Below are 125205 nucleotides of genomic sequence, written 5' to 3' on the forward strand. Positions count from 1 at the left end.
CTTGCAAGCTCTCTGGCGACTAAGGCTGTTCTTCTCTCTGGTCTGTCTGCTGTAGGGTTGTCCGAAAGCGTGCGTATGTTCCAAGTGTCAATGGTGAGCGGTGTCACCTCGTCTTTTATTTTGTTCGACCGCAAGATGGGATCCCCGCCAGCCGTGGTAAACTGGCCAGGGTGTAGTGAATCAGGCAATGTTTAGGGCACTTTTTCTAGCCCCTTCCTCATTCTACAGGAGTGAGCAGTGCGTTCCTGAAGAGGACTGCTCAGTCGCCCAGGTAGACGCCGAGTTCCACTGCTGCTTCGGTCAGTGGAGAACGACCATTAGACCTGAGCTGCCTGCGTGCAGGTCTGTGACTACAACTCCCAGTGTATCCACACCTGCTGCTTCATCGCTCGCCCATCGCCACAGGACTTAAAGGGTTGAACAGGACACTGATGATGATGGTGTCGAGACTAGTGCTTGATTTGGATTAAAGTGAGGGAGAGTTGCGCTGCATCAGCCTCACTCTCTCTTCCCAATTCCCACCTCGATCCAGTGGCAAGAAAAGAGTCAAGATGGCTGGAGGTGGAACTAGGCGTAGTGGATGACCAGGACGTCTTCTGTGTCTTGTCCTGCTCTTCCCGTTCCACGACGCTTACAGAGACCACCTTCTTGATTGTTAGACCTTCCATTGATCTCGTCCGCTCAATCCGCCGGAGTCTGTCTTCACATGCTGGGATACCGAGGGTTGAGACCCGTTGGCTACCCTCACCTGGTTTAGCTGGCTTGTTGAAGCCGTTGCCTGGGGTATGGCCGCTGTCGCATGCAAACAGCTACGGGGAGCCACAGGTGAGAGCTGAATGCCAGGTGGGGACAAAGGATGGACAAACCACCCTGAAAGGACATGACATGTTCCCCCACCAAAGGTACTATCCCTCCCTGATACCCAATACATGCCCAACCTTGTGGGGCATCAGTGTTGAGGATGATCGTGGAGGAGGTGTTGTTGTCTATCCTTACTGATGGTGGTCTGTAAGTTAGGAAGTTCAGGATCCAGTCACAGAGGGAGGAGCCGAGTTTGGAGATGAGTTTTGTGGGAATAATAGTGTTGAAGGTTGAGCTGTAGTCAATTGAACCCACTTTGTTGGCGTCTTTTAGCACCAATAACCATTTGCCTAGCCAACTGAGCTCAACCAAGTCCCATGAGGATGTGTCTAGGGCGGTGGATAGAGGAGAGCCAGTGGATGTGATCTTTCTTGATTTTCAGAAGGCGTTTGACAAGGTACCTCACAAGAGGTTATTGCAGAAGGTCAGGGGACATGGAGTTGGGGGTAGGGTGTTAGCCTGGATAGAGGATTGGTTGTCAAATAGGAGGCAGAGAGTGGGGGTTAATGGGTGCTATTCGGATTGGCGGTTGGTGACTTGTGGAGTGCCCCAGGGGTCGGTGCTGGGGCCTCAGCTATTTACCATTTATATAGATGATCTGGAGGAGGGAACCGAGTGTATGGTGTCGAAATTTGCTGATGACACCAAGATTGGTGGAACGGCAAATTGTGCGGAGGGTGTGGAGAGTCTGCAGAAGGATCTAGATAGGCTGGGCGAATGGGCCAGGAACTGGCAAATGGAATTTAATGTTGGCAAGTGCGAGGTGGTCCACTTTGGTAGGAATAATGGTAGGAAGGATTATTACTTACGTGGAGAAAAACTGCAGCAGGCGACGGTGCAGAGGGACCTCGGGGTCCTTGTGCATGAGTCACAAAAACCCAGCTTGCAGGTGCAGCAGGTGGTCAGGAAGGCGAATGGGATGCTGGCCTTCATAGCGAGGGGGATTGAATATAAAAGTAGGGAGGTCTTGCTGCGGCTGTATAGGGCATTGGTGAGGCCGCAGCTGGAGTACTGTGTGCAGTTTTGGGCGCCGTACTTATGCAAGGATATTTTGGCCTTGGAGGGAGTGCAGAGGAGGTTTACTAGGCTGATGCCGGAGTTGAAGGGGTTGAGCTATGAGGAGAGGCTGAATAAACTAGGCTTGTACTCGTTAGAGTTTAGAAGAATGAGGGGAGATCTCATTGAGACGTATAAGATGATGAATGGGATGGATAGGATAGAGGTGGAGAGACTCTTCCCGCTCAGAAAGGACAGTAGGACTAGGGGGCACAGCCTCAAGATAAAGGGGGGGGCGGTTTAGAACGGAGTTGAGGAAGAACTTCTTCACTCAAAGGGTGGTGAATCTCTGGAATTCTCTGCCCGTTGAAGTGGTGGAGGCTGCCTCGCTAAATATTTTTAAGACGCGGGTTGATGGGTTTTTGATAAGAGAGGGGATTAAGGGTTATGGGGAGAGGTCGGGAATGTGGAACTGAGCCACGACAGATCAGCCATGATCTTATTGACTGGCGGGGCAGGCTCGAAGGGCTAGTTGGCCTACTCCTGCTCCTATTTCTTATGTTCTTACATTCTTATGTTCTTATGAATCAGAGTGTGGGTGCTACAGTTGGAAGAAGGAGGATGGAAATTCGTCATCACTATATGAGGCCCACAGTCGACATTAGTGAGTGAATGTAAGTTCCAGTCAAACCATATATGCATTTGAACTTGGGTAATTTTTTTGAGTTGCGGTCAATATGTGAGGGGATTGATCTGTGGAAATTCATGTAAATTACTGTGAAAGATGTTTTTTGTGTGAATTCTGGACAGGTCACAGGAAGGAATTGGGGAGGGGTTTTTGATTTATTATTGCTACATGTATCAGTGTACAGTGAAAAGTATTGTTTCTTGCGCGCTATACAGACAAAGCATACTGTTCATCGAGAAGGAAAGGAGAGAGTGCAGAATGTTGTGTTACAGTCATAGATAGGGTATAGAGAAAGATCAACTTAGAGGGAGGTATGTCCATTTGAAAGTCTGATGGCAGCCAGGAAGAAGCTGTGCTTTAGTCAGTTGGTACATGTCCTCAGGTTTTTATATCTTTTTTGCGACGGCAGGTATGTCCGGCAGGTATGTATGGGCTCCTTAATTATGCTGGCTGCTTTTCCGAGGCAACGGGAAGTGTAGGCAGAGTCAATGGATGGGAGGCTGGTTTGTGTGATGGATTGTGCTACATTCACGCCCTTTTGTAGTTCCTGGCTGTCTTGGGCAGAGCAGGAGCCCACACCAAGCTGTGATACAACCAGAAAGAACGCTTTCCATGGTGCAACTGTAAAAGTTGTTGAGAGTCGGAACTGACGTGCAAATTTCCTTCGTCTTCTGAGAGTCCTGTGAGTCAAATAGATGTACAAATCTGAAGTCTTAGCCAAACTCTATGTCGCGTGCATTTTGTTTTTGTAATTCCCAAGGCAGAAAATTATCATATGGGGGTGGGGGGGACGGGGCGGCAGGGAATGGGAACCGAAACCAGTCTCAGCAGTAGGACATGCACAAGTCTGGGGAGTGACCACACTGAGGATTTGAGGACCCGGATTGGACAGAAATCTGGAGCGTGGGCAGTGAATATTCTCTGGAAATAGTTTGTTCCCTGGCGTTACACTTTCCCTTGTGGGATGAGCCCATTTGAAGCCAGTGGAATTAAACAAACCTTGTCTTGTGCAGTCCAATGTGCTTAAATCGAATGTTACATTCAAAATCAACGAAATACTTTTGAAGTGTATTCACTGGTGTAATGTAGGGAACACAGCATCCAAGATCCTGCGTCCAGTACTGTGATAATATCATCAGAAGAGTCATTGACCAGAATTTTAACTCCTCGCTCGCCACAGAATCGGTATTCTTGCTTAGCTTTGGGTGGAATCTTACGAGCCTTGGGCAGACGAGACGGTAAAATTCCAGCAGCAGAGTTTGAAAGGGTGGAAAGTGGTCCTTTGGCCCATCGTGTCTGCACAGTAAGAAGTCTCACAACGCCAGGTTAAAGTGCCTGGTGTGAGATTCTTACTGCGTTTACCCCAACCCAACACCAGCATCTCCACACCATTGTGTCTGCGCCAGTCATCAAATACCTATCTATTATAACCCTATTTTCCAGCACTTGGTCTGTAGCCTTGTACGTTACGGCCTTTTAAGTGCTCATCTAAACGCTTCTTAAATGCTGTGAGGGTTCCTGCCGCAGCCACTCTTTCAGGCAGTGAGTTCCACCACCCTCTGGGTGAGAAAGCTTTGCCTCAACTCCCCTTTAATTGCGCGTTCCTTACCTTAAATCCATATTCCTTGGTTATTGACCCCTCTGCTAAGGGAAAACATTTCTGCCTATCTGTACCCCTCATAATTTTGCACACCTCGATCAGGTCCCCCCCCACCCCCGCCTCAGCCTTCTCTGCTGCAAGGAAAATAACCGCAACCTAACCAGCCTCTCTTTATTGCTGAAACTCTGCAGACCAGGCAGCACCCTGGTGAATCTCCTCTGCACCCTTTTTTTGCGCAATCATATGCAATAATGATCAGTTCATCTACAATAAAAACAGGAAATACCAGAAATACTTGTTCCGACCAGTTCCAGGCGAGGTTCCCCAAATTTGTTAACCCGAATGGGATCCCTCCAATTGTTATTCCCCGGGGGGGGGGGGGGGGGGGCGGAGACGGCGGAGGTGGGATGAAGTGGCTGCCTCGCTTTATTCCATTCCTACAGTTGGTCACCGATAAATCTAATTCCTTCCTTCACAGGTTCCTTTCCCCAGTGCCAATATTTATGTTTTGAAAGGAGTAACTTTAATTGGGGTTTCTTGAGTTAGAGAAAGAGTGAGTTTATTAATTACTAAAAGGCAAGAAAATGATAAAACACAAACAGGTACATAAAATATAAAACACACGCATAAACATTCATACAGATTAGAAATGAGTATCGACTCAAAGTACAAAACAGTCCTTGACTCGTTACAAGTAGAGGACTGAGTGTTGTGGCCTTTGCAGTTCATGATTTCAATAATGCTGACTTCTGCAGGTGGGAGAGTCTGCAGAAGGATCTAGATAGGCTGGGCGAATGGGCCAGGAAATGGCAAATGGAATTTAATGTTGGCAAGTGCGAGGTGGTCCACTTTGGTAGGAATAATGGTAGGAAGGACTATTACTTACGTGGCGAAAAACTGCAGCAGGCGACGGTGCAGAGGGACCTCGGGGTCCTTGTGCATGAGTCGCAAAAACCCAGCCTGCAGGTGCAGCAGGTGGTCAGGAAGGCGAATGGGATGCTGGCCTTCATAGCGAGGGGGATTGAATATAAAAGTAGGGAGGTCTTGCTGCAGCTGTATAGGGCATTGGTGAGGCCGCAGCTGGAGTACTGTGTGCAGTTTTGGGCGCCGCACTTACGCAAGGATATTTTGGCCTTGGAGGGAGTGCAGAGGAGGTTTACTAGGCTGATACCGGAGTTGAGGGGGTTGAGCTATGAGGAGAGGCTGAATAAACTAGGCTTGTACTCGTTAGAGTTTAGAAGAATGAGGGGAGATCTCATTGAGACATGTAAGATGATGAATGGGATGGATAGGATAGAGGTGGAGAGACTCTTCCCGCTCAGAAAGGACAGTAGGACTAGGGGGCACAGCCTCAAGATAAAGGGGGGTGGTTTAGAACGGAGTTGAGGAAGAACTTCTTCACTCAAAGGGTGGTGAATCTCTGGAATTCTCTGCCCGTTGAGGTGGTGGAGGCTGCCTCGCTAAATATTTTTAAGACGCGGGTTGATGGGTTTTTGGTAAGCGAGGGGATTAAGGGTTATGGGGAGAGGGCGGGAATGTGGAGCTGAGCCAAGACAGATCAGCCATGATCTTATTGAATGGCGGGGCAGGCTCGAAGGGCTGGATGGCCTACTCCTGCTCCAATTTCTTATGTTCTTATGTTCTTATGAATAGTCAGTTTTGAGATTCCAGTGTCCTGTAGTTTGGTGGAGAAGTTTCCTTTACAGCTGTGATCTTTGCTGACTTGGTTTACTTCCACAATTCAAGTGAGATACACCTACAAAAGTTTTTGCAGGGTTCCTGCTACTGGGTGGCTTTTGCTTCTGTGTCACACACACACACACACACCAACCAACCTACCCCTGCCGCACTCCCCACCCTCCAGGGCAGCTTTTCAGTTGGCTTCTGTCCCAGTCTTTGCATATTGGGTGACACAGTGGAACAGTGGTCAGCACTGCAGCCTCACAGCGCCAGGGACCCGGCTTGGGACACAATCCTGGCTCGGGTCACCAGCTGTGCGGAGTCTGCATGTTCTCCCCGTGTCTGCATTGTTTCCTCTGTGTGCTCCAGTTTCCTCCCACAGTCTGAAAGATGTGCTGGTTAGCTGCATTGGCCATGCTAAATTCTCCCTCAGTGTATCCGAACAGGTGTCGGAGAGTAGCAACTGGGGGCTTTTCACAGTAACTTCGTTGCAGTGTAAATATAAGCCTGCCTGTCTAAGCCTAATAAATAAACTTAACTTAAACTGTACTTCCCAGGGTTTGGCCATTCGTTGTATATTCCCTTGCCTTGTTAGCCCTCCCAAAATGCATCACCCTCACTTTTCAGGGTTAAATTCCATTTGTCACTGTTCTGTCTATCTAACCAGCCTGCCTATATCATCCTGGAATCTAATCTATTTACCACATCATGAATTTTTGTGGCACCTGCAAACTTACCTATCACATCTCTTACATTCTTGTCCAGATCATTAATGTACAATATTTTGGTGTCCACCTGAGCAGACAGTGCTCAGGTGGACACCAAATGACCTATATTATTATCCATTATCCAAATGACAGCAGAACAATCACTGTGTTGGGCCGTGATGTTGAAGAAAGAGCTTGGATTTCTATGCCACATCTCACAACTTCAGAATAACCTAAACACCACCCTCAGACAGGCTTTGGTGTGCATGTCCGCACAACACTGAATTCAGCAGGGCAGGTAGATTAGGTGGCTAAGAAGGCACGTGGGATACTTACTTGTATTAACTGAGACACTGAATATAAGAGGAAGATTATGATGGAGCTGTATAAAACTTTGGTTAGGCCACAGCTAGAGTACAGTATGCAGTTGTGGTCACACTATTAGGAAGGATGTGATTGCACTACAGAAGCTACAAAGGAGATTCACCAGGATGTTGCCTGGGCTGGAGCATTTCAGTTATCAGGAGAGACTGGATAGTTTGGAGCAATATAATGGTACTTTTGAGGGGCATAGATGGGGTGGAGAGGAAGGAAGATTTCCCCTTAGCAGAGGGTCAATAACAAGGAGGCATAGATTTAAGTTAAGGGGCAGGAGGTTTATAGGAGATGTGAGGAAAAACCTTTTCACCCAGATGGTGAGAATCTGGAACTCACTGCCTGAAAGAGTTGTAGAGGCAGGAACCCTCACAGCATTTACAAAGTATTTGGATGAGCATTTGAAATGCCACACCATATAAGGCTAAAGTCCAAGGGCTGGAAGATGGGATTAGAATAAATAGGTGCATGATAGCTGGTGCAGACACAATGGACTGAAGGACCTCTTCCCAGACTCCAAAATCCTATGAGGACTGCTACAAAGAAGAGCAGGGGGAATTCTCACCAGTGGCCAGACCAATAGTCATCGCTCACTCAACCTCATGAAAACAGATTGACTGGTCATTATCACATTGCTGTTCGTGGGGTCTTGCTGTGTGCAAATTGGCTGTTGTGTTTCTGACACAGCAGTAGCAGAAAGTACTTCACGGGCTGGAAAGGGCTTTGGGAGGGAATGAGAGCTGCACAGAAATGCAATGATGTGGAGAATCTGGCATTGGTCTAGGGTAAGCACAGTAAGAAGTCTCACAACACCAGGTTAAAGTCCAACAGGTTTATTTGGTAGCATGCACTTTTGGAGCGTTGCTCCTTCAGCAGGTGAGGGTGTGCAATGTTCCAAAAGCACGTGCTACCAAATACACCTGTTGGACTTTAACCTGGTATTGTAAGGCTTCTTACAGAAATGAAAGCCAGGTATTCTTTCCTGCGATCAAGCGCTCTAGCCTAGCCATTAAATGGGCTGAATGGCCTCAGGTTGTCAATGGGACTTTCAGTCGGGGCGGGGCAGGCTATTGACGTTGTGACATCAGCCAGGATGACATCACCGCCAGACGGACGCCATTGCGTCATCGCGTCGATAAAGACGTCACCGCAACGTATGCCTACGCGCCTTGATAGCAGTCATGTGACAAGCAGATGTCACCGGAACGTGAGCACGCATAGTGCTGATGTCATGACGCTAGTCATGTGACGAGCCGATGCCGCTGACGGGTCGGCAGGAAGATGGCGTCGCTACTGCAGCTCGAGCGGGTGGTCTATCTGGTTAACAGCGACAGGAAGGCGATCCGGCTGCCACTGTCACAGCTTTACTTCTGCCGCTACTGCCATGAGCTGCGCTCGCTTGAGTGTGTCTCCCATGAAGTAGGTGTCGCCGCCCGGGGGACAATGACCCATTTACACAAGCACCATTACTCAGCTAGGACCCGCCCAGTACCCGGATCGGCCCACTCCCATTGGCTGAGTTCCGTGGCGGCGGAAGGCCCGTGCCAATGGGAGCGCGTTCCTGGCTGTCAGTCAGCGCTCTCCATGGCGACAGGGCGAGGCCGGGGAGAGGGGGGGGAGGTGTCTGCACCCAGCCTTGGAGAGCCAGGTCCAGGCCTCAGTCCCCGGGCTGTCGGGCCACAAACCTTTAGGCTCATTCTCAGCCCAGAGGCCCACTGGTGAGACCAACCCGCCGCTCCCAAATGGGTCAGTTCTAAAACATTTTGGGGTAGTATCCCAATTAATGTAAATTATAGCCTTGCGTCCCCAAAGCCTGCTCAATTATTTTGGAAAAACCCAAAGTATTTTATAAAACCTTGTTATAAACTACCGTAAGATATAGAATTTAATTCCTACAGTGCAGAAGGAGGCCCTTCAGCCCTTTGAGCCAGCATCCACAACAATCCAACCCAACCCATGACCAAAGGATCCCAGGAATGAAAAGCTTGACATATGTTGAGTGTTTGAGGAATCTGAGTGTGCACTGAATGGAGTTTAGAGGGATGAAGGTAGATCTTATTGAAACTTACAGAATATTGAAAGGCCTGGATAGAGTGGACATGAGGTAGATGCTTCCATTAGTAGGAGAGACTATGATCTGAGGATGTAGCCTCAATAAAGAATGGCCCTTTATAACCGAGATGAGGAATTTCTTCAGAGGGTGGTGAGTCTATGGAATCCGTTGCCACAGACGGCTGTGGAGGCCAGGTCTTTGAGTGTGTTTAATACAGTCATAGGTTCTTGATTGGTAAAGGAATCAAAGGTTACAGAGAAAAGGTGGGCTGAGGAACTTATCAGCTGTGATTGAATGGCTGAGTAGACTCGATAGCTGGCCTGATTCTGCTCTGAAATCTAATGGTATTTATCCTGCTAATCACCCTGACACCAAGAGGCAATTAGCATGGCCAATCTACCTAACCTACACGTCTTTGGAGTGTGGGAGGAAACCCCACACAGATATGGGGAGAATCAGCAAACTCCACACAGACAGTTACCTCAGGCTTGAATTGAACCTGGGTTCCTGGTGCTCTGAGGCTGCAGTGCTGCATTGTGCCATTATGCTGCCCACTTTATTATAACCATAATTGAAGCACCTCTCTGTGCTCTCAATTGCCTGAACTATTTCTACGACTTTCTCTAAGGAAATCTTACCCTCTGCTAGTAGCTTTTTTTGTATGTTTTCACAGTTTATGCTGCAAACCAATCTGTCTCACAACATGTCACCTAATGGTCCAAATTTCATGTGGCTCTGCCAGTTTTTTCACTCATGGTATAGTTGGCAATTGACTCCCCTGGATCCGTTACAGCAGCGTTAAACTTAAAAAGCTGCAAGATGCTGGATGGTCTAAGGTTAAAATTCCCCTTTTCCAAAAGGATGAGAAGACTGGTCAAAAGTTTGTGTCTGGAGACTCTGGCGAGGTTAAATTTCTTAAAAAAAACACAAGTCTGAGGTCCACATACCGTAAGCAGAATAACATTCTGCTTAGCTCCTGTAATTTCATTGGTGGTGAAGAACGAGCAGAGTCTTTCAATTTACTGAACCCAGTGTTCAGTCTCTGCGTCAAAACAATCGATTTTCCTAAAAATATGCTTTTTTTAAACTTTCTGTTGCTGCAGAGTATTTTTTTGTAAGTAATAGGCAGACCTTTTCCCTCTCAATCCCAAGAGCTGATGACTGTAGTCTCGATTTACCTCCATGTAATAGTTGAGAGGCTCATCAACTGCTTGGGAGATGAAAGTAACTGAATTGTTCATTCAAAGCAAACTGTCGACAAGAGAGGACAACAACAACAACCTAACTGTTCAACTCCCGAGGATCAATCATTGTTCAGCTGCAGCTCTCCAGTCACGAAAGCTTGGACTTGGGTCGACCGCCATTCTGTGCTCTTGAACTTGAGTTCAACTACTACGTATCGCACCCTGTTGTGCTACTGTAGGACACCCCCCAATACTAAAGGCTATTAACTGAGTATGAATTAGAAAATCTAAACGTTTTAGAAACTTCGTGAGCATAGCACTTGACTGATTCATAACTTACCTTGGCCTGGAATTTCTACATGACCCAGATATTAGCAGGAAATCAAAAATGATGGCATAATGGTTCACGCCGCTGCCTCATCATCAGGAACCCGGGTTCGATTCCTGGCTTGGGTCAGTGTTTGTGTGGAGTTTGCACGTTATCCCCGTGTCTGTGTAGGTTTCCTCCAGGTACTCCGGATTCTCCCCACAGTCCAAAAGACATACTGGTTAGGTGCATTGGCCATGCTAAATTCTCCCTCAGTGTACTTGAACAGGTACTGGAGTGTAGCAATTAGGAGATTTTCACAGTAACTTCATTGCAGTATTGATGTAAGTCTACTCATGACACTAATAAATAAACTAAAGGTAGAACAGCAAGAAACAGTGACTACAGGATAACCCTATGTAAAAATCAATTTTACCAAATCCAGGGGCCAGGTTTATATTTGTTGAAGGTAAAGTTTGGAGAGATGAAGGAAGACATGCAATGAATTGGTTAGTATTTCAGTAGAGGGTGAATGGAATTTGTTTGAAAGAATAATACTGAGCGCACAGGATGAGTTCATTCCCAAAATCAGCAAGGTGTGATTAAGTAAATGTGACCTCCAAATTGGCTAGCAAATTAAAATGAAAAATGATCCCTATTGATGTTTCAGGCAGGAAAGAGGAGGTGGTGGTATGGATGAAGACAGGATTGTGCAGAAACAATTTAAAAAGACTGAATCAAACGCTGAGGCACCTGGAAGGAAAGTGTAGGTCCAGAACAAACAGTAAAACATTCAACTCACTGTGAATGTAAGCAATCTGAAATGAAAACAGGAAATGTTAGAAAGACTCAGCAGGTAACGGAATGTCTGTGAGGAGAGAAACACTTACCTCGTATTTTGGATCAGTGAACCTTTCGAAAACAATTCAGGTGCCTCCCCCGCACCTGCCCATCCCCTCAGAATTAATGTGGGGATCCCTGCTGCTCTTTCCCTCTGCCCCCACCCCAGTAAATATTGACACATCTTAGTTGGTCTGAGTGACCTATATGCATAAAGAGAGATGGAATATTGAAAGTTCTTCTCGAACACTGTGGGTGAGAGGAAATTTTAAGAGATTCATAAAATGAGTAAAGTGGTTTGCAAGATTCTCCTCTGCCTGATGAGACGTTGACAGACTTTACCAGAACTGATTAGTGAGTCAGTGATGGGCAAATATAGATCTGGTTAATGAGACAGTGCTGGGCATTACTTGAACTAGTTAGTGATACAGTGAGGGACATTACTAGTCCTGGTCAGTGATACAGTGGTAGGCATTACTAGTCCTGGTTAGTGAGAGTGATGAATGTTACTAGAACTGGTTAACGGAGATAGTATTGCATATTACACATACTGTTTAATGAGAAGTGATGGGTATTACTAAAACTGGTTGGTGAGAAGGATGGGTGTTACTTGTACTGGTTAGTGATACGGTGGTAGGCTTTACTAATATTGGCTAAAACTCTCACTTGTCTTCAGAAGTTGTAATGTTATTGGTTCAGTCACCCAGTCTTTGCGATCAGCCTTGGTAATGATGCAGTATTCTGTGCGATGTGTGAATATCTCAGAAGAGTAACTAATGATTCTCGGCAGTTGAACAAATCCCTGGTGAACTTCAGTTGTGCTGGTTTATTTGATAGGTGCTGGTACATCTGGGAAAGTAAAACAACAAGCCAGTATGCCTTCTTGTTCGGCATGCTTCCTGTAGAGACCATTCAACTTATCATACTTGTCTGGGCCCTTTGTGATGGAGAGGATGTAAGCTCTGAAGCTTAGTCCAAAGTGGGATAGGGCAGCAAGATTATCAACAGCTTAAGTCAGTGCCCTGGGAAGGGAATGGAGTCAGCATGCAGGGCCAAGTTTCAGTTAAAGCCAAGGAGTCAACATATTCATTTGCAAAGGAACTCACTGACGGAAGGGCTTTGTGTGTGAGGAAATGGACATTCACTGACTGGAGAGAAACATGTAAATTGGTCTGTGGTTATTCACCCATCTAGGAGGTTGAAAAGATTAGCCTCTAGTGAGCAATCAAAATGGCAGCTGGAGGGCGAGAGAGCACACATTATTGAGTTAGTTGGGTGACAGCAATAGATTCCTTCAAAAACTCTTCCAAAGGTGTGATGTGGAGATGCCGGCGTTGGACTGAGGTAGGCACAGTAAGAAGGCTCAACATCAGGTTAAGTTCCAACAGGTTTATTTGGTAGCATGAACTTTCAGAGCATTGCTCCTTCATCAGGTGAGGGTGTGCAATGCTCCGCAAGCTCGTGCTACCAAATAAACCTCTTGGACTTCAACCTGGTATCGTGAGACTATTTGCTGTGTCTTCCAAAGGTGCTGTGAGAAGGCAGCCCACAGATTTTATCTTCAATCAAGAAACGTTTTCAAAATGAAACACAAGATTAGTCAATCTGTAAAAATAACCATGACGTTTCAAAGGAATCAGGGTCCACATCATGATGTTGAGATTGTTTATTGTTTAAGATGGTAATTCATGTGATTTTCTGTATGTCATCATCAGACTGACTGCAACCCACATTAGTTTTGTTCTTGATCAATGGTTGAAGAATAAACAGAATCCCATTGCGATTTGGAAGAGTATCTAAATCAAGTTACTTGCTCCTTTCCAGTAGCAGCACAGTGATTAGCATTGCTGCCTCATAGCGCCAGTGACTCGGGTTCAATTCTGGCATTGGATGACTGTCTGTGTGCGTTTACACGTTCTCCCCATGTCTGTGAGGGTTTCCTCTGGTTTCCTCCTGCGCTCCAAAGCTGTGCAGGTTAGGTTGATTGGCCCTACTAATTTTAACCTCTTGGTGTCGGGAATTAGCAGGTAAATATGAAGGGTTCTAGGTGGGATTGTTGTCAGTATAGACTTGATGGGCCGAATGGTTTCTTTCTGCACTGTAGGGATTATATGATTTCGAGGAATACTCCCTTGTCTGCTGAGATTCCCAATTCGTGCCTTTGTAACCGCATGGCTTGGTTTTGGCAACTGCTACCCAGACTGCTCTCCCTGCTTCAGCTCTCTACATGCTGCAATCCACCTTGCTATTCCTTGTCTTCGATGCTGACACACTTTCCTCAGAGTCAGGAGGGCACAGGTCAAGTTGTGATCCAGAGTTTGGGTGTATAAAGTTAGTTGAGACTTCAGTGCAGTCCTGAGGGAGTGCTGCAATGTCAGTTGACAAGTTGCAGATGAGATCTTAAATCAAGACCCCTCCACCACCTTGTGGTAGTACTCCAATCATCTTGCCAATATTAATTCCCTACCCAACTTCAGTTAAGAACATTAACCAGTCATTTATCTATTTCTTTAAAGCTCACTACTTTTGCTAGGCCTTGGTCATTGCATTCAGTAGCTTCACCTTTGGCTCAGTGACTATATTTTTACTTTCCCTCTGACTTGTCTCTGGGCGTTTTCCTCTGGAAATGGTACTGTTTTAGTGCAAGTTATTGTTGCCCCACCCGTAAGTGCATGTCCATGATTGAAAGGAAAGAGAACTTCCACAATCTTAAGATATCCCAAAGCACTTTACTGCCAACGAAATACATTTGTCCCTCTTGTGAAGCAAGCAGTCCAGCAGGAGTGAAATAATGAGCAGATTGTTTTTTTCTGATATTGCTTAAGGAATAAATCCCTCTGACTCCCAATGTTATTCATGTCTGTGACATTCTCTGACAATGCGTTGCTCCCTCAAGTACTGTGCTGAGTGTGTCAACCTGGATTTTGGGCTCAGGTCTGTGAAGTAAGGCTTGAATTTAGAAATCTCTGACTCAGGATGGTGCTACCCATTGAGCTACAGTTGACACCATGTATACCCAAGGCCTCAGCATTTGTTTTAGAGTCATAGAGGTTTACAGCAAGGCCCTTCAGCCCAACTTGTCCGTACCACCCCTTTTTTTAAAATGCCCAAGCTAATCCCAATTGTCCGCATGTGCCCCATATCCCTCTATGTCCGTCATACCCATGTAACTAGCTAAATGCGTTTTAAAAGATGAAACTGTACCCACCTTTACTACTACCTCTGGCAGCTTGTTCCAGGCACTCACCACCCCCTGTGGGGGAAAAAAAAATTGCCCCTGTGGACACTTTTGTATTTCTCCTCTCTCACCTTAAACCTATGCTGTCTAGTTTTAGACTCCCCTACTTTTTGGAAAAGATGTTGACCATTTAGCTGATCTGTGCCCCTCATTAATTTATAGACCTCTATCAGATCACCCCTTAGCCTCCTATGTTCTAGAGAAAAAAGTCCCAGCCTATCCAGCCTCTCCTTATAACTAAATCCGGTCGTATCCTAAAAAATCTTTTCTGCACTCTTTCTAATTTAATGATATCCTTTCTATAATAGGACGACCAGAATTGCACACTGCATTCCAAGTGTGGCCTTACCAATGTCTTGTACAACTTCAACAAAATGTTCTAACTCCTGTATTCAGTGTTCTGACTGATGAAACGAAGCATGCTGAATGCCTTCTTCACCGCTCTGTCCAGCTGTGACTCCACTTTCAAGGAGCTGTGAACATGTACTGCAAGATCTCTCTCTTCTGTAACTCTCCCTAACACCCTACCATTAACTGAGTAAGTCCTGCCATAGTTCAGTCTTCCAAAATGCATCACCTCGCATTTGTCTAAATTGAACTCCATTCATCAGCCCACTGGCCCAATTGATCAAGATCCTGTTGCAATTGGAGGTAACTTTCTTCACTATCCACTATGCTACCAATCTTGGTGTCGTTTGCAAACTTACTAACCATGCCTCCTATATTCTCATCCAAATCATTAATATAAATGACAATTAACAGTGGACCCAGCATTGATCCCTGAGGCACACCGCTGGTCATAGGCCTCCAGTTTGAAAATTAACCCTCTACAACCACCCTCTGGCTTTTGTCAAGGAGTCAATTTTGTATCCATTTAGATACCTCACCCTGAATCCTGAGAGATTTAACCTTATGCAACAACCTACCATGAGGTGCCTTGCTGACGTCCATGTTGACAACATCAACTGCACTACCCTCATCTATCTTCTTGGTTACCCCTTCAAAAAACTGAGTGATTAGACCTGGTGCAGTTTTAGCTGGTGTGGGTATTGTGAAGTTGCTGATGATCTACTTTGCTGTCCCCAGGTGGACTCTCATTACTGTCCAAGCTGTCTGGAGAACATGCCCTCAGCTGAAGCAAAACTCAAGAAGAACAGGTAAGCTGCTTTGTCTGTTGCCCCGCATTCCAACTCAGTGGGGGTCACATCTCGTCTCAGTTCAGTTCGTGACTCCTTGTAATCTTGGCTGCTGTTACTATTGACCAGTTCCCCATTTAAAGGCAGATTTCCTGTATCGGGTCACAGGTGTGCAGATCAACTCAATCTTTTCATTGTGTGGAACTAATGCAGTACTGAAATCCCCATGTGAGTCTCCTGGGTTCAGCTTGCTGTCCCCAGCTACTTGCCTACATGGGGTGAGGTGGATGGTGGGTGTTTGCATTTATCAACCATCTACTGTGTTGGATTCTTTAATATTTCAAGGTTTATTTTGTAGGCAGCCACTTAAATTGGGCGTGCCTGCTGCTTCACCCATTGCTGAGTTGGCAGGCTAATTATCTAATGATGCAGCATGTTGTGGCCTAGCTTGCTCTCTCCAACCCCCTTGCTCTTGTGCACCATCAAACCAGAAATCAGGAGCAAGAGCTTCAGCTGCATTTTGTTTCACTCCTTAGTTCAGGGACACTGCAGCATCCTGACCACTTCAGTCATTGAGATCATGTGTTTTACCACAGACTGTCTGGTGTGTTTGACCCAGCAATATCCAGGCTGTGTACTTATTAGCTGAGTCTTCAGAGGTGCCAGATGCACATCTGCCTTAATGCCAGAGTGTTAATCATAGATTGATGCAGCACTAGGAGGCCAGTAGGCCCGTCGTGTCTGTGCAGGCTATTTGAAAGAGCTATCCAATTGTTCAATGTCCTGAGTGTTCTTTTGTTGCCTTGCAAATATTTTTCCCATTCCAAATATTTGTCCAATTCCCTGTGGAATTTCTATTGACTTTATTTCCATCATTCTATCAGGCTCTAGATCACTGAATTTAAAAAAATCTCAGCATTCTCTCTTGTTCTTTGGCTGCTGACATTAAATCCATATCCTCTTGTTGCTGATCCTACTGCCAACAAAAACAGTTCCTCTCTCTTGATCAAAACCACACATGATTTTGAGCACGTCCATGAACTCTTAACATAACCCTGCCTATGTCAAGGAGAATGATCCCAGATTTTTTAAAACTCTTCCAAATAATTGTTTTAAAAAAAAAGATATTCTCCAGACACACACTTCCCCCACCACTGCGTATTTTAACAAACAGAAAATGCTGGAAAATCTCAGCAGATTTGACAGCATTTGTGGAGAGAGAATAGAGCCAACGTTTCGAGTCTAGATGTCAGAGCTCTGATGAAGGGTCATCCAGACTCGAAACTTTGGCTGCATTCTCTCCCTACAAACACTGGCAAACCTGCTGAGATTTTCTAGCATTTTCTGCTTTTGTTTCAGATTCCAGCAGCTGCAGTATTTTGCTTTTATCACCATGCATTTTAAACTGTGACAATTGTGACTGAATTCCGGAATGACTCTGGTTTGCGCATTTACAGGAATTAATTATTTTATTGATGCTATGCCTAGTGTCTGTCATTGACTTAATGGTTTGTGCTCTGCAGATGTGCTAATTGTTTTGACTGCCCATGCTGCATGCACACTCTCTCCACAAGAGCCACCAATATCCCAGCACCTCTCCCCGATGACCCAGCGAAGACCACCATGAAGAAGGCTTACTACCTCGCCTGTGGCTTCTGCCGCTGGACTTCTCGAGATGTCGGTATGGCTGACAAATCTGTGGGTAAGTAGCCTGACTCAACTGACTGAGTGCAAAGTCACGATGGGACTAAATTGGGCAGCTTTTTCAAAGAGCTGGCAGACATAATGGGCCGAATGGCTGCCTCCTGTATTGTCTGATTCTATTGTATTTCCAAACACGGGAACAGGTGGAATACAATCTGTCCCTTGCTAACTGCATTCATTTACTCCTGTCTTTATTCTGGTGTGAAAGCACAAATCTGAACCTGAAATATAATCTAACATTCTCTGCCTATCATCCCTTTACAAACTAGCTCTGCCAAACTAGTCTCATCTCAATTGTGCAATTTCCCACATTGCCCCATCGCTGACGTTTTCTTTGAGGTGCTTTTGTGTTCTAGGTATTATGTAAATATACATTGTTTCATATCATTTATTACTTGGCACATTTTTAGCCAATTATTTTCGTTTTGTTTTATTGACTGTTTTTGCATATCCCTGTTTTGTCATTCACTGTTCCTGAAGTGAAGTATTATTTGCTGCAGTCACGACTGAGTTTTGGATTTCCTGCAGCTCTGACCTGGCACTGATGCCGTCTCCTTGAAGGTTGAGGCAGCCATCTGCCAACTGAATAATCAGTGACCCTAGATTTGCTGGACATGAACTCACTGTTGCGCAGCATCAGTGTTCTCATCAGTGTCAGGTTTCAACATTCAGTCCCTGACCAGGATCACATCCTTCCATCTCACCTGTACAGCAACCCATTCTGCACCTAAGATCTGTGCACAAGATGACTGCATTCTCGTGATGAATGGTGGAGCAGGCTCGAAGCGGCCACATGGCCCCCTCCTACTCCTGTCTTTTATGTTCAATTTTAGTTTATTTGTTAGTATCACAAGTAGGCTTACATTAACACTGTATGAAGTTACTGTGGAAAGTATCCTAGTCGCCACACTCCGGCGCCTGTTCGGGTACACTGAGGGAGAATTTAGCGTGGTCAGTGCACTTAACCGGCACGTCTTTCAGACAGTGAGAGAAAACCGGAGCACCTGGAGGGGAAACATGCAGACACAGGATGAATGTGCAGATTCTGCACGGATAGTGACCCAAGCTGGGAATGGAACCCAGGTCCCTGGCACTATGAGGCAGCAGTGCTAACCATTTTGCCACTGTGTCACCCCATGCCACCTCTGTTTCTGTGTTGCTGAGCCAGAGGCTGTGGGTTGAAACCCCACTCTAGAGATGTGAGCGCAGAGTCCTATAGGCTGACATTCCTAATGCAGTGCTGAAGGAGTGCTGCACAGTCAGAGATGCTACTTTTTGGATAAATTGTTAAGTTAGATCTAGTCTATCTCTTGTGGTAGTAAATATTCCATGGCACTCTTCAAAGAGGAGCAGGAGAGCTGTTTCTGTTGCTCTTACTAATATTTATTGCTCAGTGAGCATCAGCCGAACAGATTACTGATCATTATCACATTGCTCTTTGTGGGATCTTGTGCGCACATTGTCTGTTGTGTTTCCTTACCTTATAACAGTGACTCTTTTATTGGCTGCAAAGCTTTTTGGCATTTGTGAGGCTGTGAAAGACACAATTTATCTGCAAGGTTGCAGCTGCCACCCTGTCCCTGCCCTTTGTGCGTTTTTGTATATGAGACATTGTGACATGCTAATCATGTTCCTTCTCTTCCAGCCAGTGGAGGGTGGCAAGAACCAGAGAACCCTCATACCCAGCGGGTGAGTTTGGTGGTGCAAACATACAGTAACAAATGGAAAATCTTATGACTAGCATTACGCTGAGTTCCTCAATACCCATTTGTATTGATATTGGCCTCATCATTGGATGCACCCATATGCATGAGCCTGGACAATGTGTGATCAGACTCTTTAACCAAATAGCAAGGGTTGAGGACAGGACCACTAAAGCTAAGTTGGATACTGACCTCTCCCTTTCCATCAGGAATCATGAGAAATAGGAGCTGGGTGGTTGGTCATTTGGCCTTTTGAGCCTGCTCTAGCATGCAATATCATGTCTACTTGACCTCAACTCCACCTTCCTGCACTGTCTTTTAGATCACTTAAATTTTTTGGTGTCCAGTGGATAGTAATTGGGAGGGCTGGCAAATTTGTCTCCCCCCTTTGCCTGTCCCAGGATACCAGAGGTATTTTGGAGTGTCTCTTCCAAAGCAAAGATTAGCTGACTGCGTACAGGCTGAGAACTTTTTGTTCTTCAGTCGCATGGTGGTTGCTGCCTTGATCCAGTGAGCCAGCGGACAATCTGGCTTTGGTTTAATGTTATTGTTCAGTTTCCTGATGTGTTCACTGTGTTGTGTGCAGTGAAACGAATGATAGCTCTGTGCCACTTCCTGCTTCCTTCCATTTTAAGTACGTGTCACGTTTGTCCTTGCAGTGTGGGCTGGAGCTTGAAACTCTGATAAAGCCCAATGTCGATACACATTTTAATTTTGTATGTCCCATGTTTTCAATTGGAAGATGATTTTGCATCAATCCAGTTGTTTCATGGTCATTGTTGGTGATACTGCCTTTTTATTCCAGATTTATTTAATTGACTGAACTTGTATTCCCATCTGGCATGATGGTTTTAACTTGGGTCACTGGTTATTAGTGCAAACTTCTGGGTTACCAGCTCATTATGCTACCGTATCCACTTTGGTTATCTAAATAAGAGCCATTTATGAATGTTTCACTGTATTTAGTTCAAATTCTCATTTTCTAATGTTTTACAACTGAGTGCAAATTAGAACATGTTTACATTGGAGATACATTAGTTAGGCAAGAACGAGCTAACAATGCTTCACTTATTTCAGCATTGCCTGTTTCATCAGAAGAATTGAGTTGAAGGTGAAGGGAGTTAAAAGGCCTGCGACACCTCAGTGTGGACTGTAAATTGAAGTTCTAAGCTGCATCTTTCTCTACCTCCTTCCTCAACAGATCAACAAATTGCTGGAGTATTACCACCAATTGGCACAGAGAGAGAAGATTGAACGTGATCGCAAGAAGCTGGTTAGACGCAGAAACTACATGCCGCTTGCCTTTTCTGTAAGTCCTCCAAAAAGGGATCCTGCATGTCTGCTGAATTAATGGAGAAAAGAAGGAGGGTAGCTTCTTCTGTTCCTTATGATCTTTGGCCTTGATTCTATTAACCTCCCTGTGTCTGTGTCAGGAGGTGTGGGACCTGAGCCTTCTTCCCGTGGCTCCTCTGTTGCTTCCCTGTAGCCCACAAACCCAGTCCATCACTTCGATGCTTGGCTTCTCTAAGTCACTCTCTACCCTCTGCCAATAATTTATTCAAATTGCTGCAGTCTACACCCTCAGCTGCCCCCTTCTCTCATCCCTGTAGTTGACTGGCTTGTGTGAAATCTGGGATCCTTCACAGAGTGGCAGAAATTTGAAACTCTCCCCAAAACGTTTTGTAATTTTCAAGACTAAGATGGATCAATTTTTGTTATAAATAGGTATCAAGACATATAGGACTAAAAGGGGTCCAAAATGTATTTCTGATCTGTCTTGGGCTTAACCAGATTGTTTTCAACCTTGGTGTCACTTTTGATTCTGAGATGAGCTTCCAACCACATGTCCGTGCCATTATTAGGACTGCTTATCCCCATCTCTGTGGCATTACCTCTGTGACTAGACTATGCTGAGGTTTTCCTGGCTGACTCTGTGTTTTATCCATGGAGATTTGCTGCGCGTGTCATAATTTGCATCAAATCTTGTTCTAATGGTCCTGTCCTCATTGACATAATTGGCTCTTCGTCTCTCCTGATGTCTGTAGGCTACTCAATCTCCACAATGCTCCAAGATTCTGCACTCCTGTAACACTGGCCTTTTGAGTGTGATTTTAATCGCTGCAGTGATGGTGAATATACCTTCAGCTGCCAGGACTCTATTTAAAAAGAAAAAATATTTAGTGCAATGGGAAAAGAATAGGGTGGTCTGGGACTAAATTAATAGTTAATTTAGAGAGAGTTGGGACAGGTTAGATGGGCCAAGTGGCATCCTTCTCTCCTGCATAAAATCAAACTTGTTGAACAAAGAACTGTTTGTATTTAAATAGGGGAGATCTTGTAGTGTACAAGATACTTAACAGGATAGGGAAAATAAGCCTGAAATGGTGTTTTCAAACTATCTGGAGGACAAATGGAATTAGGCTTAGGTCCTTGAGGGACAAGTTTGATATTAATTTCGGTTAGTATTGCTTTACTCAGGTGGTGAGTAATAGCTGGAGTGGGGAGGCAGGATTGTTGCTGGCATGGCCTGGTACAGGACGCCTTTTAAGAAGCAGGTAGACGCTCTTAACAGAAAGGTGATAGAATCATAAGACCCTGACGGTAAGAAGGAGCCATTTGACCAGTCATGCCTGAGCCAGCTCTTTGAATTTTTCCTCCATAATCTTGCAAATTGTTTCTCCACGAACTTATCAAAGGAAGTGGAGGATTGGTATTCTGAATGTACCAGGTCAGATGTGGTCTTATGGCTGTGTTTTCCTTGCGGGTCAGGCTGCTCTAGATTGGCACAGTTTAATTTAATTTAGATAAATGCGAGGTGATGCATTTTGGTAGATTGAACCAGGGCAGGACTCAGTTAATAGTAGAGGGATGGGGAGAGTTATAGAGCAAAGAGATCTCGGGGTACAAGTTCACAGCTCCTTGAAAGTGGAGTCACAGTTGGACAGAGTGGTGAAGAAGGCATTCAGTACGCTTGGCTTCATTGGTCAGAACATTGAATACAGGAGTTGGGACGTCTTGTTGAAGTTGTACAAGATATTGGTAAGACCACACTTGGAATACTGTGTACAGTTCTGGTCACCCTATTATAGAAAGGATATTATTAAACTAGAAAGAGTGCAGAAAAGATTTACTAGGATGCTACCGGGACTTGATGGTTTGAGTTACAAGGTGAGGCGGAATAGACTGGGACTTTTTTGTCTAGAGGGTAGGAGGCTGAGGGGTGATCTTATAGAGGTCTATAAAATAATGAGGGGCACAGATCGGCTACATAGTCAATATCTTTTCCGAAAGGTAGGGGAGTCTAAAACTAGAGGGCATAGGTTGGAGGTGAGAGGGGAGAGATACAAAAGTGCCCAGAGGGACAATTTTTTTCACAGAGGATGGTACCTAGAACAAGATGCCAGAGGTAGTAGTAGAGGCAGGTACAATTTTGTCTTTTAAAAAGCATTTAGTGTTACATGGGTAAAATGGATATAGAGAGGTATAGGCCAAATGTGGGCAATTGGGACTAACTTTGGGGTTTAAAAAAAAGTGGAATGGATGTGCTGGGCTGAAGGGCCTGTTCCCGTGCTGTAAACCTCTATGACTCTATGGCACTCTGGTTAGTCTGAAGGTATGGTATGTCACTGACAGCAGGATTCTACAAGCTATGTGCTCGAATAATATCATGAGAGCAAGGACTCCTGGAGATTTTGTGCATTGTGTAAAACCGTTAAATATTTAAACAAAAAATGCCTTCCCCATCCCATTTATTCTATTGTTGCCTGAAAGATGAAGGATTCCCATTAGCGCAGCCTGATCAGATTTGTTTGCTTAGGTTGTATGTGTTAATTGTATTAACTGCTGAACAATGTTTTTCTTTGTCTCAATACTGCTGCTACCCTGCATGTGCAGACACACACTATACATGTGGTGGTGAGTTAGTTACTATGTTCAGTTACCCTGTGTTGCTGTATCATACATTGGGGATCCATATCGGTGTGTCCAGCATTTTACTGTAGCCCACAGTGCTTTCAGAGGTGGGTGGAGGACTCATTTAGCTTAAACCTGGGGAAGAAAGTCAAACCTCCTTAAAGCTCGAGCAGCCTTTGCAAATTTGCCTTCTGCATAAAGCAAGCAGCGCTCCAAAAAGGGAGGGTGATTTGTAACCTTTTATATGTTTTTGTTTCTGGACTTTTATAAATAATTTTGGGTTTGCTATAGAGTTTATTGGCTCGCGACATGGAGATAGATGGGGATCTTATAGAGACGTATAAGATAATGGAGGGGGTGGATAGGGTAGAGTTAGAGAGATTCTTCCCGCTTAGAAAGGATAGCAGGACTAGAGGACACAGCCTCAAGATAAGGGGGGGAGGGGGTACAGCTTAGATCAGAGTTGAGGAGGAACTTCTTCACTCTAAGGGTGGTAAATCTCTGGAATTCTCTGCCTGTTGAAGTGATGGAGGCTACCTCGCTAAATATATTTAAGTCACAGGTAGATAGGTTTTTGATAGACAGGGGAATTAAGAGTTATGGGGAGAGAGCAGGAAAGTGGAACTGATCCACTTCGGATCAGCCATGATTGTATTGAATGGTGGGGCGGGCTAGATGGCCTACTCCTGCTCCTATTTCTTATGTTCTTATAGTTTGGTTACCAGTGTTACCAATCTGTAGAATCCTTGTACAAAACCCTGAGGAGACTTGACAAGGTGGATGCCGAGAGGATGTTTCCTTGTCAGAGAGAGAATACGGTGCCTCTCAGTTACAATGGAGATCAGGAGAAAGTTTTTCTGAGGGCTGTGAGTCCTTCTTGGGAGTGTGCTGAAGGTAGGGTTATTGAATATTTTAAAGGTGGAAATAGATTTTTGCCTAATGAGGGATTCAAAGATTATTGGAGGTAGGTGAGAAGGTGCAGTTTGAGGCCACAGTCAAATTGGTCATGATGCTAATGAATGGCAGGGCAGATTCAAGGAGTGGAATGGTCTACACCTGCTTCTAATTCCTATCTTCACATGTTTGTGTGTATTCCGCATGTATGTATATATAATATGCATGTGTCATATGCAATTTGTCATATACAAGTATTTGTCATCAATACATGGGTACATGTGATGTTTATATCATGATAAGGAAGTCTCTGTGTGCTAGTCCTCACTTAATGTTTTGGCAATCAATATGCTAAAGAAATGTGCTAATTTACTGACTGTGTAGTAAAGTGAGTGTTAGAATCTCAAACTGTGGAAATCCCACAGGCATAATTGTTTTTGTCCTTTCAAACTGAAATTGGACTGCACGATAATACCCTTAGACATTATCCTTTGGACACCATTGTCCAAAGAGAACAAAATAATCTGCATGAAAGGCAAGTTGTATCCTTGTATTGCTGCTTGTTCTCGTCTATTGAGTGGCCATGCTTTGAACATTTCATATACTTTCTGTAATGCTTTATTCTGACACTGAATCCATTTTATTTTGTCATTCACTATTCTACAGCTCCGTGCCATAACCTTTCAATTAATACTCCTTCTGAGGGATGACTTTGTGATCTTGATGCATTTTATTTCAGGACAAGTACGGTCTCGGCACAAGACTGCAGCGACAGAGATCCGGGGCTCCTATCATTACCCTTGCTGGGTCGACGTAAGTAACTTACTGCACGTGAAGCAGCTGCTGAAATTTTGGGGATGAGGTGTGCGGGAGAGGATGTGACATCAGGCATTAATGCCTTGCTGCACTCCAAGTGTGTTTCAGCTTGCTTGGTTCTTGCTGGGAGAACAGTTAACTCTCTGAACTGATGAAGGCATATCCAGACTCGAAACATTGACTCTATTCTCTTTCCACAGATGTGTCTGACCTGCTGAGATTTTCCAGCACTTTTCTGTTTTTGAATCTGAACTGAATAGTCTGTTATGCTGGTGGAGAGATATTTGATTCCGTAGAGCGAGTTAGGTTTGAGATTTAAACCCAACCTCTATTGGACCTTATGCAGAAGAACCCTACAGTCCATAGAGAGACCATTTGGCCCATCGAGTCTGGACCAACTCTCCGATAGGGCATCTTATCCAGGCCCTATTCCCGTAGCTCCATGCGTTTTCCCCGCTAACCCCTTTAACCTACACACTAAGGGGCAATTTAGCCCAGCCAATCCATCTAATCTGAACATGCAGACTCCACACGGACAGTCACCCAAGGCTGGAATCGAACATGGGTTGCAGGTAATGTGAGGTAGCAATTCTAACCACTGTGCCACCATGCCGTCCATGGCAAAAGTAGACCATTTAGTCCATCGAATCTGTTTCATCATTCAATTAGATCATGACTGATCTGATATAATCCTCAGCTCCACTTTCCTGCCTTATCCCCATAACATTTGGTTCACGTGCTGATTAAAAATCTATTGATCTCAGCCTTGAACAAACTCAATGACCGACTGGGTTAATCCAGTCTAGAAAACAGCAGGAGGCTGCCGTTGATTCTTTGTCCCTCATGAAGGAGCCTGGGGCCAGGTTAGTCTTCCCATCACTGTCCAGTAACGCCTGCCTGTATAATGCACATATGTGGACAAGAAGGGAGGACGTACTAGGTTGCTGTCATTCCCTCATGGTCAAATATTTTGCTTACATTACAAACGGCCTTGATCTTTATATGAGGAGATTTTTGGCCCTTCCTGTCTTGACTGGTCTTTTGCTGAGCACAGAGCCATCAGGTAGGAGGCAGTTACATTTGGTTGCTGTAGCTAGCTGGATTTTTTTGTTCATGTGTCATCATCCTGTCTCCTAGGCTGAAAGAAGCAGAGGACCACAAAGAGATAAAGATCGAGCCTGCCCAGCCATTAGAGGAAGTGGAGCCGCTTCCGGAGGATTATTACACTCGAGCCCTAAACCTGCCTGAGGGTAACAATCAAGCCAAGTTATGGCAGCTACACTATGTACTGAATATGGAATCCAATAACTGTAATGGAAGAACATTAATGTTCCTTAAGATGTTAGCATGCTTGCAGACAGATGTTTGTGGTACAGAAATCTGGCCAAAATCCACTGGGGCTCCCTTAAGTGTAATACATGAACACTCAGTTCTTCCACTGTCCTACTGCCTTAGTGCACTGCCAGATATTTTGGAGTCTTAGAACATATAGAACATAGAACATTACAGCGCAGAACAGGCCCTTCGGCCCACGATGTTGCGCCGACCAGTTACAAAAAACAATGACCCACTAGCCTATACCAATCCCTTTTCGTCCATAAACCTATCCACAGATCTCTTAAACGCCCCCAAACTAGGCGCATTTACAACTGCAGCAGGCAGGGCATTCCAATCCCTCACCACCCGCTGGGTAAAGAACCTACCCCTGACATCCGTCTTGGTGGTGTACCACAGTTATGTAGCTAGATATTGGAAAGACACTTGTGAGAAGGGGATATATTCAATGTTATATGCACTGTGTCCCAGGAAAACCCAGAGTCCTTGGAGCTGCTTTGACCAGTAGTCACTTTTTAATCCGAATGCAGCACAGATCACACAGTCAGCAGTGAGGCTAATGGCCAGTTAATGGAATTTCTTTTTCCATATTCTTGATTGAGGGAGAACTCTGCTCTTTGATTAATCCTGGGCAGCTAGGGGTTAACCTGACAATATGGTACTCTGGCATTGCAATCAGCCCAGGCTAATGAGTGCAAGTCAGGGACTTGAATCTACCACCCTCTACCTCTGCCCAGTCAGCACTTAGTCATGCTGATGCTTGTGATAGGAAGAGAGGAGATAATAGTTCTATCAGGTGTAAGTTGAAATATTATCCAGCTTGAGGAGGCTAAAATATGAATGAATCTTGAGGAGTGGGTTAATCTATGTAGTAAGTTATCTACTTTTAAAGATTGATGTCTGCTTGGACTATTCCTGCATTGCAGGCATGCTGCCTGGTCGCAGAACAAGAGGCAACTTATCTGACCTTAGATCATCTTGCCTTTCTTCACCTTTGGTGTGATGCTGAGTCTAAGGTCTCCACTTGCAGTTCTCCCTTCGCAAGCAGTTACTGTTCAGTGTGAGCTTGAATTGGACATTGAATGAAATGTGATATTTGCCTACAGAGGATATTATGAATGCCTGCCCAGTGTGTGTACTGTTGTAATTTTAAAATCTCTGATGCTTTCGACCAGTTTGCTTATTCCAATGTTTTACTCCGGTGCCCTTATTTGCAAGATGGACAAAGGACAAACACAAGTAAAGGTTCAACAAGTTTATTAACAATAACGCTACTAACCCTTAAATTACCCACATAAAACAAGAGGATACCCCAGATTCAAATATACTACCTGCGAAGATGGTTTGGTTAAAACTGCAGGCTGGATTCTCTGAGTCCCTCTGGTCTGTCGTCACGAAGGTGAGTCTCGATGGCAGCTTCTTCCTTCCCTGGTCAGCCTTCCAAATGGTCAAGGGTCACCTTCATCGAGTCTTCGCTCCTGGTGTCTGAAAATGTGTTCCTTTATCCCCTGCCTGCTTGCCTTTCCAGAAACTTCTCTGGCTTCTGGCCAATGAGGCCCCTGGAGTGGGTTCCAATACCCAGTGGGTTTCTTGATGTCTCCCTGACAGGACACCAGGATCCACCCCCAGGTGTCCATCTCCATGTTGCTGCTTACATGTAACCTGTTATCAGATTAAGCCAACTGCAGGAACTTGTGGTGACAAAGTCTGGCCCAATCTGGGCTTCTAACAATAGACCGGTGAATTTCAAAGGTGCAATGATCTCCTGCTGAGTATCAGTAGGGTGCAACGACCTTTGATGGGAGATTGATGAATCAGGCCCAGACAGGTTTGTGTATTTGTACAATTGGCCTGCCTCAGGTTTGACTCTGTTTGATTTTTAATATGCCCAATTCTTTAATTTAGGATGTCCAATTTTATCAACCTTAAAACTAGGCCCTGTTTATACTACAGTATGCACCGCAGGATCTGATCCTGCCCCTGCCCAGTGTGCGCACCTGCACTGCGTGATCCGATCCTGCCCCTGCCCAGTGTGTTCTTTTCCTGTGAGTTTAATTATTGAGAGTATAACACTGGGTTGATTCCACAAGCTGCAATCAAGTGTTACTGAGTGCAGACCCAGCTGAAATCAGCCAACCTTGCATAGCTTGTTGACACCTGGGTCCTGTCTCCGTATACACACTTAGCCAGGTGACAGGATGGTATTCTGGATGCTGTGTGAATTCTATGATGAATTGGTGGGTTAAATTAGCTGATGGAGAGTGTCTGCAGCCTGATTTCACACCGTGAATGGACTCAGAGCAAGTTTTTAAGTGCCCGAGTGTCAAAAGGTATTGGACATGTACCTGAAAAGAAGTAATTTGTAGGGCTACGGGGGAAAAGGCCAGGGGATGGGAGTAGTTAAGATGATCTTGCAAAGAACAAACATGGACACATCAGACTAAATTGCCACTGCCTGAGCTGTATTAGTCTTTGATTCTAAATAGTGAGTGAAAGGGGCAGGTCATAGAGGTTTACAGTATGGAGTAATCTGTTAATCTGTCTCTTTGTTTTACTCTGTGCAGTGACCACCCTTCATCAGCGACTGTTGCAGCCAGACTTCCAGCCAATCTCTGCTTCCCAGTTGTACCCAAAGCACAAGCATCTCCTGATAAAGCGCTCACTGCGTTGTCGGGTAGGTCTGGTTGGGAACTGGGGGTCTATAGGGTGGGCAGGTGAGTTATTTACTGTGGAACAAGAGAGGGTGGATACGAATGTTTCAAAGAACATAACAGTAGGAGCAGGATAAAGCCATATGGCCCCTTACATCTGCTCCACAACTCCACTTCCTCGCCCTGTACTCAAATCTTTTGATTCCTTTGTGTCCAAAATTCTGTAGACCTCAATCTGGTATTTGCTCAACAACTGAACATTCGAGGGCCCTTCTGAGATCGAGATTTTCAAAGATTTACAACTTGTGGCTCACTTATCCAGAGACAGTTAGAGACTTGACTGGACTCTCCAGGCTTATGAAACAACCTCAGGATCAAGCACTCCCAGCACAAGTTTTTAAACACTGGAGTAAGAACAGAAAAATGCTGGAAACACTCAGCAGGTCAGACAACCCCTGTGGAGAAAGAGACAGTACCATAGTTTACATTTCAGGTCAGTGATCTGCCATTAGAACTGGAAAGTGTTACTCATGAACAGCTTTTAAGAAAGTGGGAGAGCAGAGAGGGAGGTCAGGCAAAGAACAAAAGAATAAGGCTACATTCAGACCAATATACACCAACGTGGACAGTTTGGAACGAACATTTAGTTTTTATCCTGTTCGCTGTATGTGGAGAAGAAAAGCTTTGGGGTGGAGGGTAGAAGTGATTAAATGATAAAAGAGTTAATGATGGAGGGCAGATGAATAGAGATAAAAGGTGTGTGCAGAGAGCTGTAAATATTGGAGAGAAGGCCATAATCTTGGCATGTTAGACGTTTTTGACAGAGAGTGGAACTTTAGGATACTTAAGACAACATAATGAGGCTGTGCAGAGCTCCCGGCACGCTCACTCTGACATACCTCAAATCCAACCTCAGAAGTATGACTCAATTGGATTTTATTCCCTTCCCAAATCCTATCAGTATTGTCCCTCAAAGCAAGGTTGCTGTGATATTGGCTTCCATTTTTCCTAATTCCTTTTGTTGTACAGCTCCCAAAACTGGGCTTGGGGGAAGTAAGTATTATTTGAGATATTTTGATCCAACGATTGGATTAAGGGTGAGGGGAGGGGATGCAATTCAGCAGCAGCGTCTTCTGTTTCCTATACACCAGGCATGGGAATTACTGAATGTTTGTTTTAATGTGGGGTGGAGGGGGGCAGGAAAGGACTAAAGCAGTTGTCTGGAGAGGTTGGAATTGCTGCTCTGTCAGCGCAAGCCAGCGAGACTCCAGAATCCTCCCCACACTGACGAAAGCTGATCGTGTAGCAGTGATTGAGGGGGAAGGTCGCTGGAAAGGATGGTAGGTTACATGCTGCTCGACTTCCTTCTCATTTGAACTATCAATCCTTTTCTGTGGAGTACAAATGGTGACTCACTTTCTTCTCTGGTCAAAGAGTCACAGTTGCCTCCCACCAGGGCAGCTCCAGAATTGTGAAAGAGTGTCATGGGTGGAAGTGTGCTGAGTGAGGAGGAGGAAGCTAATGACATTTGACTCAGTTTCAACTCTCCTTGAACTACTGGAAGCAAATAATCAGCAGTTGCATTTATTTTTTCCTTAACGTTTCGTAACAACAATATGCTTTACAATGCTCTCGGAACTAACCTAATGCAACAGTTGCTCAGTTAGCCCTGTTGGAAAAGTAGGCATGTTGAGAATGAAGGCCAAGAATCTTGAGGCGAGTAATTTACCTCCTGCTTCCCCAAAGCCTGTCCACCATCTACAAGGCACAAGTCTGGGATGTGATGGAATACTCTCCACTTGTCTGGATGGATGCAACTTTAACAATATTTGAGGAGCTTGATGCCACCCAGGACCGAGCTTGATTGGCACCATATCGGCAAACAGTCAATCGGTCTACCACCAATGCTCAGTAGCAGCAGTGTGTACTATCTACAAGATGCACTGCAGCAATTCACCAAAGATCCTTAGACAGCATCTTCCAAACATATGACTTCTTCCATCTAGAAGGACAAGGACAGCAGATAAATGGGAACACCACCAGCTGTGAGTTCCCCTCCAAGACACTCACTGTTCTTCCTTGGAAATATAATTGCCATTCCTTTGCAGTTGCTGGGTCAAAATCATGGAATTCCCTCCCCAACAGCATTGTGGGTCAACCCACAGCCCATGAACTGTGGCGATTCAATCAGGCAGCTCACCACCATCTTCTCAAGGGCAACTGTAGATGGGCAATAAATGCTGGCCAGCCAGCGGCACCCATGTCCTACGAATGAATGTTACGAAAAGATTTTGAGAATGATGGTGCTCAGTGTGGCCACAACGATGTACTAGATCCTGGAAATTCTCCTGCAAAGTTTTAGAAATTTCAGCTTTTCATTCGCAAAACTTCCAAAGGCGTCTTTAGCAGTTGTGCTAAAGATTGTTGAGCACGCAAGGGGTTAACTCACATAGCAAACTTAATTTTTCCCACATCATATTCGTACAAGTCGCGCTCTGAAAGGATCCTTTCTGAAGTTCAGGTGGAGTTGAGACTCTCCTGATTTTCTAAAGCACCTCGACAATTGTGGTTTAAAATATAATTGTGTGTGGAGAGGGGGTATCCATTCAGAGCTATAAGATATAACTTATGAACAGGGGCAATTATTGGGTTTGGAGATTTTGTTTCCAAATCTTTGGTTTGAGTTCATGTTTTTTTTCCTTCTGACCATTGCAGAAATGTGAACACAATTTGAGTAAGCCTGAATTTAACCCGACTTCCATCAAGTTCAAGATCCAGCTGGTGGCTGTGTGAGTATATGGCTCTTCATGCTGAGACTTGGCTTTCGATTCCATGCTGTGCTGTTCATTGGTGGGAGGAGGAAGTCTGGCCCTACAGATTGGAATTAAAAACTCATGGTCTCAAGTGTTATACAAGTTAGATCGCAACTGCAACACAGAAATGGTGCTGTTTATCCCTCACTGGTATAGTCCTAATCCCATGTGCCCACCCTGTTCCAACATTCCTTCGCTTCCCCCTCCATTCCTCTGCTTTCCTTATTTAACCTCTTGTTACATGATGCCATGGTTTCTGATTCATTCCCCAGTCTCCCAACTCTCCATGTGCAAGATTTATCTTGCTCCCTTTACCCTAAATCTTTCTTTCAATCTTAACGTCAGCATCCTGTTATTCTAAAACCCCTTCATCAATCTGACTTTGTCCTATACTTCTGTAATTTTTAATATTTCTCCAGTCAAAGATTGTTTAATTTTTAAAAATTGCTTTAAAGGATGTGGACATGGCTAGCATTTATCGCCCATCCCTAATTGCCTAGAAATCTTTTAAAACCAAAAAAATCCATGTTTGTCTAGTAACTTGTTGCACCCAATAGAACTATTCCTGCGATCTTCGCACAGGACTTGAAAATATTGAATAAAACATTAGATACGGTGTGGAGATAAATGAGTTATTGGGTTTGCTTTGGATGGAGTTTGTTTACCTGTTTTGTACATTTTGAACAGCCTGCAGTTTAAGTGCTGTGCGAAAAAGATCTCTACTGAACCTTTCGCAATCTCAGGATGTCTGAAAGAGTTTCAGTTTCAAAGAGGAGTCATCATAGATTAATCGAGTCTGCACTGAGCACATTCCACCCAGGCCCGATTCCATTTTGAGTCATATAGGACTCGAAATGTTAACTGTTTCTCGCTCCACAGATGCTGCCAGATCTGCTGAGCTTTTCCAACACTTTGTTTCTTTTCCAGATCTGCAGTATTTTGCTTTTAACTTATCTTAGTTTTACCGTCAGTGAAGAGTAATTACTGTTGTTGTTTAGTGTAGATGAGAACAAACTTAGACTGAGAGAATGGTTTGAATTTAGCTACCTGTGTGGAGTTTTCTACTCAAGTTGTAATGCTACGTTGAGTCATAGGTTGGGATCAGAGTTCCTTTACGAAGAGCATGCATCAGGAAGGAATCATAGCTGCTCTGAGTCACCTCGGGGTTTAGGGAGAGTGTTCCTCAAGATGGGACAGAGTAATTGAAAGTGTGGCCAGTTATGACAGAGCAAGTACTGAGGAATGAGCAGAGGAACTGAGGGAATTTGTGTGAGACACTTGGAGGAATTTGAAAGGGAGAATTTCCAGGGCCAAGTGATAGCGCAGGGAATGTGTGGGTAAGAGCTAGTATATGGGAGGATGGAGAGCTCAGTGGGTGAGAGTGGTGAATGTGGGATACTGGGCGGGTAGATTTTGACTATGGTTAACTAGGCCAGATTTTCAAATTAGCCATTGCACTTTGAAAGCTAACTAGATTGGCAAGAAAGTGGTTAGGTCAAAAATTGTATTCCAGTAAACCAATGTTGAAATTCATTATTACAGTTCAACATTTTGTAGTAACAAAATGATGTGCCAGAGTTGTATAACATAATGAGAGATTAGTGAGAGATTGTAGAAATGTCTCAGCTATGCGTGACACCCTCCTATCTGCATGTGAGGCAGAACAAAGGCAAATTGGAATATTTTTATTCCTGAAAAGCTCAAAACAAATTGGCAGGCTGGAGGTAGAAGTCCCATTGTAGTTTTGGGGTAACCAGTCCACACTGTCAGGATAGAGAAAGCTCTTGCAGTAGGGGTTTTAACCTGCAGTTAACCACTATGGGAATGCCACCTTCAGTTGGAGAAACATGAAAATGATTTTTTTGCAAATACTGAATGAGTGGAGGTGACTTGGTCAACGATTGCGTGACTTCCATCACATCAACTATGCTAATATACTCGTTCATTAGAGATACGCCGCCAATCTGTTGTCTGAATTGAGCCCAGGATATAGATCAGTGAGGCCAAGTATTTAAACCTTTGGAGATTTAAAAAACACATCTGACAGTTTCTGCAGGTGGCGATTGCTTCTCAGAGATCCATATTTTGGGGGAAAGAAATGACGACTTGCTTGGAGTCCTGTCGGGTTTGATTAAAAACTAATTTGGTAAGCCATAAACCGCAAGTCTGCAGGAAATCTGTTGGTCTCCTTTTTACACTTTCTTCCTGTCATTTGGACAGCTCAGGGCCATCTGGATAGTGTAAGGAAGTGTGAGACCTCAGCACTTGGAAAGATTTTTTGCACCTTTTTTGTTTAAGAATGAGCGTAACGTTTTTACACCCTAGCAGCAGCTCCACAGTATTCCTTTGTGCAGTTACGATTTCTCGACAATGTGAAGTGACCAGGAAGATTAGGAGAGCCTTTGAGCACTTTGTAAAACTAGGCTCCATGCTGCAACCAGAGTTAGGCTCCTCACAGTGCAAGACCCAAGTCACCAAAGACTGCATGGTGACTGGAATCCCATTGTGCTCCAAGCAGGAGGTCAGGATCCAGCTCCGTGATTATGACCCTTAGATTAACATCGCTTGCAATTCTAACTAGAAATTGGTGACTTTAGCTTATTCTCCATCATGTTAAGTTCATGTGCTTCCCCTCCTGCTAGACCCACTGTTTTGCCTAAATCGATTCGAAAGCGGTCCTGAACCGCGCCTTGGGCTTATTGACCTGGAGTCAGTCAGAGCACTGTGTGTGTGTTAAACATCCGTCTGCCTGTGGCTTTTATTACCAAGAGTGTTTACAGTCACTCATCAACTTTCTCCAGCACGGCCTTTCAGACAGTGCTGAATTGTAGCTGCATTTGGTTCTTGGTGTCTTTGATACTTACTTACATATTGTTCACTTTGAACATACAAGTGCAATACTGCAGCAGCAATTTTGGATTGCTGCCACTTTACCTCGAAGATAAACATCTTTACAGGACTAGGAGGCCTTGGCCCAGTGTGGGAGTGGATGGAAGATGCTGCCAATCCCAGTGTCGCACCATTAATACTGACAACCTAATGTCTAGTGAATCTATGTTGCTGTCACTTCATGAGACTGAGTCATCATCATGACATTGGATAAACTGCTGTTGGTGTGCTGTGTGCAACTTTTGACATTCCATCACAGTACAGAAAGGCTATTGGAGCTGTGTGTGGAAGACGTACAATGTGGCTTCACAGGTGGAGGAATCAACTTTGAAGAAAATTGAGCCAATGGGGAAGATTAAAGACGAGTTGTAGTCATAAGAATTGAGAGGATAGATGGTGCCAAATTATTTCCATTGGTTAGTGAACTGATAACAGATAATTTCTGATTCTTTGAGTAAGCTTAGCAAACAACCCTTGTGGGACAAATGTTGATACAAGACACACAGTCACTGGCTGGCACCTTGCAATTTGTGCACAAAGATCCCATCAGTAGCAGTGAGATAAATGACCAGTGAGATAAATTAACTTTTCTGGTTCTGTTGAGGAGGGTGGTCTTGACTTGTGTGGTGCCTATGATGTCTTTAACCCGATTTTGGGGGGGGTGGGTAGTTCCGGTTCTTGATTGATAAGGGGAACAGGCATTATGGGGTAAAAGCAGGAGAATGGGGATGAGAAAAATATCAGCCATGATTGAATGGCAGAGCAGACTCGATGGGCTGAGTGGCCTAATTCTGCTCCTTTGTCTTTTGGTCTTAATATCTCATCTGAAAGACAGCACCTTGTCATTACAGCACCTCCTTAGCCAGGAGTATGAGCTCAGATCCCTAGAATATGAGTTGAAGCCACGGCATTCTCAGGCAAGAGAGCTGAAGTAAATCTAACACGGGGAGTTTAAAGGAAATGTGGTGCTGCCCAGTGTTAGAATATGGGATGCATTAGTGCCAGTGGCTATTGAACTGCAGTCATAGAAATGAGAAATAGACATTTGGAAAAGAGAATCAAAAGTAATATTTCCAGGTTTGCTGATGACATGAAACTTGTTTTTGAGTGGTGAGGAGGATTTTAAGAGGCTTCAAGATGACTTAGACAAGTTGAATGAGTGGGAAAATACATGGCAGATGTGATATAATGTGGATAAATGTGAAATGATTGACTTTAGATGGAGAAAAGGAATGGCAGAGTATTATTTAAATGGATATAGATTGGGAAATATTGTTGTACAAGGGGACCTAGGTGTCCTAATATACCAGTCATTGAAAGTAAGCAAACAGGTACAACAAGCAGATAGGACAGCAAATGATATGTCGCTGCCTTTGCAAGAGGAATTGAATACAGGAGCAAAGATGCCTTACTGGAGCTGTATAGGGCCTTGGTGTGATCACAGCTGTAGGTAGTATTGTATGTAGTTTGGTCTCCTTATCTAAGAAAGGATACACTTGCCTTAGTGGAAATGCAGTGAATGTTCACCAAAGTGATTCTTGGGATGGCAGGATTGCCATATGAAGAGAGATTGGGTCGACTGAGTGGAATTCAGAAGAATGGGAAATGATCTAATAGAAATATTTGGAATTCTGACAGGGTTGGACAGGCTGGATGCAGGGATATTGTTTCCTCTGGCTGGGAGGGTTGACTAGGACAAAAGGTCACGGTCTCAGGGTAAGGGATAGGCCATATAGGACTGAGGTGAGGAAAAGCTTCTTCATGGAGGGTGGTGAACCTGTGGAATTCTCTACCACAGATGACTGTGGAGAACAAGTCACTGAATATATTTAAGAAGGAATAGATTTCTAGACAACAGGTGTCAGGGAATATGGCGATGAGATAGATTATCAGCTATTGTCATATTGAATGGTGGCGCAAGCTCGAAGGACCAACTTGGCCTACTCCTAATTCCTGTGTAACAGAGAAGATATGTGTGTATTTCTGTTGAGGGCAAGCACCAGCACAATGATTTGATTTGATTTGATTTATTATTGTCACATGTATTAGTGTGCAGTGAAAGGTATTGTTTCCTATGCGTTATACAGACAAAGCATACCGTTCAGAGAGAAGGAAACAAGAGAGCACAGAATGTAGTGTTACAGTCATAGCTAAGACATAGAGAAAGATCAACTTAATGCAAGGTACAGTAGACATGTTTTTACTTTAAGTCACGTTTCTGGCTGATGGGTAGCAACAAGTCTCTGGGCACTCTCAGCTTCTAGCAGGCTCACTCCTTCCTGTCACAGCAATTGAACCTTCTGATGTCCTTTGAAAATCGTTCCACTCTGAGTGAGTATTCCAGAGCAGACTTCCACCAGCTAGACCCACCTTGATGATTCATTGGTCCTTAAATCTCAAAAGTCCGATTCATTCTGTTCCCTTCTTTTGGAACAGAAAAGCAGCTTTTACAAATATTCTGTTTAGTTGTGAATACCAGATGCTCTTCACTGCAGTGGCTGCTGCCGCTCCCACAGAGGGGTAAATTCTTTGGCTTCTCCATTCTGAAAGCAGTTGTCCCCATTCCTTAATGTCAAGGTGTGAAAGCTGTCACTTGGATATTTCCCAGTAGATTTCAGTTTGGATCATGCGGGTATCTTTCTGGGCAGAGTTAGTATGATCACCATCCCTGCTATCCAGGACACTTTCTTTTACCTTAAGTTGAAAGTGACATTGTAAAGCATCACTATCTTGTAAAGTTCAATATTCATAACAGGATCCTGAAAAGGGCTGTTTATGAAGTTGTGGATATGCACTCTTCGTTAGAATCCAAATTCAGCAATTTAACTTTTTCCTGTTGATTCATGGTTTTACTTCTCCAGAGGGTTCATCTTCAAGCAGTCAGCATGATTTGGAGCACTTGTGTTAGTGTAATGATGGTAGAAATTCCATTTATAATTAATATAAGGGTTGAGTACAGGCAGTGACCATTCAGCTCATTGTGCTGATATGCCAGCTCTTACCCAATTGCTCTGACAACCCTCCGCTTTCTCCATAGACCTGCTAACTTCTCCATTACAAGCTTTGACAAAGAGCTGTCTGGACTCGAAGTGTCAGCTCTTTTCCTTGCAGATGTTGCCTGACCTGAGATTTTCCAGCATTTTCTGTTTTGATTTTAGATTCCAGCATCCACAGTGATCTGCCTTTACAAGTATTTGTCCAATTCCCTTTTGAAAGGTACAATTGAATCTGCTTCCACCATCTTTTCTGGCAGCACGTTCTATTCGCTCATTATATAAATAAAGGATAAGCCAACATACAAAATGGGAACAGGAGTTGGCTACTCATCTCCTCACGCTTACTCCACCATTCAATAAGATCATGACTGATCTGCTTGTAATCTCAACTCCACGTCCCTGCCTACCCCTGATAAACTTTCACCTCCTTGCTTATCAAGAATCTAGCTCTACCTCAAAATCATTCAAAGATTCTCCTTCCACAGCCTTTTGGGGAACAGAGTTCCAAAGACACTCGTCCCTCAGGAATGAATTCTTCCTCATCTCTGATTTAAATTGACGACCCTTTATTTCTTTAAACAGTGACCCCTTATTCTAGATTCTCCCACAAGGGGAAATATCCTCTCCACTTCCGTCCTATCAAGACCCCTCAGGATCTTATTACAACAAAGGATAGCACAGTACAGGAACTGGTCCTTCTGCCCACCAAGTCTGTGCTGACACAGATGCCTCTCTAATTTAATGTTTTCTAGCTGCTACATAGTCCATATCCCTCTATTCCCTGCTTATTCATGTATCTACCCAGATAACTCTTGAATGTTGTTATAAAATCTACTTCCGGCAGCGCGTTCCAGGCATTTACTACCCTCTGTGTGAAAAACTTGCCCCTTACATCTTTCTTACACTTCTCCCCCCTCACTTTCAACCTATGCTCCCTAGTAATTGACCCTTCAAGCCTGGGAAAAAGACTCTGACTATCCACTCTAGCCTGTCATAATCTTGTAAACATCTATCAGGTCCCCCCCCTCCTCATCCTCTGACGCTCCAATGAAAACAATCCAAGTTTGTTCAACTTTTCTTCGTAGTCCATATCCTTCAAACCAGGCAACATCATAGTAAATCTCTTCTGCACCCTTTCCAATGCATCAACATCCGGTAGTGTGGCGACCAGAATTGTACACAATACTCCAAATGAGGCCAAACCAATGTCTTATACATCTGCAACATGATTTTCCAATTCCTATACTCAGTGCCCCGACCGATTAAGGCCAGCATGCCTTATGTCTTCTTGACCACCTTGTTTACGTGAGTTGCCACCTTCAGGGAACTGTGGATCTGCACACCTAGATCCCTCTATGCTAATATTTCTAAGGGCTCTACTATTTACTGAATACTTCTGCAGTAGACCTTCCAAATCGCATCATCTCACGTTTGTCTGGGTTAAATTCTATCTGTCATCTTTCAGCCCAGGTCTCCAGCCTCTTTATAAATCATTGTATCCTCTGACAATCTTCCTCACTATCAGCTATTTGCCCAATTTTTGTATCTGCAAATTTACTAATCAGATCACCTAAATTTTCCTCCAATTCATATTATAAACAACAGGTCCCAGCCCTGATCCTTGTGGAACAGCACTTGTCACAAACCTCCAGTTTGAAAAGTACCCTTCCACTGCTACTCTCTGCTTTCTATGCCCAAGCCAGTTTTGTATCCATCTTACCAGCTCACCTCGGATCCCATATGACTTCACCTTCTGTCATCTCGCCATGAGGAATATTATCGAAGTCTTCACTAAACTCCATGTACACAACATCTGCAGCTCTGTCCTGGTCAATTTTTCTTGTCACTTCCTCAAAAAACTCAAAAGTTTGTGAGACATGGCCTCCCCATTCACAAAGCCATGCTGCCTATCGCTAATAAGCCTATTTTCTTCCTGTTCCCAAGAATCATCTTCAGTAATTTCCCCGTCACTGATGTAAGGCTCGTAGGCCTGTAATTTCATGGATTGTCTCTTCTGCCCCTCTTAAACAGAGAACAATGTTAACTACTCTCTAATCCTCTGGTATCTTGCCTGTGGCTAAAGAGGATACAAAGATTTTGGTCCACGGCCTCAGCAATTTCTTCCCTCGCCTCTTTCAGTATTCTGGGATAAACCCTATCTGGCCCTGGGGACTTGTCTACCTTAATGTTTTTCAAAACGTCCAATACCACCCCCCTTTTTATTCAACATGTCCTAGAATGGCAACATCCTCCTTTCTACACTCACCATCCACCACAACCTTCTCCTTTGTGAATACTGATGCAAAATACTCGTTAACGACCTCACCCACCTCTTCTGGCTTCATACACACATTCCCTTGCGTGGACCTAGCCTTTCCATAGCTACCCTCTTTCTCCCTAAATACTCATAAAAAGTCTTCAGATTCTCCTTAATCCTGCTTGCCAAAGGCATTTCTTGGCCCCTTTTTGCCCCCCTAAGCTCCCGTTTAAGCTCTTTCCTGCTACCTTTGTATTCCTCAAAAGCCTAATCCGCTTTCAATTTCTTGAAATTTATGTATGCCTCCTTTCCCTTTTTCACTAAGCTCATAATCTCACTTGTCATCCAGACTTCCTGAGTCTTGCCATCTTTATCCTTCATTTTTACAGGGACATACTGAATTGTTAACAACTGACTTTTTAAAAAAAACTCCCACACATCAGATGTGGATTTACCCTCAAACAGCCACCCCCAATTTTACAATCCCTACCTCCTGTCTAATACTGTCGTAGTTAGCCTTCCCCCCAGTTTAGTACTTTCACTCTGGGATTACTTCTATCCTTTTCTACCTCTCTATCTTGGGACTTATAGAATTATGATCCTACACTGTTCCTGAAATGGTCTCCCACTGAGACATCAATCACCTGTCTGGGCCCACTTCCCAGAACGAGGTCTAAGCTCAGAACCGTAAGTTTTGATGCTGTCGCCTCTTACTCTTCTGAACTCCAGCGGATACAAGCCTAGCTTGTCCAACCTTTCCTTGTAAGACATTCCAGGTATTAGTGAAGTAAACCTTCTGTGAACAATTTCCAAAGCATTTCCACCCTTCCTGAAATAAGGAGATTAATACTGTGCACAGGCTCCAGATGTGCTCCGAGGAACATTTCCTTGCACTAGTTTTTTTCATTGGTATTGGTGCTTTGTACTATAGATATTTAATTGAAGGTAAATAGTTATAAACACGTTGGCAGTTGTCTCTGATTGGGATTGTTCAGTGTGGTGGTTGGTGTTACTAATGTCCAGTAAGAAGTCTCACAAAACGAGGCTAAAGTCCAACAGGTTTATTTGGTAGCACGAGCTTTTGGAGCACTGTTCCTTCATCACCGCAAGCTTGTGCTACCAGATAAACCTGTTGGACTTTAACCTGGTGTTTTCAGACTTCTTATTGTGCCTACCCTGTCCAGTGCTGGCAGCTCCACATCATGGCTACCACTAATGTCCAAGGATAGCACTCATGCAAGTGTGATGGAATTGCCCTGGCAAATGTCTTGGAGCTTTCACAGAGCAGTTGCCAACATTTTGGGTTGAGTAACTTCTGACCCCCTTGCCTTGCACCAGTTACCACCGTGTGGTATTAAGGACCTGTCCTTTACATTAAAATAACATTTTGTGCAAATTAAACGCCTTTAATCACTTTTACTGCAGGTGCCAGCATCATATTGAGGAGGTGAAGTACTAGGGGCACTGCTTATTTCCTGTTTCATTTTATTACCCCTCCCTAGCGTACAATCTCTCTTCTAACCTTCCCCATATATAGTGGGTTGTAATAATCAGCTGCGAGTACTATGGTGCACTGAGCTGACCGTCCCAGTGTAATGCTGTATTAATAATCGGCGCAGGGTTCCTGTGATACATCACACTCTCACACGCAATGTTTCCAGATTTCCAATGTGTTGAGTGCAGCAGAGAGTGGTATGTCCTGTTTATGCAAAATCTGTTTCCCTGAGGGGATGCAGTTGACTTTACTTTGGCTGTGCAGACTGCAGAGGCACACCGCTGCAACAGTTCATCTTTGCATACTCTCCGTGTCTGCCAGAAACATCCTAATCCCACAGGGGAAGCAGGGAAATAAACACGCCTCCTGTCCAGGATACCACTGAGGGATGTTTTTTGTCCAAAAGGCAGGAGAGCCTCTCAAGGAGCTAGTGACCAAGTTAATGGACCAGGAGAAAGACAATTGGCAGGTCATTGTCCAACGTTAAAAATTAGACCTCGCAGGATCTCAGCAGGTGGGCAAGGGCTGCTGCAGCTGGAGGGTACTGGTGAGCTTGTGTGTGTTTCAGTTTTAAACACACAACTCTAATTTGAATCAGTGTAATCCATTGTTTGGATGAAATGTTAAACCCAGGCCCTGCCTGTCATAGATTCATAGAGGTTTACATCATGGAAACAGGCCCTTTGGCCCAATTTGTCCATACTGCCCTTTTTTTTAAAACCCCTAAGCTAATCCCAATTGTCCGCATTTGGCCCATATCCCTCTATACCCATCGCACCCATGTAACTATCTAAATGCTTTTTAAAAGACAAAATTGTACCTGCCTCTACTACTACCTGTGGCAGCTTATTCCAGACACCCACCACTGTGTGTGAAAAAATTGCACCTCTGGACACTTTTGTACCTCTTCCCTCTCACCTTAAACCTATTCCCTCTAGTTTTAGACTCCCCTACCTTTGGGAAAAGATATTGACTATCTACCTGATCTATGCCCCTCATTATTTTGTAGACCTCTATCAGATCACCCCTCAGCCTCCTAGGGTCCAGAGAAAATAGTTCCAGTCTATCCAGCCTCTCCTTATAACTCAATCCCCTGGTAGCATCCTAGTAAATCTTTTCTGCACTCGTTCTAGTTTAATAATATCCATTCTATAATAGAGTGACCAGAATTGCACACAGTATTCCAAGTGTGGCCTTACCAATGTCTTGTACAACTTCAACAAGACATTCCAACTTCTGTATTCAGTGTTCTGACCAATGAAACCAAGCATGCCAAACGCTGCCTTCACCACTCTGTCCACCGTGACTCCTGTTTCAAGAGGCTATGATCATGTACCCTAAATCCCTTTGTTCTGTAACTCTCCCCAGTGCCCTACCATTAATTAAGTCCTACCCTGGTTCAGTCTACCAAAATGCATCACCTCGCATTTGTTTAATTTAAACTCCATCTGCTATTCGTCAGCCCACTGGCCCAATTGATCAAGATCCTGTTGCAGTTGGAAATGACTTTCTTCACTGTCTGCAATGCCACCAATTTTACGTGAGTCCTCTCACATGGGTTTATAAATTCCTATGGCATTGTACTGAGGAAGAGCAGGGGAGACAATCTGCTTCTTGGCTTAAAGAATAAAGAAAATTACAGCACAGGAACAGGCCCTTTGACCCTTCAAGCCTACACCGACTATGCTGCCTGTCTGAACTAAAACCCCCTACCCTTCCTGGGACCATATCCCTCTATTCCCAACCTATTCATGTATTTGTCAAGACGCCCCTTGAAAGTCAGTATTATATTTGCTTCTACCATCTGCCCTGGCAGTGAATTCCAGGCACCTACCACCCTTTGTGTAAAATAAAAACTTGCCTTGTGCATTTCTTTAATTCTTGCCCCACACACCTTAAACCAATGCCCCCCAGTAATTGACTCTTCCGTCTTGAGAAAAAGCTTCTGACTATCCATTCTGTCCATGCCCCTCATAATTTTGTGGACTTGTATCAGGTCTCCCCTCAACCCCTCATTCCTGTGAGAACAAAGATTTATCCCTTAACGTCACAGAAAGCAAACTATCTGGTTATTATCCAAATTGCTGTTTGTGGGAGCTTGCTGTGCACAGATTAGCTACTCCAATTCCTACATTACAACAGTGACTACGCAAAAAAATTCTCGTTGGCTGCAAATCACTTTGGGGTGTCGGAAGAATATGACGGGCACTGTAGGACTGGCAACGCACCTGAATATTCACTTTAGGGAGAGTTGGAAGATTGATGACAGAATTTTGTTATTTTTTAATCTGCCTTCTGAGTATCAGTTGCACTTTCTACATATTTGTGAACAACCTGCAAGTCAAAGACCAAAGCTCAGGAACTGTTCAATGGATGCCTGCATCCAAACCCTTTGAAACTCAGCCTGTTCCTATTCTTTTTGCAGGAACTATATTCCAGAGGTCAGAATTCTGTCCATTCCCAACCTACGCTTCATGAAGGTGAGTAATTTTTGGTCTAATTTGTGCTGTTATTAACTCATGCTTCTAATTCCAATTAATATTAACTTGTCTGCGCAATCACAAAATGGAAACCTGTGTATCCTGATAAGTCACTATTTTTACCTTTAATTCAAGTGATTTGAATTAATTCTGAGTTATCTGTTCAAATAAATTCACTGTCCTGTGTCATTTGCAATTTCCATGAAATTTCAGAGCAGATTTGTTTGCTGAAATTTGACTTCATAGTCTCTTGATGTTTCTTAACAAATTCTATTTATTTCAAGTCACTGATTTAATCAACTATTGATCAGCTTTGGTGCTGCAGCCCTGAGGACAGATCCTGCCTCTGCCAACCGGTTTCTGCCTTGTTCTAGTTAGACAGAGATTTGACTGTGAGAGGGAGAACCTGTTGGGAGGATCAGAGGGTTGACGGGGAGGCTGGGGGTGGGAGGGTGAAGGGAAAGGGCTGAAGGGTGGGTGAGTGGGGGGGGTGGGCTTTGCAGTCGGTCAGAATGGGGGGGGTGGGTTTTGATGTTTTATACTCTGTGATCTGCTTGTAGGAGAGCCAAGTGCTTCTGACACTCACTAACCCTGTGGAGAACCTCACACACGTTACTCTCCTGCCCTGTGAAGACGGAGACCCTGACGATGTGCACAGCACAGCAAAGGTAACTTGAGTCAAGGGGGGGAGAGCTTTATTGCTGAAGCTCCCAATCTATTGTGAAATTATTTTCTAATTTACTGCTTTGCTTGAGCGGGTGGTGTTGGGAATCCGTTGCTTCCGCAAGGGTGAAACCACATGTAAAGCCAGAGCGAACCACCTTTGCTCGGATTAGGACCTGAATTGTCCCCGAACATTGACAATGTTCTTCCCAGCACCTATCAGTAGTTTCAGGGTCATTGCCACAACCCTTTCTAGTTTTCACTTCCCTCACTGTCCTAGATCCTCATTTACTCTGCGTTTCACCCTGTCATAACCACAGCTTCTCCGAACTCAGCAAGTTTTCATTGTTTTTCCTGGCTTCGCAGTCACCGCCTTTTACAACTTTCACACTCTCCTTGGTCATCAGGATTCAGTTTGCTTCTCTCATACTTAGCTGGAATTCCCTCCGCTACACTGAGCGTCTTCTCATCTCTCTCTTTCATACTCCTTTTCCCGCTCTCTAACAGAGTGCTTCCTTGTTATCTTCTATTAATACCGCGCTCCCCCCCCCCCCCCCCCCCCACTGCGTCTTCCCTCGCTTTTCCTTCCCCTTGTGTCTCCCCCTCCCCTGTACTTTGGTGACGTGCAATTGGCTGTCGCTGACCCACTGAGTTGTGTCTCTGTTCCAGGTTATTCTTCCTTCGAGGGAGATTGTTCTCGCTGGGAAAGATGCAGCAGCTGAGTATGATGAACTAGCTGAACCTCAGGATTTCCACGATGACCCAGAGTAAGTGATGAATGGGGCAGGGTGAGACATTATCTGCAGTAGGTTTTGCAGGGCTGCTGGTACAGTCACCCATCTGCTACCTCCTTCGCTAACAATTTGCCAGCACTGGTAGCTCAGAACATGGAGCTAGAACTACCTGGTCATCAATGCTTTGAGCTGCAGTGATTCAAATCTTCTGTGATGTTTTCCCAACTGGAGCTCAGGCTGAGACTCGATCGAGATCTTCACCCTTGATCTGTTGACAGGAGGTGACACGGAGATTTGTGAATAGGGTTAATTATGAGAAGGCCATTCATCCCCTCAAACCCATTGTACTAGTCAGATCGTGAGAGATCTATACCCCAACTCTTTGTTACCTGCCCTGGCTCCTTGTGCCCTGAAACCGTTACCCAACATCAGGCTTATTGCTCAGTGCTCCCTCGCTGCTGCCCCCTCCAGCCCTGGAGTGCTCCCTCGCTGCTGCCCCCTCCAGCCCTGGAGTGCTCCCTCGCTGCTGCCCCCTCCAGCCCTGGAGTGCTCCCTCGCTGCTGCTGCCCCCTCGTTACGGCCCCTCCCATCCCGATGGAGCAAGTTGCACCCCTGGTCTGATTGGATAATTGTGTCAAAGAGCTAGCACCGACATAAAGGCTGAATGGTCTGTGCTGAGTGTTTCATTTAAGGTTCACTGACCAGTCTCTCCCATTGCAGCATCGTGGCCTTCCGGAAATCCAACAAGATTGGCTTCTTCATCAAAGTCACCCCACAGGTGGAGAGCGGAAACGTCAACATCAGCTTCAAGCTACGCTATGACTTCAAGAACCTGGCGGGGCCAATCCGACCTCTGGAAGAGGGGGAGCAGAGTGCAGAGGTCATTTGGCTGACTCAGCACGTGGACCTGAGCCTGGGGCCACTGGCTGCCTGAGCCCTGTGCACAACCTGGCCTATCGAGTGACCGTACCTTCCCCTACCCCCTCCTCACAGCCCAGAGTGACGGCTTGCAGCCTCCAGCCGCAGACGGAGCTGAGACCGCGTTGCAAACAATTCATTAACTTGCCGGTGTTTAAAGTCTCTGCCTCCCTACCCCCTCGCCTCAGTAACAGCCCACACCAGGAGAGTGCAGCCTACAGCTTATCCTGAAACCTCCCTGCCGCATCGTGAGCTGGAACCTGTTTGGAATTTTCTGGGAACCTCTCGGGAATCTGGATGGAATGAATGGACAAACCAGGACGATAATGCAGCCCAACATTACAACCACGGCATGGGCTGTTGGAGGCATTGCAACATCTCATGGCGCTATAGAAATGCAGTTTTTGATTTTTGTTGCATGTTTTTGTACATTTTTAGAATATGTTCTCAGAGTTGGCTCAGTTTAAGAATGGTCACACTATGCAATGTTTGCGCACTCTCTCTCTCTCCCCCGCCCCCAACACCCCCCCCTCAACAAATAATCTTCTCCACACTCACGCTTCCTAGGTCGGTCACACTTACCCAATGCTCGCAGCCTGTTGCCAAGCTCGCAGCCTAACCTGTTCAGGTAACCATTTCAAAGACCTGTTACCTCAGAACATTTTCTTAATGCAGCATAGCAAGCCTCCTTATTGCAGTTCCTGTCCTTGCACTCACCCAATCATCATCATGCCCTTGTTAAACTCTGCAAATTAACCCATTGAGCCTCATTCCTTCAGTGAGCCCCCTCCAGGAACCTGTCTCCCCCGACCATTGAGCCCCCTCCAGGAACCTGTCCCCCCCCGAAAGCAAGCCCCTCCTGTGCTCCAGCAGAGATTCTCAATCCTCCAAAAACCTGTCTGAATCTATGCCTCCTATTGAACCCCCTCATGTTCATTACCCCATTGTATCCTGGGCTGCATGATGCTGGGTGTTAGCGAGTTCGCTGCTGCCTGTAACCATTGTGCTGTGACTGTTAGTGATATACTGGTGTATTTAAACATAACTTATATAGGACTTAAAACAATAAATACAGGATTAAAGACCAGGCTCTCTGTTCCAAATGTTTTTCTAGGCTGCATATTAAATGTGTTTTTGCTGCTGCAGTTCTGAACTATGAACGTGGGTTGGAGCCAGAAGCAATATTACTCATCATTTACAGCACAGTTATTGCCCATCGCCTGCTGCTATTTCTTCCACGTTTATCACTCTCCACCCATCTCAATATCTTTTGTTCCATTCTTTCTCACATGTTTATCAAGCTGCTGCTTAAATATCTCTTACTTGTCTCCACCGCTCCCTGCAATCTTCGAGACCTTGATTAGGTCTCTGCTCGGCCTTCCTTATGGAGGACAAGTCCACCACTCAGTTCAAGCTGTCCCCCCCAGATTGGCGAGTTTAATTTCCATCAAACTGCCTGTTTCTCAGGTTCCGTTAATCAGCCCTGCCTCATCCCAAACCACATCCGCAAAATAGGACCCAGTTTCGCCGTACCTCACTCCCATCCCACTGGGATCTCTGAAGGAGGGGCAGTCTAGCGGAGATGAACATCCCACTGACAGCCACAACGTGAAGCTAACGCTCGGGGGGTGGAGGGAACCAGAGTCTGAACACCCAAAACCTTGTCCTGGTGCCTGACCATCTTCCGTGTGGTTCATTTTTCGGTGGGGGGAGAATTGGAGTTATTGGGGAGAGAGAGGGGGAGATTGGGGTTGGGGGAAGGGGGAGGTTGGGGGGTTAGGTTTCGGGGGAGAGGGGGGAGGTTGGGGGTTAGGGTTGGGGGGAATTTCCAACACAGTCATCATTCATTGGATTCCTGCTGCTGTTTATTCCACATTTACCACACTGCCCATCTCATTGTCAAAAGTCTTGACAACACCAGGTTTCAGTCCAACCGATGTATTTGATAGTAAATTCACTAGCTTTCGGGTTAGCCCCTTCGTCACGAAGGGGCTAACCCGAAAGCTAGTGAATTTACTATCAAATACATCGGTTGGACTGAAACCTGGTGTTGTCAGACTTTTTACTGTGTTTACCCCAGTCCAACGCTGGCATCTCCACATCATCTGATTGTCAGCATATTGTTCTGTTCCATTCTGTCACCTGTAGTGTGTTTGTGTGTAGTACAGTGCGGAGATTATGACCAAATCGTTTGTGGAAGAAATGAACATCTAACAGGAACAATTTAAATTAAGTTGTGCTTCCATTTAGTGAATTAGCTTTCAGCGTTGGGGTATGAGAGAGAAAGGTCCAGCCCAATTAAGGAAGTTAGATTTGAGGGAAAGTTGATTCTTTCTCAGTCTGGTGGCTAAGTGGTTAGCACTGCTGCTTCACAGCGCCAGGGACCTGGGTTTGATTCGGGCCTCAGGGTCACTGTGTGGAGTTTGCACATTCTCCCTGTGTCTGTGTGGGTTTCCTCTCAGTGCAAAGATTAGGTTGATTTGGCAGTGCTGAATTGCTCCTTAGAGTCAGGGCGATTAACAGGGTGAAAAATGGGATTCTCTGGAAACCAGACAACCATTCACTCTGCGTGACCTCAGACAGACAGCAACATTCTCCCCAGAAAGGGCACTGCAGCCCCTGCCAATCCTGTCCTTGTCAAACCCCCCCTCACTTACCCGCAGAGGGCACCGCTTAGCACCAGGAGCAGGAAACTTGCTCAATGCCCTCGGTCTATCTCAGATGCAGCACCAGCCCCGTCTCAGATTAAATACAATAAGAAGTCTCTCAACATCAGGTTAAAGTCCAACAGGTTTATTTCGTAGCACGAGCCACTAGCTTTCGGATATTTTACATTTTCCATTTGATTATAACTTCGGGTATCTCAGACCTTCCATTCTTTAGATATATATATTTCTCCTTCATCAGGCAAGTGGGAGTTCTGTTCATAGAGTGTTCACAGAACAGAGCTTCCACTTACCTGAAGAACAGAACTCCCACTGTGCTCCGAAAGCTAGCAGCTTGTGCTACCAAATAAACCTGTTGGACCTTAACCTAGTGTTGGGAGATTTATTACTGTGTGTTTACCCCAGTCCAACGCTGGCATCTCCACATCAGATTAAATACCAGGGTTCGAGTTAGTTTATGTGGGTAAATACGTGGGGTTATGGGGATAGGGTCTGGGTGGGATTGTCGTCGGTACAAGCCTCTTTCTGCACTGTAGGCATTCGATCATTCAACTTTCCCCTCGACTACTGGAGTGTGAAGGAGAATTAAATGGCAGCCAAAAGGCAGCAGGTATTTGAACAAAGAGCCTGACTCTCATTTGATGCCACCTCGTGGACGCGGGAATGGGTGCTGGCTCGAACCCCGGTGTTTAACCTGAGACGGGGTTGGTGCTGCATCTGAGGTAGACCGAGGGCATTGAGCAAGTTTCCTGCTCCTGGTGACTAAGCGGTGCCCTCTGCTGGTAAGTGAGGGAGTTTGATGAGGGCAGGATTGGCAGGGGTTGCAGTGCCCTTCCTGGGGGAGAATGACGCTCTCGGCCTGAACCTGTGCGGAGTGAACGGTGGTCTGATTTCTAGGGAACCCCAGTATTCCCCAATCCAGGGTCATCAGGGAAGACAATGTGTTGGGGGGGGGGGGGGGTGCAGAAATATCAGGGGGGAGGGAAGATAGAAAGGCATCTTAAACTTTATTTATTAGTGTCACAAGTAGGCTTACATTAACACTGCAATGAAGTTACTTTGAAAATCCCTGAGTCCCACGTTCTGACGCCTGTTCGGGTACAGTGAGGGAGAATTTTAGCACGGCCGATGCACCTACCCAGTGCGTCTCTTGGACTGAGGGAGGAAACTCACACGGAAACGGGGAGAATGCGCAGACTTAACGCAGATGGTGACCCAAGCCGGGAATCAAACCTGGGTCCCTTGCGCTGTGAGGCAGCAGTGCTCACCACTGTGCTGCCGTGCAGTGAGGGACGTTACTGATGATTTCATCTGTTACGGGGGGGGGGATAAGGCAGGGGAGTGGGACTGGGTAGGATGCTCTTTCTGCAGCCAGTACACACTCGATGGGTCAAATAGCCTCCTCCTGCACCGTAGTTTGGTCCCTATATTCTGTCTGACTCTTATTTATCTTAACTCTTAATTTGCAGACAATTAAAAATCCGCTCACAGCCATGACCACAACTGATTGTTCAAGACTCCAGTTGGCTCCCCTCACATTGTCCACTTCCTCCCTTGCCTCAGCTGCTGGAACCATCTCCTGCCTGTCCTACCCTGAGATTTGACCAAAACACAGGCCTCTGTGAACATCAGACCAGGTGAAAGTTTCTCGTCCCCGCTCACCCACCTCGTCCCACTGTCTTCCCTGGTTACGCAGGTTTCCAGTCTGGCAACACCTTCACTTTAACATTTTTCTTTTAAGAACATAAGAAATAGGAGCAGGAGTAGGCCATCTAGCCCTTCGAGCCTGCCCCGCCATTCAATAAGATCATGGCTGATCTGAAGTGGATCAGTTCCACTTTCCCGCTTTCTCCCCATAACCCTTAATTCCCTTGTCTATCAAAAACCTATCTACCCGTGACTTAAATATATTTAGCGAGGTAGCCTCCACTACTTCAACGGGCAGAGAATTCCAGAGATTCACCACCCTTTGAGTGAAGAAGGTCCTCCTCAACTCCGTTCTAAACTGCGCCCCCCCCCCCCCCCCTTATCTTGAGGCTGTGCCCTCTAGTCCTGCTATCCTTTCTAAGTGGGAAGAATCTCTCTACCTCTACCCTATCCATCCCCTTCATTATCTTATACATCTCTATAAGATCCCCCCTCATCCTTCTAAACTCCAACGAGTACAGACCCAGTCTATTCAATCTCTCCTCATAGTCCAACCCCCTCATCTCCGGTATCAGCCTAGTGAACCTCCTCTGCACTCCCTCCGAGGCCAAAATATCCTTCCGCAAGTGCGGCGACCAAAACTGCACACAGTACTCCAGCTGCGGCCTCACCAGTGCCCTGTACAGTTGCAGCAAGACCTCGCTGCTTTTATATTCTATCCCCCTCGCTAGAATATAAAAGCAGGGAGGTCTTGCTGCAACTGTATAGGGCACTAGTGAGGCCGCAGCTGGAGTACTGTCTGCAGTTTTGTTTTCCGAATTCCTCTGTAGCTACATTTCTCCCCATCTCTTGGCCATCCTCCCCACTGCCAACCCCCCCCACCCTGCCCCGCCATGCTCCAAGGCCTCTTGTGTTCCTCCAATTCTGGCCTCTTGAAACACCACTCCCCCATTTTAATATTTCCAACGTTGGCGCTGTGCCTTCGGCTGCCTGGACTCAAAGCTTCGGTTTGCCCCTCTCCGCCTCTCGCTAACTCCCCTTTAAAACCTGCCCCTGAGGAAGCTTCTGCTCGCTGCTGCAATCGTGTTGTCTTTACAGTGAAGAAGGAGGAGGCCATTCGGCCTATCCAGTCTGCACTGGCTCTCTGAGCGTGCATTCTACCCAATCCCACACCCCTGTTTTAACCCCGTCAACTCGCACATTCTTCTCAGGTAACATATCACGAGGCTCATATCCAAATGCTGACTAACAAAGCTCCCCTGCAGCGTCTTGGATCATTTTACTACTTTAGCGACGCTGTGTAACTAAACGTTGGGTAAGATCGTCCGGTCGGAGCTAACCGGAACTGCCCTGTCCTCGGAGATGGTGTCCTGTCGCCACCTGCTGTCCTCCCTGGCTATTGCAGGGGTCTCAGGGACGACGTTGAGAAGCTGTTTCCCGCTGACTGCAACTGGGGGTCTATGGTTTCTGGATCAGAAGTGGTCCATTTAAAACTGAGATGAGGAGAAACGCCTTCAGTGGCGGGAGCGGGCCTGGGGGAGTTGTGAATCTTTGGAATTCTCAACCCAGGGAGCAGTGGGTGCTTAGTTGTTGAGTGTGCTCAAGACACAGGCTATGGGGGGGGGTGGAGAAAGGGCTTAGGAACATTTGGCCCTTCAAACCTGCTCCACCATTCAATAAGATAATGGCTGATCTGATTCTTGTCTCAACTAAAGATCCAAAGATGTGTGGGTTAGGTTGATTGGCCGTACTAAATTGACTCTAGTGTCAGGGGGATTGACATGGTAAACGAGGGTTTTGGGACTAGGACCTGGGTGGGATTGCGGTCGGTACAGACTTGATGGGTCAAAAGGTCTCCTTCTGCAGTGGGGGGATTTTATGAGATACATTTCCCTCTCTGCTCCCCATAATCCTTGATTTTTTTTGTCTGTCAAAACCAGCGCTTCAACACGTTTAATGACCCAGCCCTCTCTGCGGAAGAGGATTGCAACACACCGTCAACACAGAACCTCGGCTGGTTTGCTGCAAGTGTTTATGTTGCTTGAAACCTATTGGATGTTGACTTGACGGCGCCTTGACCTCTGGGGTGAACGACTCGAAGATGCTGGGAATCTAGTCAAAGCTGGAAGTTCCCCACCATCAACGCTGTGTCGTAACTCTTCGAAACTACGGTTAAAACCACGGCTACGCCAATTGGAGGAAGGAACTGAAGGCACTGTTGCTAAGTTTGCAGATGATACAAAGATATGTAGAGGGAGAGATAGTGTTGAGGAAGAGGGGGGGGGCTGCAGAAGGACTTGGATGGGTTAGGAGAGTGGGCAAAGATGGAATCCAATGTGGAAAAGTGTGAGGTTATGCACTTTGGAAGGATGAATGGAGGCATGGACTATTTTCTAAATGGGAAAATGCTTAGGAAACCAGAAACACAAACGGTCTTGGGAATCATTGTTCAAGATTCTCTTAAGGTTAATGTGCGGATTCAGTCGGCAGTTAGGAAGGCAAATGCAATGTTAGCATTCATGTCAAGAGGGCTAGAATACAAGAGCAGGGATGTACTTCTGAGGCTGTATAAAGCTTTGGTCAGACACCATTTGGAATATTGTGAGCAGTTTTGAACCCCATTTCTAAGAAAGGATAGAACATAGAACATTACAGCGCAGAACAGGCCCTTCGGCCCACAATGTTGCGCCGACCAGTTAAAAAAAAACAATGACCCACTAATCTAAACCAATCCCTTTTCGTCCATAAACCTATCCACGGATCTCTTAAACGCCCCCAAACTAGGCGCATTTACAACTGCAGCAGGCAGGGCATTCCAATCCCTCACCACCCTCTGGGTAAAGAACCTACCCCTGACATCCGTCCTATAACTACCCCCCCTCAATTTAAAGCCATGCCCCCTCGTGCTAGCTTTCTCCATGTGCTGGCCTTGGAAAGGGTCCAGAGGAGGTTCACAAGAGCAATCCCTGGAATGAATGGTTGAGGACTCTGGGTCTTTTCTCGGAGTTTAGAAGGATGAGGGGGGATCTTATTGAAACTTACAGGATGCTGCGAGGCCCTGGATACGGAGAGGATGTTTCCACTAGTAGGAAAAACTAGAACCAGAGGGCACAACCTCAGGCTGAAGGGACGATCCTTTAAAACAGAGATGAGGAGGAATTTCTTCAGTCAGAGAGTGGGGAATCTGTGGAACTCTTCACCGCAAAAGCTGTGGAGGCCAGATCATTGAGTGTCTTTAAGACAGAGATAGATAGGTTCTTGATTAATAAGGGGATCAGGGATTATAGGTAAAAGGCAGGAGAATGGGGATGAGGAAAATATCAGCCATGATAGAATGGCGGAGCAGACTCGATGGGCTGAATGGCCTAATTCTGCTCCTATGTATTATGGTCTTATGGATGGCAGCAATTGCCTTGCAGAAACAGTGGGTAATAGAATTGTTGGCACTGCTGCCTCTCAGCATCTGGGACCCAGGTTCAATTCTGGTCTTGGGTGCTGTTAACAAAGGAGTTCTAGGATTCTGCTCAGTGATACCTCAATACAATGTAATGCACGGTGTCATCAGTACATTGGCAACAACAACTTGCATTTACATAGCGCCTGAAAGGTAAAAGAACACCCTAAGGTACTTCACCGCTTGTTGGCGCACACACACACTCTGACAGCAAGCCACCTGAGGGGCAGCCAGATCAGTGGGCCAAAGATTTGGTCAAAGTCATGGTTTTTAAGGAGAGTCGCAAGTGAGGAAAGCGAGGTGGAGAGGTTTAGGGAGGGAATTCCAGAGACTGGGACACAGGCAGCTGAAGGCACGGCCGCCAGTGGTGGAGCGATTAAACTTGGGAACGCTCCAGAATTAGAGGAGCGGAGAAATCTCGGGAAGGTTGTGGGGCTGGAACAGATTACAAGGATAGGGAGGGGCAAGGCAAGCGAGGAATATAGGATGCAGTTTTGAAACTGAGATGTTATTGATCTGGGACCCGTTGTATTTGAGTGGACACATTGGTGAAAGGTTATGGTGGGGTTGCTCTGAGTTTGGGTATGAGCAGCAGAGGTTTGGATGAGCTGTTTTGTAGAGGGTAAGAGTGTTTGCTTCAAATATGAACCAGTGATTGAAACACACACACATGACAGTACTGAGGGAGAAAAGGTCAGTGATAGTGCTTTATCTGTACACAGGAGGGATGGACGCTGAGTGCTGAGTGGTGTGATTGATGAAGTAGGGAGGGCATTGAAAGAAAGAGTTTTGTATTAACTGGGCCTGTTTTCCTAAGTGCATGACAAGATACAGGAGCAGAATTAGGCCATTCGGCCCATCGAGTCTGCTCCACCATTCAATCATGGCTGATATGCTCCTCATCCCCATTGTCCTGCCTTCTCCCCGTAACCCTTCAACCCATTCCCCAATTAAAAATCTATCTAACTCTTCCTTAAATTTACTCCCTGTCCCAGCATCCAGCTGGGGCAGTGAATTCCACAGATTCACAACCCTCTGGGAGAAGTAGTTTCTCCTCAACTCTGTTTTAAATTTGTCTTATCCTAAGACTGTGATCTCTCGTCCTAGAATGTCCCACAAGAGGAAGCATCCTCTTCATCCACACCTTTTATCATCTTGAATACCCCAATTTGATCTCCCCTCATTCTTCTAAATTCTGGAAAGTGTCGGCCTAAACTGTTCAATCTCTCTTCAGACGACAAGCCCCTCATCTCTGGAATCAATCCAGTGAACCTCCTCTGAACTGCCTCCAATGTCACTACATCTTTCCTCAAATAAAGGGACCAAAACTGTGCCCAATACTCCGGGTGGGACCTCACCAATGCCTCATATGGTTGCAGGAATACTTCCTTACCTTGATATTCTATTCCTTTAGCTATAAATGCCAACATTCCATCTCTGGAATATAAGAATGTTATGGGGTGATTTGAGGTTTTTGAGGTATTTCCAGAGTGGGTAAGAGTGCCAAAGCAAAGAGCACTTGGCACATCATAACATTTAAAGCTACGGGCCAGTTCCTGGTAGATTAGGAGAGAGGTCAGGTGTTCCTTGCATGTTGGTACAGACTCAATGGGCCAAAGGGCCTCTTCTGCAGTGTGTGTGATTCTGTGAAGGGTGAATCGCAGACAAGAGAGATTATAGGATGGCAGTGGTTTGAGGGACCAGCCAGGGTCGATGGAGCCCGAACTCCCATCCTGAGATAAACCATCAGGAAGCTGATAGTTTGTGAAGTTAACTTTAACAAAACGTTTTAAAACAGACCAAATGCAGGGAGTTATTATGAAATGGAATGGTCATTCTGGCAGGACAGTGGAAGCAGATTCATTCAGAACTATAGACTGAGTGGTTGTGTTAGAAGTTTTTATTTATTGTCACAAGTAGGCTGGCATTAGCACTGCAATGAAACTACTGTGAAAATCCCCTAGTTTGCCACACTCCGGCGCCTGTTCGGGTACACTGAGGGAGAATTTAGCATGGCCAATGCACCTAACCAGCACGTCTGTGGGAGGAAACCAGAGCACCCGGAGTAAATTCACACAGACACAGAGAGAACGTGCAGACTCCACACAGATAGTGACCCGAGGCTGGGAATCAAACTCAGGTCCCTGGCGCTGTGCCGTCACTGTGATTACAAACGTGAGAGATCACACATTGGGGGCACGGGTGATAGTTATTCCCAGGAACACAGGCCGAGCACTGGTGTTGGAGCAGCTGCTGAGAGTTAGTGAATAAACCAGTCTTTGTTATCATCTTTGTGGTCTGTGATTTGGAACCCAACACATTTCCAGCAATTTGTAAAAAGGAATTAGTTAAATATTGGCAAAGGACAAAGTCTGCAGGACTGTGGGAAAAGAAGAGAGTGAGACTAAACAAACTGTCAAAGAGCCAGAACACACACAATGGGCCGAATGGCCTCAGAATTGATTATTAAACAAACATAAGGAACTATCGTAGCACCAAATCTTTAAGATTCTATTTTGGGAGAGAAATGAAAAGGATTTTATTTTGTGACAGGTTGAAAAACTTCTTGAAGAGAGAGACAAAGATTAACTTTCCCCTTCAACTTTCTGGGCCGACCTGGTCCGGTAGCATCAGCCCCGGAACTAAAAGCTTAGCTTCAGTTTTCCACCCGGATTCTAGTGAGCGGCTCCACCCACAGAGTCCATTTCCGCCCCGCAGAATTCGCTTCCGGTAAGGGCGGAGCGAGGCAGGGCGGGATCGCGGAGGAGCGGCGGCGCGGGGCAGGGTGGGATTGTGGAGGAGCGGCGGCGCGGGGCAGGGTGGGATTGTGGAGGAGCGGCGGCGCGGGGCAGGGTGGGATTGTGGAGGAGCGGCGGCGCGGGGCAGGGTGGGATTGTGGAGGAGCGGCGGCGCGGGGCAGGGCGGGATAGCGGAAAATGGCGACCTCGCTGGGAGCGAACACGTACAACCGGCAGAACTGGGAGGACGCGGTGAGGCTCCGGGAGCGGGGGTTCCGGGGCCCGGCGGGGGGGGGAGAGGGAGGCTGGGAGGATCGGGTCGGGATTGAATCAGAAATTATTGCGCAGGGGGCCGTTCGGCCCATCGCGCCCGTTCTGGCTGTCGCCTGGTGCCACCCTCCCCAAACAGTCAGATGTTAGTTACCGCCCTCTGACTGCTCCATTGAACCTGCCTGATCCACACTCCCGGGCAGAGCATCCCAGACCCAAACCACTCACTGTCTGAACAAGTGTTCTCTCACATCACATTTTACATTTGATTTATTATTGTCACGTGGATTAGTATACAGTGAAAAGTATTGTTTCTTGTGCACTGTACAGACAAAGCATACCATTCATAAAGAAGGAAACGAGAGAGTGCAGAATGTAGTGTTACAACCCTGCTATGCACTCTGACCAATGTGTTCACATTTTACCTATAGTGTGGCGCCCAGAACTGTACACGTCATTCCAGTTCAGGTTTAACTAGTGTCTTGTATAAGTTCCGCACATCCTCTTTGTTTTTGTACTCTATGCCCCTATTAATAAAGCTCAGGATACTAAATACTTTATTAACTGCTCTCTCCACCTGTCCTGCTATCTTCAATGATCAATGTACCTTTACACCTAGTTCCCTCTGCTCCTGTGCTCTTCTTACAGTTATACCTTGTTTATTGAATCTGCATGGACCAAAATGAATCATTTTTCTCCATTGAATTTCACCTGCTACCCTGTTCGCTCGCTCGCTCGCTCTACCAACCAATCTCTGTCCATTTGAAGTTCTGTGCTTGCGATGCTTCCAAATTTTGTTTCAGCTGCACATTTTGAATCCTGGTGCTGCCTGACTTATTGTTCATGATCTATTATTTCGCTGCCTCAATGTCCCATATAATATTACTGCCTTTAGGGTCTTCTGCTGTCTGGAACCTTCTCACTAAACCCCACTGACTTCCCTCACTGCCTTCAAGAGAAACAGTTCGGTGTCTTCCTTTTTTAGCTAGTGTTTTTCTCTCGAAAGTGCTTGAACATTAATTCGACTTGCAGGGTGTGAACTCCTATCAGAAAGTTTGATTCATTCCTTGGCTTGTGAGTGAAGGAACACTGACTGCAGCTTTGGGAACTGATCAGTATCTTGGGTTAGGGGAGGTGTGGGGTTTAGCCTGGCCTTTTTAGTTGCCTTTCAGTCAACTTCCACGGAGCAGAAATGAAATGACCTCAATCCCTTTAAAGCTCTTTATTAATGATTCAGTCAGCATTAAACAGTACAAACACTCCACAATGCTGAATGAATCAACTGCCTCACAAACTGGAACATGCTTCTACACCAATCTGTGAGCCATAGATTCATTTCTCGAATCTTCTTTGTCCTGTGTCAATTTGCACATGGCTTGGGTAATAATCAGGTTCTACTTCTTAATGTGCTGCCTTGCTCCTCATCCTGCATTTGTCATTGGTCCCTACATGGATCACAATAACAGGATTCTCCCCCGTCACCGTTAGTTCTTCTCCAGCCTGGAGCAGAAATCCCAAACCCTGGCACGGGGCAGGTAACACAGCTGTCTGGACTCTCACTCCTTGCTATAGAGGACAGAGTCAATCCCCCTCAGTATACTGTCTATTCACATCACTACCTTCCATTATGCTCCCCTCCCACATGGCTTCCTGTACCATGGTGCCACATCCAGCTTGTATCCCCACTCATCCAAAAAAAGCTGAAAGAACTTCAAAGCCGTTGGACAATTGTGTAGGCTGACATTCCTGCTTTCAGGTCCCCGTACCTGTCTCAGCTGCCTCAAATCTCTTTCCATACCGGAACAAATTATCCTAAGGGGTGTGACTGCCTCCTGAGACAAAGCGTTACTGTAACTGTCTCCGTCCCTGATGTGTCACAGTTCTGTAGCTCAGCCTCCAGTTCACAGACTCAGAGCCAACGTTCCTCAATTCGCAGACACTTCAGATGTGCTTGCCCCGAATCGCAGTGTTATCCAGGAGCTCCTACGTGCTGCAGCCCTGACATATTTATACATTTTGGTTAATTAATAATTTTAAAATTTATTTTCTTTTCTATACTTATTAATCTTTTCACAAATTCCTGCACTATTTTAAGCTTTAGGAATAGAATAGACTTCCTGGGCTCTCTGGTGCTCCAACTGTTTCGTGCGCCCCTTGCCTCCTGGAGTGCATTCCCCCTCCTCTGGCCCACGCTGTCACTCTGTACTGTGGGGCTCAGTCTGTCACCGTATAACACTGGGGTACGATACTGGTGGGGACGGGTCTGTCACTGTATAACACTGAGGTACAGTACTGGTGGGGATGGGTCTGTCATTATATAACACTGAGGCACAGTACTGGTGGGGATGGGTCTGTCACTATATAATACTGAATTATAGTAGTGGTGGGGATGGGTCTGTCACTGTATAACACTGGGGTTTAGTACTGGTGGGGACAGATCTGTCACTGTATAACACTGGGATACAGTACTGATGGGGACTGGTCTGTCACTGTATAACACTGGGGTACAGTACTGGAGGGGACAGATCTGTCACTGTATAACACTGGGATACAGCACTGGTGGGTCTGTCACTGTATAATGCTGGGGTTCAGTGATGCGCATTATCAGCATTAGTCTTACTTGCCCCTTTCTGTTGGCCCTGGATCTGTTGTAAATTTACAGTGTTTTTGTTTTAAGTTCCTTTCTGTTTTAATTTTGATGCAATGTTCTTTCTGTTCTGTTTTGTTGGAAATATCATTAATATTTTTCTCTTGTGGAATTAGGATTTTCCAATTCTGTGCCAAACATGCCTGGGAGAAAACCCTTACATTCGAATGGTGAGTTTTACTTTCTCTCTTGTGTCTATCCCGGGGGAGGTTTGGGAAGAGTTGTCATATTGGTGGTTGAAACTACGTCACACTGATTGATCTGAGCGAGGGATGTGGGAATCAGTCATAGTGTGGACGATACTTCAACCTCCCCTCTGTGCAGCTGTGACCTATGACTGGAAAGAAAGGGCAGTGTTGTATTACTGTGGCACCTTTCACAGCCTCAAAGCACTTCCCAAACTTCTTTGAGGGTGTTTATTTTCTAAAACTCAACAGATGATGTGTGCGTTGCAAGCTCTAACACAAATTAATAAAAGAAACTACAAAGATTATAAGATTTACAAGGATGTTGCCAGGACTTAAGGGACTGAGTTATAGGGATAGATTGGACAGTCTAGGACTTTCTTCTTTGGAGCCTAGGAGACTGAGGGATGATCTTATTGAGGTTTATAAGATCTTGAGAGGCATGGATAGGGTGAATGCACTCAGTCTTTTTTCCAGGGTTGGGGAGTCGAGAACTAGAGGGCCTAGATTTAAGTTAAGAGGGGAAAGAATTAATGGGACCCTGAGGAGCAACTTTTTTACACACATAAGAACATAAGAAATAGGAGCAGGAGTAGGCCATCTAGCCCTTCGAGCCTGCCCCGCCATTCAACAAGATCATGGCTGATCTGAAGTGGCTCAGTTCCACTTTCCCGCCCTCTTCCCATAACCCTTAATCCCCTTGCCTACCAAAAACCTGTCTACCCGTGACTTAAATATATTTAGCGAGGAAGCCTCAACCACTTCAACGGGCAGAGAATTCCAGAGATTCACCACCCTTTGAGTGAAGAAGTTCCTCCTCAACTCCGTTCTAAACTGCCTCCCCCTTATCTTGAGGCAGACCACAGGGTGGTACGTGTATGGAATGAGCTGCTGGAGGAAGTTGTCGAGGTAGGGACATTAATAACATTTAAGAGGCAAAAGACAGATACATGGATCAGAAAGGTTTAGTGGGAAATTGGCCAAATGCAGGCAAATGGGGTGAGCTTAGATGGGGCTTTTTTGGTCAGCGTGGACCAGTTTGCCCGAAGGGCCTGTCCCTGTTCTGTAGATTCTATAATTCTATGAAATGATCAGATAATTTGCTCTTGGGTGAAGTATAACTGTATTCCCTCTGGAAAGATGTGGGTTTTGAGTTGTTAAACCAAAGGCCCCATTTGACCTCTGGTGGAGGTGAAAGATTCCGCAGTCACTGTTTTGAACAGCGGTGGAGTTCTCCCCAGCGCACTGGTCAACATTGATCACCCAACCAGCATCGCTAAACAAATTAACAGTCCGGCCAATGTCACGTTGCTGTTTATGGGAGCTTGCTGTGCACAAAATATCAGCTGTGTTTCCCACATTGTCAACTGTGATTGTCCCTTAAAAGTACTTCAGTAACTGAATAATGCTGGGGCATCTTCAGATTGTGAAAGGTGCAAAATCAGTGCAAGTTTGTTCTTTATTAAGACATTGCTCCAGCTTCCTCCCCTCTTCCTGCAGCTACTGGTTCCCGGTGGCCTACAGCTGTACAAACACCTTGAAAACCCTTATCTTGCCCTTATTTGTGAACCGAGAGTGTGACAGCTGTTTGAACCTGGCGGGCATTGCAGTTTCGCAATCCTCATCTTCGATACTGTTCAGTGGGTGCTGCAGGATGGTGTGTAACCCTGCGGCTGCTGGCTCCCCCTCCCCCACTCCATAATTGGTTTGGTTGTAATATCTCCCCCAACACCACCCAAAATTAACCTGGCAAAAGGCGGAGGTAGGTAGGTTCTTGATCAATAACGGGATCAGGGGTTATTTGGAAAAGGCAGGAGAATGGATATTGAGGAAAATATCAGTCGTGGTTGAAGGCGGAGCAGACTCGATGGGCTGAGTGGCCTAATTCTGCTCCTATGTCTTATGGACAACTCCGTCAATGCAGTCCTGGGGCTTTTATTTTTTTACTTAATAATATTTATGGGGCAGCACGGTGGCACAGTGGTTAACACTGCTGCCTCACAGCGCCAGGGACACGGGTTTGCATGTTCTCCCCTGTCTGTGTGGGTTTCTTCCGGGTGCTCCAGTTTCCTCCCACATTCTGAAAGATGTACTGGGTAGGTGCGTTGACCCGAACAGGCACTGGACTGTGGTGACTAGGGAATTTCACAGTAACTTCATTGCAGAGTTAATGTAAGTCTTTCAGGTGACTGATAAATAAATGAACTTTAATATACTATACAAGGTGTTGGCGGAGATGCCTTACTGTCTGTATGTGATCATCCTTAATGTCTTTGTTTTTCTCTTTATGATTTCAGACAAAGGAGAAGTATGGGAAAGAGTGCAAGGTTTGTACGAGTCTGAGCTTTTGAGGTACAGTCCGAGACTCTGGGTTGCCCTGTAATTCTATCATTCCGTCTAATGTCACCTAACGGAATCTTGGAGTTCCCTTTCACTTGGGAAGGAATAAGAGCTGTGGGGCTAATTGGATAGCATCTTCAGGGAACTGGTATACACACACTGGGTTGAATAGCCTCCTGCACTGTACCATTCTCGAGTGAATGGTTAAGGATAAGCTGTCATCCTACAGAGGTTTCACAGAATCCCTGTAGTGAATTTGGCTCATTGAGCCTGCACCGACAACAATCCCACCCAGACCCTATTCCCGTAACCACGTTTATTTACCCTGCTAATCTCCCTGACACTAAGGGACAATTTAGCACAGCCAATCCCCCCTAGCCGCACACCTTTGGACCGTGGAAGGAAAGCAGAACACCCAGAGGAAACCCACGCAGGCATGGGGAGAATGTGCAAACTCCACACATAGTGGTCCGTGGTCGGAAATCAAACCCAGGTCCCTGGCACCGTGAGGCAGCAGTACTAACCACTGTGCCACCCTTGGAAGATTTCCTGCATCTAGAGACAGGCAGGCAACGCAAACGCTCATTTCTCTAACTCATTTTTCTGGGACTGGCTGCTAGAATCATGCCAGAGGCCCCACTCCACATTAAGCGTGGCTGACCAGAAGTCACTCCCACTCTTACTGGCAACCATTGGTGTGTTTGGAAGGATTTACAGACTTATAAACCTGTTTGATCGTGTGATGGACGCACCATCTTTGGCCCTGAAACCCTGGAGTGGGACTCAAACCCAGGTTCTGGCTCACAGGCAGGGACATTAACCCACTGCGCCACAAGAGCTTCATTAATTCCACATCAGAGTGGTTTCAATCCCGTGTGATAGTTACACCAAGGCTCATGAATTTCTAGGGTTTAAGATGAGCAGTGTGATCCAGTCAGGGTACCACGTGTTGGCCTTTTGCTGCTGGGCTAATTTCCCTCTTCTGCTTTTCCCTGTTACCTTTAATATTGTACACATTCTCCTCAGTCCCACTGCTCTTCAATGTTCCTGTCTCTTAGTAAACTTCATTCCAATCTGAAACTATTGCTTCTGTGAGAGTTTTATTTTGTCTGCCGTCTGTGAAAAACCTTTTCCAAATTCTTCTTAATTCCAGATATGCAAACCCGTTGCTGCAGCCTGCGCTGTTCATACAAAACTCCTCCCTCGGCATTCAGTGTCTGCCCCAATGTCATCCAGCCAGTAATGGAGCTGTACAGGGATGTAGTGGCTGTCACCTGGAATGGGATGATATACCTTTGACTGTGGCTGCACGCTTGTTGCCAATGCTGTGCATGCGCAATGTTCGTGTTTAATTCTGTTAAAGTGGCCAGGAACAAAGATGGCGCCACTTAAATCATCACAGCCGTGTTTTAGGTAGTGTCCCTCTAATTGAAGCGATTGGCACCAGTCACTGGGTCACAGCTTCAGTAACAGTCTGGCCTCGGGTAGTGAGCTGGACCGAGTGGGAGTCAGGCATTTGTTTATCAGATGTGGGATTTTGTGGATGTGAGGAAGATAGTTCGATGCAAGAGATTTTGTTTTTCACGTATAAATATAATAACCATTTGCCCAATTACACTCTGCCCAAGTGTAACAGAGCTGTACTGATCCAGATATCAACAATAGCACCATTACACGGTGGCACAGTGATTAGCATTGCTGCCTCACAGCTCCAGAGACCCGAGTTTGACTCCTGGCTTGGGTCACTCTGTGGAGTTTTCACATCTCCCCGTGTCTGCCTAAGTTTCCTCTGGGTGCTCTGGTTTCCTCCCACAGTCCAAAGATATGAGGGTTAGGTTGATTGGTAAATTGCCTCTTAGTGTCCCGAGATGTATAGGTCAAAGGGATTAGTGGGGTAAATGTATGGGGCTGTGGGGATAAGGTCTGGGATGGGTTTGTTGCTGGTGCAGACTCAATGGGCTGAATGGCAGCCTCCTGCACTATAGGGTTTCAATGAAGCTTGTGTGCACTGATGCAGATATTTCTTTCGGGCCAGGTGGTACCTTCAGCGTCCTAAATTAAAGCATTGGTCAGTGGGCTTGCAATGCAGGCTGTAAATGATGGAAATCCACAGTGGATCGTTCAGGATCTGGTCATTCCCTATCACAGCAAAGGATAAGTTCTGATCCAGCTTAATGCTTTAGGGAGCTTGCTTCAAATGGGCAGCACAGGAACAGGCAGGTGGAGTGTGTGTGGCAACATCCTTGATGGATACGCAGAGGGTACTGGCAGGCTGGGCACAGTGAAGTGACACCATCAGATTTCTGTTTATGCAGACCTATGCGGCTACACAAGATGGGTATCAGTGACCGTCTCGTGTTGGCAAGAGACGGTGTTTGAATAAATACTGTACATTGGTATGGAAGCAATTGTTCACGTTATATATCAATGATTTGGAAGAGGGAACTGAATGCATTATCTCCAAATTTGTAAATACAAAGTTGGGCGGGAGGGTGACCTGTGAGGAGGATGCGGAGATGCTTCAGTGCGACTTGGACAGGCTGAGTTTATGGGTATTTGCGTGACAGATTCAGTATAATGTGGTCGAATGTGAGGTTATCTACTTTGGTAGCAATAATAGGAAGACAGTTTATTACTTGAATGGGTTTAAATTGAGAGAAATGGATACTCAGTGAGACCTTGATGTCCTGGTGAAAGTAACTGTCACTGAAAGTAAGGTGCAGGTGCAGCAGGCAGTAAAGAAGGCAAATGGTTTGTCGGCCTACATAGCGAGAGGATTTGAATATCAGGAATGGGATGTTTTCCTGCAATTGTATAGGGCGTTGGTGAGGGCACATCTGATTTGATTTATTATTGACATGTATTTACAGTAAGAAGTATTGCTTCTTGCTCACTATACAGATAAAGCATATAGTTTATAAAAAAAGGAAAGGAGTGAGTGCAGAATATAGTGTTACAGTCATATCTGTAAGTGTTATGTGAGTAAGTATTATGTGCAATTTTGGTGTCCTTATCTGAGGAAGGATGTCCTTGCTATAGAGGGAGAACAACGAAGGTTTACCAGGCTGATTCCTGGGATGGCTTGTCTGTCTTTTGAAGAGAGACTAAGTTGGTTAGGATTATATTCACTGGAGTTTAGAAGAATGAGAGGGGACCTCATAGAAACTTATAAAATTCTAACAAGGTTAGACAGGGTAGATTCAGAAAGAACGTTCCCGATAGTGGGAGAGTCCAGCACTAGAGGGTCATAGTTTAAGGATAAGGGATAAACCTTCTTGAATTGAGGTGCGGAAAAATTTCTTCCAGAGGGTGGTGAATGTGTGGAATTCACTCCCACAGAATGTAGTTGAGGCCAAAAGAAATTAGATGTAGCTCCTGGGGCTAAAGGAATCAAGGGATACGGGGGAAAGGGGAATCAGGATATTGAATTTGACTATTCCATGATCAAAATAAATGGTGGAGCAGCTCGAAGGGTTGAATGGCCTACTCCTGCTTCTACTTTCTATGTCTCTGTGTAAGTAGATTGTGAATCCACACGGAGGCAGCAATGAGCCAGAGTTTTATTTGAGTCCACCTGGTCCACAAGGGATGCTGACTGAGTTCAGCCAACGCAGAACTACCTCTGTTACCTTGCCCTGGCTCAACTCATTTGCAGAAACCCCTCATCTCCCCCTCTGTTATCTTGGACCATTCCAATCCTCTCCCACCTGACCTCATATAAAGAAACGTCCTAAAGCTCTGCTGCCTGTGCCCTAACGAGTATCTGTTCCACTCATCCCTGGGCTCGCTGAACCAGATTCACTCCCGGCCTGGCAACATCTCGTTTTTAAAATTGCCATCAAACCCCTTCATGACCTCACCCCTCCCTATCCTCTATAACCTCCTCTACACCCACAACCCTCAGATCTCTGTGCTCCTCCAATTCTGGCCACTCGTCCATCCGTGATTTTAATCACTTCACCGCTGGGAGCTGTGCCTTTAGCTGCCTGGGCCCCAAACTCTGCAATTCCCTCTTTACTCCTCGCCATCTTGTGACTTTCAAAAGAGAATGAAACAATTACCTGAAAGTGAAATGCAAGGTTGCAGGGAAAAGACCGGGTCAGTGGAAGTAGCTGACTTGCTCATACGTAGAGCTAGCACAGACACAAAAGGGCCAAATGGCCTCTTCTGATGCTGTATGTAACCATTCTGTAATTCAATGATAGGGACTACATACAAAGAATGCTCGGGATCATTGCAGTTGCGTGGGTTTTTATCTGTGCTCTAAATGCTACGCTTCTGGGATTAGTTGAATCCATCTTTTTCCACTTGTTTCCAGATCTGTTCCCGGCCTTTCACTGTCTTCCGCTGGTGCCCGGGAGCCCGGATGCGTTTTAAGAAAACTGAAGTCTGTCAGACATGTAGCAAACTGAAGAACGTGTGCCAGACTTGCCTGCTGGACCTTGAATACGGTATGTGTTGGTGAATCCCCTCGAAGGCGGTGGGGATTGCAAGTGATCAGAGTGTTGTCGACCTGGGAAAGGAAGTGGAGTGAGTCCAGAACAGCAAGCCACCAGGTTGGTGCTGATGGGTGTGACAGTTTTGCGAGAGGGCCAGGACTTACTAAGGTGCAAACAGCACTTTGAAAGGCCTGAAATAATTAATTCACTCGATAATGGTTCAAACGGAGAGGAGGAGGAATTTTTTCAGCCAGAGAGTGGCAGAAGGCCAGGTCATTGAGTGTCTTTAAGACAGAGGTAGGTAGGTTCTTGATTAATAAGGGGATCAGGCGTTATGGGGAAAAGACAGGAGAATGGGGATGAGAAAAATATCAGCCATGGTTGAATGGCGGAGGAGACTCGATGGGCCGAGTGGCCTAAAATTCTGCTCCTACGTCTTATGGTCTTATGGTTCAAGTGGTGCTTTTGTGATTGTCCTGTGGTGATGGCCGATGGTCACTATTTGCTCAATGCTGTAGCTCTTCTGGATATGTGCAGAGGGACATCTCACTGACGGGTTTTAGAGTGATGTACCTCATTATTGAATGGTTTGCTGACAGTTTTCTATTAGGCTGATGTATCAAAGGATATGGAGTGGCAGACGGTGAATAGAATTGAGACATTGATCGCTGTGGTCTGTCTGAATGATTGAAAATGAAGTGTGAATGGTTTCCTCTTGTTCATCACAATTGCTCCAATCTGTAGCTTCCCATCACTTTGAAAATCACTTTGGCCTTCATAGTGAGGGGGATTGAATATAAAAGTAGGGAGGTCTTGCTGCAGCTGTATAGGGCATTGGTGAGGCCGCAGCTGGAGTACTGTGTGCAGTTTTGGGCGCCGCACCTGCGCAAAGATATTTTGGCCTTGGAGGGAGTGCAGAGGAGGTTTACTAGGCTGATACCGGAGTTAAGGGGGTTGAGCTATGAGGAGAGGCTGAATAAACTAGGCTTGTACTCGTTAGAGTTTAGAAGAATGAGGGGAGATCTCATTGAGACGTGTAAGATGATGAATGGAATGGATAGGATAGAAGAGGTGGAGAGACTCTTCCCGCTCAAAAAAGACAGTAGGACTAGGGCACAGCCTCAAGATAAAGGGGGGGCGGTTTAGAACGGAGTTGAGGAGGAACTTCTTCACTCAGAGGGTGGTGAATCTCTGGAATTCTCTGCCCATTGAAGTGGTGGAAGCTGCCTCGCTAAATATTTTTAAGACGCAGGTTGATGGGTTTTTGATAAGAGAGGGGATTAAGGGTTATGGGGAGAGGGTGGGAAAGTGGAACTGAGCCACGACAGATCAGCCATGATCTTATTGAATGGCGGGGCAGGCTCGAAGGGCTAGATGGCCTACTCCTGCTCCTATTTCTTATGTTCTTAAAATGTCTTCTAAATCTGAAACAGTTGGTCCTCAGGTTTCAAGCCTGTTGTGCATAATCTCTTCTACTTCAGTATTTCCACTACTGATCATTATTCAGTGAAATCGGGGTAGAGGTGATCATTTTGATTCTTTCATGGATGTGAGTGTCACTGGCCAAACCAGACTTGTTGCCCATCCCTTATTTGGCCATTTCAGAGGGCAGTTAGAGTCAACCACCTTGCTGTGGATCTGGAGTCATGTAGGCCACACCAGGTAAGGACAGCAGATTTTCTTCCCTGCAACAATTGGGAATTGTTTCATAGAAACCATAGAATCCCTGCAGTGCAGAAGGAGGCAATTGGGTCTGCACCAACAACAGTCCCACACAGGCCCCATCCCCATAAACCCACGTATTTACCCTGCTAATCCCTCTAACCTATATATTTTGGGACACTAAGGGGCAATTTAGCATGGCCAATGCACCTCACCTACACATCTTTGGATTATAGGAGGAAACCGGAGCACCCGGAGGAAACCCACGCGGACACGGGGAGAACATGCATACTCCCCACAGACAGTGACCCAAGCTGGGAACTGAACCTGGGTCCCTGGCGTGAAGCAGCACTGCTAACCCACAGTGTCATGGTTATCATTGCTGGTGCTGGTATTAAATTCCAGATTTAATTAATTTCACCAGCTGCCATGGTGGGGTTTGAACCCATGTCCCCAGAACATTACCCAGGCCATCTAGATTCCTAGTCCAGTGACATCAGTATGCCTCCATCACTCCAATGGATAAATTGCTCACCAGCATTCTATATGCTTTAGAGCAGCTTCTTGGGATGATGTAACAGAGGGTGGAGACTCCTATCAGATTGAACCAGAGCAGAAGACAATTGGGGAGAACTGTTAAGCAGGTGAAAGAACGCAGGCCTCGCCACAATGCTTCTGTACTTAACTGGGAGAACTGCAGTATCGGACACCATTTCACCACCAGAGAGCATTACAAAGTCAACACTTGAATAATATTGAGTGTGTTAACTATTTCAGAAAGCTGTTTGCAACATACCTTCACTGACCCTCCTGTAGATCTCCTGTCCACCTTCTCTTGGTGGCTTGCTGGGCTGGGCTGGACTCGCTCTAGCTCTATCTTAAGGCTGGCAATAAGCTGACCACTTCTTAAACAGATCCAGGTCTGGAATCGCCAATCCCCAGTGACCGAGGAAGAGCTGACAGCTGACAAAGTCCTTGAAATATAACATCTATTTCCCATATGGATTAGCACAGTGTCAGTTTAATTGGACCGGGGATTAGAGAAGTAGACAGTGATTGTCTCCTCCTCTTGCTTTTAGAATTTGAGATTATTTTTAAAAATCCCATGAATAATGTTATCTCTATAATATAGAGCAGGCAAGTAACTAGATCAGATAAGATCACGATGAAGAGTGGGATAGGAGAAAGGGTCTGAATGGCCTGTTCCTGCTCTTGAGTTGCATTGATGTGTGTGTGCCTAACATTACCTTGGGCAGCACAGTGGTTAGCACTGCTGCCTCATAGCGCCAGGAACCTGGGGTCGAATCCCGGCTTGGGTCACTGTCTGTGTGGAGTTTGCACATTCTTCCCATGCCTGCGTGGGTTTCCTCCGGATGCGCCAGTTTTCCTCCCACACTCCAAAGATGCATGGGTTAGGTGGATTGGCCATGCTAAGTTGACTCTTAGTGTCAGGGCAACTGGCTAGGATGAATACATGGGATTATGAGGATAGGGCCTGGGTGGGATTATGTTCAGTACAGACTCAATGGGCTGAATGGCCTCCTTCTGCACTGTAGGATTCTATGATTACATAGTGGGGAATGTGTGTATAATGTGCAAACAGATTTGATTCATAGGGCAGAGCTTCAGTAAAGTTGGTGAGATGTTTCCCTGCAGAATGCTTGGTCGATGTCTTGAGCTACACCATCTGTTTTGCAATTACTCTGAGTCCAAAATGGCTTGATATTGGTGTGAAAGTGACAACTTGCTCACGCTGGAGTGAATCTATATTCTTGTCCTTGTGTCATTGCTGAGTCTGATGAAAGAACGTATCTCTCTTCCTTCCCATGCTGTTCCTAGGATTACCTATCCAGGTCCGCGATGCAGGAATCTCACTCAAGGACGAGATGCCCAAGTCTGATGTCAATAAGGAGTATTACACACAGAACATGGAGAGAGAGGTAGTTGTTGTCTTGTAATCTCTTGCACACCGTCCAAGGATCTTTGAAATTAAATGTTCATATTCATTGAACAGATGTGGGTGTCGCTGACAAGGCTGATATTTACTGCCCATCTCTCATTGCTCCTGAGAAGATGGTGGTGAGTTGCCCCCTTGAGATGCTTTGGTCCATACAGTGTCGATACACCCAAAGTGATTTCTCTGTCATGGTTTAGTATAATTCAGTGGTTTTTGGGCCATTTCTGAGGGAGGTTAAGAGTCAATCAGATTGCTGTGGTTCTGGATTCGCATGTACGAAGAAAAAGGAGAATTATAGCATTCGGCCCTCCAAACCTGCACTGACCATGCTGCCTGACTTAACTAAAATCCCCTACCCTTCCGGGGATCATATCCCTCCATGCCCATTCTATTTACGTATTTGTCAAGACGCTCCTTAAAAGTCACTGTCCTATCCGTTTTCACTACCTCCCCCAGCAGTGAGTTCCAGGCAACCACCACCCTCTGTGTAAAAAAACTTGCCTCATACATTTCTTTTAAACCTTGCCCTTCACACCTTAGACCTATGCCCCCAAGTAATTGACTCTCCCACCCTGGGAAAAAGCTTCTGAATATCCACTCTGTCCATGCCTCTCGTAATATGGGGCATAGGCTCGTAAGTCCTTGAAAGTGGAGTCACAGGTGGACAGAATGGTGAAGAAGGCGTTCGGCGTGCTTGGTTTCATCAGTCAGAACATTGAATCTAGGAGTTGGAATGTCTTGTTGAAGTTGTACAAGACATTGGTAAGGCCACACTGGGAATGCTGTGTGCAATTCTGGTCACCCTATTATAGAATGGATATTATTAAGCTAGAAAGAGTGCAGAAACGATTTACTAGGATGTTACTGGGACTTGATGGTTTGAGTTATAAGGAGAGGCTGAATAGACTGGGACTTTTTTCTCTGGAACGTAGGAGGCTGAGGGTTGATCTTATAGAGGTCTATAAAATAATGAGAGGTGTAGATCAGCTAGATGGTCAGTATCTTTTCCCAAAGGTAGGGGAGTCTAAAACTAGTGGGCATCGGTTTAAGGTGAGAGAGGAGAGATACAAAAGTGTCCAGAGGGGCAATTTTTTCACAAGGAGGGAGGTGAGTGTTTGGAACAAGCTGCCAGAGGTAGTAGTAGAGGGAGGTACAATTTTGTCTTTTAAAAGCATTTAGATAGTTACAAGGGTAAGATGGGTCTAGAGGGATATGGGCAAATGCAGGTAATTGGGATTAACTTTGGGGTTTTGAAAAACAAGGGTAGCATGGACAAGTTGGGCCGAAGGGCCTGTTTCCATGCTGTAAACCTCTATGACTCTACAATCCTGTAGACTTCTACCAGGTCGCCCTGAGCAGACTGGCTGGGTTTCCTGTCTTGAATGATATTAGCGAACCAGATGGGCTTTTAATGACAATCGAGAGGTTACTCCTGGTTCCGATGAAAGATCCTCTTGACCTGAATGCTAACTCGGATTCTCCCCGCAGCTGCTGCCTGATCTGCTGAGTATTTCCAATACTTTTTGTTTTCATTTCAGATTTCCAGCAGCCGTACTATTTAGTTTTTCCTCTAGTTGTGTTGGCATTACAGACAAATATCCATATCCCTCTGACATTTCTACAGGCAGCACTGCTTAAACCAAGCACGGGCCGACTGAAGTGGTCGTCCTGCTAATGGAAACTTAAATGGAAATGGTCTAACACAGAGCCGTGAAAAATAGGAGCAGGAGGCCATTTGGCCCTTCGAGCCTGCTCCACCATTCATTACGATCATGGCTGATCATTCAACTCAATAGCCTGATTCTGCCTTCCTCCAAACCCTTTGATCCTCTTCACCCCAAGAGCTATATCTAGCTGCTTGTTGAAAATATTCAATGTCTTGCTTGGCCTCAGCTGCTTTCTGCAGTAGTGAATTCCACAGACTCAATTGGGTGAAGGAATTTCTCCTTATCTCAGTCCTAAGAGGTCTACCCTGTATCCTCAGATGGTGACCTTTAGTTCTGGGCACCTCCACCATCAAGAACATCCTTCTTGAATATAGCCTGCCTAGACCTATTGGAATTTTATCAGTTTCTATGAGAGCTCCCCCTCACGATCAGTCCACTTAATCTGCACGTCTTTGGAGTGTGGGAGGAAACCGGATTGCCAAGTGAAGGGTTACAGAACCATGATAAGGAGGTGAAGTTAAATTTCAGAGTGGCCATCGAATGCTTGAAGAGGTTTGAGGGGCTCAATGGCCTCCCACTGTTCTATTTATTCAACAAGTGCAGCACTGTTGACGGGCTGATGTTTCTGCTGTCCCTGTAGATCCAGAACTCGGATGGGACGAGACCAGTGGGTGCCCTAGGCAAGGCTACCAGCTCCAGTGACATGCTGCTGAAATTGGCCCGGACCACACCATATTACAAACGCAATCGGCCGCACATCTGCTCCTTCTGGGTTAAAGGAGAATGCAAGCGGGGAGAGGAGTGTCCGTACAGGTGAGGAGGGGGAACATCTGTACAGGTGAGGAGGGGGAACATCTGTACAGGTGAGGAGGGGGAACGTCTGTACAGGTGAGGAGGGGAAGCATCCGTATGGGCAAGGAGGGGGAGGGTCCGTACAGGTGAGAAGGAGTGTTCATACAGGTGAGGAGGGGGAGATGGGGTGGTGCAGCAGAGCGTGATACGTGGTGGTACTGTAACATTATAATCGAAATGATTAAATTGATTTGATTTTTTTTCTTTAAAACAGGCATGAAAAGCCGACAGACCCGGATGATCCACTGGCTGACCAGAACATTAAGGACCGTTACTATGGCATTAATGACCCGGTAGCTGACAAGTTGCTGAAACGGGCAGCAACCATGCCCAGGTTGGACCCGCCAGAGGACAAGTCCATCACCACACTCTATGTGGGAGGCCTTGGGGAGCAGATCTCTGAGACAGAGCTCCGGTAAACACTCCTTTAAGTGGGAATTCATTAATAGCACTCCTGGCCAAGTGCAGAAGTGTGCCGTGTCTTTAACATCCCGCCTTTTGGTTCAGTTTCACTCCCCTCCTGCATACAGCCTAGCCTTTTACATTTCCTCCGGGACCACAGCTCACTCACCTTTCAGGCGTGAGTCAGTGGATAACTCTCATGCTTCTGATCCAGGAAGTCACGGATTCAAGTCCCAATACAGCATGTCACTCCAGGACAGGAACTCGAGGAGTGCAACATTATTGGAAAGGTTCAACCAAAGTTTAAGAGGGACTTGATGATTTGAGTTATAAGGAGAGGCTGGATAGACTGGGAATTTTTTTCTCTGGAGTGTAGGAAGCTAGGAGTGATCTTATAGAGTAATGAGTGCACAGATCAGCTAGATAGTCAACATCTTTTCCCAAAGGTAGGGGAGTCTAAAAGTAGAGGGCTTTTGTTTAAGGTGAGAAGGGAGAGATCGAAAAGAGTTCAGAAGGACAATTGTTCACTCAGAGGGTGGTGAGTGTCTGGAATGAGCTGCCAGAGATAGTAGTAGAGGTAGGTACAATTTAGTCTTTTAAAAAGCACTTAGACAGTTACATGGGTAAGATGGGTATAGAGGGATATGGGCCAAATGTGAGCAATTGGGACTAGCTTAGGGGTTTAAAAAAAAGGGCGGCACGGACAAGCTGGGCTGAAGGGCCTGTTTCCAGGCTACAAACCTCTGACTCTGTGAGTCCTGTTTTCTCAGTCAGGTGGACGGGTGAGGCTCCATGCTATAATGCAAAAGTGGGGGAGTTGTCCCCCATATATCCTGGCCACCTTACTCCAGCAGGCAACATCAGCAAATAAACTAATTAACAATTCCATTGAAGTCTGTGGGATCTTGCTGTGCGCAAACTGGCACCAGGCTCCCTCACCAGAGTGACGACATCTCAGGTGTAATGAATTGGCAGTGAAACGTGTCAGTGAACCTTGAAGATGTGCCTGGTGATCTATAGTTGCAACTCGTTTCTAACATTTTGTTTTTGTGTTGGATATGAAGGAATCATTTTTACCAGTTTGGCGAGATTCGCTCCATCACTGTGGTCCAGCGGCAGCAGTGCGCGTTCATCCAGTTCGCCACCAGGCAGGCGTCGGAGCTTGCAGCCGAGAAATCATTCAACAAGCTCATCATTAACGGACGGAGGCTGAACGTCAAATGGGGCAGGTGGGTGTTCAATAAGGTGCGTTGGAGATGGGGCAGTCCTGGTGTTCGTGGGTGCAGGCAGTGCAGATTTTGCGCCGTGGCACAGTGGTTAGCACTGCTGCCTCTCAGTGCCAGGGACCTGGGTTCAATTCCGGCCTTGGGTCACTGTCTGTGTGGAGTTTGTACGTCCTCCCCATGCCTGCGTGGGTTTCCTCTGGGTGCTCCAGTTTCATCCCACAGTCCAAAGATGTGCAGGTTAGGTTGATTGGCTATGCTAAATTGCCACTTAGTGCCCCAAGACGTGTAGGTTAGATGGATTAGCCATGGTAAGTGTGTGGGTTTACAGGGATAGCACGGGGAGATGTTCTGTCTATGGAGGCAGCCGGTGGCACAGTGGTTGGCATTGCTGCCTCACAGCGCCAGGGTCCTAGGTTCATTACTGGCCTTGGGTCACTGTCTGTGTGGAGTCTGCACATTATTCCCGTGTCTGTGTGAGTTTCCTCTGGGTGCTCCAGTTTTCTCCCTGTCCAAAGATGTGCAAGTTGATTGGCCATGCTAAATTGACCCTAGCATCAGGGGGATTAGCAGGGTAAACGTGTTGGCTTGCAGAAATGGGGCCTGGGTGGGAGTGTGGTCAGTGCAGGCTTGATGGGCTGAATGGCCTCCTCTGTACCATAGGGAATGTAATAAGGTAATCTCTCAGAGAGTCGGTGCAGACTTTGAGGGCTGAGTAGCTTCTTCTACACTAGGAATCCTGTGAAACCCTGCAATTGTTTTATTCAGCTGTTTGGTTGGAAACGGGTGGGGGTGGGGTGGTAGAAAAAACAAAATTAAATATCGAGAACCAAGTGGATCCAATTTTGTGCCCTTCTGGGGTAACATTAAGAGAACTACTGAGTTAAGTTGTTCTGCATGGAGCCCTTGAAACACCAACAGATGGGGTACCTTTTGTTTCACACGTAGTCACAAATGCAGGCATGTTTGCTGGTGACTGTGTCCATGGACAGATGCTTGTGATCACGCAACAGTTCTTCAGTGAGTGCCGTCACTCGGAGGTTAGTTCACCGGTGAGCAGTCACACGCAGGAACTTTGACACGTATCACTGAGCTTCTCGCCTGCTGGTTGCAAGAATATTTGTGTATTTCTACTTCAGTGCCAGGCTTTGTGACTCACGTCACCGCATCTGTTCATCAGTGCGCCCCTTGCACCTTGTGTGTAGGTTCCTTCTCTGTGCCAGTCAGACATTTGCCCTGATAGTCCATATTAATTCTTGTCCTGGATGAACCTAGGTCACAAGCTGCTAGAGGGAAAGAGAAGGAGAAGGACTCGAATGTTACAGAATCAGGAATGAAATTGGAGCCTGTTCCAGGTCTGCCCGGTGGTAAGTAAAGGACGATGTTTTCCTTTATTATGGTGGTGGAAATCTTAATTCTTGAATGACAATGCATTCGCACACACTCATCACTCCCAACCTCTCTATGTTACGGAACTTTTCAAAAAATTTATTTGTGGGATGTGGGCACCGCTGGCTGGCCAGCATTTATTGTCCATCCTTAGTCGTCCTTGGGAAGCTGGTGGTGAGCTGCCTTCTTAAATCGCTGCAGTCAATGTGCAGTGGGTTGACCCACAATGCTACTAGGGAGGGAATTACAGGATTTTGACTCAGCGATCGTAAAGGAATGGCGATATATTTCCAAGTCAGGATGGTGAGTAGCTTGGAGGGAAACTTGCAGGTGGTGGTGGTGTTCCCATGTATCGGCTGCCCTTGTCCTTTGAGATGGAAGTGGCTTGTTGGTTTGGAAGGTGCTGTCTTTGGTGATTTGCTGCAGTGCATCTTGTAGATAGTACACACAGCTTCTACTGAGCGCCAGTGGCGGAGGGAGTGGCTGTTTGCAGATGTGGTGCCAATCTAGTGGGCTGCTTTGACCTGGGTGATGTAGAGCTTTTTGAGTGTTATTGGAGCTGCACACGTCCAAGCAAGTGGGGAGTATTCCGTCACGCTCCTGACATGTGCCTTGTAGATGGTGGACAGGCTCTGGGGAGTCAGGAGGTGAGTTACTTGCCGCAGTATTCCTGGCCTCCGACCTGTTATTGTAGCCATTATATTTATGTGTTAAGTCCAGTTTAGTTTCTGCAAAGTAACACTTAAGTGAGTCACGTACCAAGTTCCTGCAAAATCATGTCCTATACATGCTGCATCCTGGTGTGCGTTTAAAAGCTGTCAAACATCCTGAAATAATTTTACTGACATAAGAAACCTGACCATTTTCCCCTAATAAAGATGCTCATGACTAGATCAGATCCTTTGCTTATCCTGGATGTCAGGCTTGCTTCGTGCTGAGAGGCAGAAATAAACAGTCTATCATGAAATGCTGGGATTATCCTGGAAGCAGAGAGGTTTCAGGGAAGACTTGACCAATGATTTCATCATCATGACAGATTTGGAGAGATAACTGAAGAGAAACAGCTACATAGGATCAGGAGGACGCTATTGAGCTCCTCAGGCCTGCCATTCAGTGTGATCATGGTGGGAGATAACTCTGTATTCTAACCCATTGGAAATAAAAGGCCAGCATTTCATTAGCCTTTTCCATTATTTGTTTTTCAGGACATTTCATTTATAATTTTAGGTTTTTACTGCTTTTCCCCATTCAGAAATAAATGTGTTCTTAGCCTTTTTAGTCCAAAGTGAATGATCTCCCGTTTACCTACATTGAAATCCTTTTGCCACAGTTTTGTCCATTCACTTAATCTGTCAATATCTCTTTGTAATTTTAAGTTTTTATCTACACTGCTTTTAGCCAATCTGGATGTGTGGCTTTCAATCCCATCATCTTGGTCATTAACAACTGAGACCCCAGTACAGATCCTTGTGGGCAACTCAAGTCCCGTGCTGCCAGTTAATGACCTTCTCGTTATCCTTACTCTCTGTCTGCAGCTGCTAAGCTAATTTCCTAATCAGGTCAATAATTCCATGGACTTCAGTTGGAGCTGACAGTTCTTCAAAGACCCAGCACAGGCACAATGGGCCAAATGGCCTCCTTCTGTGCTATAAGATGCTGTGATTCCCACCATGGGTGACACGGTGGCACAGTGGTTCACACTGCTGCCTCACAGCGACCCACGATCGATTCCCAGCTTGGGTTACTGTTTGTGTGGAGTTTGCACGATCTCCCCATGCCCGCGTGGGTTTCCTCTGGGTGCTCTGGTTTCCTCCCACAGTCCAGAGATGTGCGGGTTAGGTTGATTGGTCATGCTAAATTATCCCTGAGAGTCGGGGGACTAGCGTGGGGGTAAATCCATGGGGTTACGGGGATAGGGCCTGGGTGGGATTGTGGTCAGTGCAAATTTGATGGACCAAATGGCCTTCTCCTGCACTGTAGGGATTCTATGATTCTAATTTTTAATTCCAGTTTCTCAGTCCCTCTGTACCATTAGCTGAGAGTGATGCAGTGGCTGTGGGTGGAGGGGGTGGCTGTGAGTGGTTCAGTTGGTTGTCAGCGTGATATGTATGCACAGGGTGACCCCCTGCCTAATTTGTGTCTGTTTTCCTTCCCTCCGCCCTCAAAGCGTTGCCTCCACCGCCGCCAACCATCGAGGAGGAGACCCCCACCAACTTCTTCAACCTCCCACCCAGCGCCCCGCCAGCCGTAATGAACATATCGCTGCCTCCCCCGCCCGGCCTGGCACCGCCCCCACCACCAGGTACTCGGGGTTTGCAGGGCTGGGGGGGGGGGGGGGGCGGGGGGATGGTGGGGGTGCTTTCTGTCCAGCTTGTATTACACAGTGGTGCTGAGAGATCTAGAACAAATATTTTGATCATCACAAGGTGGGGTGTCCCAGGGGACTGGTCAGGTTGTTCCTTACTGGGCTCACAAAGCCAGAATCCCAGGTCGGTGCGGGGAGAGAGTGGGGGGGAGAGTTAAAAATGTCAATTCTCAGTTTACTGTGGGTATTGGCAGGGTCAGGGAGGAAAGAGAGGACCAAGGAGGAAAGGGGTGAGAAGAATGGCGAGGGAGAGCTAATGGTATGTTGTATACTGTTATGGTACAGTGGGGAAGGGCATTGTTTAATTAAATACCCAGAGCACCTATAAGGGGAGATTGCTGGGTCACACGGTTGGAAGCAGACACAGATAGTAAAGCATTCTGTAAAATAGAACTTTTATCAGGAAAGATATTAGTGTCTAGTTTCATATATCACCATCAGGCTTAGTGTCAACAGGGAAAGAGGGGCCAGTGTCACAGCAACAGTGGGGAAGTTGTTAGCTTTATTTTATCTATTGTATGTTGACTGTACTCTAATATTATGGGGTGTTTACTCCGATTGTTGTAATGGGTTGTAGATTGATCTCCTCTAATATTGCAGGATGTATATTGCACACTCTGCCATTCCTGTATCACTAACTGTGGTTTTGTTTTGTTCTCCCCAGGGTTCGGAGCCACTTTGTTCCATGGCATGCCGCCCCCACCTCCTCCCTTCCTCCGGGCTCCAGGCCCTATCCATTACCCATCCCAGGACCCGCAGCGGATGGGTGCCCACACAAACAAACCCAACAGCGTCTAGCTCATTCCTATCTTCACTGCAGTCCGGCACTGACATTGAATAAGCGGGAATTTCTGGAATGCTGCTTTTTCAAGTGTCTTTTGGAACCCCGATCCCAAATCCAATCCACCAAAAATATTTTTTTTTTACGTTTTAGAATTTAGTAAACTTGGTTTAATTTCCCCTCCCAATTGAGTGTGAGTGCTGCCTCTGTCACCTCCTCGCTGGTCAGACAGGATTGAGATTCAATTTGCCCTGTATAGTTTTCATGTAACCCAGTCAAACTGAGGCGATTCCCGACACTCCTTTCGAGCTAATCCATCGCTGGACAACCTGTCTGAACAAGGGTTTGATGTGCATGATTAGAATGTGAATTGGGCTCCCTCCTCTCTACACGGAGATGCTGTAGATGATGTGTCTACCCCCCTCCACTCGTAATGTATCACTGAAGTGGTCAGAGAGTTCCACCCCCACACACCAACACCGATGTAGGCAGAGCAGGAATGGGGGCACCGAAGTTGGCCTCAGCACCGCTGGACCCTCAGAGTGATGGGTTGAAGTAGGAGAGTCAGTTGGGTGTTTGAGTTCAAAGTCCGTTGAAAAGCTCTTTCCCATCTGCCCATTCACTCATGTTCACTGCTTGGCTTGAATGTGAAGAAATGCCCCCCTCCCAGCAGAAGGGATGTGCCTGCTGGAGTCCCAAGAACTGCCCACACCACCCATGGTTTGGTATGAGGCATTGTTTGAATGAGACTTAAAAAAACACACAGATGAATCAAGTGTTAAACCTGAATAAGTGTCTGTGTTAATTGACAGTTCCAGTTGGAGCCCAGAATTGATTGTTAATGTAGAGCTAATAGTGTGGGTATTCCACCACTGGACAGTCCCTGTGTCTGTCTTCTCCAAATGCTTGGGATGAAGAGTGATTCCACCTCTATAGGAGGGCATCAAAAAGCCAGCAGGATGAATGTAGGGATTGCCATTATTGGGGTTGTGTTGTGTGGGCTTCAGTAACCCACAAGTAGAACAAAGTGGCCTTTGTTGTGGTAGGATTCTTGCCGGAATGTTCTTCCTCAGGCCTCCATGGTTCTTCACACACATTCATTGGGCGGTGAAGCACTGGAGTCCGATACCTGGAGCCAGTGCACCCCCGGAACACGAGCTACACTGAGCTGAGAGAGCGCACACAGCACCGAGATTTGAGGGAGGGATTGGGCATGGAGAGCTGGCGAGGCAGAGAGCCACACTGGCCAGGATTTTCTGGTTCCGCCGTGATGGGAGTTGCTGCATGTGGCATGTGGCGGGCCGCCTCGGGTCAGCCATTGTGGCAGCGGGACAGGACATTCCCGGCAGTGGACAAGGCTGGAAAATCCCTGCCTCTGGCGCTGCCGGTGTGGCGCAATGATTGTTTACTAAACCCTATCAGTAATTTAGTGCCCTTTCCCCACGTTCATCCGAGATTATTCCGGAAATTCAACGGAATACAGTGTTGCCTTTTTTCCTGCTAAAATACTTCTGTGTCATTTTTTGACTCTTTGGTAGCCTGGGCATGGCTCTGTGCAGCCAGTGCTGAGAGTGTCCTGGGCTGTGTGTAATTGTTTACTGAGCAGACTGGTTATTTGCATTGACATAGGGTTTGTTTCTTCTCCATTCTCAGAAGCTATGTGAGGTATTGACCCCACTGTAACCTATGCCACCTCCACTTGATAGCCCTCCTAGCTTCTGACAACGATTCAGCAGTTTCTACTCCCCCACCCCCCCACACCAGCAGCACCTTCCAAAAACTGTGCCTCATTGTGTGAGCAATGGTGTTAACTGTCTGTGGAATTGGAGAGAATGGGCTTCAGGGTTTTTTTTAAACATATGTTGAACATATGGGCGGCACGGTGACACAGTGGTTAGCATTGCTGCCTCACAGTGCCAGGGACCCAGGTTCAATTCCTGCCTCAAGTCACTGTCTGTGTTGAGTCTGCATGTTCTCCCTGTGTCTGCGTGGGTTTCCTCCGGGTGCTCCAGTTTCCTCCCGCAGTTTGAAAGACGTGCTGGTTAGTTGCATTGGCCACGCTAAATTCTCCCTCAGTGTACCCGAACAGGCACCGTACTGTGACAAGTAGGGGATTTCCACGGTAACTTCATTGCAGTGTTAATGTCAGCCTACTTGTGACTAATAAACTTTAAAAAAGTGTTTTGCAGCAGGATTAGCTAAGTGGGTTGATGCTGGGGAACCCACCGTTGCTCCAACCCCCTGCACCCCAAGCTCTCTCTCGTCCAGGTCTGTTTCACTGAATTCTGCTGGTTCCTGAGGGTGGACTACCTCACCCGTGTGATTCATCTGGACAAAGTCACTCAGTGGAATAAAACAAACTGAATAGCTCTGGCGAGAACATTCATTCCTGAGATCACAACTCCTTCCCAGCTTTGTTTTGTAAATTCACTTGTCCCTTTTTTGAATACTCCTTAGCCTCGCTCCTCTCTCTCCTCCACCATCTTCCTCCCAACAATTCAGCGTCTCTGAAGACCTGTTGAATCAGCTGAGATTTGTGAGGCTGTGTGGATGTCCTGTAGAACGCAGCAGAAATTGTGTGCCTGGTCTTGATGTAAGGGCAAGATATCTGTTGCTTTGGGGGAAGCCTGTCGAAAGGGAGCTGTTGTTGCTGTCAGTCCATTTACTTCATAAAGGTTCCTTTTTTTAAAAAAAAGTGGTTTGTGAGTCTGTTTTATTTAATTGAGAAATTTATTTAATGTTGCTCTTTCATAGAACAATTAGAAACAAATCTGCAAAGGTTGCAGGCTGTTTTCTGGGTGAGGGGAAACATTTTGGATCCCAAGCTTTATTAACAGAGACGTTGAGTTTTAAAAAAAACCTAGGCCGTTATACTAAACCCTGATAAAAATACTGGTTAAGCCAGAGCTGGAATGTTGTGTCCCAGTTTTAACACCACATGTTTGGGAAGACTTCAAGCCTGGAGAGGGTGCAGAGAATGGCTCCAGGGATTTTAGTTATATGGGAAGTCTGGGGAGACGATGGCAAAGTGGTATTGTCACTGGAACCCTGAATAATGATGTCCCAGGTTCAAATCCCACCACTGCAGAAATGTGAATTCAGTAAAAATCTGGAATTAAAAGTCCAATGGTGAGCATGAAACTATTGTCTCTGGACAAGGGTGCAAGCTGTGTAAAGTATTCACAGCTCTGACGAAGGGTCATCTAGATTGGAAAGGTTGGCTCTGTTCTCTCATCACAGATGCTCTGAGATTTTCCAGCATTTTCTGTTTTTGTTTCAGATTCCAGCAGTATTTGGTTTTTACCGACTGTTGCCGTTCATTAATCCCTCCTTTGGGGAAGAAAATCTGCTGACCTTACCCGGTCTGACCTGTATGTGATTCCAGATGCACAGCAATGTGATGGCATGGTGGCCCAGTCTTCTCTCTGAAAAGGTGAAGGCTGAGCTGTGATCCAATTGGGATCATTAAAATTATGAAGGGGGAGGGATGCACAGAGATAATCCTTCCTAGGGGCATGTTCTCCTTTATGCTTCCTGAAGTTAATGACAATCTCCTTTGTTTTGTTGACATTGAGGGAGAGATTGTTGTTGTTGGCAAAGTGGGTAAAATGGTTTCTTTTCCTGTAAATTCTAGGATTAAGGAAACCTGGGGAAGTGCCCCAAGTTGTTTCTTCTTGAATATTGCTAGGATGAGAGACATTACCAAAGATATTTGCCTTGCACTGTCTGCAAGAATGCCAAATTTCAAACCATCACTTCAATTTACGATGTAGGAGATAAAGGGTTCTGATTGGTTGGCAAGTCAACTCTGGCTGATGTGATGGAGAAAGCAACAGGGAATTTTAGGGTCCCAATACCTCCAGGTAATTCAAAAAAAGATGCTTGACAGGAACACATTTCTATGAGTCCTTGCAATGGCGATAGCAGTAACTCCTTAAGTGTCCAGACCAGCTGGAGACCAACAGACACGATGCATAACCAAATCTCAGAAATCGGCCTCGAAGGGCCTGGAAGATTAAAGGTGATTGGATTGAAGTGTCTAAAATGTTCAAAATTAGAGCCAAGCTTTCAGCTATGATCCAGTGACACGAAGATGAATGGAAATCTGGAACTCTGTTGGCAATACCCGAGAAGTCTGCAGGTGCTGAGGGACAATTGAAACTGTCAACACTTGAGTCTGAGAGCAAAACCAAACAAAAGGGCAGCTGCAGGAAAACTGAAATGAAAGTGGAATATTTTTTGGAAATACTGAGTGGGTCAGACAGCACCTGTGTAGAGAACATAAACAGAAAATGTTGGAAAATCTCAGTAGGCCTGGCAGCATATGTGGGGAGAGAATAGAGAGCCAACGTTTCAAGTCTGGATGACCCTTTGTAATCATTTTGCATTTTTGTTTCCGATCCCAGCATCTGCAGTATTTTGCTTTTATCTGTGGAGAGAAACTGGAGTGATTCAATGTCAATGACTTCAGAATTGGGCAACTTCAGAGTTCTAATGGGTTTTAAGCAAATTAAAAAGGTGGGAGGGTGGAAAAAGGACAAAAGGGAAAGTTTGCGACAGGGCAGAATATAGGAAAGATTTAATGACAAAGTGATTGGTGCTGTAAGGTCAAAGAGAATGGTAATTAAATAAATAAAAGATGTGATGGGAGGAGGTGTGAGTGTCAGTATCAGCTGCTGTTCAAAAGTAAGTTCCTGAAATGGGGCTGAGCTTCTTTGGAACACAATAAGAAGTCTCACAACACCAGGTTAAAGTCCAACAAGCTAATTTGGTAGCACGAGCTTTTGGACCGTGTCTTAAGGCTCACATTCTGACCATTATCTTGTAATTGAGTTTGTGTCTGTATGTGCCCTGTTTGTGAATCAAATCCTGCGCTCACCTCATGAAGGGACAGCGCTCCAAAAGCCCGTGCAACCAAATAAAATTTTTGGATTTTAACCAGGTGTTGTGAGACTTCTTACTGTGTCCACCCCAGTCCAACGCCGGCATCTCTGCATCTTTGGAACGCTGCAGGGGACCAAGGGTAGGCAGCTCAGAGTGAGAGCAAGGTAGAGAAGCGAGCAGCACCTCATGGTCACATTCGTAGACTGGACGGAGGTGTTCTGCAAAGCAGTCAGCAAGTCTGCATTTTGAGTTCCCCAATGCAGCATCGTGAGTCGTGAATATAATGTACTAGACTGACAGAATTACAAGTGAATGGTTGCTTCACCGGGAAGGTGAAGGTTTTGGGAGCATTGGGGTAAAGGTGGTAAAAAGGCAAGTGCTGCAAGTCCTGAGCTGGCGTGAGGAGGTGCTGTGGAAAAGGAAAACGGAGAGGGTGTTGGGCTGTCTGAGGAGTGGACCAGGTGTCGTGGTGGGGAGGGGACATCTCGTCTTGGTGTCACACTGGAGGTGATGGAAAAGAGTCCTTTGAATAGGAAGGCAGGTGGGGTTAGAGGTTAGGAACTCTATCTGACTCTGAGGAGGAGGGGAAAGAATGAGAGCAGAAGAGTGGGTGATGGGATGGACACTTACTGAGGCTCTCTCAACCAGGATTGGTGGAAACCTTGTTTGAGGAAGAAGGAAGACCTATCCTGAGCAGTAGTTTGGAAGAGTACATCATCAGAAAAGATGCATTGGAGTTTGAGAAACTGGGAGAATGAAATGGAATCTATGGGGGGAGGGGAGGGAGGTGTGTGTCCAGTAGTGAACTAACAGAGATCCTGCCAGTTTACCATTCATCTCTTAAGGAAAACTCCATTTTACAATTCTGCCCTCTTCCATTGCACACGTTTTAAAAATGTCTTCCTGATCCTGACCTGTGTTTAACGTGCCTTTAAAGTGACTGAGACACACGTCTGCTGATCTAGCTTTCCTTTAAATAGATTGCACTTAAAGAGAAGTTGCTTAAACAGATGAGTGTGAAAGAAATAGAAGGAAATGCCAATAAGGGAGGCGGCACGGTGGCACAGTGGTTAACACTGCTGCCTCACAGCCCAGGGACCAGGGTTCAATTCCGGCCTCGGGTCACTGTCTACATAGAGCCTGCATGTTCTCATCGTATCTGCGTGGATTTCCTCCGGGTGCTCCGGTTTCCTCCCACGCTCCAAAAGATGAGCTTGTTAGGTGCATTGGCCGTACTAAATTCTCTCTTAGTGTACCCAAACACCCGGAGTGTGGCAGCAAGGGGATTTTCACAGTAACATCATTGCAGTGTGAATGTAAGCCCACTTGTGACATTAATAAATAAACTTTAAACTTTCAAACTTAAGATGCGATGAAGTATGATTGGAGGAAGTTCACACGGAGTAGCATGAGTCCACTGGGATGAATGGTCTTTTAGGATGTAAAATGTGATCACCTGTTGTACACAAAGAAAGATCTCTCGTATCAGTACTATTTATCTTTAATGTAGATTGATATGATTGACAATTTCAGTGTAAGACTTTCCATTTAACAAGGTGAACTATTCAAGATTGCTAAAACAGCTGTGTTCGACACAGTCCTGTTTAAGCACCGCGGTGTGGTATTAAAGGGAAGCTTCCTTGTTTTGAGTAGTTAAGGTGAATTCTGCTTTGATGATACAAGAAAGCAGCCTCCCCCCTCTGCCCCCTCCACCCTCACCGTCCCACGCTGATTCTCTTTGGTTTTTTTCGTGAGTTGGCTGCGTTTTTTGTTTCCTGAAGTTAGGACGCTAATCGGTGAAGCTCCCCCGTTGCAGCATAGCTGTCTCACAAGTCTGCAGATTCGGGGAGCGGAGGCCCAGTCCATCCACGAGGCAGCCTGTTGAAACAGGGCCTGTTTGTGAAGCGCTCTGCGTCCACGTTGACTTCTGGCTCCTCCTGTTCCTCCATGGGCTCGAATCCCGAAGCCTCAAACAACCTCCTGTGACCACTGGGAAGGCCGAAGGGAGTGGGAGCTCTAGAAAAAGAGGGAATCGATCAGAACCGAATAACAGCTGGACTGTTCACATGGTGCAAAGCTGTTGTTCTTGAGCCAATCCCATTTAAACATTGCACCGTGTGGTCAGAAAGAACAAACCTGCGTCTTCCATCAGTACAGGGAATCAGCAAACTTTACACAAACAACTAGATCATTTCTGAAGGAATCATTGTTGTAATCACGAAGGCTTTCCGATGGAGAAAGAGGCCATTTGGCCCATCAAGCGCTCGCTCAAAGAGCATTCTACCCAGCCCCAATTCTTGTTTCAATACCTCGATCGAACCTCCTCCATCACCCTCTCAGTTTCACTCTCAACAATGTGTTCAAATGCATTAGTCACCATGTAAAAGGCTGGAGGTGTTGTGGATAGTGCGGAGGGATGTCAAAAATTGCAGCGAGACATTAATAGGATGCAAGACTGGGTGGAGAAGTGGCAGATGGAGTTCAACCCAGGTAAGTGTGAGGTGGTTCATTTTGGCAGGTCAAATAGGATGGCAGAATTTAATATTAATGGTAGGACTCTTGGCAGTGTGGAAGATCAGAAGGATCCTGGGGTCCGAGTTCATAGGACGCTCAAAGCAGCTGCGCAGGTTGAAGCTGTGGTTAAGAAGGCCTATGGTGTACTGGCCTTCATCAATCAAGGATTTGAGTTTAGGAGTCGAGAGATAATATTGCAGCTATATAGGACCCTGGTCAGACCCCACTTGGAGTACTGTGCTCAGTTCTGGTCGCCTCATTACAGGAAGGATGTAGAAGCCATAGAAAGAGTGCAGAGGAGATTTACAAGGATGTTGCCTTGATTGGGGAGCATGCCTTATGAGGATAGGTTGAGGGAGCTCGGCCTTTTCTCCTTGGAGAGATGAAGGATGAGGGGTGACCTGATAGAAGTGTATAAGATGTTGAGAGGTATTGATTGAGTGGATAGTCAGAGGCTTTTTCCCAGGGCTGAAATGGTTGCCACAAAAGGACACAGGTTTAGGGTGCTGGGGAGTAGGTACAGAGGAGATGTCAGGGGTAAATTTTTCACTCAGAGAGTGGTGGGTGAGTGGAATGGGCTGCTGGCAATGGTGGTGGAGGTGGATTCGATTGGGTCTTTTAAGAGACTTTTAGACAAAAACGTGGAACTTGGTAAGATAGAAGGTTATAGGTAAGTCTTGTAATCTCTAAGGTAGGGACATGTTCGGCACAACTTTGTGGGCTGAAGGGCCTGTATTGTGCTGTAGTTTTTCTGTGTTTCTATGTTCTATGTAAAGAAAAAAGCACCATCCAGCTTAGAGATCAAATATCTGGGTGAAAATGTCTTTCCTCTCATCACTTTTACTCTGTTGTCCATTATTTATATTCTGTGCCCTCCAGTTCTTGATGCTGGAGCAGTTTCTCCCTCTCTATTCCGCTCAGGACACCTCCATCAAGTCTCCTCTCAGTCGTCTTTTCTCCAGATAAACAGACCCAACCTCTCCAATCTATCCTCGTACAGTTGTTTACCCCTGGAATCATTCTTGTGAATCTCCTCTGTATTCTCGCCAATGCCCTCACATCCTTCATCAAGGATGCCACCCAGAACTGGGCCTTCTGCATGATAGGGATTACATAGAACATAGAACATAGAACACTACAGCACAAACAGGCCCTTCGGCCCACAAGTTGCGCCGACCACATCACCTACCAACCTACAGACCTATCTATAACCCTCAATCTCATTAAACCCCATATACTCATCCAGAAGTCTTTTAAAAGACCCCAGCGAGTTCGCCTCCACCACCACTGACGGCAGCCGATTCCATTCACTCACCACCCTCTGAGTGAAAAACTTACCCCTAACATCACTTCTGAACCTCCCTCCCCGCACCTTAAATCTGTGTCCTCTCGTAGCGACCATTTCAAACCGGGGAAATAGCCTCTGAGAGTCCACCCTATCTATTCCTCTCAACATTTTGTAAACTTCTATCAGGTCGCCTCTCAACCTTCGTCTCTCCAGGGAAAAGAGTCCCAGCTCCCTCAACCTAACTTCATAAGGCATGCCTCCCAGTCCAGGCAACATCCTTGTAAATCTCCTCTGTACCCTTTCAATAGCTTCTACGTCTTTCCTATAGTGAGGCGACCAGAACTGCGCACAGTACTCCAAATGAGGCCTGACAAGGGTCTTATAAAGTTCCAGCATTACCTCCCGACTCCTAAACTCAATCCCTCGATTAATGAAGGCCAGTACACCATACGCCTTCTTGACCACCTCCTCCACCTGCGAGGCCGATTTAAGAGTCCTGTGGACCCGGACCCCAAGATCTTTCTGCTCCTCAACACTACTCAGACTTCTGCCCTTAATAGTGTACTCGTTCATCCCGTTGGTTCTGCCAAAATGGACGACAACACATTTATCCGCGTTGAAGTCCATCTGCCACTTCTCCGCCCAGTCCTGCATCCTATCTATGTCCTGCTGCAACTTTTGCCATCCTTCCAGATCATCCACAACACCACCGACCTTCGTGTCATCAGCGAACTTACTTACCCATCCCTCCACTTCCTCATCCAGGTCATTTATGAAAATGACAAACAACAAGGGTCCCAGAACAGATCCTTGAGGCACTCCGCTGGTGACTGACCTCCATTCAGAAAAAGCCCCATCCACAACCACTCTCTGCCTTCTGCAGGCAAGCCAGTTCTGGATCCACAAGGCCAAAGGCCCTTGGATCCCATGCCCTCTCACCTTCTCAAGAAGTCTTGCATGGGGGACCTTATCAAACGCCTTGCTGAAGTCCATGTACACTACGTCCACGGCACTTCCTTCGTCAATGTGTTCAGTCACATTATCGAAGAACTCAACTAGGCTTGTAAGGCACGACCTGCCCTTGACAAATCCATGCTGACTATTCCTGATCATGTCAAACCTCTCCAAATGTTCGTAAATCTTGTCCCTCAGAAGCCTCTCCATCAGCTTACCAACCACTGAGGTCAGACTCACCGGTCGGTAATTTCCCGGGCTATCTCTGTTCCCTTTCTTAAAAATAGGAACTACATCCGCAATCCTCCAATCCTCTGGAACCTCTCCCGTCTCCATTGACGACGCAAAGATCATCGCCAGGGGCTCTGCAATCTCTTCCCTCGCCTCCCACAGTATCCTGGGGTACATCCCATCTGGTCCCGGCGACTTATCTACCTTGATAGAATTCAAAAGTTCCAACACATCCTCCTCCTTAATATTCACGTACTCAATCCTTTCCATCTGCTGCAAATCCATAACAAAATCTCCCAGATCGGCTTCCACCGTGAATACTGAGGCGAAGTACTCGTTAAGCACCTCCGCCATTTCTTCTGGTTCCACACAAACCTTTCCCCCCTCACCTTTTATCGGTCCTATCCCTTCTCTTCTTATCCTTTTACCTTTCACATATTTATAGAAGGCCTTGGGATTCTCCTTAATCTTACTCGCCAAGGTCTTCTCATGACCCCTTCTGGCTCTCCTAATTTCCCTTTTAAGTTCCCTCCTACAGTCCTTATACTCCTCAAGATCTTTAACATCTCCTAATTCCCTGAACCTCTTGTACACCTTCCTTTTCTTCCTGACTAGGTTCAACACATCCTTTGTGCACCACGGTTCCCTCGACCCACCAAAACCCCCTCGTCTCATCGGAACGTTGTCATTCAGAGCTCCAGACACACATTCCTTGAATATCTGCCACCTTCCTTCGGTACTTTTCCCTAAGAACGCCTCCTTCCAGTTTATTTGTCCAAGTAACTTCCTGACTTCTTCGTATCTCCCCTTACCCCAGACAAACACCTTCCTAGCCTGCCTGATCCTATCTCGTTCCAACGCAATTGTGAAGGAGATAGAATTATGGTCACCATATCCAAGATGCTCTCCTACCGAAAGATCCATCACCTGCCCTGGTTCATTCGCCAGTACCAGGTCAAGTACAGCCTCTCCCCTCGTAGGCTTGTCCACATACTGCGTCAGGAAACCCTCCTGAACACACCTAACAAACTCCTCCCCATCTATACCCCTTACCCTAGGGATATTCCAGTCGATGTTTGGGAAATTGAAGTCTCCCATCACGACAACTCTGTTATTAAAACATCTCTCCAGAATCTGTTTCCCTATTTGCACTTCAACTTCCCTGTCACTATTGGGCGGCCTATAGATTACACCCAGCAAAGTTTTTGACCCTTTGCTGTTCCTAACTTCCACCCACAGAGATTCTGTAGACAATCCCTCCACGACATCCTCTTTCTCTGTAGCCATGACACTATCCCTGATCAACAGTGCCACGCCACCACCCCTTCTGCCACCCTCCCTGTCCTTCCTGAAGCACCTGAAGCCTGGCACCTGAAGTACCCAGTCCTGTCCCTGAGACATCCAAGTCTCCGTAATGGCCACCACATCACAATCCCAAACAGCTATCCACGCCCTAAGCTCATCTACCTTATTCACTATACTCCTTGCATTAAAATATATACACTTCAGCCCCTCAGTCTGGGCATTTCCCATCTCCACCACCTGTCTAACCTCCCTCGCATACTGCCTGCGGTCCTCCCCTACCTGGGAGCGAACCTCCTCCGTCCCAGTTTCCCCAACACAGTTCCCTCCCCCCATCCTTTCTAGTTTAAAGTCCCCCCGGTAGCCTTAGCCAGTCTTCCCGCCAAGATACTAGTCCCCCTGGTATTTAAGTGCCACCCGTCCCTACTATAGAGGTCCCACCTACCCCTAAAGAGGTCCCAGTGATCTAGGAACCGAAATCCCTGCCCTCTACACCAGTCCCTCAGCCACGCATTCACCCTCCACCTCATTTCATTTCTTCCCTCATTCTCCCTTGGCACAGGCAGCAATCCTGAGATTACTACCTTCGCTTTTCTCTTCCTCAGCTGCCTACCCAGTTCCCTATAGTCCTTTTTCACGAGTGCCTCCCTCTTCTTACCTACGTCAGTAGTACCTATATGTACTACAACCTCTGGTTCCTCACCCTCCCCTTTCAGGATGTCTGGGACCCGCCCAGAGACATCCCGGATCCCAGCCCCAGGGAGACAAACCACCATCCGCGACTCCCTTCTACGTCCACAAAAACGCCTGTCTGCGCCCCTCACTGTGGAGTCCCCTATTAATACTACCTTTCTGCTTCCCTTTTTGATTTTTTGGCTCACTGGCTCAGCTCCAGAGAGCTGGCCATCGCTTCCTCCCTCAGATGAGCTGTCCCCCCCAGTAGTACTCAGGCCGGAGTACTTATTTTGAAGGGGGACATCCACCGGAGTGCTCCCCATCACCCGTGTTTTCCCCTTCCTAATGGTAACCCAAGTGCCCTCATCCCGTTGCCCTGGTGTGACTACCTGCTGGTAGCTCCTTTCTATAACGTCCTCACTCTCCCTAACTAGCCGAAGGTCCTCGAGCTGCATTTGCAGCTCCTTAACCTGGTTTCGTAGGGCCTGCAACTCCACACACCGAGCACAGGTGTGGATGTCTGGCAGGCCAGGAGCCTCCAAGACCTCCCACATGTTGCATTGGCAACAACATACTGGCCTCACACTCATATTTACCCCTTATAGCAACCCAAAGGAAAAAAGAAAAAAAAACTTACAACTTACCTTATCTCTTTGGCCCTGTGAGCCAAAGCACTTACAGCACACACAAATACAAAAGCAGTCTTACCAGCTCTCAGACAGAGCCCCTCTCTCTCTCTCTTTTTTTTTAGGTTAGGGGAGGGGGGAGGGCTGGGATACTCTACCCGTGTAGAGTATCGGGAAACCCCTCCGGTCTAATTTATAGTCGGGTAAAAAAAACGCGACCCGAGTGCCCTCGCAACTACTTCCGGGGTCAAACCGGGGTCAAACTTAAAAAAAACAATCAAAAAAAAAACCCACTAAAAAATAAAGTTAGTTTCTAAAAGAAAAAGTCGCTTTTACTCACCCACAGCTCTCCACTCTCAAATCGCAGCCTCTCTTCAATGCTCCCACGGAACAATGGTTCCCACGGATTCTATGGTTCCATACCGTATGCTTTATTAACTGCTCTCTCAACATACCCTGCCATCTTCAATGACTTATGGTACATAAGAACGTAAGAAATAGGAGCAGGAGTAGGCCATCTAGCCCTTCGAGCCTGCCCCGCCACTCAATAAGATCATGGCTGATCTGAAGTGGATCAGTTCCACTTTCCCGCTTTCTCCCCATAACCCTTAATTCCCTTGTCTATCAAAAACCTATCTACCCGTGACTTAAACATATTCAATGAGGTAGCCTCCACCACTTCAATGGGTAGAGAATGCCAGAGATACACTACCCTTTGAGTGAAGAAGTTCCTCCTCAACTGCCGCCCCCCCTATTTTGAGGCTGTGCCCTCTAGTTCTGTTTTCCTTTCTAAGCGGGAAGAATCTCTCTACCTCTACCCTATCCATCCCCTTCATTATCTTATATGTCTCTATAAGATCCACCCTCAGCCTCCTAAACTCTTAACGAGTACAGACCCAGTCTATTCAATCTCTCAATCTCTCTTCATAAGCTATCAAATATATATAATAATGTAAATATATAATAATGTATATAGCTATACATAGTTATCAAATTCCCTTGTTCCTGCACCTCCTTAAGAATTTCTCCCTTTATTTTGTACTTTATTCTGTATACTTCCTGACAAAGTGAATCACATCACACTTCTCTGCACTGAACTTCATCTGTCACTTGTCTGCGTAATCCACCAATATGCCTATGTCTTGTGAAGTTGAAGGCTATACTGATCACAGCTAAAACTTTCCCAATCTTAATACCATCTGCAATATTGAAATCATACTCTGCACACCACAGTTAGGCTGCAGATATATATCTCCCATATATAGCCTCCAATATGTATAAATAGTAAGTTATGTTGGAACTGTTCAAAGCATTGGTTAGACCACAGCTGGAAGACTGTGAGCAGTTCTGGGGTTACCTCACTGTAGGAAGGATGTGATTGCACTGGAGGGGATACAGAGGATATTCCCAAAGATGTTGACTGCATTTGAGCTATAAGGAGAGATGAGTTAGGCTTGGAATGTTTTTGTTAGAACAGAGAAGGCTGACAGGGGACATGGTTGAGGTTATAAGATTAAGAGGGGTATGGACAGGGTGAGTAGGGAACGGTTGTTCCACTTGATTGAGGGGTTAATCATGAGGGGGCAGAGTGTGAGGGGGCAGGAGATTCAGAAGAGATTTGAGGGAAGAAATTTCACTCAGAGGGTGGTGAGAATCTGGAAGGCGCTGCCTGGGAAGGGAGTGGAGGCTGGAAACCTTACAACCTTTAAAAAAAAATTTGGATGAGCACTTGAAATATAACATTCAAGGATGTGGGAAAAGTGCAGGAAAATGGGATTAGTGTGGCTTTAGTGTTAGTTATTCTTGGTGCAGATTCGATAGGACGAAGGGCCTTTCTGCACTGTATGACTCTGACCCTATCAGGAAGAGCGAGGATCCCAGCACTGACCCCCTGGGGAAGAGCGAGGATCCCAGCGCTGACCCCCTGGGGAAGAGAGAGGATCCCAGCGCTGACCCCCTGGGGAAGAGCGAGGATCCCAGCGCTGACCCCCTGGGGAAGAGCGAGGATCCCAGCGCTGACCCCCTGGGGAAGAGCGAGGATCCCAGCGCTGACCCCCTGGGGAAGAGCGAGGATCCCAGCGCTGACCCCCTGGGGAAGAGCGAGGATCCCAGCGCTGACCCCCTGGGGAAGAGCGAGGATCCCAGCGCTGACCCCCTGGGGAAGAGCGAGGATCCCAGCGCTGACCCCCTGGGGAAGAGCGAGGATCCCAGCGCTGACCCCCTGGGGAAGAGCGAGGATCCCAGCGCTGACCCCCTGGGGAAGAGCGAGGATCCCAGCGCTGACCCCCTGGGGAAGAGCGAGGATCCCAGCGCTGACCCCCTGGGGAAGAGCGAGGATCCCAGCACTGACCTCCTGGGGAAGAGCGAGGATCCCAGCACTGACCCCCTGGGGAAGAGCGAGGATCCCAGCACTGACCTCCTGGGGAAGAGCGAGGATCCCAGCACTGACCCCCTGGGGAAGAGCGAGGATCCCAGCACTGACCCCCTGGGGAAGAGCGAGGATCCCAGCACTGACCTCCTGGGGAAGAGCGAGGATCCCAGCACTGACCCCCTGGGGAAGAGCGAGGATCCCAGCACTGAAGCCCTGGGGAAGAGCGAGGATCCCAGCGCTGACCCCCTGGGGAAGAGCGAGGATCCCAGCACTGACCTCCTGGGGAAGAGCGAGGATCCCAGCACTGACCCCCTGGGGAAGAGCGAGGATCCCAGCACTGACCTCCTGGGGAAGAGCGAGGATCCCAGCACTGACCCCCTGGGGAAGAGCGAGGATCCCAGCACTGACCCCCTGGGGAAGAGCGAGGATCCCAGCACTGACCCCCTGGGGAAGAGCGAGGATGATGTGGAGATGCTGGTGTTGGACTGGGATAAACACAGTAAGAAGTCTCACAACACCCGGTTAAAGTCCAACAGGTTTATTTGGTAGCAATCGCCACTAGCTTTCGCAGCGCTGCTGCTTTGTCAGGTGAGTAGCACTTACCTGATGAAGGAACAGCGTTCCAAAAGCTAGTGGCTTTTGCTACCAAATCAACCTGTTGGACTTTAACCTGGTGTTGTGAGACTTCTAATTGTAAGAGCAAGGATCCCAGCACTGACCCCCTGGGGAAAAGCAACGGTCCCAACACTGACCCCCGGGGGACAACGAGGGTTCCAGCACTGACCCCCTGGGGGACAGCGAGGGTTCCAGCACTGACCCCCTGGGGGACAGCGAGGGTTCCAGCACTGACCCTCTGGGGAACTCCACTACAAACCTTCCTCCAACCTGAAAAACAACATTGATCACTACTCTTCCTGTCACTCAGTTAATTTTTAAATCCAATTTCCATTTTATTCCATGCGTTAGAGTTTTGCTCTCAAGTCTTGTGTGGCACTGTATCAAGTTCATTTTGAAAATCCATATAACTAACTTAATAAACACATCCTTATCAATCTTCTCTGTTCCCTTCTCAAAAATCTCCACCAGGTTAGTTAAACATGATTGTTCAACGAACAAAGGACAAAGAAAATTACAGCACAGTAACAGGTCCTTTGGCCCTCCAAGCCTGCACTGACCATGCTACCCAACTGAACTAAAACCCCCTACCCTTCCGGGGACCATATCCCTCCATTCCCATCCTATTCGTGTATTTGTCAAAGCGCCCCTTAAAAGTCACTACCGTGTCCACTTCCACCACCTACCCCGGCAATGAGTTCCAGGCACCCACTACTCTGAGTGAAAAATCTGTCTCATACATCTCCTTTAAACCTTGCCCCTCGCACCTTAAACCTGTGCCCCCGAGTAATTGACTCTTCTGTCTATCCACTCTGTCCATGCCTCTCATAATCTTGTAGGCTTCTATCCGGTTGCCCCCTCAACCTCCGTTGTTCCAGTGAGAACAAACCAAGTTTCTCCAACCTCTCCTCATAGCTAATGCCCTCCATACCAGGCAACATCCTGGTAAATCTTTTCTGTACCCTCTCCAAAGCCTCCACATCCTTCTGGTAGTGTGGTGACCAGAATGAACACTATATTCCAAGTGCGGCCTAAGGTTCTATAAAGCTACAACATGACTTGCCAATTTTTAAACTCAATGCCCTGGCTGATGAAGGCAAGCATGCCATATGCCTTCTTGACCACCTTCTCCACCTGCATTGCCACTTTCAGTGACCTGTGTACTTATATACCAAGATCCCTTTGCCTATCAATATTCTTAAGGGTTCTGCCATTTACAGTATTTTTCCCAACTGTATTAGACTTTCCAAAATACATTACCTCACATTTGTCCTGATTAAACTCCATCTGCCATCTCTCTATATCCTGCTGTATCCTCTGGTGGTCCTCATCATTACTCACAAATCTACCAACTTTTGTGTCGTCCGCAAACTTACTAATCAAACGAGTTACTTTTTCCTCCAAATCATTTATATATGTTATAAACAGCAAAGGTCCCAGCACTGATCCCTGAGAAATGCCACTAATCACAGCCCTCCATTCAGAAACACATCCTTCCACTGCTACCCTCTGTCTTCTTCCACGAAGCCAGTTTTGTATCCACCTTGCCAGCTCACCTCTGATCCCATGCGACTTCACCTTCTGCACCAGTCTGCCATGAGGGACCTTGTCAAAGGTCTTACTGAAGTCCATGTAGACAATATCCACTACCCTACCCTCATCAATCATCTTTGTCACTTCCTCGAAAAACTCAATCAAGTTCATGAGATTCGACCTCCCCTTCACAAAACCATGTTGTCTCTCGTTAATACGTCCACTTATTTCCAAGTGGGAATAAATCCTGTCTTGAAGAATCCTCTCCAATAATTTCCCTGCCACTGATGTAAGACTCATCGTCCTGTAACTATCTGGATTATTCTTGCTACCTTTCTTAAACAAAGGAACAATATTGGCTCTCCGATCCTCTGGGGCTTCTCCTGTAGCCAGTCTGGATACAAAGATTTCTCTCTAGGCCTCAGCGATTTCCTCCCTTGTCTCTCAGTATTCTGGGGTATATCCCATCAGGCCCTGGGGTTTTGTCTACCTTAATGTTTCTCAAGAACCCCAATACCACCTCCTTTTTGATCTCAACATGATTCAAACTATCTACACACCCTTTCCCAGACTCGTCATCCACCAAGTCCTTCTCTTTGGTGAATACTAACGCAAAGTACTTATTTAATACCTCGCCCATTACCTCTGGTTCCACTCATAGATTCCCTCCCTTGTCCTTGAGTGGGCCAGCCTTCTCCCTGGCCACCCTCTTGCTCTTTATATATGTATAAAAAGCCTTGGGACGTTTCTTAATCCTGTTGACCAATGTTTTTTCATGACCTCTTTTAGCCTTCATTACTCCTTGCTTAAGTTTCTTTCTACTTTCCTTGTATTCCACACTTGCTTCATGTGTTCCCAGTCTCCTAACCATGCTTCCTAGTTCTAGTTTTACCTGCCAATAGAAAAAACTTCCCTGCTTCTATCTAGTCTACTCCCTTCATAATCTCATATGTTTCTATAAGATTTCCCCTCATTCTTCTGAATTCCAATGAATATAGCCCCAGTCTACTCAGACTCTCCTCATAAGCCAACCCTCTCAATTCTGGAATCAACCTAGTGAATCTCCTCTGCACCTCCTCCAGTGCCAGTATATCCTTTCTCAAGTAAGGAGACCAAAACTGTACACAGTACTCCAGGTGTGGCCTCACCAGCACCTTATACAGCTGCAACATAACCTCGCTGTTTTTAAACTCCATCCCTCTAGCAATGAAGGACAAACTTCCATTTGCCTTCTTAATTACCTACTGTCATAATGTGATTCTTCCTTTTCATCTTCTCTCTCTCATTATTCAGGGTGTTCTATATTTATTTGTCCTATCTTTCTCCTTCAGTGGAATACACGTGGACGGTGCCTGCAATATTTTGCTTTGGTGGTGACCCATTGTCCACCTTTTCTGCCCACGTTTGTTTCCAGCTCACTTGAATCAGATTTATTCTCATTCCCACCAAAGCTGGTTTTCCCCCAACTAATAAGGTTGCTCTGGATTGTTCCTTGTCCTTTTCCATGGCCAATCTAAACCTTATGATACATTGGTCACTGTCTCTTATATGCTCTCCCATTGATATAAAGTTTATTTATTAGTCACAAGTAAGGCTTACATTAACACTGCAATGAAGTTACTGTGAAATTCCCGTAGTCACCACAACCCAGCACCTGTCTGGGTCAATGCATCGACCCAAACCGTCTTTCAGACTGTGGGAGGAAACCGGAGCACACCCACGCAGACACGGGGAGAATGTGCAAACTCCACTCAGACACTGACCCAAGCCGGGAATCGAACCCAGGTCTCTGGTGCTGTGAGGCGGCTGTGCTAACCACTGTGCCACCCACTTCATCCATTTGGGAAAACCCATTCCCCAGAATCAGGTCCAACCGTGCCTGTCCTCTCCCAGAGAACCAGAAAGCCACTGCTGCAGGAAATTATCTGGAACCGATTTCAGGAACTCTTGTCCCTTGACGACAATAATCTCTCCCTCAGTGACATCAGATTGAAGGAGGTTGTCATCGACTTCAGGAAGTGGATTAGAGAACATGCCCCTGCCTACATCAATAGGGATGAAGTAGAAATGGTTGGGGAACGAACTATTAGCCTCTGCGCAACAACTCTTTCCCCGCCACCACCGCCAGTTACCACCATTTCTCCCCCCTCCCCACACCTCTGTTTATCTCCGCTGTCACTCTGAGGTGAGATCACTCCGCAAGTATCTAAACAGGCCGCGCTGGGTAAAGGTTTGGGAAGCAATTCTGTTTCCCCTCTGGGCAGAGAGCTCCAGTAATGGGTTACTAATGACACAAGGTGCTATTTATTCCTTTGGTTAATGTTGGAGGGTGTGCACTCTGCTTCAGATCATATATTCACCACATTGCAGGCCAGTGAAATCATCTCAGCCCCAAAATAAATCGGAGCTTTAAATATTGCATCCATGATGTGTGTCAAAGAGAGCCTGCATGCAATGCTGTGTTCTCAGGAAGATTTACAAAGTCAAAGACTTATTCTTCACTAAGGTGTGGATCACGCCAAGGTTGTGGGAACAGGTGGGAAATGTTCAGATAGTCAGTGATGTTAGTCAGTGGGTAAGTATTGGCTTAGCACGTGGGCAGCACGGTGGCACAGTGATTAGCACTGCTGCCTCATAGCGCCATGGACCCGGGTTCGATTCCGGCCTCGGGTCACTGTCTTGTGCGGAGTTTGCACGTTCTCCCCGTATCTGCGTGGGTTTCCTCCAGAGGCTCTGGTTTCCTCCCACACTCCCAAAGATGTGTGGGTTAGGTTGACTGGCCAGGCTAAATTGCCCCTTAGTGTCAGGGGGACTAGCGGGGTAGATATGTGGGGTTTCAGATATAGGGTCTGGGTGGGATTGTTGTTGGGGTAGCCTTGATGGGCTGAGTGGCCTCCTTCTTTACTGTAGGGATTCTATGGTACAATGCGCAATTGTGGTCTTCACATTTAAGAAAGGATATATTTCCACTGGAAATGGTACAGGAAAGGTTCACTAAACTAATCCCTCGGATGAGGGGTTTGTTCTATAATGAGAGGATGAGTACTTTGGGCCTCTGGAGTTTAGAAGAACGAGGGCCATCCAGACTGGAAACGTTGGCTCTGTCCTCTCTCCACAGACGCTGTCAGACCTGCTGAGATTTTCCAGCATTTTCTGTTTATTATAGTTTTCCTCGCTCCTGCTCTGGATCGCTAGCTGAGGTGATGTGCCGAGCTGTTAGTCAGGGCCTGTGCCAGTGTCCTTGTAGGAAAATGGAAAGAGGAAGAGAGCAGGAATTTGGGGAGACACAGTGCTTTAGCAGTCACATCGCCAGACTAGTAATCCACAGACCCAGTGAAAGATCAGGAGACAAATTAAAAAATTCAATTAACAAAATCTGGAAATCACTATTGGTGACTCTGAAACTATCATTAATTGTTGGAAAAACACATCTGGTCCACTAATGTCTTTTTGGGAAGGAAATCCGCCATCCTTACCCGGTCTGGCCTGCATGTGACTCCAGACCCACAGCAATTGTGGTTAACACTGAAACAGCCCAGAAAGCCACCCGGTTCAAGGGCAATTAGGGATGGGCAACAAATGCTGGCCCAGCCAGCGATGCCCACATCCCATGAGAGAATTTACAAAGGAATCCATGAGTCTTTTCCACCCCACAATGACCATGGCTGATCAGTGACCCCAAATCCACACCTCTGCACTATAATCTTTTTAATAGGGCGGCACAGTGGTTAGCACGGCTGCCTCACAGCACCAGGGACCCGGGTTCGATTCCCAGTTTGGGTCACTGTCTGTGTGTTGTTTGCACATTCTCCCCATTTCCGTGTGGGTTTTCTCCGGATGCTCCGGTTTCCTCCCACAGCGCAAAAATGTGCGGGTTAGCTCGATTGGCCGTGCTAAATTGCCCCTTAGTGTCAAGGAGACTAGCTTGGGTAAATGCAGGGGGTTACGGGGATAGAGCAAGGGTGGGATTGTGGTCAGTGCAGGCTCGATGGGCCGAATGGCCTCCTTCTGCACTGCAGGGATTCAATGAATTCGAGGAATATCTTCTGTTCAGCCGATTAATCTCAGTTTTTCAGATTAACGATTGACCAGGGACCGACTGTTGTTTGTGAAAGTGAATTCCCAAACTCCTACTGTCAATGCGGCCTAGAAAAGCGTTTCCCTAATTCCGCTCCGGATAGCTGGCTCCTACCTTTGGGTGCAAGAGGGTGAGGGGAGGGGAAGGGGAGTGTGGTGGAGTGGGTGGGGGGGGGCGGGGGGGTGGGGTGGTGTGTGGGCTGCCAAACAAGCCGAGCCGATTGAATCAGATGACACCATAAGTGGGCAAGGTGAATTTGTGGAGTTTGCTCATTGCACTCCTTGTGTGTGCCAGGGGGCTGACGATCTGCCAGTTGCCCAGGATGGATAGAGTGTGGGATAAAAATAGAAAAGGGAGGGAGGGATTTCAAGCTCTTATTGCAAGCGCAAACTTGCACAGCAGCAACTGCCCGTCAGTGACTGATAGATCGAGACAAGGATCTCGAATCATTTACTATTGTACGTGATTTAATTTACGGATATATTCTTACTTTGGTTAGATATTTTGCTGATATTCATTCGTGAGTCAATATTTAAGCGTGCATCAGTGAGTATTTGAAATTAGATAGGAAAGGAAATTAAATCTATACTGGCCCTCTGGGGAATGAGGCATGAGACTAGTTGGAAGTCACAATGAGCCAAAGGTGGTGGATGATGGCGATTCCTTGTGTATTCCTGGCATCTGCCCCAGCTCATCCAGAACTCTACTCCCTGCATCCTAACTGACACCAAGTTCCCAATCATCCTTCATTTCTGATTTAAAACTCTCATCCTTGCTCCCAAATCCCTCCATATGGCCTTGCGTTCCCCTCTGGCCTGCCCCTACCCTACACCATCACGCTCAGAGATCTCTTTGCTCCTCTGGCCTCTCCCACCTCCCTGAGTTTAACTGCTCTGCCATTGATAGATGTGTCGTGAGCCTGCTCTGGAATTCTCTCCCTCAACTCCTTTTTACAACAATATTTCATGGTCACCATGACTGAGAATAATTTTGAATTCTCGATTTTATTAATTGAGATTGAATCCTGCCAGCTGCCGTGGAGGGATTTGAACCCATGTCCTCTGATCATTAGCCTGGTCCTCTGGATAACTAGTCCAGCGACATTACCATTCTGCCACTATCTTCCTGCTTTGATAGTAATCTGTGATTTATGCTCTTGTGAAGGACTCTGGGGTACTTTACTGCCTTAAGGATGCTATATAAATGCAGTTTGTTGTTGTCTTGTTCAATGTTCTCCCCCCGGTTTGTATCATAAGAACATAAGAACATAAGAAATAGGAGCAGGAGTAGGCCATCTGGCCCTTCGAGCCTGCCCCGCCATTCAATAAGATCATGGCTGATCTGTCGTGGCTCAGTTCCACTTTCCGGCCCTCTCCCCATAACCCTTAATCCCCTCTCTTATCAAGAACCCATCAACCTGCTTCTTAAAAATATTTAGCGAGGCAGCCTCCACCACTTCAACGGGCAGAGAATTCCAGAGATTCACCACCCTTTGAGTGAAGAAGTTCCTCCTCAACTCCGTTCTAAACCGCCTCCCCTTTATCTTGAGGCTGTGCCCCTTAGTCCCACTGTCTTTTTTGAGCGGGAAGAGTCTCTCCACCTCTATCCTATCCATCCCATTCATCATCTTATACGTCTCAATGAGATCTCCCCTCATTCTTCTAAACTGCAACGAGTACAAGCCTAGTTTATTCAGCCTCTCCTCATAGCTCAACCCCCTCAACTCCGGTATCAGCCTAGTAAACCTCCTCTGCACTCCCTCCAAGGCCAAAATATCTTTGCGCAGGTGCGGTGCCCAAAACTGCACACAGTATTCCAGCTGCGGCCTCACCAATGCCCTATACAGCTGCAGCAAGACCTCCCTACTTTTATATTCAATCCCCCTCGCTATGAAGGCCAGCATCCCATTCGCCTTCCTGACCACCAGCTGCACCTGCAAGCTGGGTTTTTGCGACTCATGCACAAGGACCCCGAGGTCCCTCTGCACCGTCGCCTGCTGCAGTTTTTCGCCCCGTAAGTAATAGTCCTTCCTACCATTATTCCTACCAAAGTGGACCACCTCACACTTGCCAACATTAAATTCCATTTGCCATTTCCTGGACCATTCGCCCAGCCTATCTAGATCCTTCTGCAGACTCTCCACACCCTCCGCACAATTTGCCGTTCCCCCAATCTTGGTGTCATCCGCAAATTTTGACACCCTACACTTGGTTCCCTCCTCCAGATCATCTATATAAATGGTAAAAAGCTGAGGCCCCAGCACCGACCCCTGGGGCACCCCACTAGTCACCATCTGCCAATCCGAATAGCACCCGTTGACCCCCACTCCCTGCCTCCTATTTGACAACCAATCCTCTATCCACGCTAACACCCTACCCCCAACTCCAAGTCCCCTGACCTTCTGCAATAACCTCTTATGAGGTATCATTTATGTTGTGGTTGTCTATGCAATGTAGATACCACTGCACTTTGAGAGGCAGGTTAGTGAGAATACGGCACACATGGTATCTGTTTTATTTAAGCGGTAGCTCTGAAGAATGATGTGAGCATTAAATGGAGAGAGACTTCCATTCCCACAGCACCATTCTTGATCTCAGGATGGTCCTCTGAGTCTGTGAGTTCAAGGGCTTGAGTGCACTGTTAGAGTGCTGCACTGTCAGAGGTGCTGCACTGTCAGAGTGCTGCACTGTCAGAGGTGCTGCACTGTCAGGGTGCTGTACTGTCAGAGGTGCTGCACTGTCAGAGGTGCTACACTGTCAGAGGTGCTGCACTGTCAGAGTGCTGCACTGTCAGAGTGCTGCACTGTCAGAGGTGCTACACTGTCAGAGTGCTGCACTGTCAGAGGTGCTACACTGTCAGAGTGCTGCACTGTCAGAGGTGCTACACTGTCAGAGTGCTGCACTGTCAGAGTTCTGTACTGTCAGAGTGCTGCACTGTCAGAGGTGCTACACTGTCAGAGTGCTGCACTGTCAGAGTTCTGTACTGTCAGAGTGCTGCACTGTCAGAGGTGCTGCACTGTCAGAGTGCTGCACTGTCAGAGTGCTACACTGTCAGAGTGCTGCACTGTCAGAGGTGCTACACTGTCAGAGTGCTGCACTGTCAGAGTGCTGCACTGTCAGAGTGCTACACTGTCAGAGTGCTGCACTGTCAGAGTGCTGCACTGTCAGAGGTGCTACACTGTCAGAGTGCTGCACTGTCAGAGTTCTGTACTGTCAGAGTGCTACACTGTCAGAGTGCTACACTGTCAGAGTGCTGCACTGTCAGAGGTGCTACACTGTCAGAGAGCTGCACTGTCAGAGGTGCTACACTGTCAGAGTGCTGTACTGTCAGAGTGCTACACTGTCAGAGTGCTACACTGTCAGAGTGCTGCACTGTCAGAGGTGCTACACTGTCAGAGTGCTGCACTGTCAGAGGTGCTACACTGTCAGAGTGCTGCACTGTCAGAGTTCTGTACTGTCAGAGTGCTACACTGTCAGAGTGCTACACTGTCAGAGTGCTGCACTGTCAGAGGTGCTACACTGTCAGAGAGCTGCACTGTCAGAGGTGCTACACTGTCAGAGCGCTGCACTGTCAGAGAGCTGCACTGTCAGAGTGCTGCACAGTTTCCTGCGTTACAACAAAGTGCTGTAATAAATCTGGTGGCAGTGTTAGGTACGAGGCTTTGCAATGGGGGAAAACATGGCAGCCAATGTGTGCACAGCAAGATCCCAGAAACAGCAACGTGATATTCAGTTTGAGTGATGTTGGTCACAGGACGCTGGGAAGAATCCTCCTTCATAATGAACCACCTGGGAGAATGAGTCTCCATTTAATGTCCCATCCAACAGCGCAGCGCTCCCTCAGAGCTGCCAACGGGAGCATCAGCCGTGAATCTGTCTCGAGTACGGCCCGCTGAGTGACAGCTGACACATGCGGAGGAGTTTGCAGGCGATACCAAGCCGGAGAAGCTGACAGTGTTTACCTGTTGAAGCACCTGTACGCTTGTGACGGAGCCTTGACCGGGACCTCGGGCAGCTGGTTAACCATGGCTTCCACAAGGTCGGGTTGGCCGTGCAGTGCTTCAGCCCAGGGGGACTGGTACGACCTGGGGACAGCCGTGATGTTGAACTTCTCCGGTGGGATTTCCTTCAAAGGTCCGGAGTACCCTGAGGAAGCAAAGCAGTGGAATCAGATCCGTCCCTCACCTCAACTCACCCTGTCTGTAACTTGCTGTCCTCTGAGCCTCCAAGATTCCCGCATTTCTCCAATTACGACCTCTTAACCATGCCAATTTTAATTGCTCCATCGTTGATGCCTAATCCTAAACGCTGGAATTCCATCCCTCAATTCCCTCTTTATTCACCCTCCTTCCACACACTTCCCTCTTTTTCGCCAGTTTCAGTCGCCTATTGCCTTCTTCTTTGCCTGGATGTCAAATGTCTGTTTGATCTCCCTTAAAGTTGGGCACGGTGGCACAGTGGTTAGCACTGCAGTCTCACAGAGCCAGGGCCTGGGTTCGATTCCCGGAGTGGGTCACTATCTGTGTGGAGTCTGCACATTCTCTCCATGTATGAGTGGGTTTCCTCGGGGTGTCCTAGTTTCCTCCCACAGATGTGCTGGTTAGGTGCATTGGCCGTGCTAAATTCTCCCTCAGTGTATCCAAACAGGTGCCGGATTGTGGCAACTAGGGGATTTTCACAGTAACTTCATTGTAGTGTTAATGTAAGCCTATTTGTGACATTAATAAATAAAACTTCTATTTGACCCAACACTACTACGTCAATGTTTGTCCTCTACGTAATCCTTCCATCCAAGCCTGTCTCAATCCATTGTATGCATTCCTTTTTCTTCCATCCTAATAACCTTATCTAGCTTCCCCTTAAATATATCTACACTATTCACCTCAACTACTCTGTGTGGTAGTGAGTTCCGTACTCTCTCCACTCTCTGGGGAAGGAGAATTCCCTATTGAATCTATTAGTGACTATCTTTTCTTGAATGTTGCTGAAAGGAGAGATGTGTTGCTGGTGATTTTCATCATACGCCTTTTTATAAAACACCTGGAGGCTTGTGGAGTCTATAACCTCCCTTTGCTTTCTCCATGGCAACACCTCAGCCAATCAGAGTCGACTTTCCAACCAACCCCCACCCTTTTCTCCAGTGGCATAAGCTGTGGTTCCCCTTGAAATTTGGTATTCTTGTGTTTGTCCAGTTTTTATGACCAAGTACATTTGGAGTCTCTGCCACAATTGGAAACATTTTCTTCACACCTACTGGACTGAAATCCAACACCCTGTCAACTTTCTCTCTCCTAGAGTGAAGACCCCAACCCTCTTCAATCCCAACCAGAAAGTACAAACAAAGCCCTGAAAGGCAGCAAGGATGGCAGAGGGATGGCAAGATGCCACATCAAAGCAGACTCATTCCTACGGTCTCCAGATGAACTGGGGGGAGTTACCTGGAGCAATGATGCTGGGATTCAGGATAACCTTGATATTTTTGGCAGCTGACAGTTTGCCGAATGGCTTTGGCGCCACAGCTGGAGCGTTGCCTTTCCCCGGCTGTGGGATGTAGACCTCCGACCTGTAGTTCTCCTTTGCCCCATCCTGAGGCATGGTCCCATCAACTTTCTGCAGAGGAGGAGAAGAAGGAAGGTTTGAGATACTGAAACTCCCTCCCTGACAACCCAGCTTCATCCTAGAAAACAGGAAGTGACATGGGAAACACATCAGGATTGTGAGGGAGAGATTGGTTAACGCTCTTCCATCGCAAGAGTCAAACCCAGAAACATTATCATATCAGAAGGTCCAGTCAAATGAACGCAGTATGGAAGGCCATTCAGCTCCTTGAGTCTGCTCTATTATTCAACTAAATCATGATTGATCTGAACCTCAACTCCGCTTACCTTTCATATCCACTGGGGCCTATCGATTTGTAGCGGCATGGTGGCACAGTAGTTAGCACTGTCGCCTCACAGTGCCAGGGATCTGGGTTCAATTCCAGCCTCGGGTGACTGTCTGTGTGAGGTTTGCACGTTCTCCCCGTGTCTGTGTGGGTTTCCTCTGGGTGCTCCAGTTTCCTCCCACAGTCCAGAGATGTGTAGATTAGGTGGATTGGCCATGCTAAATTGCCCATTAGTGCACCAAGATGTATAGGTTAGGGGGATTAGTGGGGTAAATACTTGAGATTGTGGGGAAGAGATCTGGGTGGGTTGCCCCTTAGTGTCAGGGGGCTTATGTGGGCTTACATGGATAGGGCCTTGGTGGGATTGTGGTTGGTGCAGATTTGATGGGCCAAATGGCCTCCTTTTGCACTGTAGGGATTCTATGAATTAAAATGATGACATGAGCTAACAGGTAGTATTGTTTATCGTGGGCGAGAGTTTGACACTTTTACCACACTTGCAAGAAGAAGAGTTTCTGAACATCTCCTAAATGGTTATTGTTCCCTCATTCAAAGCTTCCACACCGGCAGAGAACACTTCTCTCTGTCCGCCCTACTAATTCCTTTCGAATCTTAAGAATCTCGATCTAATTGCCCCGTAAAAATCTCAATCAAATTCCTAGGGACACAGGTTGTAATATTTTTCCTGAAAAAGAGACATGCTGTCAAAACTTTTCATCCTGCACTCAACAGGACAGATTCACAGGAATACCAAATCTCAAAGGGAACAACAATATTTACTGCATGAGAAGAGAGTGCTGGTCGTTGGTGAGTGAACTCTGATTGGCAGAGGTCTTGCCATGGAGAATGCGCCAGAGAACAGTTCCCTACCAAAGTTTGATTTAAATTTTAATTAAATCTAAACCACATATGTTGACTCTGATTGGTCAAGATATTGGCATGCGAATGGTTCCCCCAAGTTTTTGTTTCACTGAAAAAGGTGTGATGCTTTTTAAAAATTCTTTTACGAGATGGTTAGCAATGGAAGTTTGAATGTCTTTTGAAAAGTTATTGGTCTTTATGGGGATCGTAGCAATGGAGATTATGCACCCAGCTACACATAGAAACCATTGATCTCATGCAGCCTGGAGGAAATCTATCACATTCCATCCAATGGCCCTCCATCTGGCCTGACCTCCAACCCCAGCCATCCATTCAATATTCAACAGAACTCAACATAGGTTCAAGAAAAATAGGGCAGAGATTTAAGGTGAGAGGGGAGAGATACAAAAGTGTCCAAGGGGGCAATGTTTTCACACAAAGGGTGGTGATATCTGGAACAGGGGTAGTAATAGAGGTGAGTACAATTTTGTCTTTTAAAAAGCATTTAGACAGTTACATGGGTACGATGGGTATAGAGGGATATGGGCCAAACGCAGGCAATTGGGACTAACTTAGGGGTTTAAAACAAAAGGGGCGGCATGGACAAGTTGGGCCGAAGGGCCTGTTTACATGCTGTAAACCTCTATGACTCTATCAATTCAACTTTATCCTTTTGCCAGCATGCTCAGGATTGCCATAGTAGCTGCTCAATACTCACCACTGGAGACCCCTGTGTCCCTTCCACCATGAACTTGTCAACCCTCTTCTGCCGCTTGTGGAACATCTTTGACCCTTTGTTCGCAAGCAGTGAGAGCTCCTCCATCATCACATCCTGAGGGACACTCACCTTCTTCCCCAGGTCCAGGTGAGGCACTTCTTAAAACAGGAAGGAGCATTGAAAGATACAAGGAGAATACACGTTAAGAAATCAACGGTGCAGGGGAACTTTGAACAAAGCCTTGTTGATTTTACGGCTCACACCTTCCTGCTCACTCTCATTTACAATTTTATCTAAATATCCAACGCCATTAAACACTTCAATCTGATTGGTCTGAATCACCGCTTGTTGCAAAGCACCTCACGTTTGAAAAAGCACAATGGGTGAGATTTTAACTCACGCAAAACTCATCCAATTTTAGTGTTAAAATGGGTCTGTTAGATGGTTCCTTCCAACAGCCCCCTTCCCCCCAGCCCATCCTCACCTCCCACCCTCATCTCCCATCCCCCCCCCCACTGCTCCACACCCCCTCCCCCCCAACCTCCGCCGCACCTCTCCGCTCTCTCTAACCAGATCTAATTGGGGCCTCGGGGCTGGAAAATCATTCCTTCCGACGGCCCTGTCACATTGAGGAGGCAGCGCATAAACATTGTGCTCTACCTTCATTTGTCCTATTGCAGCATTGAGCTGAGATTGGCCCATGCTGGCTGAATGCTCAGCATTGGGGTCCTGGCAGTGTCCACGTCTAACAGGTATTCCAACTAATCAGCGGCTCTTAAAGACAGTCTCTCCCTGAGTGAAAGGAACTTTCTGCTAACTGCCTGAACTGCAACTTCTCACAAGGCAAAGCTGATTAAATGGAGAACGGGGGGGCAGTGGGCAGACAAAGTTTGGCAAAGTTTATTTACTAGTTTTACTAGACTTACATTAACACTGCAATGAAGCTATTGTGAAAATCCCCTAGTCGCCACACTCTGGTGTCTGGTCAGGTACACTGAGGGAGGATTGATCATGGCCAATGCACCTAACCAGTACGTCTTTCAGACTGTGGGGGGGGGAAACCGGAGCACCTGGAGGAAATCCACACAGGCACAGAGAGAACGTTCAAATTCCACACAGACAGTGACCCAAGCCAGGAATCGAACCCGGGTCCCTGGCGCTGTGAGGCCCCACCCTCCCACTGTTATCCTTCAAACCCTAGAGAATCTCCTCTCTCTATCGAATGAATCTTCCTGCATCCCCTCCAAGGCGAGTATATCTTTTTTCGGACGTGGGGTTAACTCTAATACCTCGGATAAAGGATTGTCAGATGGGAAAAGGTTGCAGAGGCTGGGCCTGTATCCAGTGAAATATATAAAATCCTGGGAGGGAGGGTATAGACTGGATGTTTCCCCTTTTAGGTGGGACTGGGACAGAATTTAAAAATAAAGGGTCTCATTTAAGATGGAGATGAGGAGAATTTTTGTCTCTCAGAGGACCATGAGTCCGTAGGATCCTGTTCCTCAGAAACCAGTGGAGACTGATGTTAAAAAAACAAAGGTAGTTTTAAGGGATTTATATTTGTATGGTAAACATTAGAAATAAGGTACAGTTTTAAGTGAGCTCAGTATAATGTTTCTGTGGAAGGAAGAATAAAACCTGTGGTTAGATTCAGGCTGGATAAAGGTATTTGTATGTGTGGGGATTGGTTCAGTTCCAGCTGTGTTCCTAATGTGCTTAGGAAGGGCTACAGCGTGAAGAGTAATTAAACGAGCAATTGTCGCTTAGCAACTAGAGAAACTTGTATGGTAAAAAAAGCTTTCAGGCTGGACATATTGCAGTTGAAGAAGGACATCAGGAAGCGAATATCTCTCAAGCTTGCAGGGAGAAAGATCGGGCAAGATAGGAAGTGCAAAGAGGTAGGTTTCTGAAAGAACTTGTTACAGTCTAGATAACCAGGGAATTGGGACAGAAGTAATGTCTTAAGATGACTGAAGTTAAGAGAACATATACAAATACAACGGAATTCAAGGAAAAAAAAACAAAGCGTTCTGTATTAAAGAGGCAATTACATGGACTTTGTGTTAATGAACCCATTGCAGTTTAACATGTGCTTTGTAATCCATATTAATCCTAAAATCTATATGTTAAGCTAAGGAGGGAATAACGGAGTTTGTATAATAATTCAACTTTTCATGGTGAATAGATTTTTTTCTTGTTAAAATTAATTGGAGGTCCAGTGACTCTGTTCCTCCACATTTTAAAAAGTCTGACAACGCCGGCATACCCACATCACCTCCACATTTTAGACAGAAAAGTACAAGTTTCAGTCTTTTGAGCTGGAATTCCATTCTGGGAATTTTCCAGTCAGTTTTAACACCAACTGGGATTGTGACTGTTAGGCCATTGGATATTTTTAAGGCTGTTAGATAGATTTGTAATTGACAAGGGGGCTGGGGAGGGGGGGGAGAGGTCAAAGGTTACAGGATGTAGACAGGAAAGTGGAGTTGAGGTCACAATTAAATCATGATCTTATCGAATGCCAGAGCAGGCCCGAGGGGCTATATGGCCTACTCCTTGCTTCTAATTCGTACATTGGTGTATGCAGATTAAAACTGCGCTCCAGGTGTGGTTTCCCCAAAGCCGACTATAACTGGAGCAACATTCCCCCATTCAGAACCACACTGAAGGTTATAATAGTCCAAAGATGTGTGGGTTAGGTTGTTGGCCATGCTTAATTGACCCTAGTGTCGGGGGGGTGGGGTGGGATTAGCAGTGTAAATATGTGGGATTACTGGAATAGGTCCTGCGTGGGATTGTGGTTGGTGCAGATTCGATGGGCTGAATGGCCTCCTTCTACACTGTAGGGATTCTATGATATGTAGCATGGAATCAATCCAGTTTGCAGTTCTGATGTCTAGACTGGGCTTGTACATTGTTCCTTTCTTCGCAGTTCTGTAGTACATTTGTTTGACGTTTACTTTTTATCCAATGCAAAATCCAAATTCTATTATTTTAATTAAATATCGCTAACATTAAATGCACTGGCTCCTAGCTAACTGGCACTTTTGATTTGGTTTGACTTATTATTGTCACATGTATTAACATATAGTATAAAGTATTGTTTCTTGCACGCTGTACAGACAAAACATACCGTTCATAGAGAAGGAAAGGGGAGAGTGCAGAATGTAGTGTTACCGTAATGGAATTAAAGCATTGTTTAAAGTGAGTTTAAAAGAGTTAGAATGAAGTTTTAGAAGCAAACAATGAGAGTAAAAGATAGAATCAGAAGGTGTGCTGGGCACAGCTCGCAAGAAGCCATCTCATTCTGGCGCTTTCTTATTTACCATTGCCAATCACAACAGCGAACTGAAATAGACTTTAGGAGCTGTCACTTAGCAACACCACGGTAAGAAATGACAGTAACACTCAAACACAGAAGGGAAAACGTCACATTCCCAGCAAGTGTCTAACAGGCAGACGGGTGTTGCTGAAACACGAGATCTCTGGGTTTAAGTACAGTGTGTCTCTCTGGTGGGAGTGACCTCAGACACGTACATCTGTTCCATCAGTATCCGAGCAGGTTACTCACCGTTTCCCAGTGGAGAATGTGGCCGTGGTCACAGATTGCCTTCCAAAACATCATCTCCGATGCCAATTGCATTTGCCTTGAGCAGGGGTCAGCTGTGGCACGGGGTAACACTCTTGCCCCGAAACTCAGCGTTATACAATCCACTCCAGTAATTTTATCACAAAATCCAGACTCAAATTCCCAATACAGAGCTGAGGGAGTGCTGTACTGTCAGAGGGTCAGTGCTGAGGGAGTGCTGCACTGTCAGAGGGTCTGTACTGAGGGAGTGCTGCACTGTCAGAGGGTCAGTACTGATGGAGTGCTGCACTGTCAGAGGGTCAGTACTGAGGGAGTGCTGTACTGTCAGAGGGTCAGTGCTGAGGGAGTGCTGCACTGTCAGAGGGTCAGTACTGAGGGAGTGCTGCACTGTCAGAGGGTCAGTACTGAGGGAGTCCTGCACTGTCAGAGGGCCAGTACTGAGGGAGTGCCGCACTGTCAGAGGGTCAGTGCTGAGGGAGTGCCGCACTGTCAGAGGGTCAGTGCTGAGGGAGTGCCGCACTGTCAGAGGGTCAGTACTGAGGGAGTGCCGCACTGTCAGAGGGCCAGTATGCAGGGAGTGCTGCACTGTCAGTGGGTCAGTACTGAGGGAGTGCCGCACTGTCAGAGGGTCAGTACTGAGGGAGTGCCGCACTGTCAGAGGGTCAGTGCTGAGGGAGTGCCGCACTGTCAGAGGGTCAGTACTGAGGGAGTGCCGCACTGTCAGAGGGCCAGTACGCAGGGAGTGCTGCACTGTCAGTGGGTCAGTACTGAGGGAGTGCTGCACTGTCAGAGGGTCAGTGCTGAGGGAGTGCCGCACTGTCAGAGGGTCAGTACTGAGGGAGTGCCGCACTGTCAGAGGGTCAGTGCTGAGGGAGTGCCGCACTGTCAGAGGGTCAGTGCTGAGGGAGTGCCGCACTGTCAGAGGGTCAGTACTGAGGGAGTGCCGCACTGTCAGAGGGCCAGTATGCAGGGAGTGCTGCACTGTCAGTGGGTCAGTACTGAGGGAGTGCCGCACTGTCAGAGGGTCAGTACTGAGGGAGTGCCGCACTGTCAGAGGGTCAGTGCTGAGGGAGTGCCGCACTGTCAGAGGGTCAGTACTGAGGGAGTGCCGCACTGTCAGAGGGCCAGTACGCAGGGAGTGCTGCACTGTCAGTGGGTCAGTACTGAGGGAGTGCTGCACTGTCAGAGGGTCAGTGCTGAGGGAGTGCCGCACTGTCAGAGGGTCAGTACTGAGGGAGTGCCGTACTGTCAGAGGGCCAGTACGCAGGGAGTGCTGCACTGTCAGTGGGTCAGTACTGAGGGAGTGCTGCACTGTCAGGGGGGCAGTACTGAGGGAGTGCCGCACTGTCAGAGGGTCAGTGCTGAGGGGGTGCTGCACTGTCAGAGGGTCAATACTGAGGGAGTGCGGCACTGTCAGTGGGTCAGTACTGAGGGAGTGCGGCACTGTCAGAGGGTCAGTACTGAGGGAGTGCTGCACTGTCAGAGGGTCAGTGCTGAGGGGGTGCTGCACTGTCAGAGGGTCAGTACTGAGGGAGTGCAGCACTGTCAGAGGGTCAGTACTGAGGGAGTGCTGCACTGTCAGAGGGTCAGTGCTGAGGGGGTGCTGCACTGTCAGAAGGTCAGTACTGAGGGAGTGCGGCACTGTCAGAGGGTCAGTACTGAGGGAGTGCGGCACTGTCAGAGGGTCAGTACTGAGGGAGTGCTGCACTGTCAGAAGGTCAGTACTGAGGGAGTGCAGCACTGTCAGAGGGTCAGTACTGAGGGAGTGCTGCACTGTCGGTGGGCAGTACTATTGGTGTGCTTTAGTGTTGCTGGTGTGGTACTGGGGAAGTGCAGCACTGGTGGAGGTGCTGCCATTTTATTGAGATTTACAATTTCAGCATCACCAGAATGAACAAGTGTAAGACACTGGTGAATATTTGGCCACTTGATGGACTAGAATCAGTAAACCATTGATTTCCCTGGAACCTGCTGGACTTTCCTCAGTGACAGCCACATCGAATGGACTTCAGACAAGTGGATTGGACTCAGCTTCTTGTTCGCAGAGCATTGGAGTTCCTGGGAGCTGGAATGAGTTATGAAGTTGCGAGAGGTTTCCAACAGTAATTCCAACTTCTCATTGTCAGCTTGGAGTCAATCAAAGACGCCGAGAGAGGAGTAAGGAGTGAAGAGAAGGAGTGGTTGGGGTATGGCATGTTAGGGTCACTGAACTGTAATCCTTACCTTCCAGCTCTCCATGGGCCTCCCTGGCTATGGCCGATGCTATCTGCTTCCTCTCCCTGATGAGTGAAGCATACGACATGATGTCTGTTGATGAGAATCTGAGGAAGAGAAAATAACACGTAAGCTGAGAAATTATTTCCAGGCCCAAGGCCCACTCAACCCTGGGCCTGGGCCTGGGCCCTCAAGGCCGCACCTATTTTACAAAGTGAGGGCTCAAAAATTAATTGTGTTCCTCTTGCCCCCATTTAGGGGTCTTACTGCCCCTTTCAAGTGCAGTTGCAGTGGGTGACTGTGCGGAGTCTGCACATTCTCCCCGTGTCTGCGTGGGTTTCCTCCGGGTGCTCCGGTTTCAAAGAACAAAAGACAAAGAAAATTACAACACAGGAACAGGCCCTTCGGCCCTCCAAGCCTGCACTGACCATGCTGCCCAACTGAACTAAACCCCCTACACTTCCGGGGACCATATCCCCCTCATGTATTTGTCCAGACGCCCCTTAAAAGTCACTGTCTTATTTGCTTCCACTACCTCCCTCGGCAGCGAGTTCCAGGCACCCACCACCCTCTGTGTAAAAAAACCAGCCTCGTACATCTCCTTTAAACATTACCCCTCGCACCTTCAATCTATGTCCCCTAGTAATTGACTCTTCCACCCTGGGAAAAAGCTTCTGACTATCCACTCTGTCCATGCCCCTCATAATCTTGTAGACTTCGAGCCCCTCAACCTCTGACATTCCAGTGAGAACTCCCACACTCTAACGGTGTGCAGGTTAGGTGGACTGGCCACAGTAAATTGCCCTTTGTGTCCCAGTGTGTGTAGGTTAGAGAGATTAGCGGGATAAATTGTGGGGTTACGGAGATAGCGGATGGTGGCCCTGGGTGAGATATTCAGTCCGTCGGTGCAGACTCAATGGGCCAAATGGTCTCCTCCTGCACTGTAGGGATTCAATGATTGTATTTTACCCTGGCTCCCTCCTCCAGTCACTAACTAAGTCCAAGGACAATATCCTGCACCCAGGCGAACTGACATGACCACTACGTACACAAACCATTCCTCTAATCTCATGTTACACACTGTAAGCAAAATACAAAATAAGAGCTAGAACAAGAACATCAATTTACTTTGACGTTTAGCAGCAGTTCCTGCCTGTGATGCTGGTGTGTTCACTTCTATTCTGAATGTTCTTTTTAAGAACAGACTGGAAATAGGCAGATTGTATCTTGATATTTTTGTCAGTGTCTCCCTCAGTATTAGCCCGCCTCCCTTTGCTGTGTGTGAATTCACTGTCACGTTTCCCACATTGTAATAGTGAACACACTTTGATAAGTGCCCTTCTGGATGGGAATTGCCTTGGGATGTCCCAGGGATATGAAGGGTGCCGTAGAAATGCCTCTGAGACTGAAGGTTGATGTCTCAAGTCCCACTCTGGAGTTCTGAACATGGGAATTGTGGCTGACTCTCCCAAAGGTAACCCTCACCGTGCAGCGCTGCCTCTGTGACACCGCTGGTGTTGGGGTCTAGACGTCAGGCTACTGTCTCTGGAAAGAGGGACAACTGTCTGATTCAGTGGGGAGAATGTTATCCATCGAGTTACAGCTGAAACTGGAGAAAGGGGGGAAGAGGAAGAGACGGAGTTTGAAGGGGGGATCGCCTCGTAGATGCTAATCCATCTACACATAGTGCTGTTAAATTTCCAATGAAGCTTCAGTGCTCTTAGTTGCCTGGGGAAGGTCTTTAAATGCAAACTTGATCACGGGATATGTGGCTCAACAGAATTGGGTCAAAATTTCTTCGACAGATAATGCAGTTGTCACAACATCTATTTTCAAATGTGCGCTTCTGAGAGCAATAGTCAACTCCCCAAAGCCTGTCCACCATCGACACAGTTCAATTCAGGACTCTGATAGAATATCCTCCACTAGTGTGAATGAGAGCAGCTCCAATAACATTCAAGAAGCTCAATACCATCCAGGACAAAACGGGCCATTTGATTGGCAACCCCTCTACTTCATTCAACATTCACTCCCTCCATCAGTGACACACAGTGACAGCAGGGTGAACCATCTACAAGATTCACCGCAGGAACTCACCAAGGTTCCTTTGACAGCACCTTCCATGAACTCTACCATCTAGAAGGACAAGAGCAACAGACGCAGAGGAACACCAATTTCTCCTTGGCCTGCGATGCTTTATTCTGTATCAAACCCCACCTGCCAAAGGCAGCTGGATGATGAGTTGTAATGCCTTCCAATAGACTTACTCACCTTGAGTCATCCGTAGGTCATCGATTTACACTTTCGCCTCAGAATTGTGAGCTCAAATTCCAGAGGCTTGAGCGGTTTATCCAAGATGACACTTCCCGGGTGAGGGAGTGATGATAACCAGTGTCGTCACTCTGCCTGAGAAATTCCCAGAGTACAGATTGCTGCAACCTCACATTCCAGCAAGGGAACTGCAAATAATGTGGGAATACCTGGTCTGGGGAATGAAAAAGAAAAGTTTACGCCGTGCGTGTATTTGTATATAAGTGGTGCTGTGTTACAGTTCACCCAGAGTCTGAGCTGTGATGGCAGCAATCACTGCTATACAGGGTGTCCAGCAAAGGTTTACTAGGCAGACTCCTGGGATGACAGGTCTATCATGTGAGGAGAGACTAAGTCAGCTAGGATTATATTCACTGGAGCTTAGCAGGGTTGGAGGGAATCTCACAGAAACTTATAAAACTCTAACAGGGTTAGACAGGGTGGATTCAGAAAGAATGCTTCTGATGATGGGGGAGTCCAGAACTAGGGGTCATAGTTTGAGAAGTAAACCCTTTAGAACTGAGGTGGGGAGAAATTTCTTCATCCAGAGGGTGGTGAATGTGAGGAATTCACTACCACAGAAAGTAGTTGAGGCCAAAATGTTGTCTGATTTCAAGAAGAAATTAGATATAGCTCTTGGGGCTAAAGGGATCAAGGGATATGGGAGGAAGCGGGGAATCAGGAAATTGAATTTGATGATCAGCCGTGATCAAAATGAATGGTGGAGCAGGCTCAAATGACTGAATGACCTACTCCTGCTCCTAGTTCCTATGTTTTATGTTTGTGTTTAGTCCGGAGCTATGGATTGTGATGGTCGAGGCCTTTCATTACATCTTTCTGTCCCCTTTTTCTCTCATGTACTCATCCAGTTTCCTTTTCAAAATATCCAAGTTTTTTGCCTCAACCATTTCCCACAGTAGCCAGTCCCACATCCTAATCGCTCCCCGAGAGAAGAAACTTTCCTCATTTATCAGTGACTATCTTGTATTTTTGCCCTTAGTTTTGGAATCCCCACAAGTAGAAACATTTTTTCCACATCTACCCTGTCCAACCCGCTCAGATCTTTAAAGGCCTCAATCAGGAACTCTCTAAATCTTCTCTTTTCTGAAGAGAAAAGACCCAAACTCTTCTATCTCTCTCAAGGGCTGTAAGTCTCTGTTCTGGTCCCATCCTTGTAACTCTTTCTGCAAACCTTATCCAATGTTTCTATACAATATAGAGACCAGAGCTGAACACAGTACTCTCAGTGTGGCTTAACCAGGGTCCTTTACAAGGTTAGGATCACTTGTTTTTTTATTCATTCAAGTGACGTGGGCCTTGCTGGCCAGGCCAGCATTTATTGCCCATCCCAAGTTGCCCTTCTGAAGATGGTGGTGAGCTGCCATCCAGTTTACCTAAAGCTCTGTTAGGAATGGAGTTTCTGGATTTTGACAAACGCAACAGTAAAGGAATAGTAATATATTTCCAAGTCAGGATGGTGAGTGACTGGGAGGGGAATCCCGAGATGATAGTGTTCCCATGTATCTGTTGCCCTTGTCCTTTTACATATAGTGGTTATGAGTTTGGAATGTGCTGCCTAAGGAACCTTGGTGAGTTCTCGCTCTGCATCTTGTACATGGTACTGTGATAATACTGAAATATATTTGTGTTAAATTTCTTGTGCAGCATTTCTCCAAAATCAGTTCTATTTACCGATGACACTTTGTCTAAAACTGGCAGCCTACATGTTGCTGTTGCAGAAGGATTGATCCTAATGGCTGGAATGTTTGTTTTAATCCGGGCTAATGCAGAGTTGTTATTTCTGTGTTTTCCCCTGGGGTTTTTTGGAGTTGGGTTTGGTCAGGCCAAATGATGGGAAAATCATGTGACTGGGTGGGACTGGGCTTACACAGAGAAATAAACTCTGATGCTGCTTAGAATTATTAGAGCTAAGTGTCTCTCTTTCTCTCTCTGGATTTGGAGACTAGGATCTGCCAGGGAATAAATATCTTTCTCTGAAGTTCTCCTGTTTCAAAACAGATCTTTCTCTGGGGGCTGCTGTGTAGGAGTCAGAAGACAGGTGTCTTTCTGTATCTCTGTCCAGAGTTGTTAAAAAGTTGGAAACCTAGCAATTAGTAAAGACTATATGTTTTTTTTCTAACTGGTTCTGAAGAGGGATTTATGTAGTGGGGTTATTGCTTACATTGCAACTATAGCGATATCTTGCTGTTAAGAATTATACCTTGTCATGTTTAAATATTTAAATTAGTAAAAGTTACATTGTTTCTTTTTGATGTATTTTAACTGTTACTAAATAAAGTTTGTTTTAATAAAAGCTTCCTGGTGGGTTAATAAAATCACATCTGGAGTGAAACCTCTCATTCTTACACTAATCCCAAAATCAAAAAACGTGGGGTTCAGCCTAGCTTCACAATATACCGTGGAGTTTGGGATCTGATCCCTAACAATACACACTACTACCACTGCTTGTTGGCGGTGGAAGGAGTGAATGTTTGTGGTTCTAATCAAGTGGACTGTTTTACCCTGAATGGTGTTGATGTTATTGGAGCTGCACCCACCCAGACAAGCGGAGAGTAATACATCACACTCCTGCCTTGTAGACCATTGAATCATAGAATCCCTACAGTGCAGAAAGAGGCCATTCGGCCCGTCGGGTCTGTACCGACAACAATCCCATAACCCCACGTAATCCCTCTGACAGTGAGGGACAATTCCACCCAGAACTGTTCCCCGTAAACCCAAGTATTTACTCTGCTAATCCCCCTACCTATACATCTTGGGACATGAAGGAGAAATTTAGCATGGCCTATCCATCTAACCTGCACATCTTTGGAGTGCAGGAGGAAACTGGGGCAACCGGAGGAAACACACACAGAACGTGCAGACTCCACACAGACAGGCATCCAGAACCCAGGTGCCTGGCACTGTGAGGCAGCAGTGCTAACCACTGTGCCACCGTGTCTCCCCTAAAGGTGATGAACATGCTTTGGGGAGTCAGGAGGTGAGTTACTGCGGGATTCTGACATATTTATATGGCTAGTACGGTTCGGTTTCTGGTCAACGATAATCCCCAGGATGTCGATATTGGGAAATTCAGCGATGGTAATGCCATTGAATATAAAAGGGGGTGGCGATGGTTAGAACAAAGAACAAAGAACACTACAGCACAGGAACAGGCCCTTCGGCCCTCCAAGCCTGCACCGCTCATGAGCCCAACTAGTTTGTACCCCTCTATTCCCAGTCTGTTCATGTGGCTATCTAGATAAGTCCCAGCATGCCTGCCTCAACCAGCACCTAGATCTTCTCTTGCTGGAGATGGTCATTGCCTAGCACTTGTGTGGCAGGAGTGTTACTTGCCACTTAGCCCAAGCTTGGATATTGTCCAGGTCTTGTGGCGTTTGGACATGGGCTGTTTATTTTGAGGTAGTGGTGAAGTGACGTTGTCACTGAACCGCCTCCCCTCATCACTTCATACTTTTGAATTTTGTATTCCCAGAAAAAAAAATCCTGGAGCTTTGTTAACACTTTAATTGCCTTGTTAACTCTTTAATTGCCTTGCTGCCCTCTGGAATCTCCAGTTCTGGTCTCTTGTGCCTCTGGTGGCTGTACCTAGGCCTGGAGATGTGGGATTTCCTTCCCCTAAACCTCATTGTTTCTAACCTCCTTTAAGATGCCACTCAAAGTCTGCCACTGTGACAAAACCTACGGTCACCTGTCCTGGCTCACTCTTCCCGGTCACTTTTACAGCCGGCAGCGGTTTTATTCCCAGTTTTTTTTTCCCTGAGCAGATTCCAGAATCTGGAACGGCTAATCCGGGATTTGAAATCGACTTCCCCGGATTACCGCAGAAAGAAAATATTTTAAAACTGCCATTCATAGCCTCAGGACATCCCATAGTGCTTGACAGGCAGTGAGGCATCTTTTCAAGTGTCCTCACTGTTTAATGCAGCAGCTGTTCTGTACACAGCAAGATCCCACAAGCAGCAATGTGACAAGGAGCAGATCATTTCTGTTTTGTAGATGTAGATTGAGGAAAGGTATTGGCTCCCTGACATTGGGAAAACTAACCCCCCCCCCCACTCTTCCTTCACATAGGGGCCTTGGGATTTTTTACATCTACTGAAGAGGGTACCTCCGACAGTCTAGCATCCCCTCTGGAGGGACTGCTTTGTGCTCAAGCCTCTTGAGGAGGGCTTGAATCTACAGCCTGAGTGGTAAGCATTCTACCCAGAGAGCAATGAGTAATGCCTTTAAAGTTTATTTATTGGTGTCACAAGTAGGCTGACATTAATACTGCAATGAAGTTACTGTGAAAACCCTCTAGTCGCCACACTCCTGCACCGGTTCAGGTACACCGAGGGAGAGTTTAGCACGGCCAATGCACCTAAGGAGCGCGTCTCTCGGAACGTGGGAGGAAACCGGAGCACCAGGAGGAAACTCGCGCAGACACGGAGAGATCGTGCAGACTCAACACAGACGGGAACCCAAGCCCAGGAATCGAACCTGGGTCCCTGGAGCTGTGAGACAGCAGTGCTAATCACTGTGCTAGCGGATTTACTATGACTTGAGCAGGATTTTCCAATGAGGAAGGGTTGATTTCTGCTTTCTGTGCGCAGATTGGTTTCTGCGATTCCTACATTACAATAGCGTCTACATTGCATTGACTGCAAAGCACTGAACTGATGAAAGGTGCTATCGAAATGCACATTCTCCTTTTCTCATTAAACATACAATCTACAAACAACCTGTGTGGTGGTTCTGTATTTCAGTTACTAAAATAAATTAGCATCAGTGCAAAAATAATATTAATTTAGATATTGTTACTATCTGACATATGATTAATGTCTTTCCAGGATATATTAATCCTCTTTCTCTCTTTTCCATGGTCTGTCACTATTATAAACTCCTTGGCTGGAGTTCTTCGATCTCGTATGTCCCAGCATCGCTGACGGCAAAACAGGGAATTTGGATCTCAGCCATAAGTCCATTCGCTGCAGTGGGACTGGAAAACCCCGGCCCCAGGCAAGGTCGGAGAATCTCAGTCTCAGGCAAGGTTGGAGAATCCCAGTCCTGGGCAATGTCGGAGAATCCCAGCCCCGGGCAAAGTCAGAGAATCTCGGTCCTGGGCAAAGTTGGAGAACTCCAGCCCAGGGCAGGGTCGGAGAATCCCAGCCCCGGGCAAAGTCAGAGAATCTCAGTCTCAGGCAAGGTTGGAGAATCCCAATCCTGGGCAAGGTCGGAGAATCCCAGCCCTGGGCAACGTCAGAGAATCTCAGTCTCAGGCAAGGTTGGAGAATCCCAATCCTGGGCAAGATCAGAGAATCCCAGCCCTGGGCAATGTCAGAGAATCCCAGCCCTGGGCAAGGTCGGAGAATCCCAGCCCTGGGCAACGTCAGAGAATCTCAGTCTCAGGCAAGGTTGGAGAATCCCAATCCTGGGCAAGATCAGAGAATCCCAGCCCTGGGCAATGTCAGAGAATCCCAGCCCTGGGCAAGGTTGGAGAATCCCAGCCCTGGGAAAGTTCAGAGAATCCCAGCCTCGGGCAATGTCGGAGAATCCCAGACCTGGGCAAGGTTGGAGAATCCCAGCCCCAGGCAAGGTCGGAGAATCCCAGCCCCGGGCAAAGTCGAGGAATCTCAGTCTCAGGCAAGGTCAGAGAATCCCAGCCCTGGGCAAGATTGGAGAATCCTGTCCTCTGTTTTACAACGTACTGGTCAAAGGGTTAAAAATACAACACTGAGATTCTTGTCATTGAAAGATCCCTACCTGAGTTTGTTGCCTTTCTCAACTCGCCTTTCAGCTACTATTTTTGCCTTCTGTCCAAAGTCAGTTCCAGTTGCTCCCACATGCACCGTGGAGTGTGTTTGCAGATTGTGCCCTTCTCTCTGAGTCGCTCCCACCTCCCCACCCTCGGTGCAGGACCCAGTGGTTTCCAAGTGCTTACCTCCCCTACATCATAGACTTATATTTAGTCAAAGGCGTCTTTTCCATTTCTTCTCTGCGATGTATTCGAACAGCTGGCTCATACAGCAACCCAGAGCTCCGGCGAGTTAGTTACAGAAATTTAACACTGCCTTTCGGAGCAGAGCTAGGGTGACCAGAGACTTGACTTCGGGAAGCAGGGGGATTTCAGCGCCAGCAAGACATTAAAGTCATCATTAACTTTCAAGGAGTTTGTACAAGTTACACTGAAACTCCTGCTTAACTTCATTCACGGCTCCTGGGAAAGGTGATTAAGGATGAGCAAAAGCATTTAAAAAAAATAATGTGTTCCTTTCTTAGAGTCACAAAATCAACGTGCGATCCATCTCCATCTCATCGCTCGCTCCAAAAGAAGTGAGTTCAAAGTGAACCCAGGGGGCAGCCCAGAACAAAGTGGACATTAACTTCTGGAATGTGAAATTTAAGCAACTGGACTAAAAGAAGGTGATAAAACAGGGATTATCTATTTCACTGACGTTAGACCTTCAAAAACATGAATGGAAAAGTTTAACTTTGGTGAATGGGCTGTGTTACAATGGGTATTCATGGCTGGACTTGCAGATCCAATAGGAAAGCATTGAGAGCTGGACTCCTGATCTCCAAGCAGCAGGGTAGCACCTGGCCCAGATCACCCTGTGTCCCAGACACAAACAGCATCTTTCTCATCTCTTGGCCCCTCGGTTTTGGGGGTGGGGGGTGGTGGGTGGGGGCAGTGCACTTTCCAGGGGTCTTGGCAGCTGTTTGCCTGCTCCACTGCCACTCTCCAGTGCTCCAGACACCCACCAGCAGAGGCTTTGGTCTGTCCCATTCATGGCCTGTGCCCCAGAACGCTGTGACTGACCAGCCCTGGAATTCTGCTCCTGCTCCATGCTCTCCCTCTCGCTTTTCCAGGCTTCAGGCCTCCTTGTTTCTCTAGCCCGGCCCCCTAGTCTTCAGCCTCCACCCACCACCCCGACCCCCTCCCACCCTCCCAGCCTATCGAGCGCAAGGCTCATAGAATCATAGAATCCTACAGTGAAGAAGGAGGCCATTCAGCCCATTGAGTTTGCACTGACCACAATCCCAGCCACGCCTTATCCCCATTACCCCATGAACTCACTCTAGCTGGTCTCCCTGACACTAAGGGACGATTTAGCCCGGCCAATCCACCTAACCCGCACATCTTTGGATTGTGGGAAAAAAAAATGAAGCACCCGGAGGAGACCCACGCACACACGGGGAGAATGTGCAAACTCCACACAGACAGTGACCCAAGCTGGGAATCGAACTCGGGTCCCTGGCATTGTGAGGCAGCAGTGCTAACCACTGTGCCACCCCCACAGGATCAACTGAGTAGCCAGCCTGGCTTTTTCCCACGCCAATGCCCTCTGCTGCCAGGGACCCAGAGCCTACGGACAGCATGACTCACAATGCGAGGGATCCAGCATCCAGCCCCTTCCTCAGGATCTGGAAGTCAGGATGCCAAAGTCCTGCTTGTCCCTCCCCACAACCCCACTGCCAGACTTTAAATTCCATTCTGGAGTGACGTCAGGAAGCATCTCTTCACACAAAGAAAGAAAAAGCCTGGAACTCTCTCCCTTCCAAAAAGATACTGAGGATATTTGGGGTCAACTTAAAAAAATATAAAACTGGGATTAAACTGGATTGCTGGGGGAGGGTGAGAACCAAAGTGGGCAGCTGGTGTTTAGATAAAGATGATTGAATTGAAAGTTTGATCAGGTTGAAGGGGCTGAATGGCCTCCTCCTATCCCTATATTAACAACTTGCATTTAGACAGCACTTTAGATGGTGAAACCTCCTGAGTTCTTCATGGGACTGTTATCAAGAAAAGTGTAAGTGTCTTTGTTGTGATATGACTTTAAGGGATAGAAGCAGAGTATGTCATGTGATCCAGTCTTAGTTCTACTTTTGCTGCGAACAGAGCACACACGCACAGCTCTGCTAGCTTCAAGCTTTACACCTCTGTATAACTGGTCTCATGCACCTAGTCTTAATAAATAAACCCACAACATGTTTACTCAATCCCTTATGAGCTATTGGCGCCTTGTGTCTTGTATAGTAAATTGACCCAATGGATTCCATCATTATAATAACACACCAGGCAACATGTAACAAATTGATTCAATTAATCCCTATGGTTGTGAAATTTACAATCTAACCACTCTTTGAATAAAGAAGTTTCTCCCGGATTCCCTACTGGACTTTTTTTATTATGGGATGTGGGCACTTTCGGCCAACATTTTTTGCCCCTTGTTAAGTGCATTGCGATAATGTTGGGGAGTTGCGTGTGTGAACTGCTGCAATTCATGGATAGAATTTTACCCCCACCCCCACTACCGGCTGGTTTTTAGTTGGGACGTGAGTGTAAAATTTCTCCGATGGTCTTTGCAGTGGTTTGCTGCCTGTGCTGACCTCTCCACAATCAGGCGCCATGCTGGTTGGCCCTTGGCCCAGTTGAGGTCCTTAACTGGCCAATTATTTTTGGCCACTCAAGGGCCGTCACTCGCCCAGCCTCAGTTTTCGGGTTGTTCAGAGGAGTCCTGGGCCAGAAAATAAACCGGGTTCATGCAAATCTAAGGAATAGGGGCAGAAGTAGGCCATTCAGCCCCTCCACCATTCGATAAGATCATGGCGGATCCATTTGTGTTTAAAATTCCACGTTTCCAACTACTTCCAATGAACTTTGATTCCTCCAGGTGGGAAGGTGGTGTGACTCCATCAGTAGCCTCCTTTTAATATTGGAAATATCTTCTCTATATCTGTCACATGTGCCCTGCCTAAAGGTAGACCCTTGGTTCATTGCCATAGAGTCATAGAACCATACAGCAATGGAAACAGGTCCTTTGGTCCAACCAGTCCATGCTGACATTGATGCCCTCCCACCTAATCCCAACTGTCCATGTTTGACCCATATCCCTTTAATCCTCTCCCATCCATCTACTGATCCAAATGCTTTTTAAATGTTGCTGTTGTGCCTCCCTCAACCACTTTCTCTGGCAGCTCATTCCATACACGCACCACCCTCTGCATGAAGAAGTTGCCCCTCAGTTCCCTTCTAAGTCTTTCCCCTCTCACCTTAAACCTATGCCTTCTAGATTTCAATTCCCTTTCCCTGGGGAACAGACTAAGGCCTTCTCTCGCTTGAGCAAGACCAGAAATTTCAACCTAAGTCAATGGACATGTCCATTGTCTGACCCTTGCCTTCTCCTTTTCCGTGGCGGGCATGTGTGTTCATCCTATCTATGTCCCTCATGATTTAAACAACTCAATAAAGTCACTCCTCATTCTCCTGAGTTCCAAGGAATAAAGCATGAGCCTGTCCAGCCTTTCCCTATAACTCAGGCCCACTAATCCTGATAACATCCTCTTTGCACTCTTTGTCTGTTGATGCTTCATCCTGTTTCCTTGGCAGTTCTTGTCTGTGGTGCTTTGCCGTCCTTCCCACTCTCAGGAATGCAGGTCCCACAGGTCACCTCAGCTGGGACAGGAATCAACAACGCGATGTTCACACTCAAACCTAACAAACTAACCAGCACCCCTCTCCTTCTCTACCCAAATCCTTTCATAATATTAAAGATCATTCATTGATCCAAGGCAGAGTCCTTTTGAAATAAAGCTTGTCCCACACTGTGTATTTTGGGAGGAAAAGGGGAACATGTCAATGGACACAAGCAAAGTCAGAGAGGAGAAAAGGCCATTTGGCCTTGTGACAGTTTTCTGTTGATATCCTGGGATGAGATTATTATGATTTTTGTCCCTGTTTCTATGGGTTTAAAAGTTAAGTTCACCCTCACAAAGTTCACCTTCACAAGAATGAAAATAAGGGAAAGGTCAAGTCAAGATTTAAGTCCAAACATCTCATCTGTTTTGTTTTGCCTCCATATGAAGCATTATCAGCACTTTCTGAGTTTATTTATATATATGTAGGATTTGGGCGTCAATGGCAAGGGCAGTATTTGTTGCCCAGT

The 125205-nt window shown here is 46.5% G+C and overlaps 3 protein-coding genes across 5 annotated transcripts; 2 read left to right on the forward strand and 1 right to left on the reverse strand.

The window, feature by feature from the left end:
• The first annotated feature begins 8146 nt into the window (after window positions 1–8146).
• On the forward strand, window positions 8147–46610 carry dctn4 (dynactin 4). 2 transcript variants are annotated; one of them, XM_080201259.1, is made up of 14 exons: window positions 8147–8326; window positions 15616–15686; window positions 17189–17367; window positions 19015–19058; window positions 20274–20381; window positions 22967–22987; window positions 24618–24691; window positions 25832–25944; window positions 28594–28703; window positions 31396–31469; window positions 43556–43610; window positions 44171–44278; window positions 44943–45040; window positions 45728–46610. In XM_080201259.1, exons 1-14 carry the CDS (start codon window positions 8189–8191, stop codon window positions 45939–45941), a joined length of 1407 nt encoding a protein of 468 aa, XP_080057385.1. In that variant the 5' UTR covers window positions 8147–8188; the 3' UTR covers window positions 45942–46610. The 2 variants fall into 2 exon arrangements, with proteins under 2 accessions (XP_080057385.1, XP_080057386.1); XM_080201260.1 differs by lacking the exon at window positions 22967–22987.
• A 9991-nt stretch (window positions 46611–56601) lies between these two features.
• On the forward strand, window positions 56602–78796 carry rbm22 (RNA binding motif protein 22). Its single transcript, XM_080201261.1, has 11 exons — window positions 56602–56682; window positions 59464–59517; window positions 61830–61859; window positions 66191–66323; window positions 69813–69913; window positions 72238–72410; window positions 72664–72864; window positions 73916–74080; window positions 75350–75441; window positions 77631–77765; window positions 78493–78796. The coding sequence occupies exons 1-11, from the start codon at window positions 56629–56631 to the stop codon at window positions 78624–78626; spliced, it is 1272 nt and encodes a 423-aa protein (XP_080057387.1). The 5' UTR covers window positions 56602–56628; the 3' UTR covers window positions 78627–78796.
• Window positions 78797–84978: 6182 nt separating this feature from the next.
• On the reverse strand, window positions 84979–121192 carry LOC145351439 (myozenin-2-like). 2 transcript variants are annotated; one of them, XM_080201032.1, is made up of 7 exons: window positions 121022–121192; window positions 115217–115430; window positions 112955–113052; window positions 107143–107300; window positions 105118–105289; window positions 103642–103825; window positions 84979–85509 (listed from the first exon to the last, which is right to left on the reverse strand). In XM_080201032.1, the coding sequence occupies exons 3-7, from the start codon at window positions 113031–113033 to the stop codon at window positions 85320–85322; spliced, it is 783 nt and encodes a 260-aa protein (XP_080057158.1). In that variant the 5' UTR covers window positions 113034–113052; window positions 115217–115430; window positions 121022–121192; the 3' UTR covers window positions 84979–85319. The 2 variants fall into 2 exon arrangements, with proteins under 2 accessions (XP_080057158.1, XP_080057157.1); XM_080201031.1 differs by lacking the exon at window positions 115217–115430 and having other exon boundaries at window positions 121022–121191.
• Between the last annotated feature and the right edge of the window lie 4013 nt (window positions 121193–125205).

This window comes from Carcharhinus amblyrhynchos, chromosome 13 (assembly GCF_965287045.1).
Source record: "Carcharhinus amblyrhynchos chromosome 13, sCarAmb.v2.hapA, whole genome shotgun sequence".
Lineage (NCBI taxonomy): Eukaryota > Metazoa > Chordata > Chondrichthyes > Carcharhiniformes > Carcharhinidae > Carcharhinus > Carcharhinus amblyrhynchos.

Bases quoted from the DNA above. Each gene is read 5' to 3' on its own strand.
- rbm22 (XM_080201261.1), top strand. From the start codon at position 56,629: ATGGCGACCTCGCTGGGAGCGAACACGTACAACCGGCAGAACTGGGAG. The intron at 72,865-73,915 runs GTAAACACTCCT...TTGGATATGAAG, and splicing joins ATCTCTGAGACAGAGCTCCG to GAATCATTTTTACCAGTTTG. The intron at 74,081-75,349 runs GTGGGTGTTCAA...GGATGAACCTAG, and splicing joins CTGAACGTCAAATGGGGCAG to GTCACAAGCTGCTAGAGGGA.
- dctn4 (XM_080201259.1), top strand. From the start codon at position 8,189: ATGGCGTCGCTACTGCAGCTCGAGCGGGTGGTCTATCTGGTTAACAGC. The intron at 31,470-43,555 runs GTGAGTATATGG...TTCTTTTTGCAG, and splicing joins AAGATCCAGCTGGTGGCTGT to GAACTATATTCCAGAGGTCA. The intron at 43,611-44,170 runs GTGAGTAATTTT...ATCTGCTTGTAG, and splicing joins CCAACCTACGCTTCATGAAG to GAGAGCCAAGTGCTTCTGAC.
- LOC145351439 (XM_080201032.1), bottom strand. From the start codon at position 113,033: ATGTCGTATGCTTCACTCATCAGGGAGAGGAAGCAGATAGCATCGGCC. The intron at 103,826-105,117 runs GTAACTCCCCCC...TTGCTTCCTCAG, and splicing joins TCCCAGCATCATTGCTCCAG to GGTACTCCGGACCTTTGAAG. The intron at 85,510-103,641 runs GTAAACACTGTC...CTCTTTTTCTAG, and splicing joins GCGTACAGGTGCTTCAACAG to AGCTCCCACTCCCTTCGGCC.